The sequence below is a fragment of the Azolla caroliniana genome, unplaced genomic scaffold (assembly GCF_043228905.1).
Source record: "Azolla caroliniana isolate FFs.n. ecotype wild unplaced genomic scaffold, voAzoCaro1.0.p SCAF_5, whole genome shotgun sequence".
Lineage (NCBI taxonomy): Eukaryota > Viridiplantae > Streptophyta > Polypodiopsida > Salviniales > Salviniaceae > Azolla > Azolla caroliniana.
The window spans coordinates 1,410,327-1,532,222 of NW_028230440.1; the positions used below are offsets into that span (position 1 = coordinate 1,410,327).

A 121,896-nucleotide genomic window follows, 5' to 3' on the forward strand; every position below is an offset into this window, starting at 1 on the left:
ATGAATTGATGAAAATGGAAAAAGAATAACATAGTGTTATGAGTGTATACATAATGACATCATAATGGATATCTATTAAGATGCTAGGGTCATGAGCTTGATTGTACTTACTACTAACACATCCTAGATCTACATTTAGTCCATAAACTAGTTAGGTTGTGCTAATCAAATGACCATTCATTCGATGGCTATCGGCCATTATTTGGCCAACACATGCTCTACTAGGTATGATTACCCAAAACTCGTGAAGGCACACACCTTTATGCTTATATATTTATTGCCAAAGAAGTTGCTTAGGGAACCATATTAAAGAGCTATAAGTTGGGACGCAATCAATCAAAAAATGGACATCCATGATCATAATAGGGGGGAACAAGTGCTATGGTACTTGTCAACCTTGGGTCTACGAGCAAGAAAGAAATATTGTGGTTGACCATCAAATATCACAAGAAGGTCGAGGGACATATCGAACCAATAAGCTTTGTAGTCTACTCCCGAGGCATAGGTAATCGAGATGCGGTTGACATAATTGTTGTTCTAGAACGAATGAATGCAACAAGTCTTTGGGGCTCTAGTGCATAAATCAACCCATAGGTGATTGCTACCCATAGAGAGGTAGTGATTGGTGTAGTACCAATAAAGCAACCCTTAGGTAATGGCGAGACCATGGTTTTATGAAAGAAGACAATGGTCGGCAAGATGGGCATGACAGAGCGAGTGAGGCAGACACACCACTTACGAATAGCCATGTCCAGAGTGTCCCCATAGGCATGTCCAGAGTGTCGGACAAAGGATGATATATGAGTGAGCTTTTAACCATGAAGAGGAGAGGAGTGTATGTGTGTGTGATTCATGGATTGGATGGATGGATGAATGGGGCTTTGAAGTAAAGGTATTCATTCATTCACTCAACAATTAATTACCTATGTACATACATACTTTTTAAAAGACACATACACAAACAAAACACAGAAGAAGAAGAAGAAGAGGAGAGAGGTGAAGAAGAAAGAAGTGAAAGTGTTTCTGTGCCCTGTCCTGTGCCTTCCAATCTCTCTCTCTCTCTCTCTCTCTCTCTATTATTTTTCTTATTCCTTTTTTCCTTCAGTCGATTTCGCCACATTTTTCTCTGAGCGGTCGATCAGTTCTTCCTCCTTCCCTTGCTTCTAAATTTGGTCTGCATTCGCTCGCGAGGCTTTTTTAGCACAAAAGGGGAAATCAGTACTCTCTGCTTCTTCTCCTTCTCACAAGGCTAAAGGTATTTTACATCCCTCTCATGGTTACGGCGTTTCTCTTCAGATTCCTTCATTTCGTCTTAAAATCCACCTAGATCCTGCGGTCGTATGATAAAAAAAAAGAAAGTTTCCACTTCTATCACTTCCTTCCCCCATCCCTCTCTGTTTTGTTGATTCAGGTCCGAATCCCAATCTGACCTGATCTGATCTCATTCAATTTCCGCAGCTCTGCCCTTATTATTATTATTCTTTGTTGTTATTGTTTATTCATCATCGAAGAAATGTCCTATTTTGGGCATGGATAGAAGAAGAGAAAGAAGAGAGACCATTACTAAGGGGAGAAAGATATGGCTTCATTCAAGCTGACGAGAAATTCATCTTCATCATTGTCACGTTCACCAACTATTCAATCAGGTATTGACAGTTTATCATGTCTAGAAGAAGGGGTCATTTCTTCAGGAAGTAGTAGAATAGATCGAATCTGGCAAGAAGAGTTGGCTCGCAAACACTCAGCCGAAAGTTCGCTTCACATGCGAATGGAAAGCCCACATTCACATCGACATGGTATAGAAATCCATGAAGAAAATGTTAGTCCAGATCATGAAGGTGTTCGCCCAAATCATGAAAATGGGCGTCCAATTCACATAGACGTCCACCCAAATCACAAAGATGGGCGCCTGAGTCGTGAAAATGGTCGTCCAAATCAAGAGAATTTCCGCCCGAATCATACCCGAATCATACCCATCTGGGTCCACACACAACGGTTCAAACCACGCATTTTGCTCCCTATTGTAGTTGTCATTATTTTCCCCTGTGTCTACTTCTACGCACATTCATCACCACATCATGGACATAGTAACCATCTCCCTTTACCATTCGATGGTGATGGGTTTGACTACTTTGCCCTAGTTTTCTTTTTCAGCGCTGTTCTAATATCCATCCGAATTGCCTACCCTCGCCTCAATTTCATGTACAGAATCCGAAGCATGTTTAGCCAACAGCAAAGGCGTTGTTTCTCGATCTGGTGGTTGAAGCCAGTCACAAGCTTTCTCGTTTCGGATAAGACTGACAAAAGAATGTATGAAAGGACATCGTCAGTGACGTGGACAATTGGGTCCAAGGGTACTGGTATTCGGGATGGAAAAATGAATGACAAGTTGAAGAATGCAAGGGAAGGTGTGCAAGTCTATAGCAATGGTGATGTGTATGAAGGAGAATTTCATCAAGGTCGGTGCTCAGGAAGTGGGGTGTATTACTTCTACATGAGTGGAAGATATGAAGGGGATTGGGTGGATGGAAAATATGATGGCTATGGAGTAGAGACATGGGCTCGGGGGAGTCGCTATCGGGGTCAATATAGGCAAGGATTGCGGGAAGGATACGGTGTGTATAGATTTTATACAGGAGATGTATTTTCTGGAGAGTGGTCCAATGGCCAAAGTCATGGATGCGGTGTTCAAACTTGCGAAGATGGAAGCCGTTATGTTGGTGAATTCAAATGGGGGGTAAAACATGGCCATGGTTACTACCATTTCAGGTAAGTTCCATGCTGGTTGTGCTATTTGTTTCTGATATGTCTAATTCATCCTTTCAAAGAACTTAGGTTGTGTAATGTTTTGAAATTTGATGAAGGTTCGTCTTATTATTTCATAAGACTTTTGTGGTGAGAATGCTTTGAAGTTGCATCCTGAGAAGTTGGAAAAATCTAATGTTATTAGAAACCATTATCAGGAATGGTGACACTTACGCTGGAGAGTACTTTGCGGACAAGATGCATGGGTATGGTGTGTATCAATTCTCGAATGGTCATCGATATGAGGGTGCATGGCATGAGGGAAAAAGGCGAGGACTGGGGATGTACACTTTTCGGAATGGTGAGATACAAGCAGGGTATTGGCATGCTGGAATGCTGCAGACACCAAGCACCCAAAATCCAGGGCAAGGTGCTGCCGTTGCTGTGAGCCACTCTAAGGTCTTGCATGCTGTACAGGTACAATTCAAGATCGCCTCATTTTTCTGTACATGTTTGTTGGTAGGTGTCACATTATGTTCATGATTTTGATTTGGAATTTTGTTTTTGTCACAAAAATGCAGAACAGGTTTCGTAAAAGTAACTGAAGCATCATCATATATGATATGCATTCTATGATATAGGATGTTTGAGTGCTATATATGATGCATGATGTATATGGTATGGATGGCATATTATATAATGTATGATATGATATGGAAGTAGCATTGTGTATAATGTGGAAGTGGGAACTTCATTTTTGAATAATGTTTCATTAGGGAGTTTCTTAGAATTTGTAGAAAATCTAGTGAGTGTTCTAATTACTGAAATTCAACGTGTCGGGAATTGTTAGTGAAAATTTTGATTTTTTGTACAAATTTTGATTTTTTCTAATACCTATAGGATCTAGATTTATATGTATTTGTGTGTGTATATATGCATACACATACATACATATATGTATGTATGTGATGAATGTAGAGCTTCATTTAGCCATTTATAGTGGGGTTGTTCAAAATGCTTTTATTGATTGGTGAATGACAATCAAGAAGGTTGAAAGGGAAAAACCAAGATGAAAAAAAGAAGTTTGGAAAGATATTTGGATTAGTTAATTTGTCCACGTCACTGGATCGGAAGTGAGAGCTCCTTAAGGTGTTTTTTTGTTTGCTTGTGCATATCCTCTTGAAGTACACAAATGCGTGCAATGTTTTAATTTCTTCGTAGCATTTCCTATGCTTATGGTAGCTTTTATTAGTTATGTCCTTTGCTTATGTGTGAATTCGTTGGGTTCAGGAGGCCCGACATGCAGCCAGTAAAGCATATGAGGTACCTCATGTTGATGACCGAGTAAATAAAGCAGTGGCTGCTGCGAATCGAGCAGCAAATGCTGCAAGGGTTGCCGCTGTCAAAGCTGTCCAAAGCAAGGTCTCTGGTCCAGCTTCTCCCCCTTAATCATATGGGTTGATTTTTTGTGTTACTTACTGTGGAGTCCCCTCCTCAAAAAGTCCTTCACAAATGAGAGACAAATGGCCTCTCACACATGTTTGCCAAAAAAAGCCTCTCTATATTCCATTCTGGGTATAAAGGTGCTTGTGAAATATAGTATAAGATGCGCCTCCTGATTGGCCTTTCATTTCATCTTCATGAGATGGGTGCATTCCTCCAAGATGAGCGTTCAGTGCATCCCATTCCATCGGTAAAAAAGCAGGGAAAAAGTAATGTTTTCTCATGTTGCCATATCTTTTGATTGGTGGCATTTTAATTTGAAGTTTTGTAACATTATCATAGCTGGGTTTTTTGTTTTTTCTCTTGTAGATATTAAACAAAACTGAAAAAGAAAGTTTGCCAAAAACCCTTTGGCAGAGTTGGGGAATTTCTATGCATGTTTTCTTGAGTTGTGCCAAATCTTGTTAGGGAAATTTAGCATATATTGACTGGCGAAGAAAAGTAACGTGTAGTGATTTATGTGGTCTGACAATGGAAGACTGAGATTATATCATTCTTCACACTTTTATAGAATGTGAAATATAACTCAAAATGCGGAGTCTGGTAGTCATTCTTGAGAAACCATCATTTTTGAAAATGATACCATCAATACCCATCATTTCCCTGTAAATTGATGTGGTACAAATGTGAAATATAACACAAAATGCAGAGACTAGGAAGAAACCATCTTTTTTTTGAAAATGATACCATTGTTTCTCTGTAAATTATGGTCAAACGTATTCCTCAAGATCAATCATTCTAGCGTCTGGGATTTTTGATGGGTTTGTGCCATTTTAATGCCACGTGATAGTGCTGTAAAAAAAAATCAGGGAGCTGGATCTTATCTAGAAAGCTGAATGCCCCTGATCAATTCAGTTAGCTAGTTTTTGCCCATATAGTAATGTCTCATAATGCATTGTCGTCCAAATTGTTGGTTTCATCATCAAACAGCTGCTTCTCACATAATTTCCTAATGCATTTAGGATGCTCAGACCAATAGTGAAAATGGAATCTCAAAACTCTCTCCCATGTGCAACTAACAATTTTCTTGTTGAAATTTAATGGTTTATACGTGGTGGAAAAGATTAGGTTGATTTTCTTTGTAAGATCCAATAATACATATCCATATTTCATCATGCTCGTTAATTGATGATGCATTTAGGATGCTCAGACCAATAGTGAAAGTGTAATCTCAAAACTCTCTCCCATGTGCAACTAACAATTTTCTTGTTGAAATTTTATGGTTTATATGTGGTGGAAAAGATTAGGTTGATTTTCTTTGTAAGATCCAATAGTACATATCCATATTTGACAATGTAATATGATAGGAAGGGTTGTAAGATTTAATAATACATATCCATATTTGACAATGTAATATGATAGGAAGGGTTGGTTTCATGGGCTTAATACAATTTAAAGGAATAATAGCCACTCTCCCACTTCCATTTAAAAATTTAGCCTTCATGCTTATAATCTTTACTTGTTTTGGAGCTTATATCCTACATGAATGGTGCAAGCATTAAAAATATATTGCATGCAAAGAGTTGCATATTCAAACAATGCAAATATTTGCGAATATGATAATTAGTTATTTGGTAGTTATTTGTGTTTAGTTTTGTTATTGTTGTCCTTTACATTGCGTGCTATTGGAAAATATTCGATGTATGAGATCAACGAAGCTATATTCTCTTGAAGATGTTAGCATGCTGATTCTTGTGGATTCATACACGTGTTTATGTCTATTCTTTGTTATGCTTTGAATGATTCCCTAAACGCATATTGATACTTGTACTTCATTTGATTTCTTTTGCAATCCTAGGGTTTTGGGGGATCAACCAAACTCTCATTGAGCCCAAAACTTATCTAGAAGAATCCTTTCCATGCTTTGGCTAATTTTTGGAAAGACAAATATAAGATGGCCTTGATTCACGGTTCCGTCTTAACTCTATGGATGTCAATTCATTCCAATTAGTTTTCAAAGCACTCTATTTTAGAGATTTATATGATATACAAAATATGATATTATGATCACAATGCACATTCACTTCTATGATTTAGTATTGTTCATGAAAGCTCGAATTCTAATTATTTCTAAAAAATGATACCAAATTATGTGTTTGTTTTCGACAACGGATCATAAGTACATGGTATCATTATGTAATAAAATACAAAGTATGCAATGAAAAAAGTTAATTCATCTCATCATGTCTCCATCCCAAAACCACAACAGGTATAACTGAAAAAATGTTTTATTTTATCTCCACATCAATTGTAAGATCCTGATTTGTTAATGAGAGAGAACTTAAATTTCAATTAGTTGGATGAGTTATTGACAATTATCCAAAATGATCCATGATTTGTTAATGAGAACTTAAATTTCAATTGGTTGGATGAGTTATAGACAATTATCCAAAATGATCCATGATTTGTTAATGAGAACTTAAATTTCAATTGGTTGGATGAGTTGTAGACAATTATACAAAATGATCCATGATTTGTTAACGAGAACTTAAATTTCAATTGGTTGAATGCGTTGTAGACAATTATACAAAATGATCCATGATTTGCTAACGTGAACTTAAATTTCAATTGCTTGGATGAGTTGTAGACAATCATACAAAACTCATGTGTACAAACACATTTGTTGTTGTTATTATTATTATTGAGGGCAATAATCATATTTTTTTTATAGGTAGATGCTAATCTCTGATATAGTTTACATGATACTTGAATCAAGTTCTACAATTATTTGTATGGACATCTCAAGCTATCAAGTTGAGCTATAAAAGTCAATGATGATAATCCAACATTCATGTCAATATCGTGAATGATTGGGCAAAATACATCATTATTTACAAAGTATGCAAATAAACCTTCAATGCATCATCAATTCATTACATTTGGTGAGAAATTTTGCTTGGATTAAGTACACAGTGTATGGAATGTGAATGTACATCAATAAGAGGATATTATGTTATGCATTTCATGTATATCCCTAACTTTATGTCCACTAAATTGACATTTTCATATTCACGTCTTCTTGGAAAGTTCTCATAAACATTGAGCCATAACGTTCAAGAATAATCCACTCTTAAACTTTCATTGAAACAAGTCCCACCATTTCCTTCGATTTCTTGTTGAACATGAAATAAACCTTCTTTGACACGGTGTTGTACATTCACATGTCTTGCATTTTGGTATTGGGCAGAAGACCCTTTAAAAATTTAGGTGGGTTTTTGCTTAATAAGAAAAAGGCATATCTAGACTTTGAGAGTGAGTAAGCTAATTCTATTTGATTCTTCTCAAGGTATCACTATTACAATTTTTCTTGTCATCTTTAGTAAATGCTTAATTCTTCACATACTATTTCTCATGGTGTCCTGCTTTCTTTGGGTACAAAGGTGATGATGTGCTCTAGAGGATGTTTACAATACTATACTTGATAAAATTATGGCCATCCTTATTTTATGGTTGGAAAAAATTACATTGGAAAAATTGTACTGTGAAATGAATAGAGATACATGCTCTTTTTTCCTTCACACCCATGCAACATTTGTGTTGACATGCTCCACTACCTTCATATTTTTCGTGATTTCATATAAATGCCTGGTGTGTTGTCTACCATGCATGTTATGTTGGTTCAATTAAGCATGACGTGTTTCATATCAGTTACAGATCAATTATGTATGTTTTATATACTTGTTGAAAGAAATTAGGAAGGCATGCTCTTCGTATTCCAAGTTTGAAATTTAGTCTTTTTTGTCAAGAAATGAAAACCTAGAATCTAGAAGGCCAAAACATTATAAATCCTTTTATTTTTCTCAAAGTGTGATCGTGTGGAAGGATGGATGGTGTAAGACTTGCTAACTAATTTATAAACATAGTATGATACTTAAAAGATGCATTAAATGTGCCAAAAAAAAAACTTTGTTCTAGCAAAACATTTTCTTATGGCTTTGCATATACGATGGAGTAGCGGTCACTTCGCGGTCACTTCCAAGGTGATAACATTTGCTTATTTGGTGTTGTTTTAGAAAGGTGAACGATATAGTTGAGTAGGCTCTTCTTCAATTCGAGTTCTTTCAATTTGTACATGCAATTAAAAGCTTAAAATTTGACCATCGACCTACCAAGGTAATGAAACCGTTACTTTTTCATAATGTCTTATTTAGCGTATGGGTTATTCAAATTAGGATCATGCAATAGATATTCATCAAAATAACTATGTGGCCATAGGGAGTATTACTCAAGTTTGCTAAACATTTTGAGGGTAAAACCATTCTAAGAGGCAAGCTTGATATAAACTTCCAAGTTAATGGATTAGCTAGAATATGAGGTTATACGTAGATAAATGGAAAAACTTCCAAGCCTAGTATACACTTCCTAGTATCAATATGAATATAAGGTAATACATCTCACACTAATACAAGAATGGACAAGAAGAGAATGTATATCTAATCATTCTGCATATGCAAAAGTAATCAATAGAAGTTTCTCACTATTAGTGTATGAAATCACCATATACCATTTGAGCGGCTATGTGCTGTTTTATTTAGATCATAGTAGAATGATCTAATTACAACATCGTTCTTTTACATATTGTTTTACCAATTTATTTAGTTGCCCAAATGTTCACAAATTCAATTCCAAGCATACATTCTCCAACCCCCTCGTGTTTGTCTAACTCATGAATGCCTAAACTAATAGTTTCTCTTAGTTTTCCATGTTGAGCAAAATAGAACAATAGAAAGGCTTTATCATGCTCATTCACTATACATGTGTTTCACAAGGAGACAATTGACCATACTACAACTTCCTCATCTTAAATTTGGAATACGCTAAAGATGTTTGTTTTGTTTTCATTCATAATGTTGTAGCCGTGCAAACCATAAACGTTTAATGATGCATCTAGTTCATGACTCAATTATAAAAATGATTCAAGAAGACATAGTGGAAGGAATCACAAAAACTTCGTAATTTTCTAGAAACAAACAAAGCACATTGGTTTTTTTAGTATAATAAGCCTTGTGAAGTATTCCAATATTATACGCCTTGACCACGTTTAAGTAGTAGTGATTTGTATCACGTCAAGCAAACCATGATATTATGTCATGTCAATTAAAAATTACTTTGCAGTCCCAAGGGATTTCTTCACTTGCCTCTTGAGTTATACTACTTGTAGAAACATTATATCTTTGAATAAGGAATATTTGAGCTAGTTGTATAAATAACTGCAATAAAAGTTATTTAAGTTGTAATCCAATGGTACCTGAGATCATATTCCCTCAAAAAGCAGCAATAATAAATACATATAAATATCTTTACTCTTGGGAGGAGTCCATAGTCTAAGACCAAAAGATTTAACCCATATTATATCCTTCTCAACCCAAAATATTCAAGCATATGGGTGACTTTACAAAATCTCCAATGCATTGTGTCAACAATGACTAGAATTCAAATTGTGTTCTAATAAGGGATCTTGGAGTTGGCATTGTGATATTTTAGCTCAATATTAATAGACCAATCACATGATGCAACACCATACACTTCATTACAAATAAGAATAGCACATGTGAGACTAAGGCCCATGGGGGAATATGTAGACAATCACTACAACTAGTAACAAGGGAGGGAGCAAGGGAACACCATCACTAAGCTCTACCCCTAATTCATGTCACATAGTATTTAGTTGGAGCTCTAATATTCTATATGAAATAGCCTAGGTATCAAAACCCAAGCTACATACTTATTCACATGAATCAGTTTGGTCAATGAAATTCACAAGTCACCTCCAAACAACCAGCATAATTTAGAAAATTCCCTCCCCTATAGTTTTCCCAAGTATGGTTCATCAATCTAATATTGTTCCCGCATGTTCCATATTTCTCAACATCACGTCATTGTTGCTACAAATACAAATTAGCAATCACACCAGGCAGTGAGTGATATAGTGCATCAAAATGTTTTATAAGCTTGCTTTTCAATGTCCATACAACCTTTAGCTTTTTTGCCATCCTCCCCCGCTTTTGCCATTTGTAACAAAGTTAGAACTTCAGACAAAAAATAAAACCTCGAATGGATGAGTGTGACATAGATTAATACTTTCAAGTAAATGAAAGACAAAGAAAAGCATGGACAAAATCAAGTAAAGGCTTTTACTTTTAGGGCCAGGCATTGTGACAAAGCTCTTGTGAACTAGATTTATATTGCTTGAAAATCGAGTGTAAACTGTCATTTTGAGTAGTATCCTTAACATTTTGAGAGCATATAGAATTTGTCAAAGATAATCTCACAATATATTTTACAAAAGATGTCAAGAGTTCGTAAAAAATCCAATTACAGTTTCCATATAAATAAGGGTTTCCAGCCCTTTCATTCCTGTTTTGGTAAAATTACTGTAGGCATGGTCATACCACCCGACACGACAATCTCTGTCAACAAAAAAAAATGCCATACGAGTCAAGCTATGTTCCAACAAGAACAAATAGCATGGAACTGGATCAAAATATATCACAAGATACAATGAAATCACATCTGCTGGTGGTAACCTACCGATGCCCTCACGAACTGAGATGTTTGGGCGGATGATGTCCTTCGAGCTTACAAGGAAAATGTCCCCGAGATACAGATGATTTGTTGGTATATACACACTACACAATTCTTCTTCACTTGTTGCTGTCTACACAACATAGAAATTGTGCTGGGGATGAAACAATGTGGAAAAAAAAGGACTTGGATCGGACAGAGAACACGATAGATATAGATAATGATGCCTTACCTGAAGTGTAAGAGATGACGTGATGAAACCAAACACATACTCCCCAGCACGCGGATGGCGGATTATTGCAACTTCTTTGAAGGCCCTTGAATTTTGATCTGTGTTAACAACAAATAGATTAAATAGAAATAATTATATGCTAAATATTCTTGAGTCCTCATGCACTAAGGAATGGGAAGAACACAAGAAATACCGCTAACTTTTTGGATATTTCCAGAAGAACCAGACCTGGTTTGCAAAATACCCTGTTGTAGTAGTACTACATTCTCAAGAGCCCAGGGATATTCTGTTAGATTTTCTGAAGGGACTGAGAGGTACACAGGTAAACATTTCAAAAAGATGGAAGGATATTCAGACAATATCCAAAAAGTTAAGAGGTAGTTTTTGGTGTGTTCTCCCAAAAGAAGTTTTTTGCTACATTTTTATTACCTGGTGAAATGGCAGCACTAATTTGCTTAGACGCAGAGTAGATATGTCGAACCAATGGCATCTTTCTGATAAACCACTCACCAATGGAAAGAATTGATGCTCCCATCCATGAAGAGAAAAAGATCCCAACAACAAATATAAAGATGATCGATGTAACAAAACCTAAGCCTTTCCAAACCGACACAACACCAGGGCATTAACACCATAACCAATAGCAGAATATTCAATATACTAAGATTAACTACTTTTAAGGTGAATGAGTCACTCCTCTCAAATATTCATGCCTCCGAAATAGACTATTTAAGCTCAATATTTCAACATCAAATTGGAAATTTTTCACAATTAATCTCTACCAATTTACAAGATAGTTTACCCTTGTTGCAACTAAAGAGTTAATTAATCTTAAAGTATCCTGTGTGTTTCTTAGATAAACCATGAATATATTTTGATATGCATGTAAATCTTGAAAAGGCATTACAAATATAAGAAATAAGCATATATTTCGTTATTAGTTTAGTTTTGTAGAAATGAAAGCCATTTCTGACATGCACTTCTTATATGCTGAAGTAATGATGCCTCTCGAGTCTCAAAATGGCTTTGAACCTCTATTTTGATTATGTTTTTTTTGTCAATGCACTTTGTTACATCTTACCAAGCCCATGTTTTCTCTATAGAGAAAATATTTTCAATGTTCTGATTTTGTATGCCCCTAATTCATGTAAAATTCTAAAGCAAAGTAATTGAAAAAGAGTTTTATTCTTTCTTAAATGATGAAGTATTTTGAAGGTCTAATATCAAACTATTTACCAAATATATGTATCCCAAGCTGTGCATAGAGAGGTGAGAAGAACCCATCCACAAACTTTACAAACCACCAAGTTATATAGAAAGTGATTGTGATAGGAAGCAGGATCACACTGCAAGAAACGTCAGCTTTTTAATCAAGAGAGATATTGAAACTATAAAAAGTGTGACGTTGATTTATTTATTTTTATCTGTTGATTGTCTTACCATCCACTCATGAATTTCTTTGAGGCCCAGCTTCGAAGCACACCATGAAATGCCTAGAAAAACATAACACGGTATCTTTAGAGAAGCATGGGGGGAATGCACGTTATCTATAAAAATAAAAATTCGTTTGCGCAATTAACTCAATTGATTAAACCTTATAAGAAATCTGGATGATGATGGCAAGAATAAAATCACCTTCCCTGCCACATGGGAAATTGGATTTGAAGAATATCTGGATGTCCATATAGAGGAAAAGAAAGGGGCAGGAGAATATGACTCAATGTATTCAGCTAAATTGAAAGCCCTCCACATGAAATGGAGAAAATCCCCACATTGAACTAAGTTTCAGCACTATTGGAGAAGTTACCAAGGGCAGTTAGGTGATATCGAAGAGAGCAAGATGTGCAATCATGCTGATGTGCACATGCTCACACACATGAATATACGAACTGGGCGTTGTCTGAATATTGACCCCGAGAAAGATAGTATGAACGAGAACATGTCACCATACAATTACCTCATATATGATGACATCGGGCATGATTTTCTGGAGTTTCTATAACTGGCAGATCCAAACAATAAAATTCAGAAACTACACGATGCTCTCAACGAAACAGGAATTTTCTTGGGGGATATTGGCAAGATGCAATTACCAGCGGAGGAGACAACATTGAAAGACCTGCGGAATGACGTGTGGTCTCCTATGCTGCACACTAGCATCAAATCCTGGCCATGTCCCAGCTAAGGGGAAGGAGAAACTTGCTTTCTACAGGCAAAGAAAAGCAATGTTAGGGGAGAGACACAAATTGGAATTTACCAGCTGAGGAGCCACCATGAGGAATGCTGACCAGGAATGACAAAGGAGAGAGCGAGTGCCGGGATACAAGGCAGCACACAGGCCATACCAGCACGAGGATCATTGCTGGCCATCTCCATGCAGACTGAGAATACCCAAATACAGTTGGTGTAATTTTTCCTTGCCTAATTCACCAGACCGACCGAGATCCAACATGGTGTCCTCTCACCATCACTCATCCCGTACATAGTAGGTATGCACTTTGTGCATGTAAAACCATCTCAAGGAAGTCATTACCAATTGTGAAGTCACCTCGTGCATGAAAAAATCATTATTATGGATCTTCCAAAATGCCTGGTTTTTTTAATACTGCGAGAATTATTCACCTTGACAATCTCCGATAATTCTAGGGGTATCCAAAATCCAAATGGATGGATTTCTATCGTCCCAATCACTTTAGACCACAATTCTAAAGTTGTCAAAGAATTTAATATGAGATGAAAGCAAAAACAGATTAACATCCATATACTACACATTTCAGCATGATCTTAGGCCTGACTCACCCTCCATGGACCGAACTTGCAACCCCATGTCCCACCAAAGGAGGCTACACGTCACATGTCTGGATAGGATATATGGTCTCTGACCTAAAGGCTGCCATATCTGTGGTCATGCTTTGAGTCGGAAGGCACAAATATATCTTTCTTTTCTTTTCCTTCTTCTTCTATTGGTAATGTGCGTTCTTTTATACGATCAAATTACCTCTCTCTAACAAGATCTCTTGAAAACAAATAACTAAATTAATTCTAAAAAAATTTAATAAGAAATTATAATGAAACTTAAAATTCTAAAAATAATAAACTAATGATAAATCAATCAATCTGATAAGATAGATAATAAATGAGTAGAGCCAGTAAATCAAACTAGATAAATTAATTTGTAAATAATCAATGATAAAAACTAAAATTGAAGTTTTTGGGATAAAAAAACTAAAATTGAGAAAGTAAATTAATGGTAACTAACAGAAACAAAATACATATAACTAACCTCCTGGCTGGAATAAGGATCGGAGCTTGACGACTTGTTGGGGTCATGGGGGTCTTGAGGAACAGGGAGGAGGTGTTCTCTGTCTGTGGTAGTGAGTCTGGATCCATCATCACCCATCCCTCTCTCCCGAATTCGTCTCTCTCTCTCTCTCTCTCTCTCTCTCTCTCAAATTCGTCTCTCTCTTTCCGCTTACTAATAACTTGAAGGAACAGCTTGTTTGTGTATAGCTAGAGAAACAGAGCATCTCTCCATAGCTGCTGCACACACACACACACACACACACACACACGCTCTACACGTTTCGAAGCCTTTTTTCTTCCAGATTACCTCTCAACGACTCGATGTGTCACTGTACGTTTCATTCTAAGAAGGCGCGATAAGAGAGAGAGAGAGAGAGAGAGAGAGAGAGAGAGAGAGAGGTGAGAAATTGGTAAGGTTGCCCAATGGACACTAGATGGTCGTGGGTTCAACCCCTACATTCCACAGTCATGGCATCTACTGAAATAAGAGATATCTATGGAATAAGTAAGAGAGAGATGAGAAAATTGGGGGGTTTTGAACCAAACCTAAAATGTATTGCTAATAGTGTAAATGTTTTACCATTAGGGTAAGCTAATTATGATGAGAGAGAGAGAGAGAGAGAAGTTGCTAAGCATTTGAGTTTATGTTGTGGCAAAAAGAAAGGAAAAGATGGGAGCTACATGGATTTCAATGGGATTATCCAGCTCTTGCCCCACTAGGCCACAGGCTCGATTCATCACTTACATAGGTGATTCATGATAATTGGATTCAGATATGCATTTTAATGGCTCATCACTTACGTAGGCGATTCGTCAACACTGGATTTGGATATGCATTTGATGGCTCGTCACTCTTCGTTACTGCAAGACATGATGCATCAACAAGAGAAACCATGAACCTATATATATACATATACATATATTGTGATGCAACTTTTTATTGAGAAAGAAGGATTGTTGCATGTGAAAATTAAGATCAAGGCATCTTGGTGGCAATTTCTCAATCGGCAACATCCTTTTACACTCTATATGCACTTAGTTGATAAGATCTTGGCAAGAAGCTTTGTCTTATCTTGAATGCGCACCATCAAATAATCAAGAGCAATGTAATTCATTGTAGAAGGGATTACGTGTTTTTCTTCTCAAATGTTACATTCGAAACTTTGAGATCGTAACCCTAATTGCAACTCAAATGTTTGTTGCAATTAGGGTTGTTAGAAGTGGGTGATCTAGTTTATATGGAATCTCAAATGTTGTTAGAGTTTGATGATGCTAAAAGATTGTCATGTACTCCACCAAACTATAGCTTTATTTGGTTAAAGTTGCCAAGTATAGAATTGTTTTAGGGGTGTTTGCCTATAAAGACAAATCGTCAACCTTCTATGGATTGGTGTTCGAAGGGTGCTATACAATTGTCAAAGGTAAGTACTACTAATATGTTATATCACCATTCCATAATGTCACTTTCATGTCTCTCATTTGAAGCACCAATTGAAAATGAGTGGAATGTCGGCAACCTTGATGCAGGGTAGTGAAATATGTTGCAACATAATTGGTCTTCTCAATTGTTGTTTCAATCCGAAGTGTTCATTTGGAGAGTGATAATTGGGGGCCTTGCTTTCTTGAAGAAAGGAGTGACAACATGCACATGTTTCTTTTTCATCTATTCAATTGGATGATGATATACATTGTTTCATTCAATGCGCTATTGCGCATGCTATTCAAAAATATTTATTGGAAATAAAGGAAGTTTTGTCTTTCTATTACCTAATGTCTTGACAATAGATCTTTCACAATATGTATGTGCAAATGGGCCACGTATGAGCCAGAAATCAAGACGTAAATCATTTTCCAATTTTTAAGGTTTGGGGGGTCGCAACATAATTGGAATATGCGCCATGTATTAATGTTTGATGGTAGACATTGAGTCAATGCATTCATTATATAGTCGAAACTTGAAAGGCATACTTGCGTGGCAACTGTGGATGCTAGAGCATGTAGGGATTGTTTGATCATGTGGGTAATCGACTTTTTTTATGGCATTGGGGAATGTCCCTCTCCCTTGTAAGGAGGGCAACAATATTGTAATGGTGGCTTTTACATACATATAAATTACAATTAATTTAATTATGCGGTAAACCATAAAAAAGGAGATTTGCCTATGTAAAACATTCCATGCATGTATGTTTGAGAATATTTGTTGTAATTGAGGATGCACATTGTGCCATTTAAAGCGAAATGTCTATCTAGATAGTTCACGATTGCCCAATGTTGTGAATGCAAGCTTGAATATGCTCGAAGGTGGAGTGTTAGTACAATGCAAATCGCGAGCTTGTCATTGAGAAAGTAGAAATAGGTTGAATAATATTTTTGTCTACGTAATAGTAAATCAACTTCAAACCTGCTACCAACTATTATTATCCATCCTTGCATGGAGAGTGGGTGGAGAGTATGGATTTATTGGAGGGAGAGACATCCCTCATAATATTTTTGAATGTGTAAATGGCTAGCTAAAGAATCAAATCAAGAATTCGTGATGTTGTGAGTAGACATGGAGAAGACATATGATTAAAAGAATCACATTCTCATCTAATTGTTGGGCGCGCTCCGAGAAGGGGATAAATATCCCAAATTCTAAAAGGGACAAGGTGGGTGTCGCCCAGGTTGGAAGTTTGCGTCAATGACAAAGAAACACAACAAATCCATAGTGACCAAATGGTTGCCCATGAATTTGGTTTGTTAGATAGGGAATAACATAATTACAAGTATCATGGAATGTTTATAAAATAGTAACACTTAAAAAAATGTTGTCCAAAGAAATGGAATTTAAATGTCAATCTTGCTTTCCTTGGTGAGTAGTCAATGATTGCAATGCTTAGGGCCCTCAAAGCAACCCGAGTGAAATGCATCTGGTGTTGCTTTGTATTCCAGAAACAACAAGCATTAGAGCACTCGAAGCAACCTGAGTGAAATGCACAAGGTGGCACTTTGTGTTCCGGAAACAACAAGCACGATCATCTATATGCAATCATATCCTATATTGTATACATATCATGAAAATCGACTTAGAGCATGTCAAAGAAAGACTCCCCATCCTGCAAGGTCATTCGTGGACCACGCATAGATTCTCTGTGTTGTCTGTAGACACTATATGTGTATTATGTATATATTGTTAGGAACTCTAAGCTAATCCCAACTATATATATCTATATCATATATGTATACACACACATATACATACATACATATATGTGCATATATTGTTAGGAACTCTAAGCTAATCCTTATTCGTCTTAGAGTTCCTAACACACACATACATATACGAGCGCACGCACACACACACACACAATGTATGTATGTATGTATGTATGTATGTATGTATGTATGTATGTTTGCATATGTACATTATACATATATATGTATATGCAGTATGATGGATGGCCTCACTGACTCTGTTTGAGTGCTGGCATAATAATGGCAGCTTCGTTTCTTGTTGTCTTGTTTGAGGAGGGAGAGATGAGTGTTGATCAATCCAGATAATGCTGTGTCAACATGTCACATAGCCTTGCCTTTGGCTTGTCGGTGGAGATCCTCAGAAATCCTTCTCATTTCCGAGACAACCGATCCAGGAAGGTAATCTCTCTCTCTCACTCATTCTCTCTCACTCACACACACACACAAATGATCATCAGACTTACTTGTCTAAGATGTCTGTCTCAATTTTATTTCTTCTTCTTCCTTTTCCTGTTTATCATCGCAGAGAAATCGAAACTCCCCTAATTTCAGACATAGACAGGCTAAATCACCCTTATGGATTGATGGGCAGAATAATCCACCGTGGATGGAAGACCAATTAGGAATCCTTTATTTGAATACAAAGAAATGGTACCATGACACAAACAAAGGTAATGATGACGATAATACAGACAGAGCACATTTCCAAGACCGGAATACTGTTATGCAATTGATGAAGCTCTATGGAAAACAGAGGAATGTGAATGAGGCAAGAAAACTACATTCTGAAATGAAAAAGTTAATACCAAAACAGGATATTTATATAGGCACTGCTCTGCTTAGTATGCTTGCAAAATGTGGTGCTCTCAATGAAGCACGAGAAATATTCGAGAATCTTCCGTATCGGAATATTGTATCATGGAATGCATTGATTGCGGGGTATGCCCAGTATGGTCATTTCGATGCATCTCTTGAATGCTTAAAGCATATGCGCAATGAGGGCATTTCTCCCGATTCTGTTACTTTTAAATGCCTTGTCAAAGGATGTGCAAGCACGGGATCACTTGAGATAGGAGAAGAGATACATGCTGAGGTCAAGAAGCTGGATTTGCTAGAAAAAGACATTGGTTTGGGTACTACCTTGGTGGACATGTATGCTAAGTGTGGGGCACTGGGAAGAGCGCAAGAGTTATTTGAAGAACTTCCTGAGAAGGATGTCGTGTCTTGGAACGTATTGATCTCTGGTTATGCTCACCGTGGAGATGGCAATGCTGCTTTGAATTGCTTTCATAGAATGTCAGACGAGGGTGTCTCCCCAAGCTCTGTGACTTTCATTTCTGCTTTAAAAGCATGTGGAATGGTAGGATCCCTAGAGATGGGACAATTCATACATGAAGAAATTAAGAAGAAAGGTTTGCTAGAAAAAGACATTATGCTAGGCAATACATTAGTGGACATGTATGCCAAGTGTGGTATGCTAGGAAAGGCATTTGCAGTATTTCACAAGCTTCCAAAGCGAGATGTCGTGTCTTGGAATGCTCTCATCACAGGGTATACACAGCATGGCCATGATGATTCAGCTCTGGAATGTTTCAGAGAGATGGTTGACAAGGGCGTTACTCCAAATATTGTAACTTTTACATGTGTTCTAAAGGTTTGTGGAAGCATAGGAGCTCTTGAGATTGGAGAGGAAATCCATATAACAGCCAAGAAACAAACATTATTAGAAAAAGACATCATGTTAGGCAACACATTGGTAGACATGTATGCAAAGTGTGGGGTCCTAGATAAAGCACGGGATGTGTTTGAGGAGATTCCAAAGAGAGATATAGTCTCATGGAATGCCTTAATAGCTGGGTACGCTCAAATGAGTCAAGCAAATAGAGTTTTTTGTTTATTCCATAAAATGAGGAAAGACGGCATTGTGCCAGATGCGGTTACTTTCCTCATCCGGTTAAGTGTATGTAGTCATGCAGGCCTTGTGGATGAGGCAGCTGATACTTTTGATGATCTATGTGATGGTTATCATCTTACTCCTTTATTACAACACTATACGTGTATGATTGATATATTTGGTCGTGCCGGATGCTTTGACAAAGCTATTGCTATCCTTGACAAAGTGCCATCTCTCGATTATCTTCCGCTATTATTGGCAATGCTAGGGGCTTGTCGCAAATGGGCAAATGTAGAACTTGGAAGATGGAGCTTTGAGAAAGTAATGGAGTTGGATGGGAAGTGTACACCAGCATATGTTTGCATGAGAAATATATATGATGCAGCTGGCATGCATGTAGAGGCAGCGAAACTCGAATCCTCTCGAAGAACGATACGGGGATGTTGTCAGTGGACCAATGTGAATGGAAATGTTCATTCATTTATTGGAGGCGAAATGATTCATCACCAAAGTGCATGCATCTATGCAAAGCTTGAAGACATTAAGCAAAAGCTTATACAAAATGGATATTCTCTGCCTTTATGTTGGTCACAGCAACACCTTCCAGTTGCCAATGAGAAAGATATGTTGTGTAATCATAGCGAGAAGCTGGCTATTGCATGTGCCCTTCTTAATACACAGGAACGAATACCTATACATGTAACAAAGAATATGGGTGTATGTGTTGACTGTCATCATGTCACATCACTCATATCACAGATAGAGAGAAGAAAGGTCTATGTGCAAGCAGGAAACCGAATTCACATCTTTGAGGATGGGAGATGTACATGTAGAGATCGATAAGATTCCATTTGTAATATTAGAACCCAATTGTAGATGTATCATGATTCTTTCCTCGATGTTAAAAACCAATTCTTAGATGTGTCATGTAATGCGTTAAGAAGCAGATTCTTGCATTCCATGATAAATTTTGGGCTCATCATTTTGATTTTGATTTGTGGGCACTGAGATCTACATAGTTGGAACTTTTCCCATTCAAGTGAAAACGTAAATGGAATCAACAGATGCAAGTTTGCAATTAGCCAGTAAACCTTTAAAATTCATGGGAGATATCCACCCATAAGAGAAAGCTCAGATTTGTTGCATCTTCAATATTCCTTTAAAGGATAACATGCTTAAAAATATTAGGGCATAGAAATATTTCATTTGATAGCCTTCAATATAGGTGTTGTCCATGAAATGGATCTGTTCTGTAGTGGACGTTGTTGATCCTCTTTGCCAGCTACCTCTTCACGGTTATTCTTCAACAGTTCTCATGTTGGAGAAGGATTGATAGCAAAGATCTATCCAATATAATAATAGTGTGGACATCATTGATCCATTTTGTTAACCATCTTTTCATGGTTATTCAACCATTCTCGTCTTGTACACTGATTCTAAGTAATGCTGAACCTTGAACAGTGATATGTCATGGATATCGATTATGTCATCATTGCTTAAGACCACTGCTGCCAACCAGCGTCATTGTTCAACAGTTCACTTCTTCTCCATGGTGATGCCCAGCCTTGTAAAAAATGGTGATGCCACTAAATGTCATAATTTCTTGTATCTTCTCAATTCCTGAGTAGCTTCTCCAGCAAGTTAAAACGCCTTTGCTTAATAGCTCAGATAGAATAAAATGACTTTACTATGTTTCCACGTGCCGATCATCCTCCATAAACCTCTTTTGTATGAATAATCCTTGGAATATAGTTGTAGATGAGTTAGTTTCTATACTTGATAAGTCAGTTTGTAAATTTGGATGTTGGCAGATCCTATCTCTAGTTAACTTAGCAACAATGAATCAGTGGATTATTTTTCATATTTATTATAATTTCCTAATCAAAATAAGTTCTTGCAGTAATCAAAATAATCACAAAAACTGAAAATTTATTTGGTTTCGGTATAAAAAGTGACTTAGCTCTCTTTTCACTGAAAGTGATCGAGGGACATCTTGTGATTCCAGTTATTCAAGGATAACAAACTTCATACATGAGATAAGAATAACTTGATAACAAAAATATAAAATTTAAGAGAAATTGTGGTAATTTGATGACAACTAATTGAAAGACATAGATTACGTTTTAAGTGGAATCTTTGTAAAAATGAACACATCTTGGTAGGATTACTAGAGTTTTCCATCCTCGCAACACCCCTAGTTACATGAAGGTCTTAATCCAGGTACCAAACCACATCAATTCAGTTTTCTTTGGAGCAGACACTCACATTAATAAAGCATTGCTAACACCCATTCACATGATCGAGCATTCTAAATAGTAACTGTGCATTGTGAATCATCAATAATCTTGAAAGAAGGCAATAACAAAATGTTTAAAGATAAACAATAAAAAACATTCCTCAAATGCCATCAATCCTACAAGATTAGGTAATTTTCTCATTTTTATAACATTAGCAATTACAATGATGCTTAACCAGGTGAAGTCTGAAATTTTCTTTCTCAAATTTATTTTGTTTCATTAATGAAGTCTTCTCATCTGTTTTACTAACAAAAACTCATAGCAACACAAATTTTCTTCTTCATCATCTTTATCATGATTTCCTCTTTGGGAACAGTAACTGTTGCCACAAAGGTGTAGTAGGTTGGCTACATATGAACAAGATGCTCTTGGCATGAAACAATAATTGTTTGGCAGTTGGTACATTGAGTTGGATCACAACATCTGAACACATTAATGTGGTTCAGCATAGAATGATGGTTACTTTACTACCACAACCATCATTCGGAAAGTATTGGGAATGGAATTCATAAGAGAAAATAAACACATTCTGCCCAGATTACACAAAACCATGAGCACTAACTAAGGGCTCAGAGCTTTACTATTTAGCCCAGTATTAAGTATTAAGGATTGCAAATTAACATCATAAAAGTTAGCACCTACTATTGGGTCAAAAAAATCCTACCTACATTGACAAAGTCACACATTAGGTATGTAGGTTGATAGATCAATACCACAGGGTAAAAACTCGTTTAAACCAAAAAATAATGCACATTAGAACCCTTCAAAAATAAAATAAACTACAAATCATTTCCTTCCAGCTAAAGAAATATTGATCACAAAGTCAAAATGTTAATATATCTCTGTTTTGATATGGCAAAGTTCCATATGTTTTGGTCAACATTTCCAGCCGTTCTTACCACAAGTTGCGGTATCATCTCTCAAATGGGGCACAAAATTTTAAACTAAGAATATTAGTCCCGACCACGCAGATTCACTACCTTACCGATAGCAACAGTTTTTCCTGCATACAGCAAAGAGAAATAAAATTATAAGCACCCATAAGTATTTAAGCACAAAAGTTCTACATTTTAATTTTATTAACTGGATATCCCATGTCCGGTTGATATAACAAACACAGTTCCTGCGTGCACCCTATGAGAAGCCACGATCAAGTAATATATACGCATCACCTTAAAACCACAATTATACTGTGAAAGACAATGAAATATAGTTCATCATGACATGGATGGGATGCTCCACACACAATATAGACATCACAACATATAATGCTTGGTAACATCAAGCATGCAATAAATATAACCATGGATTTTCTTTTAACCTTAAAGCTTGAATTTTCTTAATTGTTGAAGTTGGGTTCACTTATATTAGAGCTTTACAACTCCAGCAAATTCATGACAAGCTTATCAAATTGCAATAGCATAGTTATCTTCAAATGCAAAGAAACCAAATATCTCACCTTCATCACGAAGTGTAAACCGACCTAACTGTGGGAAGTCATCAAAACGCTCGACACAAATGACATCGTTTACCTGTGCACATTTTTCGCATTAACCACCACAGAAACCGAAATCTGGATAAAGGGACTGGAGAATTTCAAATCCTGATATTTACCTGAATGCGAACAACCACCACAGCTCCCATCTTCACGAATAATAGTTTCTTCTTCATAGGTTTTTTAGTTTTCGGATCAATCTCCTGCAAGAGCTCAATGATCTCACACTCTTCCACTACGGAATGGATGTGAAGTACAGCTTTGTACCCAGCTGTAAATATAGCCTGCCCCCAAAGCAAAAAGTCAAATCAAGTGAAAGATGACAATGAATGAAATGCATTAACGCACATATAGAATCTGTGATTGATATCCAATACAAAAGGGCTATAAACTTACTTTATGGTCCAAAAGTTCCAATATTTGCAGTTGGGCATCAAATTCAACCACGGTAGGAATAGGCCTGTCTGTATATAAGAAAAAAGGATTAAGTTTAATGTATTTTTCCACAATCTTCAAAATATTTAGTGTCTACAATAGTTACCAATGCTAGAGAGTACAAATCCTGGCAAGATATCCTCCTCTTCAATGCCAGCTAGCCTGATCCTCAGATTCTCCCCTGGCTTAGCAAACCGAGCTTCATCACTATCTCTGAGTATAGTTACCACCTTGACACTGGCCTAATGTAATTGCAAAGGATTGCAAAGGATAAATCAATATGGGGTTTAACTATAAGCATTAAGAATTATAAGAATTAGCTAATTGTCTTACCTTGTTTGGCATCACAACTAAATTGTCACCTCGTCGAACAGTCCCAGACTCAATCTTCCCCATCACTACTGTTCCCATATCTCTAAATTTGTCTATAAGAGGCATTCTGAGTTAAAAGAAACAACTGTGAGAAATCAAATGATGACATTTTTTTGTAGAGAGGTTGAAAGAAAAGTCATCTGCCCATCAGAGAGCATAGAAAGCGATACATCTTAACAATCTAGAGAAAGTGATACATGCAGGAAAGAAAATAAGAAACCTCAAATTACGATTCCACAAAGTCTCAACATCAACTTTATTGTGGTTTGAGTCTGCAACTTAAATGTGGTTGGACGTATTCCCCAACACAATCCATCTTCATGATGATAAACCAATGCAGTAAACTAGATATATTTCAGGAATAATAACTAAAGCTAAAGGATTTATAATAAGCCTATATATGATAGTCGAGGCTTATTTTTTGGAAGAATTAACAATCTTGTTAGACATTATTTACTCACTCATTTGAAATCTCTCCCATCAATGGGTCCTTTCAGAATAACAAAATACTTGCAACCCCAATTTTGTAAGCATTATTTAACTTAAAAGCATCCACCTTCCATTGAATCAATATCATCAAGCGTAAAATTAATGTATACTTTACCAGTCTAATTTCAAGTAAAAGCTTACCTAAAAGGAGCAGTTGGATCTCTAACTGGAAGTTCAATTTTATCCAAAGCTTCAAAAAAGCAAGGGCCCTCCCACCACGGACACAATGTTTTAGGCATTCTTTCCTTCATGTTGGATCCTAAAAGCCCTGAAATGGGAAGAAACAATACATCTGCACATAAAAAAGTTGTTTATTTCGTCAGTTCTTAGCAACCCATGCGTTGAAAATGTCCAGAGGAAATCTTGAAATGTGTTTACTGCATGGAAAGACCTCTTTTGACATTGTAGCCACATGACTTCAAGAAGGGGGAAATTTTCTTTTCTATCTCGTCAAACCTGTAAATGTGATAATAGAACACATTATCCAACTCCTCAGAAACCTGTAAAATTATCGAATGCACATCACTAAGCGAATAAAATGGTAACTCCTAAATACCTTTCTTTTTCCCATTGAACTGAAGGATCATCCATTTTGTTAACCACCACCAAGAGTTTGGATACTCCAAGTGTTTTTGCAAGTTGAGCATGTTCTCTCGTCTGGCCACCGCGCTCAAAACCAGTCTCAAATTCACCTTTTCTAGCAGATATAACCTAAAACACAACAACTTTGAGCTACAAAAGAATGAGCTAAAAGATAATGCAGTATGAATTAGACATATTGACGTACCAAGACACCAATATCTGCCTGGGATGCCCCACTGATCATGTTTGGCACATAGTTTTTATGCCCCTGAGATTGGTCACAAAATATGTTCAACATCTTCACAGTATCAAAAATCATAATTTGCTAATAAGTTCTGAAAGAAATAAAGTCTTAGGCCTGTAGAAAGCATAAAGTCAACAAATACAATATATTAAGAAGACTACCGGAGCATCCAAAATTGTAAAACGCCTCTGCTCCGTCTCAAAGCTTGCTCGTCCAACCTCCACTGTGATACCCTGATTTGCAGAAACCCAGAAATTAAGGATCACCAGACGAGAAGTGGTAAAGATCACCACCAGTGGAAAAGTGGGACAACATACCTTAGCCCTTTCCTCCTCATTAGTATCCATGATGTAGGCCATATACCTTTACAGAAAGAAGGTCATTTTCAAATAGTCAGCTAGCTGTATGCAAGATTTAAATATGCTTCATTTACATGCTAGTGAATCACAATACGATATCAACCATCCACAACAGTACAGATTAGAATTAAAGAATTACATGCAAAAACAACTACGAACAGATCAAACTATTATTAACATTGTTACCATAAAAATTAGTATAAATATTCGGGAAGGTACCATTTAAAATTAGTCTAACAGAGGTTTCCCTGTCTAGAAAGTGAGGAATAAGGAAATGAGCTCAATGAATATATAAATTTAAATCAATAAATTGACCTCAGGGAGGTACCATTTCGTCATTAGTAGCCAGCAATAAAAACCTAAGAGGGAAAGAGATGAAAACAAACAATAAAGACAAGAAACAAATTTCATCAAGATTTATTAACTATCTCACTCATGCTCTATAGTATGGACTGCTCTATATCCTATGATACTCATTGCCGCTCACAATCAAAAATATTCTTAAATTACACAAAAATCATAGAGGAATCGCTGGGATTTGGCATATACAATATTTGAAATTAAGAGATAGAAATGCAACAAATTAAGAAACATCCTGTATACAGACATAAAATCATATGGACTCTCTTAGTACATGGATTACTGAATCAAACCTTAATGAAGCATAGATTACTTTCACCTGGATGGATGCTATGGGTAATGATATATCTTCAGGAGTAGAAGAGATGCATTAAATATATTAACCACCACATAAGCTTCTGATCTGATACGATCGCAAAAGAGATGCTATGCTGGTGGTAAAATAAAGGATCTGGATTTTGGAAATGTAGTATTTTGTTTCTTTAAGTTGCCATAAGATGCCAGAAACGAGGAAATGCAATCCTCAAACGTATAAATATACATATGTAAAAGTTCATATATAAATGAAAGAAACATTTGCATATTTAAAGCTTTAATATTCTAAACACACATATTTCTTGAACTTCAGGAAGTCCATTAATAGAATGATACTAACCAAACTGTAAAATTACAAAGCCATGAAGGAGGCACATAAGAAAAGTATATTTCCTCGCAGTAAACAAAGAAAGAAGCAAAAAGACTTAAACAGAGGTGAACCCGAGTGGGGCACAGACTCAGAAAGAACAAAGAAAACTTGGCTGTTTCTCCCAGGCCAGAAATGGAATTCATATAATGATGAATTATCAGAAACTAGATTTCCAGCATGATAAACCTTACATTAACTGTACATCAGTGACACCAAATGGCTAAGGTTAATAGAATTTAGAGGATGTTGTGCATCAAACTGCAATTCGACCTCTAACGAAATAACCAGGATAAGTTGATTTGGTATGTCGAGCAAGACCACATATCTCACAATAAGAATCACTCAAGCTTTGAGAAAGAACATAGTTCCACAAAATAATAGAATCTAAAATAGCCTCAGTAAGATGCACAAACCAGCTCTCTCTGTTCTTGTCCTTGGCTTCTCTCTCGTATTTTTGAATGGTCCTCTCATCCACCATGTTAGTTAAATACAGTATCTGGCCACCTATAGTTGACTTTCCAGCATCTGCAAACCAGAATGTGGCATAACTAATACAATCAAAGTAATTATATTTCCAACTAAGCTAACTCTGTGTCACCAAATGCAAAGTTATGAAGACTGAGGAGGGCATGGCAACATGATATGCGAGGAGGGGTGGGGCAATTCCAAAGATGTTCAGATGAGTCATACATACCGACATGGCCGATGAACACAACATTCAAGTGCTGCTTGTCTTCTGCAACCACCTCTTCTGGTTCTTCGTTTGTAGCTATCAAATGAAATTCTTTTAGTCACCACTATCCATTAGGAAAATACATCTTGATTCCAGAAAGAAAAAACTGCATCCATCTAATGCCCAAAAGATTATCTTACCTGGGTCATCCCCTAAACTAACGGTATTAAGAGAAGCAGAAACATGCTCGACTGGATCTGTACAAGGAAAGTTAAGCAAAATAAAAAAACAAAGCTCCAAAGAAGAATAGAGCCACAATTTCTTATATCAAAATCTAACACACTCTAGGATCTATATGGAAGCCTGCAATAAAAACCCTTTCTTTCAACAGAAGAATCATGCACTATAACATAGAAAAAACTGTATTTTAGCAACAAATGACTGTATTGTATTAACCTTTAGATGGAGAATCGTCCACGGAGGCATGACCGTCTCCTTCTTGGACTGATAAGACTTCCGCAGTGATCACAGGATCATGATGAGCATTTGGATCGCGGATTGCAGAAGGAGGATCGGGGTGAATAGACCCAACGGCATCAGCGACAACAATTTGAGCGGGTTCAGGAACAGGAACTTTGGGAGCAGGATCGGGAGGAATGGAAGGAGAAGAAGACGAAAAAGAAGAGGAAGAGGAAGAGGCGTATGTAGGCTTAAAGGTAGGTGCGGAAGGGTTGAAAGCCGCAGCTGCAGGATTGAAGCTGAAGGAAGGTGCGTTGGCGTTAAGGCGGGAAGCCAAAGTGGGGAGGGGAGCAGGAGGAGCAGGAGCAGGAGCAGGAGGGAGAGCTTCGTCCTCCCAAGAATCGAGTTCCGCCATAGCCAAACCCTTAGCCTTGCCCTGCCTTCGGCAACAGAGTACAAAATAACTTTATTTAACTCAATATTTCTTCTTCTTCTTCTTCTTCTTCTTCTTCCTTCCTACATTTGCAAATTATTTTTCCCGTGTTTATTTTGTGGCCGCATTCTTTATTTATTATTACCCTAGGGCACACACACACACACACACACACACACAGAAACTAGGAGTATACACTACTACAGTCTACTACTTTTCATGCACATGACATAAGCCCACACACACCCATCACACATCACAACCCGACACACATCCCCGTCCGCCCGCCCGCCCATTCTGTATGCTATGGGTCTTGCATTGTTCCACCTGGTTTCTACAGGACTCCAATACCACCACAATGCACGTTCACGGAACTATATTGACCTAACCCAACCGTCTTCGACTCGAACCTTTTGCTCATGTATGGCTTGTAGTATAAGACCTCATTTGAGGAGAATCTAAGTGTTGGCTCTGGTGCGTTTGTGCTTAGAATCTAACTTCTACTTGGAAACCTCAAGATGATAATGAGATTTCAACCATGCAATACACATGAAAACACAACAAGTATGACTTTTGATACTATATAAGAAACATCTAATAAGCATAGGCATGTGGGAGTGATATTATACATGAAAGAACTTGTCAAGTGTAAACATTGAGAACCATAATCTCACGTTGATCTCTATGCAAAAAAAAAAACCCTCAAGGTCTCAATTCAAAACAAAGAGTCGTCCTTAACAAAAAGGTTGGTAGCAAGTTGCAACTATAAATTTTCTTGCTCACAACCTTGTCCTCACAAACAAGCACTAGATATGCATGTGTGCATGCCACAATGCTTGATATATATTCACTCAACGACATGAATGCGATATCCATATGGTACACTAGTCAATATTATAGGATGATTAGATGGACACAAGTTGGTCATGTTATGGAAGTGAGCTTCCGTTCTAGCCTAGGTCATCACACTGCATGGTTTTCATTTTTCTTGGCAGAACTCATCTCCATTGCACTTTGTAATCTTGGAGACATTAATCATGCAACTGTAAAGAATAATGTGATCTAAATGTGGAAACAAGTGCATGAATGATTAATGTTAAAAACAAGCCAATAAGGCATGACATGTGTGCTGATTGGGTTGTAAATTATTTATTCACCATTTTCATTTCAATTGACCTTACCCATTACTAATCTCACAAAACAGCTACTTCACATACAATAAGAAACTTTCTTGTCAATTAACTCTCATCAGATACTAGTATTGGTAAATCAGAATTTATAATTTGTGATACAGCAAACTAAGCAAAAGGGAACAGTTGATAATTTAATCATTCCGCGGAACTCATTTCTCAAGCTAGAAGCAAAACACTATTTCTTGTGATGGTTGCTTAAAAAAACACAGAGCATCCCATAACACTGGCAACACGTCAAGCCTCAGAATTGCCTCCTTTAAATAAAAAAGTATCCAACACGTTTTGCCAAAAAAGTCATCAAGTTTGTACCCTACACTATGGTCATCAATTAGACTTTGTCACAAGATGTTCCATTTTCTTCCCACTATCAAAACCACTTCTATATACACACGCATTAATCCTAACAAATGCTGCGACAAAACCCCAATCATTAGTTGGTAATAAGGGATAATTATCTTCAAGTGAAATGGCATTATATTCAATGGTTTCTAACAGGGCAGTCTTGGTACTGCACATTAGTTCTTTACCACAACTCTAGATTTGTTCCTCAACACAACCCCATTCCATCTATATCAGTCAATTCCTCCTCTTAACCTCAAACGATACTGAATGTAGCCAATAAAATTTACCATCCTCGCTGCAATGAGACCATTGGACAGGAAAGTCAAGATAAAGATAATGCCATGGCAGAAAATCTAGTTTTAGTTGGTTTTAAAAAATACAATAGATCAACAAGGCATTATTCCTACCAATAGCATGGTGCTTCAAACAAACGTTTGCAAAATGCTTTCAGTGCCCCTGCGAGCCTGAGAGCATATATAGATGCACAAAATACATAAAAATTAATAATACTAAAACATATTTGTCCTTCGGGTGATTGATAGCAATCACATTGAAATTCATAATTATGTGCCTTGCTCCCACTCAAAGAGGAGGAATTCAAGGCTGTTTCAGCATGCTCAGAAACTGATGGCGATCAATCTTCCAGAAACACCTGCAACCATGAAGAGGCTAAAGATAAAAGCTTCATGGTTCAAATCAGAAGAGTCTAGTATTAGATTCACGCTCTCATTAAGATTTAGAATGGTTTTCGGTCAGTTCTAAAATCTTATAAAAACACTGTTTCCTGTCCATGCTTTAAGCTAGAAGTAAGACATAATAACATCACTTTAATGCCTTTTTATCAACTCAAATTCCTGCCAACATCATTTCCATTCTTTATGCTAAAAAATGAGGTTGACACGTATATTGAAGTCCCGCCATTGAATACAACACACAGTACTGTAGCTGAGTTCCACAATTATTTAATTTATCTCTGTTATTAGACCTCTTCAAACATTACCCCCTACTTCTAAGGCTCACCGTTCATGTTACACAATCAAAAACCTTGAGACTTCCTTGATTGACTTTGAAGATTCCCAACCAAGCATTGTGGAAATACTCATCTCCTTGAATTTTTCTAGTATGAGGTAACAGAAATGCTAACAGACTGTATTTCATATCAGTAATCGGTGCTACTTCTTATCGCATGTGATCCTAGAACTTAAAAAAGTAGAAAGAACTTACATTTTCTCCAACAAAAGCTAGGCAACTTAATGTCCCTGTCCTTCCACTACCAGAGATAGCTGGAAAACAACAGGAGCTAAAGGATCCCAATCATGCATAATGCTCCTGTTGCATTCATCAGGATGAGCCTGGCGTCAGTCAGAATCGTCATAAGTATCTTCATTGTCTGAGATGTCATCAAAGGTCCTCATGTCGAGCTGATAACGAAGAATGCCACCAATTCCACCAAATCCTCTACAAAACTGTGATCCTTCCTGAGACCTGTTAGTGACAAACTCAAGTGTACAACCGAACCTCTTATACTCATTTGCAAACCATTCTAGCAGTGATGTCTTCTCTTGAACCTCGAGCTCAGCACCTGATCCAGGATCGCGGAAGTTGGATTGATCAGATTCTTGTTCCTTAGTTAGATGCTTGATCACAATCTCTGCTGTGACTGCGTTCTTCAGCACGTAACGGTTCACATCTAGATTCTCCCAAACAATCAACGTCTCCACAGCACCCATTTCAAGAGCTTTCAGAGTATCTTCGATTCCAAATACGTATTTACCCGTGTCTTGACTGATCTCTTCAAAGTACTTACCAATCAGACGCTTCTCTTGGATGAACTTCACGTTGGCTAAAACCTCCGCTGAGAGCTCAATGGCCTGATTGAATCCATTCTCCCCACCATACGAAACATCTACAACCTTCAAAATCTTCACTTGCAAGCGAGGATCAAACATGTCAGACTGGCTAAGCTCTGTCTTGAAATCAGCAGATCCAGCCAGAATAAGGCCAGACACATTAGGCTGGCTCGTGGCGGGATTTATGAAGAACTGCGTCGAGAGCTCCGCAGTCTTCCTAACATAGTTATGGCGTTTCTCCATTCGAAGGCGTGCAAAACGAAGAGCAGATTGGCCTCCTCGACCGTGTTTCTTGGGAAGATCAACGGTAAACTTGTGGAGAATCTCACGAGTGTTTCCACTCAGAGTGCCAAACAGAGCACCATTACCATCCATGACAATGAAGCCAAACTTGTCATCAGATTCGAGCAACTCGTTGAGAGCTTCGGTGTGGAACTTGTTGTCACAGAGGTAAAGAGAGGCATTGATAGGCTTGAAGGGCTCAAAATCGATGGTTACCTTCTTCTCCTTGCCATCATCAGTGACGATGGTGCCGGTGTAGAGCACGAGGCCGTTGGGGGGCACTTTGTTGTAGAGTTTGAGGCGCTGCTGAGCAGATGTGATGGCACCAAGGACAGACTGACGATTGACCCTGTTCTTGATGTTCGATGCGGTGCCGAATTCATCACCGAGCATCTTTGCGACCCGGGCGACCTGATCTCGAGGGGGCATAATGAGGGAGATCATGCTGGTTCCATTGCCGCGAGCAGACTCGAGGCCTTTGATAAGCTTCTTGATCTTCCATATCTCGATATTGTAGTCAGTGTCACCACCTGAGGTTCCGCCTCCGCCTCCGTTCTCCGCCATGGCCGACAGTAGAAGAGAGGAGGAGAGATTCCTGTGTTTCGGAGACTCTGCGCTGCCTTCTGCAGAGAAAGCAGGAAATGCAGAGGAGGAGGAGGGCGAGAAGGAAGACGCAGGACTGCTAGGGTTTCGATTCTTATAGTTGAGAGGTCCTGGTGTGAAGGCGCCCTTAAAACAGGCACATGTGACCATAACACATAAATCAATACACATACATACATAAAAAGCAAAGGAAAAGCAAAGGAGACACTAGAGACGACCTGAACTCAACTTAGAGTCCCATGTCCAAAACTCGGAGTCACTTCCCTGCCTTCCATGTCACCTTCCATCGTCCATTTTTCCTGCCCTACCCCACCCAACTGCCCGAATATCTCGAAGCAATACAATGCACACACATAGACACATTTTGCTCCTTAATTGATGCCACGCTCTCCTCCTACACCCAAAACCAACCAATTCCTTCGTATCTATCTATCTCAACTCACTACTTATATCTTTGTTGCGCGTGATCTATTTAATTACGATATCATATGGTTGTCTAAACAATGCTACTCCAGGGCCTTCCTACTCTTAGTGTCGCGACACTTGGATTCCCAATGGATGAAGACATAACTGCCCTTGTTGAGTTGGCATCTTCAAACATAATGGGAGCATCCATCCATGTGATCGATTAGATCTTGTCACATCCATTGCCACCTTATGGCATTCTAGAGCAATAATATTGTCTTCCCTCATCGAAACTTTTGCCTCCATATCCAAAACATACACCTCCTTTCCTCCTTGAGTCTTAACTTTGCCACCCTCCCTAGTAGTAGATGAAGTTCCATTGCATTTGTTGCTCATTCTTACCAAACTATTCACATGGTTACTTTTAGTTGATTAGTCATTTGGCGTCAAAAGGATTCTGCTTCAACAATACTTTGCTTGAATTCCTCTAATGTGGGTGTCGCTAAATGGTTGTAGCCCATTGTAGATGAAAGTCAAACATGGTTTTCTTTAGTGTGGCCATCAAGTGCCTTCTTTTGAAAATGCTTAGTCACACATCCAGCCTTAGAAAACACTAGGCGCAATTTACTTGTCATTAGATGATATAGTTACGTGGCAATGTGAAGCCATGAAGCCATGAAGACACTCAAACCTCTTTTGCAAGCGTGGCCTCCCTTATGCCTAAACGACATGTGATCTTGTTGAGCCAACATCGTTGAACCCGTTCTTGATCTTTTGCATGAGATGAGGCTTAAGGCAATAAAGGATCTCTTGGGATTCCTTGCATTCCCTCCTATGCGAATGCCTACCTTTCCTATCATGTGACGCATGTTGTCATCTCCTATGCCACATTCTAGAATTTTCTATGTAGTTATTTCCATCATGATTCAATGAAACATCATTGGGACCATTTTTTAGCCTCAACAACATCACAACCACAACAAACAAATCCTAATAATTAAAAAAGAATATTCTAAACCCTTCTCTAAGTTATCATCATTAAACTTATTTAAGAAGTTTTACAATTCATGTTCTACGACCATGTCCAAAATGGAATCAATAAAGGTAGGAGAATAGGGATCCCAAATTGTCACTAATTTAGATTTTAGCAATTTACTTTTAGTGTCCTCTAGCCCTAATATGAAAGTGAGATAACATCATCATGCCAAAACCCTTATGAGACAATTTGATATTAGGCAACAAATTTCCAAGATATATACTCTATCCATGATGAGCATCAAATATTATACTTAGACATAGAAAGATGAACATCACACAAATGCAAAATGTATAGTTGCAAGATTTACATCTATTCCCAATGAGTTAGCTGCCATCTCAACATTTACTTCTTAGACATTTGTCATTCTTGTCCAACCCTTTTTTATCAACATCACAAGTTTGCTGGGCATCTGTCCCACCTTGTTGCAAGCCTTGTTTCTATCACAAGCTGTTGTATTTTGGTTCATGTTTGTACATATAATCTCTCACTAATCTTTTACATATAATCATAAAGTATCCAACAAAAGTTTTCCCCTGTGTTTTCTCGTAGGTTCATGATATCACTTAATTTAGCATAAAATGAAACCAAAAGAAGGTGAGAATCTTAACATTCGATAGAAGTGCAAAGGTGGTAGTTAGACATTGAAACAAGCAAGGCTCAACAGTACCAATGTTATGGAGTACAAAACTCATGCTTATCATCACCAAAATTGGGCAAAAAATGTATGCCTTACAAGACTAATAACATGGGGGAGAGTCCGTCCATAAACGTTTCCTGCCTACATGATCGACTATTGTAATCAACCGAACCCATCCTAAAGTCTGTATTGTTTTGTTGTGCATTACAAAGAAGGGGGTAAAGCCACCCCCCAACACTAACTTTTCTCTACACCAAGAAATATGGTTGGCATGTCCATGCACCTCATCTTATCACCATGAGGGGGGGACACACGACAATCCAAAGATCAAATTATTGAGGTGAAGGGTACAAACAAATGGGATAATCGAATGGGATATACAAGAACTCGTTAATCATGAGCTATGCATAGGATCGTGAGGAGTGGAAGGAGGAGCCATGGAACAGGCAGCAGCTTGCAAATACCATGCCTTCCAAGCTTCCATATAGTGACCAAACATGTGGTTCAGAGCTGAAAACATATCAACCAAACAAATCCATGACGTTAGGCTCGCACAGTAAAATGCATCAAACGTACCAATAATTAGGCAGAGGCCGGAATTATTTGGTAACAAGTTTCAAAGACATCATGAAAGCAAAATAATCAAGAGAAAGACTTTGAGATACTCAAGCTCCTTATTTCCCCCAAATGCCCTGAGCTTGGTTACTCTTCGAAATAACATTGGTCAAAACCCAAAAGAGAACATGGGGATGAATTGGCCAAGTAATTGAAAAAGGGGAATGGATTGGTCATGCAATCACTCAAATAGCAGACATAATTGCTCTGGGGATAACCAAGGGCATTTGTTGAAATAACAAAACTTTCAGCATTTTGGGAAATTTAAGGAAAAACTTTAGGGTATGGTGAGATTTTCCCCAATAATCAATTTATTACCTTCATTTTGATATTTGAGAGGTCCAGCATTGAAGCATGTTGTTTCCTTGTCACTTCCATTTTTTATGTGACAATTCTCACAGTTCCTTTCACTGATATGGTGACATTTATGCATAGCTTGGAAAGGACAAAACATGGGGGCTGAAAGGAAATTCATGTAGAAAGGCATACTCTTCTCATGTGCTGCTTTGGAATTTGTACATTGGCAACACCCCGTGGCACATCCACCAGCTGAGTATGAAGATGGGAAACAAGGCTTATTTTCATTACTCGACAGATTCATGTTTTTGTCATTCCCTGAATTTTTGTTTTCATTATTCCATTGCTCATGGTCTGCATTGTTGGATGGATCCTTGTTTTCATTATTCCATAGATTTTTCTTGTTTTGATTACGTTGCCCTCCACATCCCTGCCTTGTTGGACTCCTTTCATGTGATGCTGAATTTGTCCACTCTCGCCATCCTCCATTGGAACCAAGGTTTAGCTTAGAAGCACTATTACTGCTAGCTGGTGATACAACTTCTGGCCGAGACGCTCCATCTCCTTGCATTCTTGGATAACATGGCACTGGACTGTAAATAGGACTAGGTAGAATGTTCATATTCCTGCTCTGAAGAGGCTTTACCTTATTATCATTACTCCTTATCACACATTTCTCTTCAAAGCTGGAATCCTCGCCCCCACATCTCGCTCGTTTGACCCTCTCCAGATTGGAGGAGTCAAATGTGGAAGAGCCTTTGATGTTAACTGGAACATCCAAATGAAAAATGCTATGAAAACCTAACTCTAGTATTATTGTCACGCAAATTAATTATTTGGATGTTAAGGCATGACGGAGTTTCCCATACCAGATGTCCCGTCAACTCCCTTCACACCCAGCCACCTGAAGGCTGGCTTTCTATTCTTAGTTTCATTGGTCTACGAGAAAAACCAGAAAAGTTTATTTGATAACCACTCCGACTAGGAATACAAATTCATTTTAGCACATACAACGCAAGTGAAGATTACCTTTTCTATCAATCGGATTGAAGAGAATATATTTGCAATGTCATATAGCCTCCTAACTTTAGCTGCAAACGGTTAGCCAAATGTCATGGTTAAGAAAGCGATTGCAAGATTAGGTAGGAAAAAATTACTAGCTATAATTAGCCTTACTTTTCAACTTATAAGAGGATTCCTTGCAATCTTCGAGCAACACCTTGGCAGCATCTTCTAATGACACAATTTTAGTCTGCAAGTACAGTAAATTACGATATAATAAGTAAACAGACTCTTACAATAGACATCACACTGGAAAAAAATGAGTTCAGCTACAATTTAACGAGGCTGAGATTTCCATTACTAAATCCCTTACTTTGGATACAAGGAACAGCTGAACAAATTTCTGGCTAAGCAGACCAAGTGATTTCTCTCTCCTTGTTTCTGCAGATGATAAAGGGGAGCAAATAAGTAAACAATGCACTCGTTTCATTTTAAAACGAATCGATACAAAAACCAAGAAATCTTATGACATTACAATCTAATTACCAGGTCCAGACTTTGCTGAAACCGACTGAGAAGAACCATATTTCATATCCAATAGAAGCATAGGCTCATCTACATTTAGGACAGAAATAGGACTGTTGTTAACGCCAGAAGCAGAAATATCATTTTGAGAGGTGCTGCCTCCCTCATCTTCAGCATCATCGTCTTCTTCTTCATCTACCTCATTTTCCTGCAGAATAAGAACTCGGGGGATAAGTTATGAAGGAACTCTTTCAAATGCAACACATATATAACAAAATATCATACAAGTTCCACATACATTATTATTATCACTCGCTGCTGCTGCTTCAGTGCCTCTAAAACTAGCTAAACGGCTTCCTCGTATAACAGCATCCTTCTGATAGTTACGGAAAAAAAGGATAATATAAGAAAAAAATAGTTAAGTCAATTAATACCAAACGTGAAGTTATAGCAATATTTTCCACTGTCATGAGGAACACTTCAAATTCTTCAAACTAGCCTGGAAGGAGAGGAAGAAATCGAAAATCCTTGAAGGATAAGCCAACCTTCAGTGCTTCTAAAGCTTCAGGAATTCTGCTAAATCCATGCCAAGTATATTGATTCTTCGCCTTGCGCACCAGAATCTATGATTATAAGAAACCACGGAAGATTTAGTGAGACAGAAAGCACGACATTTCACCTTACTATGAAGACCAGGTTCCATAGAAGAAGGAATAATTTACAAGATTAGAAATCATATCTAGCACCGACTTCAAAGAGAAGGAGAGTGCATGAAAGAAATAAACATGTCTGACATGTTTTCCGGGGAGAGGAAAAAAGCTGTACAAATAAATTTCTTATATCCTATCGCAGATGTCTGAGAAAAGAGGAAGAGGAAGAGGAAGGTAGTAAACATAAGAAAGGCTTATATGTAGCACCGTTTTCAGAGATTGGAAAGGAATGTAATAAGAATTATAATTTATACCTAGCACGGTTTTCAGAAAAAGGGGTATCATGAGCAAATATGTAGCAGATACCATGAGAGTTCAGTGCGTGAGAAAGCGATTAAATTGAGCATACCTGAATGCTCTCTAGAACGTTGACAATGTCATAAATTCTTCGACGTTCAACACCTGTTGATCACCGATTCATAATTCATGATGGAGCTTTACGCAAAATTCAAAATATCGCCAGAATTTTGCATACACAACCGATAAAGAGACGTACACAATGAATTAATTATCAGTCAAATACCTAAACGGTTCGCAGCGTCATCCAGACTGATGGATTCTGCCTGTTCGTTGGTGTAAAGGTGCAGGAAACTGTCGAGAAGAAAGGAAGAGAAGTTAATACAAATAGAGCTGTAGATCTAACACGAATGGAGGGGAACACTGAACGAATTTTGACTCCGAAAAAGTAATTTGTTTCTAGTTAAATATGGAAATAAGGAGAGGATCCTACTTCTCGCAGAGGAGGCCGAGAGATTTCTCCTTCCGACTGTAATTCGTGGGGATGGCAGCAGTGTTGTGAGACTTGATGTGGGAAATGTCGGAGAAGATGAAGCTGCTGTCGACAGTGGAGGGTGGGGCAGCCATGGTGGAAAGGGGAGTGCAGGGAGCGAGCATGAATGAGGGTGAGAGGGGACAGGTGGAGGAAGGAAGGCGAAGAAGAAGAAGAAGAAGAAGAAGAAGAAGGGAAGCAGAAGCAGAAGAAAAGGCGGAAAAGCTATGGCGGGAGAGGGGGAGAGGAGCGGGGAGATGTGTGTTCTTCTTTGTGTGTGTGTGTGTGTGTGTGTGTGTGTCTGCGAGTTTTCCTGCTCTAAAAATTCTACCTTCTTCTTTTTTTCCTCGTTGTTTTTTTTCTTCTTTTTTCAAATTTGAAGGTTCTAAAAATCTTTCTTTTCCCTCCTTTCTCTTCCCTTCCTTTTTGGTTTTTGTTTAATGGGGGGGGGCCTATTTTAACTTCTTCTTCCTTTGCCTCGCTTTTTCTCGAATTTGCTTTTTGTGAGTGTCTGTCTGTGGGGTGGGGTGGTGGTCTCTTCTTTTCTGCATACGTCACCCACACCCCCCTTTTCTTCCTTTCGCGTTAAGTATGTACATAATTGATTAATTATGTAAATAAAACGTTCACGCTTCTTTCCTTCCCTCAGGACCGTTTGGACTTTTATTTTTCTTTTATTGCTTCCTTCCTGGGCCATCTCCACCGTCCATTATTTCCCCTCGTCCCCTCCATCTCCACCGTCCATCCCTCCCCATCATCATCCGATCTCTCTCTCTCTCTGTGCCTCTGCATTCATTCCTATAAAACGCAAAACATTTTATTATTTACCACCATTTTTAATTTCCCCTTTTTTTCCACTTTATTACCCGCTGTACACCTCGCAATTATGTGTGCATAGTCACAACCAATCTCGTCCATCCATCCGCCCCCGAGCCTTCGGATCAATCTACGCCGTCCGTTTCGTGGATTTTGCATTATTACCATCTCAACTCAATCTGGCCTGTTCATCTAAAAAGGGGGGAAGATCAATCTCCGCCGTCCATTTTATCTGGCAACCCGTCAACCATTGATGCATCCAATCCATTCATAAACTCCCATTCTAATTGACGTATCTCATCCATACACATACACATACACACACACACACATTTAATTGGTGCGTGTGTATTGCATGCACGTAACAACATTGCATGCATGGTGGTGTATGTCACATGTGTGTGACTTGCATGTATTATGTATATGTATGTATGTATGTATGTAAGGACACCATGCATGCATGCCCGCCCCAACAATGTGATGATGGTCCTCTGACTCCTAAGGTTCTAAGGTTCGATCGCACGTGCTATGTTTTATTTTGATTGCTTTCCTTGTCTCTGCTTTTGGGGAATAAATAAAAAACAGTCATTTATTTATCTTCCACATTATTCCCACCTTTTCTTGGATATATCATATATATCTCTGTACATAATACATATATGTTTCAGCATTTCCCGCCTCCACTTCTAACTTGTGCATATCTATTGTTTTTCATTACACCACAATTGAGCACATAGGAATAATTGGAAGACTCCGAGATAACCATTTCATCCATATCTTTCTCACTCGAGCTTCCGATTAACCTTAACTCTTATGAACACAGGTTCCATTAGGAAGCTCAAGGAGAAGGAAGATGTCTAAAACATAACAAGTTATACTTTCGGTTTTCAAGAGTCCTGAATGGGTGTCTCCTAACCCTAGGCCCCTAATATCTTCTACCGTCTCCAAAGTGATCCCTTTATATGAGCATATTTCAGTCCGGTGTGTACAATGTTATTATGTTCATATAAAGGGATCACTTTGGAGAGAGGCTTAAGTTTTAAGTCTAGGGAGATATATTAAAAACAAGGAGGAACCTTTGTAGCATGTTTATACTTTGACCTGTATCGTTTTTCGTTATTTCACCAAGTCACAACTATTTCCCTTTCACAAATTGGAGGGTATGAAAGTTTAGAGATACTGCCTTTATATCTCATTGCGATGATAAATTCTTTTTCTATTGCCCTACTTCTATAAGGAGTCTTTAATATATACTTCCACTATAAAATTCGTAGTGAGATGTCCAATGGACAACACATTTTTGCATGTTGATGTGAATGCTAGGAAATATGTGTGACTTGTCTATTTGTGTGGATTTCCTTTAATGTCAATATTCTTCATTGTCATGTGACCAATTCTCCATCCACCTTCTGGTTTTTCTTCATAAGTTCGTGCACAAGATAGGGAGCTAAACTTGTTATCTATATATCTATTGCTCCAAGCTAGCACACCATTCAACTCTTCTTTTGTTTCCTCCGGTGCTTCCTATATATGAAGAATCTTGATTTGCACATGGGAAATTCTCAATCCACCTTCCCTCTTTTCCTAATAAGTTCATGCAAAAATCCCATATGTTCCTTGGGTGTGTGTTAATGTTATGTTAGATATAACTTGTTCCTACCTAACTTCTTTAGTGGTTTTAGGTTCTACCCTTGATGAGCATCAAATTGCATTTGATGTCCCCCTTTGCGCATCAAGATGAGCATAACATCATTGAGATAGAGCAATATAGAAATCATTACCTAGATTAACTTAATCAACCTTTCCTCCTCCGTCTTCATTATACATTGAGAACTCGTATAGTCAAGTTCGGCGAGAAACAAAGGGCAGCTTGCTTCACTCTAATGCCCATTGTTTAAAGTAGTCTCATCTTCTCTTTGAAGTAGTCTCATATCAAGTACATATTGTTCACAACATATGCTCTTCTATCGTGGTTGCATGCTGTGACTTTGTTAATATCAAATGCTTTGGTAAAAGTTTACATTTAAATTATACTATATTTCTTTCATGCATGAACTTCCATTACAGGTGTTCTTGGTGCAAAGATGTTATATCATGGTGGTGGTGTCTTTTAAAATCCATGTTATATTGGGCAAAGATATTATATCATGCATGAACTTCCATTATAGGTTTTCTTGGTGCAAAGATATTATATCATGTTGGTCCCTTTCATATTCACTCAAACATGCCCCAATGTGTATATATCTATATTCTGAATGAATCAGTCAGACCATGTTAGTTTTATGGTTACGAGAAACACTCTTATTTGGTTACAAAGACAACGTATCAATCTTCTTCTAATTCGTTGGACATCACCTAGTAGTGAATTCTTCAACTCTTCCCGAGGTAATATCTTTAGGTAAGCCCACTTGCCTCTCATGTACTCTATCTTGGCTTAAATAAGTTACGAGGCAAATTTCCATGGCATATCATGAGAGGGGTACAATTGTCCAAAATATATTTTTTCAAAACCCGTAAAAGTAGATTTGATAGAAAACCTGGAACTTTTTGCCACTTCCATATGCTTAAATTAGTTTTCTAACTCAATTTACCTTTTAAATAGACAATCTACATACATCAGAAAAATTTGGGGGCTCATTCTCAATTTTGAAACTTCATGAATGCAATGTTTCATGGAAACTCCTTGCCAAACTCCAATTTTGACGCGTCATGATCGAGTATAAATTTTTATATGACTGCTTAATTTTGAAGCTTCATAATTGAATGCAAGGTCTCATATCAATGTTTACATTGGGGTTTGAATTTAAAGGCTCGGCAAACATTGTCTATCTCTATATATTAGTACAAGTTCTTCAAAGTTCAAACTTTCAACGGTAGCTTCATTCTTTTCATTAACTTTTTATTAACGTTACAAAAATTGAAATATTCTAACTGAAGTGACATTATATAATTGCATTTTATCAAGTTTCAAAGTATACAATGTGAATGTGCATAGCCTTTGAGGGATCCCCTTTGCATGCAATGATGCAACATAACTCAAAGACAATTAAATGTGCATATATTCCATATCCACTATATATTCTCTTTCTTGCATTGTGCCTGAATGACATTTCTCTTTCTCGTAGTGGTATGTCATAAGCCACATTTTGGTTTAGATCTATGCCTACATTTACAACTCAGTAATCATTAACTTATTACGCAACCATTGTAAGGTAAGGACTACCAAGTTTGATAGTTTTGTTTCATGCAACACGTGTAATGTAATTTGTGAAGTGTGAGCCTCCAAAACTCTCACAAGTTGCATTGTGCCTCTATGACATTTCTCTTTCTTGTAGTGGCAATTAATAAGCCACATTTTGATTGAAATCTATGCATGGATTCACGTCTTAGTAACCCTTACTATATTATGCAATCATTGTAAGGTGGGGTTACCAACTTTGATAGTTTAATTTCGTGCAAACATATGTAATGTAATTTGTGAATGAGAATCCCCAAATCTCTCACAAGTTATGAAACATTTAATGTGGAGATTGAGAGAGAGAGAGAGAGAGAGAGAGTAGCCATAGAGATTCTCTTCGTAGGATGAGTAGAGTCACTCACTCGTAATACATTCCTTTCCCCACCATCACATTCATATGACTTAACTTACATCCTTTCGATGTGAGACACCAATGATGGACCACCAATGAGGAGACTTTCAAAGACGATAGTTAGGTTGGGTGAACCTCAAAGGGTTTAGATTTGATGGGAAGATTCAAGATTTCGTAACCTCATATATGTTTCGTGATGCTCAATTACTCTTTTACTTTTATTCAAAACGTTGAATGTTTACAATTGTAGATTTTAGATGCTTTTGTTTGTTAATAAAAAATTAACAATGGGTTGATCTATGATCATAGATGATTAAATTTCATTTTGATAAAATTGAAGAGTTTTGTGAAGTTTGAGGATATTTGGGTTCGATGGCACTTGCCAATTATGCAATTGATTATGTTTGGTGAGGGAAACTTACCAATCCATGTGTTTGGAAACTGGATTAATGTTTTGTAAAAGTATAGCAAGTCATTAAAGCAACTTCGAAAAAGTAGATTTAAGCCCAATCAATATGAGTAAAGCTAACCATAAACTAAACCTAAATGAACCAATATCATTTGTATCACAATTAAATAAAGACAATATGATCACTTACATTGCAAGTATTCTATTGTTATGGAAAACTGAAATTGTGAAGAGTTTTTTTTATCTAAACTTAACATCGAGCCCAATGCTCTACTTCAATGTTGAACCCCCAACCACAACAATAAAGTCACAAGCTTTACCATTACTTGACTTGTTTATATAAAGTTGGGTTTTTGCATATTAATGTACCTTTGGACTTTATCATTGTGTGCACAAAAGAAAACTAGTGAACTATGAATTTAATACCAACTTGTGCATCCAAATGCCACTTGGAAGCAACTAGCTATATGGGTATTCACCCAAACTACCTTTCCACCATCACACAAGATTCAAGGAAATTGGTGCAAAACTGTGAGTAGGCGCATAGCTTGCATAATTACATAAAACTCGCATAAACAACTATGGACATGCACACCGTTGAAGTATATTTGCAACATCCATTCTCCGAAAAAATATATGAAAGCGTCATTATGCAAGAACTTGTTTCAAGTTAAGCAAGTGACTTTTGGTGAATGATAACGGTGTGTGATAAAATGCACTATCTCATGTGACAAGGGCATGCGATAAAAGGACATTCTTGAGTATCATTATGATTTCATGCTCTTATTATGTCTCATCAACCCTATTTGTTTGTAGTTGTGGGCGAGATTAACGCACCAATAATGAGATCTACCACTGATCACAATGTGAAAGATATGTATGAGAAAAGCAGTAATGCGTACCAAATTCTTCCTAATTACCACTAATTAAGAAACTGAGTTGTTTTCATATGATTGTGATGTTATCATCATTTTGTGTGATACCCCTTAATTGACCATTTGAATACACTTGCAGAGATATTAAAAACATCAAACTAGTAAACTCTTGGTCACAAACATTTTTTCCTCTAGGATTGATAAAGGTACTCATATATTTTCACTTTGCAATCAACTTAATAGAATAATGTTCACATGTGGATGCCACTTGCTCACATACATGGTGAATTCGCTTCTAACTTCTAACTTTCTAAACCCTAAGACTCATCTATCACTTGGTACACATGCATATTTCAAATGTATAAATAGAAGTCTATTTGAAGGGCTAGGAACTTCTACTCAAGTTATATGAAAGACCTTAATGTAAGTTTAAAATTTCTCATAATATACTCTCATCAAAGAGTTACATGGGACAACACACCGATGGGGGAAGCAATAGTAGGTACCATACAACAAATATTTTATTTCACGTAAAAACTATCAAAATCGACCAATATTTTATTTCACGCAATTGGTCCATGGTTCTTTCAAACAAAAGCTAAAAACCTTTGTTGAATAAATATAACATTAAACACCTGCATAATGTATTGTAGCTACTAGTACTATGAACATCAAGGACAAAACAATGCAATGCATGATCATATTCAAAAGTAGGAAATGGGAACAATTTGGTTTAGGTTTAACCTGTTTGGCCTTATCCAAGCCAAACCGGTTAGGCCTAAACTGTTTGGGGTTCTCAAAACCTGAACTGAAACGAAATGATCCCTAAACCAGTTTAGGCTAAACCGGGTTGTGAAGTGGTTTGGGACAAAAAAAATGAAGAAACCCAAAAAACACCGCTACCGCTACCACTTCCTCGTACTCTTCTCCTCCTCATAATTCCCATCCCCTCGGCCTTACCATCAATGAGTCCAAATTCAACTCCAAGTCTCACCTCCACGACCCCCTCTTTGTAGACTACTATGATTTGTGGGCTAACATCCACGAATCCCCTCTCATGCTCCCTCTCCCTCTCTTGTCACACTCAACAGTTTGTTGTCTATGGTTTCCTGTCTCTCTGTCAACTTTCAAGTTCTAAGTTCTAAGTTCTAAGTTTCTAACCCTAATTCTTAAATAACATAAACAGGTTGGCAAGGCTCAAGCCAAGCCGAGCCGAGCTCAAATTGTTTAGGTAGGTTCAAGCCTAAACCGAGCCGAGCCGGTAAGCCGTTTAAAACCGGTTTACGCTTGAGCCAAGCTATTGCCGATCCCAAGAAAAAAAAAACAAAAAGTACAAAGGAGAGCAAAATACAATCATAACAAAGTTCTTCAAGGTCCTTAACAATGTACTGCCAGAAAGATTTATAAAAATGATCCATGAGAATGGTTTGAAAAGGAGTTATTTAGAACTCATGCATGAAATAAACGGAATATTTGGCAATAGATGATTAGGTAGACACTATTTTTCTCAAATGTCTTCTACTCACTTGTGACTAGACTCTCTTTCTACCAATCCTTTCCAAGGGACCACATGTGTTCCTTGCGTGTGCACCACATACTTCACAACATCTTCATGGTGAATTTGTGTAGGAAGAGGATGATATACACTATGACAAGGATACGACACACAACATAAAGAATGTGGCTTACAACAATTACATTTGTAATTGCAATGCTTGTGAGATCCCAAAAGTGGTTCAAGAGTTTTGTGATGAGGAATGCATATTTTGATGGAGAAATATATCAAAGGGCATTTATTTTTGTGCAAGTACAGTTAGCTTGGGTGGAAGAGTTATGAATGTTCACCAACAATAACTCATTTGTGGACAAATATGGATGCTCAAAAGTTCTGATTTCTTATGGATAGACCATGAGTAGTACTAGCAGTAACACAACATCACCCTCTTTGGTGACCATACAAGAAATCATGGAAATGTCATAGGGTTATCATATTGACAAAATCAATGGAAGTGGAATTTTGGCTCAACTACGTTCAACTAGTTTTGAGTCTCAAATGTCATAGGGTCATCATATTGACAAAATCAACGAAAGTGGAATTTTTGCTCTACTAGGTTCAACTTGTTTTGTGTCTCACTAGAGGGAACATTAAGGGATCACGAGTATGGAGGGAAAATGAAAAGAAGAGGGAAAGGATAATGAAGGCTTCTCCATGTTTACAGATGTTGACATACTCTTCCATTATGTTTCATCATTTTGCAAACTACATTTAGTCCAAGAATTCCCTGAATAGCATGTGCATTTTAATTTGTCAAAGTACGTTTGAATTCCCGTTGGGGTTTTTGAACATTAAAACTACGATGAATTCATTTCAGCATCGTTATTAAAAGTAGACTTCTGAAATATAATTGCATCTCCATTGAGTATACTGCAATATGTATGTAATCCCCAGATCAACCTAGAAGATAACTAACAAATACCAAGATAATGAGTACCATGCAACTTCACTCCTACACTTGAACTCAATTTCAGCAATTTTTGCATGAAACAACTAGGGAGAATCCATATGGTATAGTATCAAGAGGATAAATGATAGAATATGATACTTTAAGCTTGCGATCTATCATGATTACTAAACCACAACAAAAGATAAGTCTTCAATCTCTACGAAAAAAAAAAGTGAGAAGAGCAAAAAATGCCCTAGTTTTTCATGATTACATTGAAAAATGTGACAGTGAGAAGAGCAAAAAATGTGTACAATAGTTTGTACCTAATTATCTTCCAGATCATCAAGTTCAATGAAAATATCACCCTGGGAAGTTAAATAATCCTGGTGTCTAGCAAATGTCTTTGCATAGTTAATGCATTATATCATGGCCAATAATACCCAAAACTTTCCAAGGTTTCTGAATGCATTAAATATAATAGCAAGAACCAACACAGAATTAGATCACATCCTGGTAAGAGATTCTACAAGAGAGTATTGTCACCCCCATCTCCATGGTTGAAGCCCAAAGTTCTTTACCATTATCCATAAAAGCTATTTACAAACAACACAAACATTAGCCATGATTTAAGGTGAATTAGGAATCATTCTGTAAGCTATTTCTTTGCATACAAAATAATGACAGGTTCCTAAAATGCCACTAAACTGGACATTACACCATATTACAAATATGCTTCCGACGCTCAACAAGAGAACATTCTCATATAGAACACGGAACACAACTTTGAGGATATAGAACCCTTGCAGCTCCATCAAAGAGCATCAACAACCCATAACTAGTTTTATACAAAAGATAGTTGTGAGTTTAAAAACGGCAAGAACTAGATATATCACATTGTATATATGGCTACAAACTGCATAGATCATAGTATGAGCATAAAATAGTAAGAACTTCAACATTCATGTTTTTGTATTCAGACCTAACATAAGTAGAACCAATGCACTATTTCACATCTGGAAGCGGTGCTTTCATCGAGGATTGTCGAACAAGTCAATCACACAATTTTCCAAATCATCTGGGGAATATTTCAGGTACTTCTCGGGCTGTCTTCCTGTTTCTAAGAAATTCCCAAAACGCCCGATGAAGGAACGATAATCAGGAATAAGCCTCTCAGCGATGGCAATTCTCAACTCTTCTCTAAGTTGTGGGTCAGGCACAACTGCACTACTCTGAGCCCCACAAACTTCTTCAAAAGTTAGGTTAAAATTCTTGAGCCTATCTTTGATGGCAAACCTTGAAATACCACTGGCCAACCTTCCATTGGATGTTATCCCATCATCCCTCAAATACGAGAACACTTTTTGCCAGCCAGTTCTCACATAATTCTCCGCATAAACACGGACTTGGGCCGAATGCTTCCGAAGCCAACCATCCCTGAGTAGAGCAGCTAATTCTGATTGTTTCACCTTCTGCACAATGTAATGCACATTGTTCATGAGAAACAAGAAAGGCATGGCATTATCCAAATAAAGTTTTGACTTCCCTTCGAGGTTTCTTTCCAAATGTACAATAAGCCACATAATTTGTACAGCCAAAGGTGATAAGTTCTCTGATTCATTCCTAGTGTTTTCCACTAGGCCCTCTGAGAGACCGAATGTTTCCACACCCAAGGACCTCGGCACTTCTCTTCTTCGACCTCTAAGAAGTTGATCTAAGGACACTGTGTATTCAATTAAAAACTTGATATAGTTCATGACATACCGAGTGAGGGGATGAAAGGCACCACCTGGCACAGGGGTCTTGGCAGCATCCTTTTGGATTGCTATTTCAAACTCATGTAAGATTCCACGGGCAGCTTCTCCTAGATTACCAAGAACTTCCTTTATCTCTGATCGGACCCCTTCACTGCGGAAAAATGTACTTATATCAGGAAGCAATTCCTTGAGCACCTCATACATATCTAAAACTCTGAATAGCTTTTCTGGCGCCCTCCGTGTTGTCGCCACCACCTTCCCGAACAACAGGAATTGCATAAAGGAACCTGAAGCAAGCTCTTCGAAAGACGCTTCTCCCTCACCACTCAAACCACCAAAGACCATATCGCATAATCTCTTCTCCGCGGCAAAAATCACTTTAACACCCACTTTCAAGGCTTGTATCCATTTCCTTATCTTCACTTCCAGAACCTCCCAACTCATTCTCTGGACAAGCTCTGGGTTTGAACGCTCAAGCCCGAGCCTATATAAGCTTTGTTCTAAGATAGTTTTCCTCACATTCACATACACTTTGCTACATTGTTGAACTACGCCGATCCTTGCCATGCATTGGAGTATCGTATTCAAATCTTTCACTCTCTCTGGTGGAACCGGATCGAATGATGCATTGAACTCGCTAACCGGATGTGCAACTGGAATATCATCATCATCATCATCATCATCTTCGTTCTCATCATCGGAAGAAGAAGAATCAACGATTCCAAATCGTTTTTCTTCTTGATTTCCACGGTGGGTGTAATACATAAGCCAATCAGCATCAACACTCTCACTGTTCATAACAAGCATGCATCGGAATTCTTCCTTAAGCCGAGGGGCAGCAATTTCAAGGGCGTGTTGAGCTCGTGCCATCAACTCTTTATTGGCCCATGGATTCCGCATCAATGAATACAATTCATCTACAATTTTTACATACGCATCAGCCTCTTGAGGATCACTCAATACATCCCATATCATCATACCATTTTGCAATACATTATTCTCCCATCTCATGATAATTTCTTCCGCTTTTCCGAGGGTTTCTTCCATTTTTTTCAATGCCAAGGATATGGAAGATTCATGATTCTCGATTTTAAACCCTGTCATGTTTGAGAAACGGTCGTCGAAAGTGGACAAGATTCTGATCATATCTTCGGTTAATTGCTCGTTCTTCCCGAGTGTCCGCACTATGTGCTGGGCAGTCGCGAGAACCCGCTGGTCACCATCATTCTTTGCCATAGAAATAAATACGACAAACTCATGAACGATGAAAGACTCAATAAATACTAGTACCTTTGGATTGGATCTGAGCAGAGATGAAAACAGGGTCGATCTGGAACAGGGGAGGGGGGAAGAGAAGGGTTCATCTGAGCAGGCCTTGAAACAGACACAAAAGCTTCATAATCAATGAGGCAATGAGGCAATGAGGAATGCGCTCTGATTGATCTGAGTGTAGGATGTGTGTATGTATGTATGTAACCTTGTGGGGCAGCTCGAAACCCTAGAAACAGAGACAGAGACAGAGACAGGAAGAGCACTCTCACTCTCACTCTCACACACTGACTTCACTCACAGGTTACACATGATTTCACACTTACATTAAATGACATGAAGTATGTATGTATGTAACAATGAAGACATGCTACCACACAATTCACTTACATACATACTTCCTTAGCTTATTGTTACAACTTACTACTCAGGGGCAGCTTCTTCTTAGATATTAGGTTTGAGAAGCAAGCATTTTGGGTTGTGTCTCGGTTGCTAGGAGCAAGCAGAGCTCTCTTTTATCTGTTTCACGGAAGAACCCCGAAACACTGCCGAGTTTCTCTTTATCTCCCCCCTCACTTGCCTAACTGGCCAATTCTAGTTTAGGCAACAACCTCTGAAATACCCGTTTTCTCGGTAATTTCCCCAAATGCCCATACGATTCTTATATGTTTCCCATGCTGCATGCATTCTTCTTCTCTTTTTGGGGGATTGACCAAGGCACTTTGGGGAAATAATCGAATCTTTAATGTTATTTCAAAGCCTTTCCCTTCTTCTATCTCGTGGACATGCTCGATGGTTGCGTCATCTTTGAAGTGAACTCTCCACCGCCCCGCCCCATTCACTTCGTTTTTCTATGATAATTGGTTGTATAAATGTATGTTCTTCTATATAGAATTTAATGCTTCACATTATGAACCAACCCTATGTTTTTTGGATTTGAATATGTGTTGCTGCTAACCGATGATTATCACATGTCTTGTTTTTGGTTTCATTCCCTTATCCATCCAAAGCCGTTTTACTCTCAATATAAACGTAAACTTGACTATGATTCTAATGTTGCCATTTGTTTGTGTGAATACGTAGACGATGAAAATTGAACTACTTACATCTCTAGCTAAAACATTAATACAAAAATGGCCTTTCAACAAGAGTAACATGTTAAAATTTGGGTTCTAGTGCTTGTTGTTACCACTACCATGTCTTTTGTTGTGTACGTTTGTTTAGCCACCGTTTAAACTTTGTCAGATCCTTTGTTGCAAGCATAAATTGTTCATTTTCTTTTAAGTTGAGTAGTTGCGAGCATATTATTCATTGTCATTCATTGAACTTACGTGTTTTTAGTTGCAATCATAAATTGCTCATCATCATTCATTTATGCTAGATATGTTCAATATGGTCACATGAATGTGAATGGGTGAGATTGAACACTCTATTATCATATGACCGATTATTGATCCCTTCACTTATATCTCTAACAAACTTTTGGCAATGCATCTCTCTATCTACAATCGCTTTGCAATAGTTTTTTATGACGGGCATGTCCTTTGAACCCACATTTGATTGATCCATCTCCATATTTTTGCACAAATTGTCATCACACTTATTGCATGAAGTTTGTGGATCATTTGTTCCATTGCGAAGTCATGATTAGGAAGTTGAAATTCTTTCCTTGTGCCTCGAGTCACCTTCTCTCTGTGATATATATATATATATATATATATATCATGCGACGTCAAACATATATACATCTTCCACAATGTCAATCAAGGATGCCCATTTCATTCATTTAAAAAAATATACAAAGCTATGTTTTCAACATACTAGAAACTCTTTGAAGTATGGATCCTTGTAGAGGATTGAATTGAATTCCGGTAATATGTTATGCATCATAATCCTTACAATCAACTTTTCAGAAAATTTACGTGATATTACAAAAAAAACACATGAATGTGGGTTATATATTATTCATATGTGGTCTAGTGAAATACATGTTCTCCTTGGTGTCTTTTTATTCTAGCTAAATTACGAGCCTTGTGATAATTCTATATTGAGCTATTGATGTTAATGTTAATTGTAAGTTGTTGCAACTAAAATACTCTACATAAAGTATATTTGGCCATTGATTTCTTAATTAACAAATGGCGCTTCTTTAATGCCTTGAATTTGAAGTCATGGACTACTAATAATAACCCAATTGTGAATAATAAATAACCATTACAAGGGAGATGCTTCTTATGAATAGGAAAAAGCTGACAATTTGAGCTTTGCTCGATGAAAACACGCACATCACCGATGTAAGACTAGTACTCAAGATGAGTTTTAGAGAAAAAACAAGCATGAACATGACAACCTATCCACTTGGTATTCTCGTTAAATAGATAATACCAGAAAAATGTGTACATATATTTATTTTTTGCTCCCAATTTAGATCCCAAACTAACTATAAAGGTATGCCCATATGTTTTAAAAGAAGCATATCACATGGCCAAGTTATAAGCCATAAAACCCAGTCAAAATAGAAACATGTGTATTGTTTTAAGCAATTAAATTTTAAATGTTATAATGTATCTATATATCCATTATAGAGAGTTTTATATCACCAAATATTCCTCCTCGGTGGATAGCATTTCAAGTATTGAGTACACCCCAAATATCAGCAAGCAATCAAAACTAATTTATTTGTTATTTAGTATGGATTTTGAAAACAGGCCAATGTTTATTGTAAGGCCATGATGAAGATGATAACTCACTGTCTAAAAGGCTAAAAACATCACCTCTGGAACCGAAAAAGAATGTTACTAGTAATGTTTTCTTTTTCAAAGTAGATAAGGAACGAATTAATATAAATGGATATTGAAGCCTTTAGAAGGCTATGGAACCCAAAAAGAATGTTAAGAGACAATTTTCTTCGCAAGTGCAAATGCTGTACATACATGTGGCTCATGTGTTTCCTTATAATATGCTTAAGTGCAGAACACCCATATGTGCCTAAGGGGGCATAGATTGGTATACCAACTTGGAGAAACTTTGTGCTGTGAGGATTTTATCATCATTGATGGTACTAAAAAGCATTTGAAATGAAAAAATAGAAAACTGTTTTTTAGATTGTATTTTGCAATTAGTTCATCAGAATTCTTTCATTTTTCTCAAATGTAGCCTACGTTTTCTTTCCAATCAGATGTCACAGATTAGAAATTTAAAACTGACACTAGTTTTGTGGTTTCAAAATTCTTATTATAAATATTTAGTTTTGAAAGGAAAAATATTCTTAAAAGAATTCATGCATTGCTACTAATTTATGCTGTTCACAGGAAAGTCTAAAATTCAGGTCATGTAAACTATTTGACATGTTTTTATGAGAATATACCCCTTTTTTCACATTGCACCTTAAAATGGTTGATAGGGTCTATGCAATTGGCAACAATGAATGCAATGGGAGTGTAGCTCAGCTTTGTTTTTTTATTTCAACAAATTTCTGCAAAACAGAATTAATCAAACCAGCTAGCTACACATGCACACTTAATCACACTCCTCAAGAATAGAAACGAGTAAGTTCATCAGCAAAGGCTTTTCGTATGACCTCCCGCTTCAACTTCATGGCAGCAGTGACAAGTCCTGATTCTGGTGTCCATGGCTCTGAGAGCACCTTGATCTTTGTAGGGATTTCGAACTTCTCCAATTTTCCCAACTTTGCGACCTATATACATTTAGCATGAGTTCAAATATCTTTTAATCTTTCTTCCCAATGATGTGGATAGGCAAAATCAATACAACCAACCAATAACATGTCCAAAAGATTCAAAGAATGATATAGATTGTCGGATGACCATTAGAAATATATGCAAGAATAAGCAAATCCAAACTCTCGCTGCCAATACCTAATTCTTTCTGGTTTCTAAATAACTTCATCCAAGAGTATTGGTTCATAAATGGTGCTAGCTAAGGCTCTGAGTAACCTCAGGAGAGAGCATGAACTTGAATCCACCAGATGTATGATGACCCTGTATAGTATATGGTAGTTGGTTTTGTAAAGGCTGACCAAGCTACAGATGTTTAGCTGATTTTTCGGAGGATCAGCCACACTGGGACATATACATGCAAGTGTCCATGTATGTGTGCACTGTGTACATGTGTACGCTGGTCAACCTACTTCCAATCATAATAGACTTTTTGGTTTCTACTTGGGCAACCTTCTGGTTCTTGCTATGTCTCAAAATATGCCCTTTCCTACTAATGTTTATAGGCTGAAGCCCCAACATAATGACTTACCGGTCATTTCATAGTAATCATTGTTTGTGGGTTTTCACATGACATTGATGTTTCCCACCAGCAACATAATGTGACTATTACAAAACAAACATATATAGTTTATGTTTTTATAAAGACAGCAGAATGAACCTTTTGTAAAGATTTGATGACTTCTTTTTCGGTTTGCTCTTTAGAGCACAAGCTTGTGAAGTCAGCATACTCAATGCCCTCCTTTTGTGCCCAATTCTCGATCTCTGCCTGCGATGCGACCACAAGAGCTACACAGTAATTGCAGAATGGATCGGCATGTAACATGATATTCTCTATATATGGGCTAGCTACAAGAACCGACTCCACCTATGTACAAGAAAACATCATATGTTTCAATAACAAGATATTACATGCTAAAGCACAATATGAAAGCATTGTTGGTTGATATTATAGCTCCAATAGAAAGTATAAATTAAATGTATAACCATAATCGTGTGGTAAGGTAAAACTATTTGATAGTGAGAAGGTCATGGGTTCCAGTTGAAAGAAATAGGGTTAATGAGTTGTTCACTGCAAAATCATTGATCCTTCGACTTTAACATCACTCTCTCAATTAGCATACACATTTCTCCCAAAACAAAGCATACTTAGAATAGCAGTTAACACTTAACTAGAACTTAAAAAACGTTTGCTTTACGGAATCACTTTCTATATCCCACGGATTGAAAACCACTGTCTTTTCTCACCTTTCCTAGAGACACATATTCTCCATGCTGAAGCTTTACGATGTCCTTTTTCCTATCAATGATCTCCAGGCACCCATCTGGATGAAACTGTCCAATATCTCCAGTATAAAACCACCTCATGCCAGTCTCATCCACCTTAGAAATGCCACAGACACAATCATTAGGCTTCATTTGGATAAAGAAAGTTTAGAATCAGTAACAAATATCAAGGCATAACCTTGAATACTTCATTAGTCTTCTCTTGATTCTTGAAATAACCAAGAGTCACTGAAGGTCCACCAATAACAATTTCCCCTCTTGGCAATGGGCTATCTGTTATCTTGTAATTTCCCTCCTCCCAGTTGATCAACTGCAAAGGAACACAGAGTCTTGCATGAAATCTCTCGAGTCTCTTTAGAAGCCTTCTATACATTCAAGGAATTGATTTCACATTTACCTTAATATAGCAATGTGGAACAGGTGGGCCAACACGGCCTACTGAAATGTCATCAAGTTCCGTAAAAGATGCCCCAGCACAAGTCTCAGTAAGACCATACCCTTGAATGATAGGTACCCTATCACCATTTCCGATTTCATGTAATCTCTCTTTACGTGATTTAACATGATGCTTAAAAAAGGAACATCTACAATATCTAGTAGCTATAACAAATCAGGGAAGCAACACATAACTTTTTGGGCACATACTAGAATATCTGTAAGTTTTGAAAATATACCACACCCCTGTAAATAGTTGTAAACTTTTTGTGGTACAGAGGAATGTCCTTTTAAAACTTGGGGATATTCTGGTAAAATACTCAACAAGCACTGGGTGTTTGGTGTTTTCCCAACAAACAATGGAGCATTTTGGTGTGTACCCAAAACAGATATTAATGAATCGTTGTGTATCTCTAGAGAGTGGAGCTCCTCCAGACAACAGAAGCCGCAGAGAACCTCCAAGAATGGCCTGAACCTTCTTAAATATTAGGGAGTCCCAAAGCATTCTTTCTAGGGTCCAAAAGCTACTACCGCTCGATTCTATTGCATGTAAGCTTCGATTATATGCCAAGTTGAACATTGACTTGGTTAGCTCTCCCTTTGTCTCAACCTGTAAAAGTGTTAGACTTTATTCATAAGTATCTCGTGCAAGTATATAAACACTTCCTAACCAAGAATACATTTGGATAGCCATTACAACCATCTTTCGAATTCCATCTCGAATGCGATCTAATATAGCAGGAACTGCCGTCATTAAAGTTGGCTTGAGCTCTGATGCATCTCCTTTTGTACCCTTTTTGACTTTACTTGAATTATCAGTCAAAGTTAAGGGTGAACCATAACCTATCCCTGCTCCTCCACCATTAATCGTACACTGCATACATTTTTTCATTAGCATATAGTTTCAGGGAAGATTGATTGAATAAATCAAAGGAGGATTACTTCAGCAGCAAGCTCGAGAACATGAGCTAGCGGCAAGTAAGCCAAGTATCGATCACTTGTGCCAATATTAGGAACGACGCCAGATACACCAGCCACAGTTGCTACCATATTTCCATGCGTCATCATCACCCCCTATGGAATAAGGTTAATAAGTATGAAAATGTAATTTGGATAGCTGACCTTTAATATTCAAGAGTTCTGTTTTCAGAAGTGACAGTGAGACTCGTTACCTTTGGCAAACCTGTACTGCCACTTGTATACATGATAACAGCAACATCAGAGGATGTTGGTAGGTTCGCTTGACTAGGCTTCTCTTTTCCAAGCTCTTGAACTTTGGTTAAGGATGCAACGGTCCAATTCATTGAGCTAGGGCATACAATCTCCGATGAATCCTCAGCATCCTCCATCACTACCACTCTTTTGACAGCACTGAGTTCTTTGCTTACAGCAACAAGTTTGTTATATTGTTTGCGGTCGCAAATAATTGTTGATACTTCTGTCTGCTCAAAAAAAGGTGACCAATTAGTTGCCACAGCCTAAGGAAATATAATGGCTATTATCTTTTATCACTGTCTTAAAAACCTCACCTCATTGATGGAATGAACAAGAGCTTCATCCCCCAGTGACGCATAAACAGTCACTACTGTGAAACTTTGGCGGAAACAGCCCTTCAAAAAAGAAAACACATGAACACCATTCCCAAAATAAAAATAGAACATGTACTTGTACACTCTTATATTAAATATATGGTATAATTACCTGCAGTGAAATGAACCAATCTGCCCTTGTCTCTGCAAACAAGGCACACCTTTCACCTTTAGCATGGCCAAGTGCAACCAAACCAGATGCAAAGTTACATGCTTGCTTGAATGCTTCCTCGAAAGTTATCCAGTCATAAGTCCCTAGTGTCAACTTGTCAAAAGACCTGCCATCTGCAGCAACCTCTGCCTCCTTCTTTACGAGTTTTCTCGTCCCAAATGCAGGTCGAGCTTTGTGCCTTTCACAAACTTGCTCAAAAAGGGCAGCTAGCGTAACTGCACCTTCCCATGGAGTTTCCAGAAGCTTAGGGTAACGATGGTTTCTTTTGGTAAGACCAGGCTCACCCCCTACCTCAACTGCCACACCCCTTTCTGTCATCATTAGCTCAACTGTTGTTTTCTACGGATTTAGTTTTCATTTATCTATAGAAGACTGCGTCCAAAAAATAGGGCCAATAGTTTCTATACCCAAATTTTCAACCTGTTGCAAGGAAAGTCTGTTAGTCTTTCTATCCGTCTGTCTGTCTGTTTTATGTTAGAGCTGTACCTGATGGTCAGCCAAGTCCATGCTAGTATATTACAGAAGTCAAGAACATGCCAGATCACCTATTTCCGATATTTGCATGGAACACAGAATGCAAGATGCAAAATAAAATAAATCAGGGTAGAATCTCCTCATCTTGTTAGGTGAAAGATGGGGAGTGGAAGATCTATTTATTGGAGCTCTCAAGTAATGCTATGAAAAATTTGATCGTTGAAGAAAGGCTAATTGGTGGCATTGAGAACGAAACGGCAAGATGCTAAAAAGTCAAAAACTGGAATATTGCATTGCAAACATCAACCCTGAAAGAGGGCACAAATGCCAGAAGGTATCTGACCACATCTGGAAAATCTCCATGGGAGATCGCCATGCTATCATGTTTTTTTGAATTCCACAAACCCAATACCATTCGGAATCCATGCCTGGCCATTGCCAAACATGCTAATGAAGGGAAATGGTTGTGGTGATTAGCCAAAAAAACAATGCAAGGAATGGAAATATGCAGGCAGAAACCAGAGATTTCCCAATATATAGCGCCATATAAGACATCTAAGCATGCTTACATGGAAATAGATCCCAAACGGAAAACATGCTATACTAGGATCATTCATCATAACAATATAATGAAAAATCCATGCACCTTGTAGCTCTCAATGAAAACAAAAAAAAATCTTCCTTGCCTCAAACAATTGGACATGGCATATAGCAGCAACCATGGGAGCTAGTGTCATCAACATATAAGCATATATATTAGCCAAACATGATGCGTACACACACACACAAAAGCATAAACAGGAGAGACATTGAGAGAGAGCTTACCTTTGCAGAGAAAAACAGAGGAGCAAGCAGCTATGCAAAAGAAGAAGAAGAAGAAGAAAACTGGTCTTCTTCTCTTTGGCGTTTTGTGGGCTCTTCTTCTTTTGCAAGTTCCAGCCAGTAGTGCTAGTGGGTTGCCACGTGGCACAGGACTTGACTTTTGTTTCCGACGACTTTTGTTGTTCGAAGGACTTTGACTTTTTCTCTGTACCTTATGTCTCGTACCCCCACCCAGACTCTTCTCAATCCAAATATGATTTTTTTACAAATAAAAATGAGACTTTGCTTGGTGCTCTAGCATGAACAAAAAGACCTCAATGTGAATGGTTTTCTGATTTCACTCACAAAAAGATGCTCGATCTTGTAATAGATTATGTTTGTAAGAAACTAACGTGGCTCCAATGTCAGCGAATTTTGATATGTCCACCCATCAACTCGTATGCTCAATGGGGTAGTTCCATGCGCACAACTCGTTACAAATTGTTCTCCGTGGTTATGTTTTGTAAGTTGTCTTACTGATTGGCATGATGCCAACACTAAAATGGCAATGATTTTTTTAAGAAAATCAGTAACTCATACAATGCACTACCTTTTTTATTGAATTCAAGTTGCAACTTGACTTATCGTTCAAGTTTAAGCCTTGCCTTGAACTTCTCATATGAATGTTGCTTTTATAAAATAAAAGTATTTGATAAGGTAATATTGTTGCGATAGAATGCATTCTTAAATTTGGTGTCCAATGAAAATGTCTAGGTCAATTTCCATCCATCATCTCGTATCTAATAAATTATATACATTTTCTTAATAAAGGGTCACATCACATGAAGTTTTGGGCTTTTCTTGTTGTTGGAAAGAGATGGGTAAGAGGCAAATGAGAAAAAAAGATGCACAACATGTGAATGTGGTAAGAAAGAAGATGATACCCTAGCTAATGGTTTTGCTTACATTGTTGTGGTAAACATCATGAAATTTTAAGACTCTTTAGTTTTACGAAAGGCATGTGATCCAAACCTTTATGAAAAATGTCGACATTCTACATGATTAGATAGGGTGAACTCTATGACTAGAATTGTTTTATTACAAATGCACACATGTATCCATAATACAAAATATCCATACGCACATACATACATTTTCAAAGCCATTTATTGCGTGACGTGAGACTTGTGGTCCATGCTTACCCCAGTTGTAACTTGTCATAAAACCTTTTTCCATACATATCCCTTGCAAAGATTTATGTATTCCCATATAGCTATAAAAACATCTTCCAAATTTAACTTATATGTAGAGCATAACCATTTGAAAGAAAGGTAACAAGCAGGACTTGACTTTGGTACCCATAGTACATGCAAGACTAAAGCAAAAAAGCTCTCCAAAATAAGAGTGCTTTATAATATATATATATCATCACCAAACACTTGGCAAAAGCCTCAAAATCATTTCTAAGTACTCAACCTAAAGACTCAAACTCATTTCTAAGGGCAAATGAAGTTAGGAGTGGGGCGGGGGAAGCCACAGGTGGTCATGATGGAGGCAATGATGTCGAGCTTGGGGACATGGATGTTGACAATGCCGAGGACATTCACATCTAGGGCCAAGCAAAGGCACACCTCAATGTCAACGCCGAGAAGCCCTAGAAGAGGGCAACACTGTGGGGCAAGGTAACCACTAAGCAAGGGGCTACAAACTCCAATACTCACTATGTTGATGGGGCATGTGCGCACACCACCGCCATTGTTACCGTTGCTACCGCCACCGCCACCGCCATTGTTTCCATTGCCCCCACCACCACCATTGTTTCCGTTTCCCCCACCTCCACCATTGTTTCCGTTGCCCCCACCTCCACCATTGTGTCCGTTACCCCCACCACCACCATTGTTACCCCCATTATTGTTGCCATCACCACCGTGGTTACCCCCATTATTGTTGCCACCACCACCATGGTTACCCCCATTATTGTTGCCATCACCACCGTGGTTACCCCCGTTATTGTTGCCACCACCACCATGGTTACCCCCATTATTGTTGCCACCGCTATCACCGGGCACCAGGGGTAGGGTTCCAGGGCATCCACCCCCACAAGCTGAAACACAATTCGATATTGCCAATGCCATCACGACACACAAACCCAACATATTGGCCATCATTGGTTTCCCCATGGTGAGTACCTCTTGTAGTGTGGCACAACACCTCACTTACGAAATTCATCTAGTTTATTGCCCTTTATATACATCCCTCTCCCCACACTTACACATTGACATGGATCTTTTTAATTATGTTCAATCGTCTATCCCATGTGGAGGTGCATGTGCTTTCATCTGCCCAACTTATAGAAAAATGAAGTTGGTGCTACACAACCACACAATTTGCATTGGCATTTGTTCCTCGAGTATGAATCGAATCATTCTTTGTTTCTTTCCCTTTGGCTTTTCTCACACTAAAGAAATCCATGAAATCACAAACCAAATAACAACATTAATGCGCATATCTTATTAATCTTTGGCGGTTCCCCCACCTTGTTCTCAACATTGAGCATCTCGATCCTCATATTACTTAAAGCATAAAAGTTTGTGCTACTAAGCATAACATCGAGGTTAGAGAACTTGTGTTTGAGAAATTCACTTTTGTGGTCAAATCAGCATTCCATAAAAATTGTGAGCTTAGAGGACTTTCAAGCGTGATTTTTTTCAAAACAAAAACTCGTGGAAGCATGACCAATGTATTCCACTCCATCCAACATATCTAAATCATGGCACATGCACAGTTAACGTTTGTTATAGTAATGAAAAGAAGGTAATTTAAGTTTCTTTTCACTCTTTATGGTTCAACCTTCTAGCTTTATATCACCCTCTTCTTTGATAACTATGTATATCAATAGTTGTGCCTATTGGTGTTTTACAACCAACTACCGGAGACGATGTGTAAAAGCTATAATAATTGTTGGTAAGGTAGCATATCGATGCAAGGAGTCCATCTATTGAGAGTATCTCTTACCAATGTTTATCAATAATATTGCTTGTTTTCTAACTTATTTTGTATGCATTATATAATATGAAGACTTCCGTTTGATGGATATGTATAGACTTTGGACCATACATTTATGTCACGTTGACTACTCATCCGTACCACCCACACTTGCCCATGAGTTATGCATAATTAGTTGATTATATCATTGAATAATCCACGAGTCTCTTTCTATTAGCATTGTAATATGTTGTGTGCAATAGGTTGCATGCTATTTGAATCAATACAATGTCATATGTATTACTACTTAAATGATATTATGCGGGGAACTTAAATCAATACATGTGATAGAGTTTGTACGATGGCTATGAATATGGATGAATGGTATGTATCTAGCATGCTCTCTAATGTCTCTCAATTTATATATTTGCTAATGAATAAAGAATGATCTTAACTTCTCGTCCATTATTGACTTTCGACCACTATCAAGGGTTCATGTCTCCACAATATTGTTTGTGAAATATTTGGCAAAATACTAAAATACATGGATCAACAAGTGCTAACATCTTAGCCTATTTAAAATTAATGAACCATTAGATGCAATTAGATTGGAAATAGAATACTACACAATGGCTCATATTTATATACTTTGGTAGGTTAATATCTAATGGTTTAGGCTAAAAGGTAGATTATTGTTCATCTCACCAACACCCTACATATCATTACTATTTAAAGGGGAGCCTTTGCAACATATATCCATAGATTGACATATTCACATTCGTGGGGCCTACCCCACGAATACATACAAATGCAGACGAATACAGGTAACCACATGTACCATACGTGCATTCACATACGAGAATGTTTCAATTATTCGAGTATGGTAATTACAGATGGCAAATATATTCATATATATCTAATTTGTATTCTCGAATATTATGAATATTACGGATGGCGAATATCACGCATGGGTCAATATCTTTTGGAAAAAAAAACATAAATCTAATTATATTGAGGTTGTTGGCTTAGTGGCTTACATTAGAGTATCAAAAGTCTTAAATTTGAAAGAATCTAAATTCATGCCTCGTCATGGGCTTGGCCTCGTGGCTCGTAAAAAGATCATCTATTTATTATGGTCTTCTAGTCATGTCACATGTGCTAGATGACAAATTCTAGATACAAACTAGTTACTACATTGAACTTCAACAAATCTTTTGAAGGCATAGGGATGCAAATCTTTGAATGAATTTGTAGAAAGCCTTAATAAACTTCTCAATTCCTTCAATTTACTTAATGCCAAGCAACAACGAATTACAAAGACCTTTGACGGATCCAAATCGCCCTCTTTGTGAAGATTATGTAGCCTAAATATTCGACAATCTTTGATGACCTACAAATTACAAGTTTACTCAATTCCAACAATTTACTGAATGCCACGCAACAATGAATTACAAAGACCTTTGAAGGATCCAAATAACCCTCTTTGTGAACATTATGTGGCTTAAAGATTATGAATGTCTGTGGGAGCTTAAGAACAGTTGAAAAAGGTAAACATACATTGAAGTTAAGAATATTTGGAAGTGTCCATGTATCATTTAAATCACTTTAGACATAATATAAACCATTGTTCGAAAAAAAAAATAAAAATAAAAATTCAACGAGCTCTTGGCATAAGCATGTGATAATTTCTAAGACACTAATGTGTGGCTCTTTAAAATTCCAAAATGTATATATGTATGACTAGGTTTTTGTTGAAAACTATAATACAATCCTCAAAATTGGAAAGAAGTTTACCTAATACTGGATCAAACAATTCATTCATTAACATCATGAAGATTGTAGTTGATGCATATTTACAAAATGGAATGGTAAAATTAAAAATTGAACAAAATGGATTGGAAAAATTGTCTTAGGTGTATTCTCTTTAGAGATATGAGATACATATTTGATGCTACTTGTGAAGGGTTGAATAAAAAATGAATGTTGAACAAAATTAGGAAAGAATTTTAGACAAGAGGAATGAGAGCTAAAAGATTATGTCAATAATTGACATTGAGCTAGAATGGTTCGACAAACTCATCACTTCTATATGTATATTATTACAATATAACATCCCTAGACCTATGCATGGTTTTCCCCTAGCATCAAGTGCATGCTTACCATTTAGCATCAACACATACTACTTGGCTACCTTGCACGTTTATCAATTATCTTTTATGTATAACTATTCTCGAGGTGTTTACAATAATGTAAAGATTGATAATGTTGCAGATATCATAGCTATAAAGGATCTCGTGGATATAATACTTATATATTGGTTATGGTTAGTGATAGTAATCGAAGCAACTTACTTTACTTGCTTGAATTTCCTTAGTGTTTAATGTGATTAAATGCGGTGTTGATTTGTCTCAATCAAGTCTACGTGTACAAGTGGTTAAGTAAGATTTGCTTTTAGTGATTCGTAGTGACGACAATAAGTTTAGGAACGATCTAATACTAATATTACATGTGCCGTGAACAATAGAGTAGATGTCAATGTGGCTTGACCTAACAATCTAGACGTGGAGAGAGAACTTTGCCAAGTACATAGTGCAATTGAGACATAAGCCCTCCTCACCATGCATGGAACATGGAACATGTATGGATTGAAAGTTTGGAGCATTGTCGAACGAGATATAACAAATAACAGTTCAAGTGTTATGCATGTAAAAGGCCAGATACACTCAATGTTAATGGTGAAGAGAATAAGACATTAAACACTTATTAATCAAGGTGATTGGAGATTATATGTATTACATGTGCAAAACACTGTTGATTCATTATAGATGCGAGCTCGAAGAAACTAGAATAGTCATGAGTCGCTCTCAACCTCGACTACTTGTTGGAACTCGAGGTCAGCTTGCATTTGGCATTGTATGTCAAGTATGTGTATTAGCCACCGGAATCAAGTCCACACCATTGAAGAGAACCGTCAATGTTGGCAACACACTCATTGAGGTCGAGTGCAGTGGGGGTACGTTCACCAGTTGTGTCGAGGCACATCGCACTTAGGATGCTCGTCCTCACTATTTTCGCCATTCCACACGTATCCACGAACCCGCCCACCGACGGAGTGCACAAAAGGTTCCCTTCCACATTGCTCACGTGTTCATTGAGGTCGAGCGTCGACTCCTGGGGATCGCCGCCAACCTCCTTACAATTGCTCGTGAGTATTGACTCTCCAACTATGCGTGGCTTCCGGCAAGTCATCCCGAAGTTACATTGCATCTAATAGCATAGTACCAAAAATGGATGAAGAATTAGCATCGGTAACACATAAGACTTAAACGGCATGGACAAACTTAAGGGGCATTTAAATGTGTCCTTAGGGTCATTGGCAATACAAGATTAAATAAACGACAATCACACATTCATTAATGAATAGTATCGATAATTTCTTTCAATGAAATGGAGGCAAATGTAGAGTCTAGAGCTTACTCCATAGGTGCCATGGATTAAGATGACTATCAAGGTCACCATGCCCAAAAGCTGCGATATATGTGCCATTAATATAATTAGCTTCTCTTAAGTTTCTCTTAATGTTGATATGTGCGAGTGTAATTAGCAATTAGGAAGATATATAGAACATGGGTATGTGTTTTGTCAACTAACTAAATGTATGTGTTTCATGTGTGTGATTTGATATGCGAACCAACCTACCCTTCACCTACAAAAGATTTTGTTAGAGAAAGAAAAACCTTGGAAATCTGTTGTTCTGTTTGATGGAAAATTCGTTAAAAGTAAATAAGATCATCCATGATCATGTCGGACCACGTGATCGATGACTTCGTTTGCAGAGAGCCCTAAGTGCAATCGATCGATAGAAAACAATGAATGAATATTTCCACCACCATGGCTCATTACATGTTATATCTGTGTGCAAATTTGGTTCCATGTTATATCTGTAGTAGTAGGTTGTACCATGTGTTTTCGGTTCCCAACTCACCAGATTTGCGCATATAATATGAATAGCAAACAGACTACAGTAGGTGCTCAAGGCTATATTGCTATGGCTTAATCTTTGTGGTCATGTACTGTGTCCCTAAGTTTGATCTCTGTAAGATGAGTTTGTGCTTGGCTTGATTACCCGCCATCATCAAAGCTTCTTTCAATCCTGGCATCTGTACTGATATATTGCATCTTAAAACAAAGGGTGAGAAATATTTTTAAATGCATATCAATTCTGCATGCTGCTTCCATGGTGTTCTTGGAAGGGGGGAATTCATTATCAGTCTTTAATGTGGCTGAACTATTTGATTGAAACGCAAACACAAATCATTCTGATACTTCTATACATAAATCATTCTGGGGAAGTTAAAAATCTTATTAGAAACCAATGAATTACTCGATATAGAAGGTCCAACTTTAGAACAATCCAGCAAGACTACAAGTGCATCTAAAAACCCCAATTCTTGTAGAAAGGTTCTTAAAATCACTACAAAAGTGATCAATATATCGGCATCGTAGAGCACATACGTAAATCCCCTTGTAAGTTTGGGCAGAGTCAGGAAAAATCCATTGCAACATGTTGCTGCAGAGTCCGGCTCCCCTCAATCTCGTCAACCGATCAAACCCCCTCTAATTACATCCTGATGCAGGCTCAATCACGGTGGCTCCCATCCATCTTGCACAGTCCCCATGCCACACAACTGGTTTATTAATCATTCGCTAACCTTTCATCATAGATTTTTATCCGATAATTTTCAGTGCATTGTGATCCACATAGGTGTTAATTAAGAGACCGTATCATTATAGCAGGATATAATTTCCCCAATAGTGTTTCGAAACCACAAATCTCGTTTTATTTTGATTTGACTTTAGCGAGCAAGCAACTGATATATGCATCAGTTGAGTTTGACAACTATTTATCACAAGAATAGTAGTTATGACAATTGACTAACAGGATCATGCTCAAATTTACACATTTGATTTATGTACAATGTTTTTCTCTTTAATTCTTTTCTTTTCTTTCTTTATATCTTTTAATAACCCAATCAATCCATGGTGTTGATGTTAATTAGTATTAGTGTTGCAACTTGAGATGGTTTTATAACTTGAAAGAATATACACATGATTGTGTACATGTTGTACAGTAAATGAATTGGGAAACCAGCTGGAATAAGGTTGTTTTATAATATACAAAATGTGTGATGCTGTTGGTGTTGTGGCAATGGGAATATTCTGATGACTGCTCCAATGACTAATATTAGTAGTTTGCGCATTCATTAATGGATTTTCATTAATTCACCTGAAAATAAAGACATCCGGAATGTAAGTCAATTAAAATTTTAAGATTGATCAAGTGGGCAAAAGAATGGCTCTCTTTCTCTCTCAAAATTATGTGAATGTATTGTAGATTGTGTCATAATTTAGACATCCTCAATGTTTCAATGTTAGATTTCAAACATGCAGTTATGCAGTATCTAAGGAAGTGTAAGGGAGTATTGATTTGGTTCTTCTTTAGTTTATTGGATATCCAACTAGCCATGTAGCTGAGACATCACGATATTCGTAGTGCTAATGCAGCGTTTTTCTATTGTGGCCAGAATTGTTGGTAAGTTTATCAATGAAGTGTGGAATGCATCTAACTGGAATCACAAGCAAAATGCACAGTTGCATTCGTACGATTTTCCATCCCCCCATTGCAGAAAGAGGTATATTGATGACATTGCATTTTTCACGAGGCTCATTTCTAGTCTAGGGATTTTATAATCGGCGTCTCACTTAAATGGTTGGTAAGGATCTTTCTACACAATGAAATCTCTTCCATTAACATAATTTGATTATTTGACAATTTGAGATGATGAGCTCGAAAGGTTGTCCATTAATCTCTCTTGATTCAACATATATATTACCTTGTGTTCGGTGATAAATCTTTGAACTTTATCTGTCTCTTCCTCAACCTTTTTGGAGGCATGCTCCTCCACCACATGTGCTACATCATCCACAACCTCCAAAGCCTTCGTAACTTCGCTAGCTAGTTCATCGACATTCTCTAATACAAATTACCATGTCGTTCATTAAGGACAAGGACGTTAACCAAATAGATTCAAATTTTTTTATGAGATTTAGACAAGAAAAATTGTTCATAATACCATTTTGGAAGTAGCTAGTGACTTAAGCTATTTTGTTTGTTTGGGATTTTGATTTAAAAAGAATATCTATGATTAGGTGTAATTACCTTCCAATTTTGAAATAATCTTCTTTTCACTTGTCATAAGCTTTCTAATGAGATTGAAAGCAATGATTAGGGGACCTGCACCATAAATCAAGGACCTAGAAACCAAGCATTAAACAAACAAACTATCATATAGAGAAGTATATTCATCCTGGCCCAAATGATATAATCGTGTTCTCATCAAAATATAAATCATAATATAGTTGAAATAGGTTTGATGCACTACTACAGAATGAGCTGTTTCTGGCACTATATACCAGCATTTATGGAGAAGTGCCGGAAATATTGCCATATTATGGAAGTGCCCAAACCCCTGGCAATACCCAAAAATGGCACATTTTGGGGTTTCAGGTAGTACTTTATAGTATTCTGCCTAAATGCGGGCAAATGTTTATTTGGAGCTGCCAAAACAACCCATTCATGTTGTTGTGCTTCTTGTCATGAATATCATCTTACCAGTTAGAAAATTTGGGGTCACTAGTATTATTTGAGGGATTCGTGGATTCCTCGTTGCTTCCATTGCCAGCAGCAGCAGCACCACTAGTAGCATATTAATCAGTTCAACAACATAAATATCATCAGCATGTACAAAGCAAGAAGGAATTATAAGACAAACAAAAAAAAGGGCTCCATAATGGGTGTATGCTTATTGTAGATGTTATTATTTTTTAATGGAGATAAAATCAATCTTAACAACCTCCTCCATGTCACGAATAAGGATGTGAGAGTGGGCCAAAGTTGAACAATGGAAAAAATGGGCACGAGGACGTGGATGAGAAGCTTCAACACATCCCAATACCGGAAATTGGTGATGTGAAACTTGGACATTGACTTCGACATTTGTCGCTTCGGGGGGGTAATCTGTGACGATGATGGTGATGGCAACGATGATGAATCATTATCATGCTTACTACCCTTTGCAACTGTAGATTCAACCTTATCAACCACCTCTTCAATTGAATCTATCTCTTTGCTTACCTAAGTAATTTTGTTAAGCATCATGTCAACACAAAGATGTATACTGCCCTCCGGCCACCTCATTATATCTTCATGCACGCATAACACAAATAACTCATGCTATTTCGATAAATCAAATAGAAGTGAAGCTATTCAAATCCTGATGTTTTTATGTATATCTGTGCAGTACAACATGTGTCCAACTGATGGGTGGAAATTGTTTTTGTACATAGAAGATTGCCAGTGTAATTATTGCTTTTTAATACTGAGAACAGACGATAACCAAATAATCGATGTACTTTGGAGCTATGATGTGTTATTGATAATGGTAGCTTTAGGTCATGATATGATTCTAGGATGTTATAAGCTAAATCAACTACTCAGTGGGTTGAATCAAGGAAAATTACAGTCTTTACAACTCTTATAATGTAACAATATGGTATTAACCCAGAAGGTTAAACCCTTTTCCGGATTAACTTGACCTTACTCAGACCTTTCTCTTAGTTGACCATGTACTAAATTGGGTAATTTCCAGTACTTCATTTGAGCAAATTCTCATGTATATGTACTATCATATGCATATCATTTACCTCATGGACAACATCTTTGGCTTTAATGACATCACTCTTTAGTTTCGCCGAAATCTTTTCCACTGCCACAGCCACCTTCTCTACTATGGCCGCATCCTCTCCGATCACTGTTGCTACTTCATAAACCTCATCTGCACATATAATTTACAATTTGGAAGAGTCTAATCCATATTACTAGTGTGTGTGTGTGTGTGTGTGTGTGTGTGTGTGTGTGTGTGTGTGTGTGTGTGTGTTACACTAATTTATAAGAATAAGTCACTTATTAGATAATACAGCAATATGTATGTCTTAATCTTCTTAATGAATGAATTAATTACAAGAAGAGGTTAATTACCTTCTGCTTTGCGAATGAAGTTCACACTTCTTGGTGGTGGTGTCGACGAGGACGAATCCGACATGTCTACCACAAGAAAGATATTTTCTCTGGTATGTTGCCAATTAAATGAGCAGAGGGAGGCAGTGTTAAAGATTAGATGATACGAGGAAGTGGCACTAGAATCCTATGGTCAACAATAAACCAGTGCTTTCTTGTGCACCAAAAATGCCCAACTAATCATTGCCCTGGCTTCGAGCAGAGAAAATCATGTTACTTTAGGAACACTTATCAAATTAAGTTGAACAATTCTTTACGAGCACGCCACACACACACACACACACACACACGGACAGGCTGTCTCTTTGTTTAAACATTACACACAGAGGTATTGACGTAGAGGCAACGAGAAACTACCGATTCTTCCAATTGAAATGATGGTACTAGATTTCTCAACTTATTGATAGAAGAACAATTGTAATTTAGCAAAGGTTGATCCAATAGAATCGTGATGTAGAAGTTATGCTCCGGGTAGATAGATCTGGGATGTTTGTTTAATTATAATTCATATCTTGAGTGAGAAAGTCTAGATGAGAAATTATTCTTGTGAGATTGATTCATGCGTTTTATCATCATCCACTTCGAAAGTCAAAGACGACATATGGGACCAAGCACAATACACTTTGGTTGACGAGAGAGAGAGATGTGTGTTTGTGTATTCCATTGAATGGGTCCAATTTGCGATATAATGCTACTAGATGCGCAAACTGCGAAAAGGTGCTAATATATATATATATAATCTTTAATTGGCATTGAACGAAACCTTCACTTTTATTTCATTTATATCTGTGCCTTCAAGTCTTACATTGCATCGTTTCAACTCGTTGCCATCATAAAGAACACAAGATTATTGAGAAGAATATGCATCAACTCAAGAAACACGTGCACCAAAATTTGTGATGATCGACCCTTTAGAATCCCATTCACATCATCCTCAATCTCAACATCAACTCCCAGAAACCGGGACACAAATGAGATTAAATTCACAAACAATAAAATGATCATCACCATTTGGCAAATGACACAAGATATTGATGAACTCTGTATCACCCAAATAATCCATTTTGAGCACCAATAATATATTTTTCAAGAAAACTCATCATCCGCCAATTTTTTGTTTTAAAATATATATACAGATGGAGTTACACACGTCACTTGCAATACATTGATCATGACTGGTTCTGGTTCTGTACCACACCCTCAAAAACCAGATTTGGAAGGACACCATTAGTTAGTACCGATCTCAAGTAAAAACACAACAATCTTATATATTGCATACAATATCACTAGATCATCAACTTTATCATAAAGTTACTCATCATTACAAGTCCATAAATATGTTGACTAAATATTGACCCATTTGATATTTTGGCTTTCCTTTTAACTCAGTAATTTGTGTGGTTACAACAAAAACAATATTTCTTCCTCGCTTTTACAGCGTACAACGAGATTTATAAGGCTGTAACTTGTAACCCCTGTATTCACTTTCAGATGGAACATTTTATCACATAACATCTTGTTTATGAGAATAAGAACCCTCCCAAACCAAGAGAATGTGGGAATGCTGTTAATACACACAATGGCTACGAAAATCATGCACATGGCACGGCAAAAGGAATGTGATATATAATGCACGTGAGTCCATGTGCAATCACACACCATTATTCTTAGAGTCCATGTACAGTTAAATTTTTACAAAATCATATTCTCATAGCTTTTTGACCTAGAATGGAAGGGGGGAGGGGGGGGGGGGGGGGGGGGGGGACAATGATTAAGTGCGACACATACAATGAGAGAGAGGGTTTTCGTAAATGTCATATGCAGGGAATGTTGGCTCTGGCAGTCCTGATCTGCTTTCATGTGTTACTACTACATCTTCCACGAAAGCTGGCCATCCTAGAGCAGGATCCCCCAAGAACTTTGCCATGAGACCTTTGTTGGGTTTAATAGATTTTAAGCGGTGACCCATGTATCGTCGAGCTCCAATGATGAGCTTCGCAAAGTTCCCACCATGGGTCATCACAAATACATCTGACTTCAAACACACCAGAAAATCCAAGGCTGCCAAACTAGTCACATGTTTCCGAAAAGGCTCCAGCTCCTCTTTAGTAGCCAATCCCTCCTTTGTAACCTGATACAGGAAGAAAAGAGAAACACTGCCCTTGGTTATGGATCACTCATAGCACAATATAACACATGGAATAAGTATTTGTGCAATGTATAGCTTGCCAGGTTTGGAAACATGTTCCTCAAGGGTGCCATGCGTTTATCTCCACCATATACTTGTCCTGATGCAACATATATGGGTGTTTCTTTGGGGTACCCCATTGCCATAAGAATGACGGCAACCTCACTGGGCTCTAGTGGGCAACGCCCCTCCTTGCGCTTTTCTAAACCTAGCTGCCAAAGATGGGATCCATTCTGCGGGTAAAAATAAGACATTTACATATTAAAATCGCTCCCCCTGTGATTGATGAACTGCATACACAAGCCAACTCACATTCAATGAAACCACTTTAGCACTCATAACATCACACGCTTTAATTTGAATTTCCTTCAATCAGATAACAAAACTTATTTTACATATTTACTTTTCTTTCCTTCAATCAGATTTACTTTAGGGGTGAGGGGGGGAATTCCAAGCTCCAGAGAACCACAATTCTTTTAGATTAGAAAGGCCATAATGCACACATGTAGATTTCAACAGACAATATTATTTTACATTTGCGATGCAGAACAGCCAATGACTGAAATGATAAATGTATGAATTGCAAACCTATTGATAAAGCTGGAACCATTGAAATAGTTTCGGCACATGCTAATTCCAACCAGTTTGACTTCATGTCAATAATGCAATTTCTATTTTAGTTTATCCATGATCACTATGATAAGCATCAGGACGAACATGTGCCCAGGAACTTTTCAAATAAGCATCCAAAGCCTAAGGATACATTAGATAATGATATACTGCAGAATATGAGAATAATGATAATACTACGAGAGTTCAACATAGAAAGTAAAAGCAATAGCCTCTCGTACTGGGCTAAACCTTCTCGTTCAAAAGACTCAACATAAAAAGTTTTGATTTTGAGGAACCCATATGTTAGACACTCACGCGATTTGCTCATTAATTGCCCCTTTGGCTTTCAAGTTTCACAGTTGCATTGCACACAATCCAGACTATCTTGTAGGCATTTATACGATTCTCCTACTCATTGACCTATACTGTGAATGTTTTGGCTCCTCTCCTTCTCTGTGAACTCCACAAATAAGCTTCTATCCTCATGTCTTCCAAAATGGTTTGCGTTCTAAACATCTCTATTGTTCTATCTGCCTTTCACCTCTAGAATATCACAATTATATGATACATATGAAAGTGTTAGCACAAAAGAACTCCTGATCCTAGCTCCATCATTTCCGATGTGATGGTTTACAAGGTCTGAGGGATTCATGTGAACATGAGATGTCTGGAGTGAAGCACCAAGGTAAGCATATTAGATGGGCACATGCCCCAATGATTTTAAGGTGAAGGGTAAGAAGCGAAGGACAAATCTAACACATGGACAGAATATGAAGAAAGACTGCTATAATTAACACACAACATTTTACTGTAGTGTCAAGATTTGAATTTCTGAAATCGGCGGTGAAGGATTCAGCAACTGGAACCAATATAAATGGTCGTTCTCTGTTTGTTGGTATTTTCTTGAGTTTACTTACAAAATTCCTTCTCATGACTGTTGCTCTCTTAACTAACATCTCTCTATTCTCCTAGGCGCATAATGTCTTGGATTTGTATTTTGAACAGCTTTCTAATCTCTCATTGATTTGTCAATGAAACTGGATAGTGACCCTTTTCATTTGAAAATCTCTGTGATACTGTTTAAGATGTTCAAAGCCAGAAATTCGTTTAGCTTAAGTCTTTTTATAATACTTTCCCAAATCATGAATTCTACCTGGGTACAAAAGGAAAATGAAGTCTACGATACATAAGATATTAAGTTGATCATGAGTTAACACACCTTATACCGTCGAGGCCATTCCTTTTGACGGTAAGCAGCCATCATAGCCTTCTCTTGCCTGTTGCCCACAAAGTCACAGAAGGAAAGGCCTACCATTCCCTTCTCAAACCGCAAGTGCAAAGCCCTGCCAAGAAATTCCTAACGTTCAAACTGCTTTGTCTTATGGATGGATCAAAAACATGTAAGGGTGTAATAGGTTTGCTTCGTCTTATATCAGTACAAAGGTTTGCTTACATGTAAGGGTGTAATAGGCCAGTGCGATTTTTCATCCTTGCCACCAAACCATCAGCCATCTCTTCAACCTCTGGCAAGAACTTTAAAGCGTGATAATTAACTCTGCATCGAAGCATGTTTATTTCCGGAGGAACATTATCGTATCTGCCAATTCGATATGCATAAGCGGATTAATGGTCAAAAATATTATCATGCGATGAACAAGAAGCCAGCATTACAGAACTAGAGATAAAATTTACCAACCCAAGTCTGTCAACAAAAGGCTTCAATGCCATAATTCTTTTCTCTTTGATCCTTGGTAAAACATTATCCAAATAAAATTGTGCCGATGCATATTTAGGAATGTTTTTCACTGTGCGTCTAGACAGAGAAGAAAGACTAAGTCAAGCGGTTATCTTCCAAATACAGCAATGACGATATTAGATTATTTCCAGCAGGTTGTTAGACACTAAATTCTAGTGTGAGTAACCTAATGCTTGTATACAGCTCTCCTTTGTCAGTAAACCACGAAGGGATCTCCTTCACTATCCGCACATCATCCTTCAAATAATTGATGAAATGGTCAACGTCAAAAATATCTTCAAATTTTCTGCAAATATAATGAATTGAAACTGATCAATATCGATTTGTTTTGCAAAAACTAACAATACCCAAAACGTGGAAATTATGACATTCATCAGTAACATATAAAGAATGTTTGGAAGTGTGAAACAGAAATCAAAATTCAGATTGCTTGTCAAGCAATTTAAATTTATGACATTAATCACTCACATAGAAAGAATGTTTGGATGTGTAAACAGAAATCAAAATTTAGATTGCCAACACTAGTAAGTCTACAGAATAAAAGTTAGAAGTGGGTCACATATGTATGAACCTCCATAAAAAGCAAAGAAGACTCAGATGTCATTTCATGAGAAATAGTGTTTTGCACGGGCAATCAACAACATAGAGATACAATGGATAAAACAGATGATATTAATAGTAGAGAAGCACTGAGGCGCAAACCAACCTGAGCTTTCTCGCTAACATTACATTAATAGATTCCCTAACAGCTAACCTATTTACTGCATTACCTTCTCAACCAATCTCTAGCGACCATGGTCAGCAGAAAAGTTTGTGCTTGTTTGACAACCAACAAGATGTACCTACATTTGAAGGGCCAAATGATTAAGGTACTAATACACTATCTAGGATAACCGGATTCTATTATCACACTGCTCACCCATCTTGTGACAACAAGTATAAGAACTACTAAGTCTCTCAAAGTTTCTAAGTTCATGCATCTTGTTGGTTGCCATAGAGGTGGCCCACACGTTCCTCCTTTGTACAAAATAATTATTCCAGAAACACTGACATTTCAATGACATCTAAGCATCTCTTATTGACATGCCTAAGTTATTACATTACAGCAATATTGAACTAATCCCCTTGTGCGTGTTGAAGAAATTTCTCAGACAAATATTGCCATTTCAATGAAATCTAAACATTGCTGACTGAAAAGTAACAGTGATTACATCAAATTAATATTGAACTAATCCCTTGACACATACTGAAGAAATTTCTCAAGTAAGCAACTTGTTTTTTGTCATGTGTGTGCCCATCTCATTCTATGACGCTTAAGTTCATTCACAATAGTGAGTCACATTTGAGTGGGTACATAACAAGAGGTGAAAGATGAATTAAAGTTCATTCACATTAGTGAGTTACATTTAAGTAGGCACATGACAGCATTGAAGAGGTGAAATATGAGTTGAAGTTGCTTGAAAGCACTGAAAAACTGAAAGAAAGTTAAAGTCTATAATTCAACAAATTTCCATCAGTTTTAAAAAAAACAAAGTATTTTATTAAATAAAGTCATACAACCAAATATTCTTCAAAAACAAGCATGGTCAGCACAAGGACACTATGCTATGACAAATTTTAATGCAAAGCATATACAGCTTACGTTTCGTCCTTCCATATTTGGTCTTGCTTCATCAGTGGGATGATTAACGTAACATTCATTATTTTTGCCACAGCAACAGCATTGCATATCTGCAACATAGGGGAGAACGACATATGTCACAGCTGAAATTGGATAATAAAAGGAAGATAGTTGAGAAGACACACAGCAATGCGCTGCTGATTGAGTCCACCCTCTGCATGAACCGCAAGGTAACCATTTGTCTCATTCTCAGGTGGAGGAGCTGTAGGTGGTAAATCAAAATATTTAGACATAATAAATCTGAACTATGAAACAACATCATGTAGATAAGGTAACTTACAAGAAATTCCATAACCTCTCTTCTCAGCACATGGCCTCCAGGAAGTTGTTGCAGAGTATGGATTTTCCCAAAGTGAGGGTGCTTCGCGTACCTAAGATAAAAATGGAATAACAAGAAAAGACCAATACTGTCCAATAAATGGTTTGCGATAGAATGGCATATAAAGCTTGTAGGTAGCTTATGAGAAAATCAAACAGAAATTGCAGTGCAGATAGTTGTTCTTTTGGTCAAGACTCAAGCATTTCCTTATACACAAAATAAGTGAATATCTAAAGCTAAGAGAGGGAAAGCAAGCACTTCTGAAAGAGGAAGTGTTCCCACCAGACAGGTATATTAGATACCTAAACAGATTGATAAGAGTAAACCAAGAGTTTGCAGCTACAAATGTAAGATTAAAATGTTATTAATAAACCACATGAAGAAGGAAGAGATGCTGAAAAGAAAATTGGAACATAAAAAAAAAGGAAAATTATACTGCAACATTCTGTCGTATACCAAACTTTAAAACAGTGACATCATCAGCTTTAGCATGAAATATCTGAAAGTGTCTCAGACATGTATGTAATATCCTGGGACTAAAATCTCATGACATGCTTGTGTGATAATGCCATTCACACACCAAATCTATTGAGGCTAACTTCTCCAAAAAGGTAGATGTCCCAGATAATAAGTTACAATTAATCTATCTTGTTATGAATCATTCTGATATGCGGCAACTTATCACACATCTATAATTGAATGGCAAACTAAATTTCATAATAGTCCCAGACATTCAACCAAAATTGCCAAACCTGTCAATAACCTGAAAACATTCATCGGGTAGATACTCAACATAGTATATTTCTTATCATTGCCTTTCATCTCCTTTTGCCATGTTTCTTGAAAATGAAGAAGCACAAAATAGCCCAAAGGTTAACACTCTTCTATAAGAATTTATCAATATCTTGTGAGTTATGACCTCTAGAGAAATTGATTAATTTCTTGGTAAAACTCTTGCAGATTTTCCATTAATTTATACTCAAAAATTTATTTTTTTTCTTGGAAATATTTTAGTATTTTCCTCTCTGCTTCCACACTTCCAAATGGCACCTTACCACTAGAACTGTGAATAGGGTTAATGTAGGCAAATTCCACTAATGGAAGAAACTTTTCTCAGTTTTTCCTTTCCTCGGACATGTAGCTTTAAACCAAATCCAATATGTATGAATTGGCATTAAAACACTTAACCATGCAGGGCACCCTCGTGAATGGTTTTGATAAAGGAGAGCTTCAAAGTGAGTCACATATACTCAAACAGTATTGTCCAAAAAAAAATGTTCATCCTTGGATTGGATCTCTACCACTGACAAAAGATCACTAAAATACACAAAGATCGTATATAGTAGCTGCAAAGCCTTGGATCTAAAATATTCCCCATTACATTTGTGGTACATTCCCAGGGTTAATAGATTGGGCGCATAAACAGACTGCAATGTATATTTCCAAATACTGCACCAGAGGAATGAAATATGATAGAGATGCGTACCAGTGGACAACGCAGGGTTATGCCTTCTTTTTTGCAGAGAAAAGGAGGGTTCTTTGGATGCAGGAGCAAGAGAAAATAAAGAGATGAGATGAGAACAAAACAAAACAAATACAAAGGAAATGCAGTATAAAGTGGAAGAAAAAGGAGAGGGACTTACCACAAGATCCCGAAGAGATGGCAGGGTGAAGGCGAGGATGATAAGGAGGAGAGGTATCAGTAGGAGGGGGAGGGCGGTGCAGAGGTGTCGAGGGAGGAGATGAGCTGCAGCGGCAGCATAATCCTTCATAACACCACATGAATTGGGGGTTTTGTGAGTATGGGTACTTAATACAGTTGCAGCAGGAGCAGCCGATTCAGAAGCAGGGGAAGAAGGATGAGGAGGAGAGGAGGAAGAAGAAGGAGATGGTGATGGTGATGGTGATGGTGATGATGATGAAGACAATCCTCTGTTCTCTCGCTCCCTCCTGTCGACAAGAGGGACGTCCAGCTGCTGCCTTGCACTGCCACTGTGCCTCATCTCCGCCATTGCAGCATTGCTCCCTCTCTCTCTCTCTCTCTTCGCTCCACATACGTATGTATGTATGTATATGTATGTATGTGTGTATGTATGTACTATGTATGTATGTGTGTATGTATATACTATGTATGTGTGTATGTATGTACTATGTATGTATGTGTGTATGTATATGTATGTATATGTATGTACATAAAATGAACCATACGTATCATACGTGCATTCGCATTCGAGAATGATTTAATCATACGTGTATGGTAAATCATCTCAACGTTGGATTGGATAGATAAGAATGGTATTGATTGAATCACATGTCATCAAGTTTTCAATACTTTAGAAATTATTAAAGTACTAAACATTAGAAAGAGAGAGAAAGAGGGACAGAGAGCAAGAGAGTGCCAGGTGTTATGAGCTATCAGCTAAAGCTTCAACTTCTATGGCAATATTACCAGGACCATTCACCTTCCTTCTCTTCGTCCCCCCTTAGTTTGTTCCTATTGTTCTGATCACCGCCATCATCGTGATGACTCTGGTTCTGTTTTTGTTTCTGAGGATCACCATGGTCCATGATTATGATTCATCTTATTCTGAGGATTACCATGACTATGATTCATCTGGTTCTGGCATTTGATTCTCGTTGACATGGTGGATCAAGCTTATGTTCTTCTTGCTCATATCATGTTGTTTTGAGATTAATGTTGGCTCTGAGCATGTCCCTGGTTCTAAGGATCTCCTCCCTCATCCTCTCCACGATCATGAGCTACACCTACTTCCCAGAGCTCCACATCGCTCCCCATGAATTATACTGAGGAGGTTGAGATGTAGCAGAAGCCATGGAGCATTGCATCCATGGCCTGGCGGCAAAATCGTTGTAAAGAAGATTGCCATAGCCATACCCGTAGACTAGGTGGGAAGGAGGATCAAGAAACACAATAGAATGGTTGAAGAAATCGTGGCCACCAAGATATGGTGGATGAGTGGCAGAAGAAGATTCACGAGGAGGAGAGAGAGAGAGAGAGAGAGAAGTTAAAAAAAAGAGTAAAAAAAGTTTTTAAAAAAAGGAACACGTATTTTTCCCTTTTCAAACGTGTTCGTTTTCAAACGTTTGAATGCTTCCACGAACATGAATATTACGTTCTATGTGTATGTATATGAATGTATGTGTATGTGTGTGTGTGTGTGTGTGTACGTGGTGTCTAACTACTACCAAATATTAAAGAGGGCAAGTGAGGGAATCGCGGAGAGGGACAATGCAGGTTGCTAGATGAGGACGCGTGCGATCTGCACTGTCCAATGTGGCTGTGGAAAAGGCGCGAAAAAGCGCGCCAATTAAAGAGGGAGCCCGTCTCATTAAAGAAGGGCCTCACTTTGTAAAAGGGAGCCCTTGTGGAAAAGGCGCGAAAAAGCACACCAATTAAAGAGGGAGCCCGTCTCATTAAAGAAGGGCTCCACTTTGTGAAAGGGAGCCCTTCTCATTAGTTTGAGGGAAGTATAAAAAGCCTTTTTTCTGTCATTTTTTTCCTGTTTGCAAACAAGAAGCATGAGGTTTAGGGTTTAGGGTTTTTGAGCGCGCCGCACCACCTGCTGTCTGCGAGCACCTGTTGTAGACATCTTCAGTGAGGCACGACACCTGTTGTCCGCGAGCACCTACAGTCCAAAGGTAGGTATCATATTCCTTCTATTAGGTTAAGGTTTTTATTAGGTATCATATTCATTCTATTAGGTATTTATTCCTTCTATTAGGTTTAGGTTTTATTCCATGTCATAAAAAACATCAACCTAACATGGACGATTGCTTGAACCTAATATGGTTTTATTCCTTCTATTGTGTCTTCAAGCAATCAACCATGGTTTTGAGTAAACATGGAATAAAAATAATACTTGTCTATGTGTATTCAAGCAATCATCATCCATATTAGGTTTTTACCCTACAATAGAAGAAATAGGTCTTTATTCTTCAAAGAAACAATTCCCCAAAAATAATACTTTTTCTCAAGGGAATGTATGTTACAAAAAAATATAAACATTTTATAACCCAAAATTTGAATTAGTTAATGTTTAAATTAACAATGCTTGAATTTGCACATCTACATAAATGCCAACATTTGAATGCTTGAATTTGCCCATGTGATTCATGCATTATTGGGCTTTTTTATACCCACATTTAAAGGTCAAATCTCAAATCTTGTATACATTATTTGCGTTTTTTCTCCCCAAATAATAGTAATGTAATGAATGCCTTACTAAAAAAAGTTGTGTGTTATGTAAGTCTACGTAAATATGTTTTAAGTTCGAAGTAAAACGTTGTGTCCATTATAGTATTCTAAATGATAAATGATAAATTATTGCTGAATGAAATTAGGATTCTCCATGAAGACCAACTATTTGTCATGGACTCATGAACTATGACTATGATTTAAAACGTATCATTATTATGGCTATCTCCCTTAATTTAGAATGTGCCCTCTATGTATATATATTACAAAAACTAAAATAAAAACTTCAAGTAGCATTCATGAATTTTAAATTATTGACATTGATATGTTAGAATTTGTTAAGATTGATCTATTTTTTGAAATCATTGACAATTTTTGTCCATTCCAAAATCCTTAACACTAATGTATTGTGTAGAAACAATAAGATAGACTCAAGTATTCTTGAATTTAAAGACAAACATATGGTGAAGTTTTGGACTCTACCAATTACTAAGGAAACATTAAAGGCATTTATGTAAAAGTGAAAATCAAGTACAACATAAGAATATGCACATTTATTACAAGCCATGAACACATGAAACCCATATTATGTGTAACGAAAAATGTATATTGGTTCTAGGTAAACAAGTGTCAATATATAAGATCAACATATTCAATCTTATAAATGGGGTTTAATCATGTTTCCGTTGTGCCTATGATGCATATAAGGCTCAAATACCCAATGGAGTGTACATCCACAAAAAAATGTGTGGCAGTACATTTGTGAGAACATAGACAACTTGTGTATACGTCTCATGATTGCTTCAAATATGATGTCCAAATATGATCGTAGATCCATTGGTGGTTTTTGAAGATGGCATGTGTTTTGTACAGATGGCTAGTTGGTCCAAGACCTTCATAGACTTTGATATGGATTGGGGTGAAACAATACCCTATGAAGGGATGTATGGCATGAATCATTTCTCAACTTTATATTGTGTATAAATAGTGATGTTTGTGTGCTAACTTGAATGATGATTTAGGGTTTTTGTAAGAAAGGGTGCTAGGTGCCCCAAATCCAACAATATGGATGTTGAAAACATCCTTACTGAAGACTCGAACATGGATACGAACCCCATACATGACGTGGGGCTAGATGTTGAAGATATCAGTGTAAATGGTGAGTTGATGTACATTCTTATAATCATTATTAAAGTAAGTATATATTGGGTTTTTCTAATGCAAATGTCACACCATTGTTGTAGTGGACCCCATGTCCCTCTTCAAGGCGAGAAGAGACTCGACAGGTATCAAATCTCGCACATGTATTGTTGGAGATTCGTGTAGAAAAGAGGTACGATGGTTTCGCAAAAAAGTTGACATGGAGGCTCACTTACAGAAGGCACATGGCATCTGTGTAGTACTGCCTCGGGGGCTAAAGATAGAAGAAGAAGAACAATCGACCCCCATGAGGAGTACAACCACGTCATTCTTCAGCCACTACGAAAGACAACGATCAATAAAGTGTTTTTTGGATCCGGAGCTAAAGTACAACAAATCACGCCAATCACACATGAGGAAGTTGAGGACAAGAGCGATTAAGATCTTCAAAGCCACTCCGAACGCACTTCGAACATCCAAGGAGGCCGATTTCATTGCCCAATTCGTCAGCCAACAGATGGCCAGGTATGACGAATTGGCCATATTATTTTTTGCGATCCACTAAATAATCATCCGACTGCCGGCATGAAGACATTGGGTGATTTGGTTGTATGACATATCTCTAGCGCCACACACGACCATTGCATCATCAACAACGAGCGGTTCTAGGTATTGCATATCCCAACCCAACCTAATGGGACAGATTGTGGGTATTACGTGATGCAAACCATTCGAATGTTGGTCGAGGAGTTCATTCAAGGATTTGAGTCCGATCAATTTGTAAGTATTTATGAGAATTGAATTTGGGCTTAGGTTGATGACATCATGTGGTGTAGGGTAAGGAGCAATGGTTTGGATTCGAAGATGTGCAGCTTCTTCGGAAAATCATGGCAAAATGGACACGAAGGACTCTGGGCATAGGGTTATTTTAATCACTAGCATGTTGTACTTTGTAACATCAAACATATGATCTCGATTTACTATCTCATGTGGATTGCCAACTTTTTTGTAATATCTAGTAAATAGTTGAATCTCATTTTGGTTGTATATGACTCAATTTGATGTACATTCTAGTTGTGAGTCTTATTGTGTGAATCTCATTCTGGTTGTATATGTCTTTGTTGATGTACATTCTGGTTGTGAGTCTTATTATTTGAATCTCATTTTGGTTGTATATGACTCAATGTGGACTCTATCTGAAAATCATTTTGTAATATCAAATCAATATTTGAATCTCATTTTGGTTGTATATTTGGTTGTATGTTTTGGGTGTCAAAAGAATAAAACTAATAGCTTATTGACAAGTAGTCACGGCAATGGTTTTTGAGAAAGGCGAAGAAAGAGTAAGTATATAGAAAGAGTGTTGTAATCAAAGAATGTTGTTGTAGAAAGAGTAAGTATATAGAAAGAGTGCTTCGGTCCTTGTTGCAAACAATACAAAAGACATAACAAGACTCAATGCCAATCTTATTCAAAGACATAACAAGACTCAATGTCTATCTTCTTCAAAGACATAACAAGACTTGATGTGAATCTTATTCAAAAGGGAGCCCGGTTGATTAATGTGGAGCTCGACTCATTCATGTTCATTAAAAAAGGGAGCCTGACTCTGGTAAAAAGGGAGCCCGACTAATTAATGTGGAGCCCGACTCATTCATGTTCATTAAAAAAGGGAGCCTGACTGATTAATGTGGAACCCGACTCATTAAAAAAGGGAGCCCGACACAGTAATAGGGAAGTGCCCAACTACATGTAATGATGGCGTCTCAACAATCATATTAACGACTACAGTAAATTAATTCACCAAATTCAGTAGCATGCACTAAGAGTCTTCCCATCATTCCCAATTAACCCATTCCCTTCCTTAACAGTCTATTAATCACTCGCACTCATATCATTCACTCTCATTCTCGATCGTTAATCTACTCCATTCATGTGAATTATTTGAATTCATTTGATTTCATTCACTTCATTCACCTCAATCACTGGCATTCTTGATCATATTGTAGGCCATTTGATTTCATTCACTCTCATTCTCGATCATTAATCTACTCCATTCATGTGAATTATTTGAATTCATTCACTTGAATTCATTTGATTTCATTCACTTCATTCACCTCAATCACTAGCATTCTTGATCATATTGTATTTGCTATGGAGAGCACAATGCATCATGGTGTCTTCGCCATGTCAGAAGATGAATTGGAGGATACATCATGATCATCCAATGCATCCGAGGACGAATTGGAGGATACTTTTGAGTCATCAGATTCTGATCGTGAGGATGAGGCGGTCGATCCCTTCATGTATTGTTCCCCCAGGTATTTTGCATTTTCAAGAGGTATGTATAATTTGATGATTAAAGATTTATTGGGACAAGTTAAGGTAACATTGGAAGCATTACGTGATGTCGCGAGGGGAGCACCTCTTTCACTTCATGCATGGAGGCGCATGAAGATTCGTCTCATACTCGGGAATGAGAGTGCAATTTACCTTAAAGCATCACCTAATCTTGAAGTCTTATACGTCGAGAAATGGAGGGAAGTAGTATTAGCGTCACATGGTGACACATCCCATCACATGTTTTCAAAGACTCTTAAAGAGTTAAAGCTAGTTTATGCGACTAATGGACGTGATTATGGCATCCCACCGGAGTACGTGAAAGCACTCATTACAAGTTGTGGTTGCCAAACAGTATCGAAGGTCGACTCGATAGAAGGTTTGGGATCAAGCATGGCCAAATATAACAAGACCCTACCCATAGAAGTGATCAAGGTAGAAACCCACCAATTAGATGATGCGCTCACGGATTTGCAAACCAAGTACCACACACATTTAAGGAAAGGAGTCAAGAAGGGTACGCGTGTGACTAGGTATACTTGGCATCGTGCTGGGACATCTCGACTTGCGTCTAATTCCACTCGACAACGCAAGTGCACATTCCATGTGGACGTTAGAATCAATGACGATGTTGACATTGAGACACTTACCATTTCAATATATGGACCTCATAGTGGTCATGTACCATGTAGTAGGTCGGATGTGTACCATTTGCCAGTACACCCCAATGTCATAAGTTGTTGCAAAGATGACTTATTTGATGTTGGGTATGCAAGGCATGTGGCATGAATGAGCATGCGTAAGGAAGCATATCATAAGTCCAAGGCTAGTCCATTAGAGCTTGTTATCTATCGGTTCTTTATGATACCAAAGGAGGTCCATAACATGGCAAATAGGTTAAAAATCGGGAGTGCCATGACTAAGGTTGATTCGGCTTTGATGATGCAAGATGCCTATGCACTCCGAGATCTTGGGAAAGTGGCTCATGTTCAACCCTACCTGCCTGGTGAACCAGGATCTCCCCCCATACAACCATTTATCTTGATACTTCAAGATCAATGGATGTTGGAAATGTGTAAGCGGTTGACCCTAAACAACTCTTGGGCAATTGACTCGACATTTAAACCAAACCAATTCGGGCTACCATTATATGCAACAATTGCCCCCAAAGCCATGGGAATTGGGATCCCATTATGGTACATGCTTTGTAGTTCTGATCAGGGGTCAAACCATGAGCAAGTGGCATTAGAAACTTGTTTGAGAGTCATATTCGCAAGGATGCCCATGGTGAGGCCAAATGCAATATTGATCGATAAATGTTGGACATCATATAATGCCATAACTAATGTGGTTGCAACAAACCGCCAATCTTGGATTGTTGTAAATGGGCAACGGTCCCAAACACATTGTCGACTTTTGTTGTGTCAGTTTCACGCCAAAAAGTCATGGGTGGACAACTTGTTGCCAAAAGTAAGTGCAAATGAGAGAAGTCATCTTTATCAACGAATGTGCCAACTGATGCAATGCATTACTGAATCATCATTCAATGCAATGTGTGAGGAGTTAAAGGTAGAATATGCGGACAAGCCCAGTGTTTGGCAATATATAGAAGGAGGATGGTGTGGTTTGACATGTGTGTGGAGGAAACTTTGGCCCAAGTTTGGTAGAATGTTCAACTATGGACACGTTGACACTACCAATATTGTGGAAAGACATTGGCAGTTTATCAAGTATACTGCCTTGAGAGGAAGAATAAACCGATCAATTACCGATCTTCTGCATGTCTTAATCGGGGACAGTGAAACTGGCACTTGCATAGGAGGAACGGTAATAGAGTGGTACAAGCAACGACAAGAAATATGTGAGAGTGGTCCCGAATTAAAGAAGCGGAGAGAATATTGGAAAGGTATGTCAACAATACTTCCACAATTGAAATTGTCGACGAGGCCCGATATTGGTTTAGAATCTTGAGCATGACGACTCCCACTCTATGGTATAATGTCTCACTCCAATGCTCATATTGTGATTGCCAAGACATTGTGAGTAAATGTAAGCATTTACTCGGTATCCGAATGATTATTGAGAGGCATATGTCACATTTATGTGGCTCATTGCCTTTTATAGATCACACGACCCAAATGCGAATGGACCATAATACAAAAATAGAAGTGGAGGAGGTAAAGCAAGTAGAGGAGACAAACCCCACAATATCCGAGATTGAATCATTCAAGTCCAAAATACAAACGATCGTGAAAGCACTTCAATGTCTCGAGCAAGGGTTAGGAACCTTCGACCGTGCAACTATTGTCGAAGGTATACAAACATTGGAAGATGTGGCTGACAAGGTGTATCGCGTTGGTGCACCAAAATCAACCAATGAAGAAGATGATAGATCAATAAGTCACAACCAACAAATCGGTGCCAAAAGAAGTGCAACAATAGACATCTTGCAATAACTTATTGGCAGCTCCCCAAACACTTCCAAATCCCACTCCGGAAAACTACAAAGAGGTGCTAGTCGGGCTAGGAGGAGATTGCCATTGGTTGACCATGAGAAGGTTCGGTGTTTGCGTTGCGATGGCTTGACCTTGACTTCAAGGGACTCAAATGTTACATGCTATAAAAATTGTGGTTGCATCTTGCAATCATCCCGACATGAGCCATAATCTTAATATGTAACGTGTATATTCATATTTCATTTTAGGGTTGTCAACATTTGACATTTTTAATATTTTATGTAAGACTTGTTATTTGAATCTTAAGGTTTTTTTGGGAAATTTTATGATCAGTTTCATGGCAAATATTTGTTGTACACTTACAATTTTGTGGAGTTTTTGATGTTTGTTGCTACAGAGTCGGGCTCCCTCTTGCAGAGGCTATCGGACAACGGGGCTCCTTCTAACAGAGTCGGGCTCCTTGTGACAGACGTTGTCAGCTTTTTATCCATCTTGGACGGTGGAGATCGAACGCGCCATCAGCGGTGCGACCTGCACCGTCCCTCTCCGCGATTCCCTCACTTGCCCTCTTTAATATTTGGTAGCAGTTAGTCACGAGCGTGTGTGTATGTATGTATGTGTGTGTGTGTATGTATGTATGTATGTATGTATGTATGTATGTATGTATGTATGTATGTATGTATGTATGTATGTATGTATGTGTGTGTGTGTGTATGTATGTATGTATGTGTGTGTGTGTATGTATGTATGTATGTGTGTGTGTGTATGCATGCATGTATGTATGTATGAATGTGTATGTATGTACGTATGTATGTGTGTGTGTATGTGTATGTATGTGTGTATGTATGAATGTGTATGTATGTATGTATGTGTGTATGTATGTATTGTACACTCTTGTATGGTCATCAAATTACATGTTCACTTCACTTGTGAGCGTGAGTCGTGACCCCACCATCTTCTTTTTTGGGGGAGGTGCGAAATCTTCACCCCTGAGTTTATGAGACACTCGTAAGTGGCACCGTGCTTGTATAACCTGATCAATGTTTGACCTCTTTAATATCATGGTATACATGGGGATTGGCCACCTTCCACATAGCGACCAAGGTTTAGTAGACAGTTTAGAGTAACATCACACTCCAAGTCCGATGATCAGATGCTCAACGATCATCAAAAGGGTTGATCAAACATGTTGATATATATGTATTTGCATAGATATAGATTGAGACATATAGAATCTACCAAAGCTTCACGTCCTACTTGCCCTTTTTACAAAAAACAAATCCCACTCAGAGATCATAAAATGTGTATATATATATATATATTCCTGAAAAATATCCTTTCATTAGTTATGAACAATTATTACAATAAAAACTGGCCTACAATAAAATGTTTATATATAAAGAGATAAAACAACAATAACACGTTGTTGGGGGCTAGTCAATGCTTAGATGATCGTAAATTAGAGAGAACCTATACAAATATCTCAACTAGTCTCTCATGGATGTAAAATAAATGTGGGTGTGTGTGTCTTCATTGATTGCTTGATGCATGTAACTTATTTTGGGCATATCCAACATGTTTATAAAATGTCCAATAGGATTTGTCACACCATAGATTTTAGTTGGGATACTGACTAGCACAAGTTCACATATAGCCCAATTGATCCTCTCTTTTACAAGTACAATACAATACAATCCTCCTCACCTATAACATCGAGGAGTGGAATCGATCCTCTCCTTTATGAGTACAATACAATACAATCCTCCTCACTTATAACATCAATCCTTCTCGTTTGCCCTCGTCCTTCTATTTTTTTCGTCGATTCCTCTTGCACTCCCAAATAATACTAGGCACAGTTGGGTGGCTTCCAAGCTCGAATCGTATACAAGATCGAGCGTGAGATATTGACAACCTTGGACGTGCTTCCCCGTCTTAATGTGTGCCATTTCAATTCTCGATCCAATGAGTCGACAAAAATGGGCATCAAGTGGATAGGGAAAGAGGGAGAGAGAGATCAGGTGGTCATGGGTTCAACCCCTACATTCCACAGTGGCATCTAGTGAATTATGAGATGTATAAGAAGTATATAATAGAGAGGTGAGGAAGTTGGGTTTCAAACTCACAACAGAGTGCTTGTAGTGCTAACAACTTACCAGTAGGGTAAGGTAATTACGATAAGAGAATGGCCGGGCCTCCCTTGTGTAATTTGCCTGATTTGGCATTATTTCCTAATGGAGAAAGCCATAAGTGGAGCATAGAAAGAAAGAAGTCCACCTATTATACATATAGGTGAAGCAGTTAACGGATGGGCGAAGAAGAAGCCTGTATGAATCCATTCCTCTGTCTCTGTCTCTGTCTCTGTCTCCCTGCCGAGAGCGAAGCAGAGGAGAGGAAGGAGTGGCGTCTCGTAGCTGCGTCTGCAGGATGAGCGAAGCTTTGTGTGGCCCAGGAGGATGCCCGCCGAGCCTCGGGCACACGACAACAACAAGAACGATGATGATGTCCATGAATTGGAGATGGTGTTGCTGCAGTGTCGGAACCCTGGCACCACCATATCATCCTACATCTCCATGCTCAGGGCTTGCAGCAAGAGAAAGGACCCCTCCCACGCACGCCAGATACAATCACATCTCCTTCGAAATCCCACGATCTATGGTCTGCTTACCACTGCTGCCACGACCACGACCACTAGTGCTGGAGCTGGAACTGGAGCTTTCCTGGCTGATTACCTTGTCATGACCCTAGCCAAGTGCGGTGCTGTGGACGATGCTCACCAGCTTGCCTCCATTACCACCGCCTCTCTTACTGTCTTCTCGTGGTCCGCTTTAATTTCTGCCTATGCAGATCTTGGGCGTGGTCAAGAAGCCCTCCAGACTTACGAGTGTATGCAAAGGGAAGGCACCACGCCAGATAAATTTACGTTTGTTAGCCTTTTCAAAGCTTGTGCCAGCATACGCAGCCTTTGTCAGGGCAAGCATTTGCATGCATATGTCTGCAGCGATGAAAACCTTTCATCAAACACTTACATTGGTAACACTATTGTGAGCATGTATGGAAAGTGTGGGGCCCTTAAAGATGCCGAATGTGCATTTCATGCATTGCCTTGTCGTGACACGGTATCATGGAATGGTATGCTTTCAGCATACATTGAACACGGACAAAATGAAAAGGCTTTATGTCTCTACAGGCAAATGCAAGGAGAAGCAACTAGCCCGGATGGAGCAACTTTTGTGACTGTATTTCAGGCATGTGGTCAACTTGCGGAGCTTCAGCAGGAGGAAGAAGATGCATCCTCTGACACTATTAGTCGGAGTAATTTGAGGAACGTTCAAGAAATTGGGCATGCATTGCATTCAGATGCACATAGACGTAAACTGACTTCTAATGTCTTAGTTGGAACGGCCATTTTGTGCATGTATGGCAAGTATGGGGCACTCCCTGAAGCAGAAATTATGTTTAGTAAATTAGTGCATCTTGACACAGTTGCATGGAATGCGATGCTTTCAGCATATATTGAAATGGAACAAGGAGAGAAAGCATTATCCCTCTATGGATACATGCAAAAGCAAGGTACATCTCCCGATCATTTGACTTTCATAATTGCACTTCAGGCATGTGGCATCATTGGAGAAAAGCAACAGGCATTCCAGAAAGGGGAGACGTACTTCCTAGACATAGGGCGGGCATTGCACTTGGATATCAAGAGGAAAGGCTATGCATCTCATGTCCCAATTGCAAACACTCTTGTGAGTATGTATGGAAAATGTGGCAGCATAGAAGAAGCAGAGGATGTGTTCAATACACTGGGTGATCGAGACATTATCTCATGGAATGCAATGCTTTCGGCATGTAATGAGCAGGGGCAAGGAGATAAGACATTGTGGTTATATAGAGAGATGCAGCAAGAACAGTTGGTACTGAATGAGATTACATTAATGTGCGTTCTACAAGCCTGCGGTGAGAGAGGGAGCCTAGCAATTTGTGAGAAGGTTCACTTTGACATTGTGGCAAATGATATGGGTAGGATCTCACCCCTCATATCTACTCTTATTAATGCCTATGGAAGTTGTGCCAGAACAATAGATGCAGATTCTGTCTTTGATGAATGCTTTGATTTGACCTTTGTTACATGGAATGCTTGCATTGCTAGTCATGTTGGAGATAGAAATTCTTTTGCAAGTCTATACATGTTCGAAAGGTCAAAACTGACAGGAATTATGCCTGACAGCATAACATTCACTTCTGTTCTCTCAGCTTGCAGTCACAACAGCTTGGTTGTCGAAGGTATCAAATATTTCACATCTATGAGCATAGATGATAGAAAGAGGACACATTTTAACATTATGATAGATCTTCTGGGACGTGCCGGGGACTTCAAGAAAATACAAAGCATATTAAAAAGGATGCCAATGCAACCAGATCTCACAGTTTGGTTGTGTATTTTAGGTGCTTGCAGCACTCATGGCAATTTAGAACTTGCGGAAGTTGCATTTGAAAATGCTGTGTGCATGCATCCAGAGCAGTCTACAGCCTATGTTCTCATGTCAAACATATACGTCGATGCCCAGCTTCCAGACTCTGTCATTGATGCCATTAAAAAAAAATCAGTTTTACCAACAGTCACCGTGTAGAGCTGTGTATCATATTTCTTGAGTGTGTTAGAAAGAAAAGAAATTTAACCGTTTACCTTTTCAGAGTTGTGTACTTTCTTGAGCACAAGGGGAGGAAATGGCATCATTCATGTGGGCAATGTTGAAAGTATGGAGTGAAAATAAGGTGTTAAACTTCTTAAGGTATTTCTTTGTCAACATCTGCAGCCAATTCAAAATGCTAGGAAATCATTTGTGGAAGCATCTCAAGAAGAGTACTTGTGCCAGATTATATGTGATGTGAGTTGGGGGTTATGGCTCTCATTGGACAACCTTGCAAGAAGGGTCATCTCATGAGACACTATCTAGAAAAGTGTAAACTCAAGAAGGGTCTTGTGCTGGAAAGAATTGTGAAACTTAAGAATGAAAAGCCTAGGTGTCCATTCTTATATTATGGCGATCTCTAAACAAAGTTCAAAAGCTTCACATATGGGACTACCAAGATAACAAATTGATTGTTGGATCATGGTGACCTTTAGTTTAGAGCTCCTTACGACAAGGTTTATTATTCTCTTCAACTTCCTTCGACAAGGGAAGTGAAGTACAATGTTCTTAAGCTTCATTCTATCACACAACATTTTACTCCTCACAATATATTAGCGTAACTCTTGTTTATTAATTGGGAATAGTGGATGTGGCAATTGCCAGGATCCATAGACCCATTACCAAACATCTTCTCTAGACCAGTTGACACTAGCCATTTGTTCTATGAACATCTATTTTTCAAAGCAATGCCATTAGGTGGGAAGATTTGCATATTGCTTGCCATACTTATAGCTTTACGTTAGTATTTTGATATGTGCTAGATTAGTACTTGATTCTCAAGTAGGGTCACATAAGTCGTACTACTACATGAACATAAATCTCATCTCTCAATATCCTTCATGCCAAATGGATGCCTTTCTCGTCTAAAGCTTACATAATTCAAGGATGCATCTTGGACTAACATGCATCCTTTGTCCACTATAAAGACAAAATTGAGAAGCAGAAGAATATACTCAATGATTTTGCAAGTATGGCAATTTCATTGCAAGGTTACATTTTCTTAGTGGCGATCAAGGAACATGCATCAACATAGAATCTAACCTCCATGTATTTCAATGGCATATTCCTATAATTGCAATGATGGCAGTATGGATTGTGCATTTGTAGATTTCCAATAGGAATAGTCACATAATATATGACGTGGATTAGAAGGCATAACAAAAGCCCCATGTAGAGTATAATCGGATTAATTTATAGGATGGCTTGAACTAGCCCAATCACATGTAATCAAGTTTTATACCTTGTCAAATTTTATTGTTGTTAAGCCATCGTTCAAGCAAAGGATTTGAGATGATCCATAAACCCCAACGATGTCGCATACCACATACGTCCCAAGTCTAGGTCCAAATAGGCAAGGTAATTTACCACAAATAAATAATTGAAGAAGGATTAGTATCCTATGATTTGAGGCTAACTAGCATGGTCAACAATGTATAGGCACCTATGTGGCAATCAAGAGGCCTTTGGCTTAAGATATAAATATAGGACTAGCTACCTCATTTTATCATCTCCTTGGTGAGACTCTTAACACTTTTTGTGGTTTTGTGGAGCTCTTGTTTCGAGACACCTATCATCTACATCTAATCCAAACCAAGGTGCATCTCTAGGACATACGCAGTGTTACGGGATGCTATTGGAGTTTAGGGATCACCTAAAATCCTAGGATAATTATCCTTCCTCGATTATTTATTTATGATAAATTGGCCTTCCTATTTGGACCTAATTAAGGTATGTCCATAAAAGAAGCATTCGCAAAATACAAGGGCATGTTTTTGTGGATTGTTTTGGGCACCTAAGCATGAGTTTCAACAAAAGGGTTCATTGAACTTGTACAAATGTCTGTTATGAACTAAGGATTGATGTCATATGAAAACTATAGAGTTAAAACACATCTTCTAGCTCGACTTTAAAGTTTGTTACCTCAACATTGACTTCGATCGTTGTAAAAAGTGGGTGAGCTTAATTAATGAGCTCATCAATGACCATGAGCATCTAATCCATTCCTTCTACCAACTGACAGGTGGACGATGAAATATGTTGAAATAGATCCATGAGGGTAGCGAGACAATTTTGATCAAGAACAATGTTGCATTACTTGTCAAACCCTTCGACGAGCTACCACTATTGTAACCACCCATGGTTCATCAATACCAATCCCAATTTCTTTGTCGCTCCAAAGTGTCTTTAGGGGTTTTGTCATTTCTTCATGATCTTGAACCCATAAGGGAAGTCAAGAATGTAGATCAAACCACTTTATATAGGATGAACATGTTCTTGGTGGAGAACTTGTCCAAATCCTCGTGAATCAAATCATCAATTGGTTGCATTGAGTGCTCCTTGATTGCATTGGCTCATGAATGTTTGATTGTGCATGCTTTAATCGCATCCAACGCCGAGTTGTTGGCAAGTAATGCATAGGTCATACTTTATTTTCGCATGAGCTTGCTATCCATAGGCCTCATCCTCCCTTGCAATCTAATATTTCAATAAGTGGGATAATGTATCAAACTTGCCTTGCCTTCCTACAATCCAAATTGATATAGGAGCATGACTAATGCAATATTCGAAAGTAAAATAAAACAGGAAAGATCAACTCATGTGCCTCGCGATTTGTCTAAGGTCTAGTTGTCATTAAATCGAGCAAGTTCTTGTGGTCCAAGAGAATTTGTATTTGATGTTGGGTACTACCAATGCATGGTTTCCATTGTTCAAAAGTTGTGATAATGGTTGAGAGTTCCTTATTATGTACCTAGTCATTGATTTCCATGCACGTAAGCTTTGTATAGTAGACATCAAACTTTTGCATTAGGCCAACATCTTCTTGTTGGGATAATGCAACACCAACTGTGAACCACGAAGTTTGGGATGAACTCGCTTAGCCATGCTCCTTTGCATTGTTCTAAGGATTGCACTAAACGTTTGAGATATTTTATCGCCACACCCAATATTTACAATTTATGGACAAAATTCCCAAGTCACATTGAAGGCAAACTAATGCATGCGTTATATTGGCCCTTTAAATGAAATAGCAAATCAACTATATTTATGCAAATACATCAAAGGACTTGCTCATGTGTCACCACATTCATGACATTCAAAACTTCATGCTTGTGTGCTTGCTGCCGTTGTATATCACCACATGAAGGCCTAGATATCCACATGAAGCAAGCACGATGAATTGCGTCTTTTGCATGAACCACCTTCTTGCTTGCTTGGGATATTTTACAAAAATGCATTGTGCAAAGCTAGAAGTGCACCATTCACATTAACAATAAAGAGCCACAACACATTGTTAGATAACAGGTCCTTCTGAATGGGAAGAAGAGAACAGACCGAATGGGATGGAGTAAGTGGGTAATTCGGCCGAGGCCGAAAACCTATTATATAACCGATTTGAGAGATTATATTTGTAAATAGTCTAAATGTGCCCCATGTGGGCTATATCTGTAAATAGCCAAAAAGTTGTATAAGTATAAATACGACCAGGGCAAACTTTATGAGTGTGGGTGAGTCGTTATTGTTGTATAGTTACAGTGTGTAGTTGCCTCAGTGATTGAGAGTAAGAGAGAGAGAGAGCGGAGTTAGTGTGGGAGTAACTCCACAATCGTCCGCGTGACGAAGGAGAGCTTAAGGTTGTTGCCTTCGAGCTTCTCGTTGTACTCCTCCCAAATATAGTGATTCTGTTTTGGAGTTTGTGAACTCCACATGGTTTTCCCCTTTCGGGGTTTCCATGTTAAATATCTTGTGCCTCTGTTTTTCCTTTTCAGTTTGTCTTTTTGTTTGTGCACTATCTTACTCGATTCTTTGCACCCGAATATACATACGAGAAATTGGTTGCTACCGGTCACGATCCTAACACATATAAGGGCCACTTTGTACTTGTTTGGTATGATAATGTGTGGTATGGAAACGTAGGTCACCTCGTAATGAAGTGCATGGACAAAGATGATACAAACTCATGGAAGATCCAAACAATGAAATCATGAACAAACTCGGTTTTTCATTATTTGTGTGTCTCTTATTCTACCATTTCAAAAAACACTACATATATGATTGGGAAGGGCGATTATTAATGATTGATTGGTTCCATGGATCAATGTTTGACACCCCATGGACAATAATATATGTAATCATCTCTCTTAGCACCAATGTGCAAATGAATCCAATTCTCCTTAATCGATACGCCACTCCTTTTCATCAAGAAACTCAATACGAGCTTTTCTACTCTTCCTACTTAGTCTAATTTGATGCACACGAGCAGTTGATCACATGATCAACCCTGCAATACTCCCTGTAAAATATGTTAATTGTATTGGGCGGGGAACATTAATACATAAATTATGGGTTGCTAATATATAATACATTATGGTAGAAATTCATGGTATATCGTATTACATGGAACTTCATACACATGTCATTTCACAAACAACAAGAATTACTTGATGCTTTCTAAAAGACAGATGTGATCATAGTATGGAAAGATCCCATGTTTTAGTTCACCAAAATTAAAGGTAAATTAAGTTTCACAATATGATACATCATGTATCAATGTTTCGCCCACCATCCTTGCACGTGCGCACTTGAGGCTCGCCTTTATTTGGACAATCCAAACAGCTTCACATCGAGGCCTTATAAGCATCGTCCAAGGAACTGCATTAACATCATGTGCACGTGCGTACTCATATCAAAGATAGGGCAGAGCACATGATGCACCATAATTGGAGATACAAAAAAATTGGTTCATCTTCAAGGGCCAAGGCCCATGTGGAGCAAAGATTGCATACGAACAAACTCCGTTTACAATTTAGAAATTTGTATTCAAACGATGAAGGTGCTTACAAATTTCTTCAATATCGTCGAAACATAAGTAACGGGGAGGAATGAGTATTTTCTAATTTACTAAGTAGCGTTGCTTATAACTTATAAGCAGTGTGAAAGCTACTGCATTGCCGGCAGGTAAGTGGGGGGGGGGGGGGGGGGAGTCTGGCCAAATGATCTAAGATTGGTTCCTACATGACTTCAAGCAAACGTTAGATTCATTTCATGGGAGCCTCCCCTTAGGAAAGAAGATCTGAGGCGATGACCTTTAAGATGTCCACGTCATCGATCCGTGATATCGAACGGCTAGATTCAAAGACTCCCACCGTCAGTTCCCCGTCAGTTTCTCTTGGTTACCGCCTACACCCAGTGGCCGCAATAACTTAGGGCAAAATCAGGGCTAACGACGAGATAACGGTGTATTTGACGGCGCCGTCTGTCGAGGGGGGGTCTCGTTTGTTCGTGTTTAGGGTTTCACGCTTGCGTTTGTCTCTGTGCATTGGCTATGGCGGGAAGCACGAATTAGGGTTTCATACCAGCCGTTTGCTTTCATTGAGGTTTTTTAGTAACTTTCCAGTCTCGGAATCTCGAAGATCTGCGTGTCTGCTCTTCTTTATGGAGAATTAGGGTTTGATACCAATCGAGAGGATAAGTAAGAGGCATTCGGTAAGGTTTCTATCTAGTAGCTTGTGTTCTGTTTAATTTATCTACCTTTAGTTATGTGCATTTCTTTGGTTAAATCGACGAGTTTTGATGGTACCAAAATACTGCTCTAAATTTCATCAAACCTCCCGGACTCAAATTTCCTTCGTAAATTAACCTTTCACCATCAAGATTCCTGTTTTGATTCCCGTCATGGTTTTTTTTAGCTCTGAACACTCCTTTTGCAAGCAGAACAGAAAACATGAGGATCTGTCGGTCACAGGCTTGTATGTGTTGAAAGTATAGGTTTAGAGCTTTTTGTTTCCCCAGAAATTAGTCTTTTACTGTTCAACTTCCAGTTTCGATTATAAGCCTATTCTTATTGGAACAGAGCGGGACAGAAATTGTTGAGATAGTCTCGTTAGAGTTTTATGAGAAGTCAAAGTTAGTCCATATTTCCCCCTTTAAAATTTAATTATTTTTTCCGTTTCACCTTTCTAATTTGGCTCTCAGCATGTTTCTTTCTTGCCTTCTCGGTTTCTTCATGTAAAACAAATTAAGTGCAAGCATATTCACAAGAACTTGACGAATTCTAGGAAACACTGATTCTCTTTCTGTCTCGATTTTCAGTATGTCTCTTGTACTTCCAATCTCGTTCTCCAAGTAGAATGCTTCTCAGTCTGGTATTGTTAACTATTCAATTCTGTTGTACTAATCGATCCACAGTAAACTTTTGTTTCTTTACAAAATCTGTTTTTCTAAAGAAACATAGTTGAAATTCGTGCTCAGAAGCACATTTGAGATTATCCTGGTTTGACTACATGCCAAAAGCCATAGGTGTGTCGTTTCCATGTCACCTGGAAAAATCAAGAATATATTTGTGCTCATTCATGCTTTTTTTTTATGTGGTTTCAGAAGATGGATGAAGCGTGGGAGAGAGCTGTGGAGGCAGCATGTGGTGGAGAAGAGGCTCAATCAGTTAGGTCGCTCACGCTTGATGGAGCAGTTAAGTGTTCGCAAGGGCGCCTCCCCACGCGATCATTGCTCGAGCGTTTCACGCAGCTGCGTGTTCTCTCCATCGCCAATGTTGGCCTCACTTCGCTGGCTGACTTTCCTTCCCTACCGCATCTCCAACGTCTTGTACTGAGTGACAACCGCATCTCTGGTGGCCTCGAATTTCTAGTTTCTTCACATTTGCAGTCCCTCTGTGATCTTGACCTCTCCAACAACAAGATCCAAAGCTTTGAGGAGCTTGCCCCCCTTGCACAGCTTAACCTCCTGTCTTTAGATTTGTATGAATGTCCCATCACTCGCGTGGAGGATTATAGACGCAAGGTTTTCCTTCTTATCAAATCCCTTCAGTACCTTGATAAGGTTGATGCTGAAGATAATGAAAGGCCAGAGTCTGATGAAGAGGAAGAGGATCATGATGATGATGGTGAGGATGATGGAGTTGATGATGAAGAGCCAGCACACACTGGAGATAAGGCCCTCACCTCCAACGGTCGGGTAGACCAAGATGATGAGGAAGATGAGGAAGATGATGGGGAGACAAGTGATGAGTTAGATGAAGAGGATGAAGAAAATGATTTAGGAGTTAACCACGTGGAGGGAACGAATGATGTGTCTGGCTCAGAAGAGGAGGTTGATGATGAAGAAGAGACTGAACAAGTACTTGAGGAGGTGCAAGATATTGATGAAAGTGAAGATGAAGAAGAGGATGATGAAGAAGATGGAACTGAGCAAGCCAGTCCTGAAATCTCCGAGGAAACAGATGCTCAAGCAGAGGGTGAGGAGGACAATAGTGAGGTTGGAGACGAGGATGAAGAAGGTGATGAAGGTGTTGAGGATGAAGAAGAAGAAGAAGATGATGATGATGATGAAGAGGTTAGTGGTTTTTTATTTCATGTCAGCTCCAATGTTTTTATGAGTCATGTAAGAAATATTGTTTTTTGCCATCCATCAGGCGAGTGTTTTTTTGTTTTTTTCGTTTCAGATCTGTATTTTAAACTGGTTTTTTATTGTAGGAGGACCTTGGGACTGAGTATCTGGTTCAGCCAATTGCTCAGGCAGAAGATGAGGAAGCTGCTAGTGATTTTGAACCAGGTGAAGATGACTCTGTAGAAGACGATGATGATATTGATGATTTTCCAGAAGATGATGTGGAAGCTGCAGCATCAACGAAAAGGAAGAGGAGCAAAGAAGAGGATGATGAGGAGAAACAACAAAGACCCCCCAAGAAGTGATTTTGCAAGTCTGTTTTTTAAGAATCTTCCATTTGCAAAGGCATATTTTAAAGGGGGCTAGAAGGGCTACAAAGTATGGTGCGTATGAGAATATCTCGCATTCCTTCTTTGATTCAACATAGATGTATATTCTTGGAGACTATCAGGGATCATTTCTTTTTAATTATGTCCTTGGCATTATATAGGGTTCTTGAAGTGTTGTGATCCCTTGGTAGACCATGCGTTTTTGGTTTTCTAGTAAAGTAGAAGTTCCTTCCTTGATCATGGCTTCTCTTCATATGGCTTCCTAGTCATTTTGCAGACTTGATTAGCACCAAAGATTTGCTTCTTTGCTTGCTTTTAATGTTAATTCTCTTACAGTTTTTCTACCAGTTGGTTGCGTAGCTGTTCATCTCTTCAAGGATAGACTGAAGTTATTATGAAGTGAATGCCTTGTTTCACTGTTGTGTTTACAGACTTTTGCTGAATATCTGAAGTACAGAGGATCATGTGCATAACTTCTCATTTTATCCCAAGACCTTAATCATTGCAATGCATCTATATGTACTAATTAGACATCTTGACCTTACACTTACATTGCTTGTGTGATGCATATTATCAGCAACCATAGTGGAGGTCCAAGGGCATGGAGCTTATTTTGTCTGATAGGTAAGGTAAACTTTTGTTGAGTGCTCGTGCTGAGAAGAGCTTAGTCCATAAGGTTGAACTTTAGTGATCCGATTTTGCATCTTGCTAACTTCATACATTGGAAGACAGAATATATGTGTAATTAGTAGTTTCCTGCAGAAAACAATTTGAATAGTTTGACAAGAAGTATAGCTCTAATGAATATAATAGCTGGTCATCATCATGTTAGAAGGTAGGTGGATGTTGGTAAAGCCAGTCAGTCAGTCATGTGTAGTAGCCATCTACTATTTATTATCCTGTCTTCCTCTTCAAGTTGTATTCTCTTAAGTAAGCCAATAACAGTCTTGAAGAAAAATCAGTAATTAAAGTAATTTTCAGCTAGTTCTAAGCACTAGACAACTCCTTGCTGTTTTTAGAGTACAACTCTATAGGTTTTATGGACTTTCCAAGCAGCAATCCAATTTAGCTTTTAGCCAACTCTTTGTTCTCATTAATCAAGTCAACTGTTTTGATGGTTCTTTGAAACACGAGGATTAGGCCAATTTCTTTCTCAATATTGCCATGTATACACATTGAATCCATTAAATAACATTTTATATTTGGGTTAGCTGTTTTTTTTCTCTTCATATTATCTTCATGGAGAATCATGAATTTTAATAACTAGTCAATTGAAAATTGAAAGATTACATCAACCCAAACGTTGCACCCAATATAAGGCAAGAATGTATATTGTCACATCTTACCGAGTTGTTGTACTTCCATGAACTTGCTTCAAAATTAGATTTTGTGGTAGTGCCATGACATTCGAATACAAAATGTTATGAAAGAGCAGAATGATGAATTGGTGGAGGAAGAATCTCACTTGTATGCTCTAACATTTTATGGGATCCATGAAATTTATTGTTTGTGGAATGGGTATGTTAACTTGGGTGGAATATTCAAAACATTGGCAAAAAAGTTGAGCATATTTGTGCATTATTTTTTCGTGGAAGTTTTTCTACAAAGTAGCAATCCGAAGTTAGGATGGATGTTTGGCACACAATATTTATTAATGTGTAGCCCGATGAAAAGATAATGTTTGTAGAGGATGGACGTCTACCTATGGGTTGATGAAATTGAACATCAACATTCAAAGTTATTCATTGATGTTATGTAGGGTATCTAAATCTTTAATCATGTTGTGGAGTTTTGTTGTTCGGCAATATCAATTGTATGAGATGTTTATTTGGAATGGGGACATGGAAGTACACTAATGATGACCATACTTTGTTAGAATCTATAATCAAACGCAATGGGACAACATTGATTGATTTGTCCAGATTGTCCATGGATGAGTATTACCTTATTTTGTACCTTGGAAGTTGAGATGAATGCATTTGATAGAATATTGGTTTGCCTCATGAATTGACAATGTCTCAAGGTGTTATAAGGAAGAGGGTAGCTAGTCCCTTTTACATATATAGCATTACATGTTAGACACCCAATCACACGTTGCCATATGTGATTATGGTTTTGCCCCAAGTTCTAGGATGATTGGTTGCTATTTATCTTGACCTTAAACAATTAAATTCAGCTTTAGAAACGGTCCTTAAGATTATGCATGTAACAACTAAAACATGTGACTTGACATATATGCAAAATTAACTGATCTTGATGGAATACAACGTGGAAAGCACCAAGGTTCATGCAAAAGAGATGATGGATGTACATGTCTTGATTAGGGAGAGAGAAATAGTGTGATGGACATCTATGAAAAGGCTACAGAGCAGAGACAAGGAATCTTAGATGCAAAGACGAGTGGATGAATCAAACATCTCGTGAGGGTATGGAAGACAAAAGGACCTACGTGGGAGTGGATAGGCAAGGATTTTTAGAGTAATAGGAAATTGTCATAAGATGATCAAGAGAGACACACAATTGTTCTCCTCTTACCTTCACTTGATAGTGCTCATTTTGATTGACATGAAATGGAGTGATCATGATATGGACAAACATAAAAAAATCACAAAGAGTTCCATAGGGTTCTCTTTGTATCAATAGATTTGAATTTTTTTAAGTTGAAAGCATATGTTGTATGTTTACCCTATATGTATATTTGGTTACCGCGTTAATTACACCTTTCAAAGTTCTCGTAAGGCATCAAGTGCGGTGGGTAGGATAAGGCACAACGGTTACTCAAAGTAGTGAAATAATCGCCACACTTTTCAGCCCAACAATTTTGACACAAAATGTGTCTTTAAAGACATTGTTCTTTTTAGGACCCATGATATTTTCCTAGTAAGCTACAAGCAAAGTTCAACTCACCTAGTAGTGTTTATTGATTGTACATGACTTATTTTAGGAGAGGAATTTGTAGATGCTTGACAACCAACGTTAAATAACTACTATGGAGAAGCATTTCAAGAGCTAACTTGTAAGCATTTCACTACATATGAGAGCTCATGGTGTATCAATGGTTTAAAGTTGGTAAATGCGAGATTTCAAAAGTCTATTGCAATTTTGTTTCCCGTTCCTATGAGGCGAAAATTTTGGTATGAATTTATACAATCATACGAATGCATACGAGGGGTAGACCATGTCTTTAAAGGAATGATTGCCAAATCGTCGATGTTATATTGTTCACAACGATGTTAGTTGGATGGTACAAATTGTGGATTGAGGGGAGGGTGGATATGGTGGGCCACATATTGATAGAACGATCAAAACATGGATCTGCATTCATACTAACAACATAGTAATGATGTTACCAAAGCTATATATGCACACAAGAAGCAAGATTTTGCCAAAATGTGGCGAATATTGAACATTAAAGACATGAATGAAGGAGGATGGGGGAGTTATAACACTCGAGACGGGGTGAAATGCACCAAGTGCGGATATAACAAGATATCAAGTGAGGCTAGTACACTGTACATGCATGCTAGGGAGTGGTTTCTTTGGACGTGGGCACATGGACTTGTATCATGTGTGGTTGTAAACTTGTAATGTATATAAAACATTCAAGCTAGAAAGAAAAGGGTTAATTTAGTAGTTTTTCATAATTATGGGGTCTAGCTTTGTAAATACTCCAAAATGTGAAGGCTTAGCGTTTGCCCTAGTTCACTCATAAGAAGAAAGAAGAAGAAGGGGACGACTCAGAAAGGAAGAATTCATCAGAAAGCCGCACGACAGCGAAGATCTGCTCTGTATCCCCAGCACTACAGAGCATACGAGAATGGCAGCCACTCAGATGAACAAGAAGAGGAAGGTGTGTGATTTCTCCTACTGATGCTGCTTAGCTTCTCTGCATTTCCACAGAAACTGCTTTGAATCAGAATCAAATTCTCGTATCTAGGATATCTAGAAGAGGTTTTTGTATCTAAGAAATCTGTTTCGACGAAAAGATCTGGATTTCTTTTTAAATCATTTGTATCTGCTATTCAGTTTGTTGCGGATGGCGTTTTCTTTGCCGAGTTGAATGAAGTCCTGACTCGAGAGCTCGCTGAGGATGGCTACTCCGGTGTGGAGGTGAGGGTCACCCCCATGCGAACAGAGATCATCATCCGTGCTACACGCACTCAAAACGTTCTCGGTTTGTGCCCATGTGTCTCAGCTCTTTATTTTGCCGTCTTGTCTGATATCCATGCCGTTTTCAGGTTCTTACTTCTGGTTCTGACCCTTCGTTGTTTTCAGGAGAGAAAGGTAGAAGAATCAGAGAACTAACATCGCTGGTTCAGAAAAGGTTTAACTTTCCTGAAGGCACAGTTGAGCTTTATGCGGAGAAGGTGAACAACAGGGGATTGTGTGCCATTGCTCAAGCTGAATCATTGCGTTATAAACTCCTTGGAGGATTAGCTGTCCGAAGGTACATTCCCTTTCGTTTATTCCCAGTTTATTATTGTTTTACCGATTTGATTTGGCGGGCTCATGGGGATTATCGTTTGATTCTGTTCTTCTATCTTCGTAGGGCTTGCTATGGTGTTCTTAGGTTTGTCATGGAGAGTGGTGCAAAAGGATGTGAGGTAAGAAACCACACTAATATATGTATGTATGCAATATATTTTTGTGTATTTATGTGAAATTAGTAGGGCTTCTGGTTGTTGAGAAGCTTGCTTTTTTCTCGAAGGTAGGCTTAGTAGCTTGAAGCAAGAGTAAATAGAGATTTGTATTGCCAAATTCAGGTCATTGTTAGTGGTAAGCTGAGAGCTCAGCGTGCAAAATCTATGAAATTCAAGGATGGTTACATGATTTCTTCCGGGCACCCTGTGAACCTGTACATTGATAGTGCAGTTCGTCATGTGCTCTTGAGACAGGTATTTTTCAAGTTTCTTGGTATGTTTGAGAATTTTCCTTTGCCATTGCTCATGATTAGGTACGAATGCAATTAATTTACTGCTTCTGATTATTGAGATATCTAATGCTAATGTTATGAGATGTTATAAGTGAATGTCTAATGCTAATGTTACAAGATGTTTATCATCGACCAATTTTTATGTTTATCTACTTATATTTGGATGTTTTAATATAGGGAGTTTTAGGTATTAAGGTGAAGATTATGCTTGATTGGGATCCTAAAGGCAAGCAAGGACCTTCTGTGCCTCTGCCTGATCATGTGACCATCCATACACCAAAAGAAGAAGAAGAATTTGCACCAAAGCCAATTATAGGCAAAGAGGAGGTGGTGTACTAGGTTCTTGATGTAGGGTATTAAAAAATATGTACTCATGGCAAACAAAATCTAGTTTTGGAGATGATTTGTGTTTATTCCTTTCGTTTAGTTGAGTATGTGTCGAGGTTGTGCTAAAAGAAAAAACATCTTTTAAATATTTTTGAAGGGAAACTTCGAGTTGGTTAAAGCAGTTTTGAGGTTATTTTTTAGCTGTTTATATGTTCTTTTTATGTCATGATGAGGATATATCATTTGGTTACTTCAATGAGTCCTAAACCCTTGTCTTGATATATATTTGGTTGAAGTTCTGCATTGTTTCTTGTCCACTTATGTATCACATGTGATAGGATGCTCAAATGTGTAGCTGCTCTTTTGTCCGATGATTGTGTGTCCAACGTTGCAACTTATTGATTGAAATAACGTTCTATGTTTGTGATTATTGATTGAGATGAAGTTTTACTATTGTCCTTTAAGGATAAATATTACATTTAGTATGATTTGATTAATGATCACTGTTGGAAATGGGCGTGCACATTGTGGCAATCATCAGAGTATTGTGTGTAGGAACTGCAGTATATTAACATGTTTGATAGCAAACTTGAATGTCCATCTATTTCGGAGCACTGTAGTGAAGTGTGATTTGGAGAGTTCTGTAACTCATTTGGGATGAACATTTCAGTGCATTGGATTACATTTTGATTTTGTTTATGGTAAAATATGTACACAGTTTTATCAGTATCTTCACCTATTTCCCAACACCACATATTGTCTTGTTGAAGAGACGGTGATCTAAGTTTGATGTGGACAAAGATTGATGTTCTCTAGGCATGTCTCTTGTGAGTATATTTGACCTGCTAATAATCTGTGGATCAGTTTTATTGTACAATGGTGCGGGGCTTCCAATATATGGTACATTGTTGCTGCAGAAAAGACCTGAGTTTGGTAATATTGATGCATCATGTAGGAAATGTGATGGATCGTGATTTTGTTCTAGTTGATAGTATGTGGATCCAATTCATTGGTGCCAGAGAAAAGCCTGAGTTAGGATCTATTGTTGCATTGTATAGCAAATGTGATGTACTCCACTTTGGAAACCAACCAAAGAGGAACATAGAGTGAACTAATATGATGAAAATCCTTTGGCATTGACATGTGTTATAGATATTGCTTTAACTGGGAATCCTTGCCAATTGTTAGTGAGTAAATATGTTTCTTTATGGCTATTCATTTCACCTAGATGTGAAACACAAGATGGAACATATCTCATTTGTTTCTATGTTCTATGAGTATGGGGACGATTTGCAAACATTTCTCTAGTTTTCAACGTATGCGCAATTTGCTCCTTGAAAGATGAGACGAGGTGCACCCTTAAATGTGTAGGCTCCATACTCCTTCCCTTGTTTTGTACATTAAACCATTGCCTATACTATATAGTCCTAATTTACCATGCTAGGCACAATGCATGAAGTATATTTGTAACATAAAAACAAGTATGTCTTCGAAATTTTATTTTGCATGCTTAAAATTTTAATTCTAATGAGGTTGATAGAGATGATTAAGAAACTCATTCCCCCATTGAGCCCCCTTAAAAGTACTTCCCATTAGGAAAATTTATAACTCACATCTTGGTCTTTTAAGCTTTTGGAATATTCCACTATCACTCTTTGTCGACCAAATGGAAAGAGGTTTTCCAAGGGATATTTTGGAGTTTCTTTTTAGAAAAATGTCATAACTATGATACAATAGATGCAAATTTCATTCATTCTCGGCGCCATGCTAAAAACTATTTGCCCATAGAAGTTACAATACATACATCTCTCAAATTTCAATATAGTAGATGTGGAAGGGAGAGTTTGTGCACATCCATGCATGAAGATTAATTGAAAATCATATCATTATTTACAAATCCAATGAATGTTGGTTATGTTATGCACCATTAGAAAGCATACCATAGAAGGGTGGAATGACACTCTCTTAGGGGTGAGAATTGTCGCGTGTCATGGCTGATGCGATAGGTTTGTTGGTGGGTGATTGGTAACTTGTTGCACAAAATGTTGGCCCATCATGTATGACGAGTCCCATCCTACAATGATTTATTATATGTGGGGATGGATTGTTGTTGGGTCTTAACAATGTGCCGATTGGGTGCTTAAAATGATTGATGGCTCCCACCTAGTGTCTACATGGTGTGTGTTTGAAAGAAACCCCACCAAGATAGGCACATGATTGACGTAGGTAGAAAATCGATTGAACGTTTGTTTGGGTTAGCGATACCAGTTTGTCCGTGCGGGCTCATCCGAATCAAAGTGATTGAGAGCATTCGATGGCATCCGCCCAAAAATGAAAAAAAGAGGGGTATTGGGAAAGAAAGGAAGATGCTTTGTGTGAGATAAGAAAGGACACGTGTAAATTAATTAAAAAAGGAAGAGAAAGGGAATGGGGGAGGGATTTTGATCTAAAGCAACATGTTGATGTATGTATTTCTGTACACATGTATATATATAAATGTATTATGTAATAGAAATGTATATGTATGTATGAATGTGCGTATACACACACATACATACAGATGCATAAAGAATGTATACAGTATACATATGTATGTATTTCATGTATTTTTTTATGTGTGTGTGTATATGGTATGTATGTGAATTTGCATTACACATATGTTATGTTATGTACATAAAGAATGATGGTGGATGATAATGATGATGGCAATGCCAGGAAATAACAGATGAACACATACAAATCAAAAGCAGACTTGCTTGGTTCATCTCCATTCCTTCTCCTTCTCCTTCTTCTTCTTCTGCACAGACCATGAAATCAATCCGTGCCCATTCCATCTGATGTATGCCGTGGAAGCGTGACGGACAAGGGCAAGGAAAGCAGAAGTCATTCGCACGCGTGCCTAGAGCGCTTCAGGCATCTTCTCTCCCCTCCCACCTTCTTTCAATCAAGGGATCCAGAAGGTTATTGTTTTCATTGCCACCATCCTCGCGACGCCATAATCTGTTCCCACATTTGAAAGGTGTATTTCTAACTTCATCTCCTGCGTGCATCAATTACTGATGGTTTGAAATGCTTCCCAATTATTATTAGGGTTTCTATTCTTCATCTTCTGTCATTCCGCGTTTTTGTTTTTAAGATAAAAGACCTTTCAGGCCTTAGATTAGGGTTAATGAAGAAGGTCACTGGAGAGAGAGAGCCTTTTTTTTTTCCTGTGTTCCATCTCTGTTCTAAAGCAGATTATATAGATGATTACAGAACTTATGAATTGGTTGATTCCCTTTCATAGAATTGTTAAGCCATGGATGGCTTGAAAAAGGTCAGTTTTTTTCTCTCTCAGAGAATGGGATGTGTAAGATGATTTCAATAATTTAAAAGGGTTGTATTTCTTTCACAACATTGCGTAAGAAAGGTTGTGTTTCTCTTTCAGGGATGTGGGATAGGACGATTATATGGCTTAAAGCAGCTGTTTTGCCTTTCACAAAATGTTTACGTTAATGATGAGTAAATGGCTTGAAAAGGGCATATTTTTCTTCACACAAGATTTGGCTAAATTTAAACAGGGCTGTGTTTCTTTCTCAGAATGATTAGGTTGAAGATAATTATGTGGATTAAAAAGGGCTGTCCTTCTTCCCAGAGTGAAGAATTATGATAATTATGATTCCAAGACTCTGATAATAAGGGCTATGTTTATTTTACTGAATTGTAGGAGAAAGGTAAATAATCGATAGTGTTGCCATTTTATGGAAGTTTTGTAACTCCGAATCTGAAGCTTCTGCTCTGCCACACACTGATTCAGTTTGAGAATTAAAGGCCACCTGTCTTTATACATACACATCCACGCATTGCATATATCAACATGACTCGTGTGGTGGTTCAAAGAGGCCAAGGTTCATCAGGTTCTACTCAGTCTAGGTCAGCCTCATCAGCTTTGTCAATTACTCCAAATCAGCCTTCTTCTGGTACAGTCTCCACCTCTTCCAATGCGGAGGAGGATGCCAAAAATGAATCTAGAGAGCTCGATTCCGCAGCTTGTAATGATTCAGCAAGTTCTAGTGTTGACCCTCATGGGAAGGCTAAAGGGCTCTTATTCCCTGAAGATGATAATGGTAAAGGAAAAGAAGCTATTGCACCGTTAGTAGAGGGTGATTCAGAAACTAGCAGGAAACCACAAGCTGTAAAAGCCATTGTTTCTGATCAAGAGAAGATTATTGTGCTGTCGGAGGATGTAGGAGCTCAAAAGCTTCTTTCTGATGGGAAGAGTGGAGGGAATTCTCAAGAAACTATGGATGAGGTGAGTGGAATACAAAACAAATCAAATCTACCCTCTTCACCATTTCAAACGAATGCGGATGAGATAGCTTCATCTTCATCATCATCTTCCAAATTGGCCGATACAACACCTTGCTCATCTTCATTAACTCCATCTGGCTTGATGCCAGCCACCTCTAGAAGAACTGTCTTAGGTAGTTCTTTAATCCCTGGAGTCAGAACACCAATCGGGGCATCTCGAAAGAACTGGAGAAGCATCAAGTCTTCCAAAAGTCCTCCACAGAATTCTCGATCTTCATCCCCAAGGTCATACATGGAGACAGATGGATACAACAGTGCAGATGAACAAAATCCGTGGGCATTGCCATCATCAAGATCCTTTGAAGATAATGTAAATCATTCATCATAATGTCAGGCTAATTTTATTGAGCTTTCTTAATACCTTTTTATACATAGTTCAATAAACTGGTTGGTATCTGCAGGATGATCGTGAACGCCAGTTTGAAATTGAGATAAGACGAGCAAAGGGTTTGGAAGTTCGCAGGATGGCAGAAGATGGAAACTGTCTTTTCCGTGCGGTTTCTGATCAGGTCTATGGTGATGCTGAAATGCATGGTGAGACTCGGCAAATGTGCATTGACTATATGGTATGTGTCTCAATTTTCAAGTGAAACCTTAGATTGATCTCTTATCAATAAAATCATTTGTTATTTTCACAACTTACCAATTTGAGACAAAAGAGTTTCCTAGTGAGACTATTGAACATAAAATAGCAGTGCATATTTCTGTTTGGATCAATAGAGGGACAATACATTTGGACTTTTTCTTTTATTATCACAACTGGACGTAATTTACGGTGAGACTCTTCAATTGAATATTCGTGTCTGTCTGCAGTGTGTGTTTACAATGTACATGTCTTACATGTGTGAAGTGTTATGATTGCAATGTCATCAAAGTTAATGTAAAATCTTGAGTATCTATTGCGTTTTTTGTATGTGCATTGATAATAGAAATAGTAAAAGCTGCCAAAAAATCATAGGCAATGGTTTTGATTAAAAAAATGTGGGGAATGTAAGCATTTTGCATAATTGCATAAGAAGCATGAAATGTTTGTACTCACAAAATGGGAAGTTACAGACTACTGTGCAGTAAATTACATTGATTTGAAACTATGGAAAATGATGCTGTGGTTATATTGATGGTGTCCAAAATTGTGACATAAACTGCCACAAGAATTCGACAGCGTTACTTTTGTATATGATTTGTAGGGTACATTTTCCATCTCACAGTCTCCCCTGGGAAATGGAAGTTGTGTGTTGTGTCATTTTTCTGCCCATGATATGTCAAAAGGTCTTATTCAGGGTAGGTTTGTCGGTATACAATCACATTTTCAGCAGTTTTTTTGCAATGTTTAAAGTTGTGGAATGACGGTGAGTTAGATCTTAATTTCTTTCGTCTGAAAAGTACGAAAAGCCTTGTGGCTTCTTATGCAGTCTAGAGATAGCTGCTACTGCTGTGCATTTGTGTGTGCAAGGTGCCTGAGAAAAATGTGTGCAACATTAGATAATTTCCTACAAAACGCGTGCAGTGTGCAATAAAGATAAACATTCATATGTTAATGGTTGATGGTGATATTTTCTTTGGGCACTAATGTCTTACCTGGAAACATGTACATGGTGCTGAATGTGCCATTTTTTATTTGGAGAAACATTTATATAGTGTAAGTGTCTTATTTTTTTATCTAGAGTAATCTCTACATGGTAGAGTTGTAGAGGAAATCATCTTGTAGAGCTGAGCATATGTCAACTTGTATGTGTTGTAAGTGATATTGCTATATAACAGACTGATTAATATATTTGCTTAGCTTGTGCATTCACTTTAGCAACTAAGTGGGAAAGCAGCCTTACCTGTTGCTGTCATGCTTTGTTTTGGCATAAAGGATAAAAGAATTAAGCAGTCAGTTTACTGTTATACTTAAAGAATAATATCTCCCCCTCTGCATTCTGTTCAAACACACTTTTGAGCAATTAAAAAAACGATCCCATTCCTGTACAAAAATCATTAATACAATTGTATAAAATAATAAATGTTTTATTTCTTTAGAGACCTCAATCAATATTGCTTGTGTGAGTGTAGTTATGTTTAAGTGATATACCATACATAGTAACATTCATAAATGAATAGTTATTTCAATTTGAAGCAAACTGCTATATTTACAGAGAATAGTTTTAGACCTGGACCTGACTTTTGCTGTTTACAAATGTAGAAGGCTCATAATGTAAAACGATTGTTATTTTTCTCTTCATAGGAAAAAGAAAGAGATCATTTCTCACAATTTGTCACAGAGAGCTTCTCAACGTATTGCAAAAGGAAGCGAAGGGATAAGGTATGCAAAAGGAAGCGTTTTTCTCTTGAGGGAATAAAGTTTGTCTGCGCATGTTACTGTTGTGAACTGTTTACAATGTGGATTAAGGATTTTTATTTCTTAGGAATAGGATTAGCAGGTTCTTCTATGTGGGACATGAATTTCTTCTTGGTTTTATTGGATACACTTGCATTTGTATTAATATGTTCTGTTGCACACAGGATTCTCAACTAACATTACAAGTTTTGTGATTCAGATATTTGGCAATAACTTGGAAATTCAAGCAATGGCAGAGATGTATAATCGACCCATTCATATTTTTTCATATGGCACAGGTAATTAGATAACTGCGACAGCTACAATTCTCTGAAATTCGTTTGCAAGTTTCTTCATGCAATTTACAATTTTTGCTGTCTGTATTGCATGGTAAAGCAGAACCCAAAAATATTTTTCAAAGAAATTATGAGACCGACATGCCACCTATTCGGCTCAGCTATCACCGTGGAAATCATTACAACTCCCTTTTTGATCCCCTCAGACCTACAGTTGGGGCAGGGCTTGGCTTTGGAAGCCTTCATGGGGTGAGCCTCAACAGTCAATGTTTGTACATGATTTATTGTAATTACACCATTCATTTGATTAAATGTGTTTGTCCTCTTGTTAATTCAAGCTATTTAAGGGGGGTGTACCTATGAGAAGAAGAACCCTTGTGTTTCATGGTGTCCAAAATTGTTTACCCCCATTAAGAGAAGTTGCAACGTATGTTACATTTTGTCAGTATAGACATTGGCTGGGTCTTGAATTGGTGTCAAAATAGGTCTCGGAGGTGCATTGTGGGATTGAAAGTGTAGGAACATTTCCTTAAAACATCCTCTTTGGCTAATAAATATTCCATTGCTATTTAGGTGGGGCAGTTCCTCCATTAAAATGAAAGAGACAGCTTGGGTACTCCTTGTAAAGATTTTTTTATGGTGCTCTGAATGTTTTCTTGGCTCTACCATATTCTTGGCTTGTGTGAGGTGAAAACTATGAGATTTAGAGTCTCACTTTCTATAGAATGTTAAGCAAGAGAGGTTAAGTGAAGATAGGAACAGTGAAGAAATAATTAACATATGAATTTTTAAAGTCTCTCTGGATGAACCCTGTAAGTGTAGTTTAATGTCCACCAGACATTAACAATCACAAGAGGCTGAAGTCAGCCTTCAGGGCAAAGATTGATCTTTAGGAAACTGGTCAGCTTTACACTTGGTAATTATTCTCGAAATAGTTTTATAAACATGAAGCATGAAGTGCTAATCTACTCTGTAGAGCTTGATTGGTGGGAAAACAGAACATGATGTCTAACCTTGGTGTATTGAAACAGCGCTATGATAAGTACAGTGAGAAATTCAATGGTCTATAACCTGGTAGTGATATGGCTAATGTGCATTGTACCCTGGCCCTTGTGGTCTCTCATGATGTTCCTCCGTCCATGTGTGAGGGATTCACCAATAGTGGTGAATCCCTGACACATTATTGGTGGAGGTGCGAGTCTGTGGGAATGCCTCGTGTTAAAGTAAGGGTCCATTCCTTTCTTTCTGAAGCCCGAGGAAGCATTGCCCAAAGGCATGTGAGACAGTCTTTGCCATCATTGTTCAGGGTGTCGGTAAAAAATGGAATACTTTTCTCTGATGCATTGTACATTTGGATTCTGCATAGTTGCGTGTTCATGTTCCTAGTATGTATGGTATACACAGTGTAGATATTCACTCCCGAATGAACAGATAATTTATAACCTCTGGCTACTCTGATCTTTTAGAGGTTTTATGAATTGCAGATCAAATGGTTTTTGAAACCCAACCTCTTCTAAAAATTTCTTGCTGCATGCTCAATAGCATTTGTTACGTAGGTGCATTTATGCATTTCTTCATAAGAGGATGTTGATGCAAATCTTCAGAGAATGTTAACAGTAGTCAAATATGTATTCACATGTGGTTTAGGCATTGCCTATAATTGAGGTTTGAGGCATGCAAGCAGAGATCCATTGTTACAATCAGAGTGCTAGCTGATAGGATGGTTTCCTGCTTTCATCATTCATGTGAATGCAAAGTGTGTTGGCATGGATTTCCCGAGGTGCTCAAGTATAGTGTTTGTAAATGAGAAACCTCCAGAGATCTTAGTCAATGGAGAATTTCATGCACTCTGAAAGTATATGATGGGCATTGGATAAAGCCACCGTTTTTGGCTTTGTCTGCTTCATCCAAATGTCAATGTCTTATTCTTGAAAGAATGTATGCTAAGGAACTAAGGATGGCCAAGAATAGCCTTTTAAGCGCTCTTTTGTATAATTGGATATGACTGATTATGAGATCTGTTGTGCCCTTTTCCAAAATAAAACCAAAGCCTTCAACTAGTTCCATTCCTTTATTGTCAGGTTTTTTTTCTATGGTTGTGAGGCTAACTTCTGGATGTACTCCTGTATTGGTAGCGCTCATGTATAAATTTTCAGTCACTGTCATTTTCTTGCTGTTTGCTTGGTAGCTAGCTAATGAGAGTAGAGCACATGATGTGTCTCCGACAAATAAGTTCGATTTTAGGCTGAACACAGAGATCCTCTTGCCTTATATATTCCTTCTTGTTGTACAACTTGAGAACTGAATACTCAATCGTAAGGCCTTTTTTTGCAGGCAAATGTTGATAGGGATAAAGTGAAGGCTGCTATTAAAGCACAACAGGATTTACAAATTGATAAGGTCTTTATTCATATGTACCTAACTAAATAGGTAACATGTCTAGCAAAGTTAGGTTGGTGTTATATTGAACTCATCGTAGGAATCATTTGATACAGGCACTTGTGGCTGAGGGGCGACTATATTCGGACATGGAGTTGACGGAGCAAGAGATGGAAAGGATGGTCATTGAAACATCAAGAGCTGAATTTCTTGCAGAGGAGTACGGATACCAGTTAGGATGTGAAGAATCATCGACATCAGCAGGTTGTAATATTTTATTTCAATTTGATCTTTTTTTCTTCTTGTTTTTATGAGACTTCAGCTGTTAATTTGGTTTGGAGTTTGTGTTAACTCATTTAGTTCACCCATCAGTTTGTTTGGTTGTGCTTGAACTATGAGTAGTCTTCAAATACTGATTGAAAACAACCTACCAACAATGTCCCTATAAATTATGATCTCAATCACTTCGTATTTTTAGATTTATTGGTTTCTAATAGGTCCCTCTTCCCTTTTCAGCTGGGTCATCTAGTAGCCGAGGCGAGACTCATGATAATCAGGGAAAATCAACTCGACAGATGGCATCAGCAACAAGTCTTGGTTCGAATGCCCTTGAGACCATTACCCCGAACATGAGAATGATGTTATCAATGGGATTTAGCTATTTCCGAGTAATGGAAGCTTACAATGTATTTGGTGATGACATCAATAACATGCTTTGCTATCTTCTTGAAGTAGAGGCAGGTGGTATGTTTGATGATTCAAATTATAGAATGAAAGGTAAGGCAGCAGAAAGATAGTAGGCTTCTAACAGGAGGCGTCGATAATATATATATATATATATGCACAGGGAGATCAATTGTTTAGGACAATCGAAGATTGAGAATACACTTTTAATACCTACTAGATTCTAGTAATTGTAAAGCTACTTTATATGTAGTTGGTATGGTCATATTTATTCAGATAAAGCTAAACAGAAGATAGCCATTGCTGCATTTGTATAAAGGATCATGTTCTTCATCAACTGGATGATGCTTGTTGTCAGAGAAAAGCTGTTATACTCCAATTTGTATAAAATGCTAAATAGCTTTACTTAATCATGCAAGATGGTGACCTTCTTCTTCCTCTCTCTCTCTCTCTCTCTCTCTCTCTCTCTCTCTCTCTCTCTCTCTCTCCCATTCCCCACCAGCTGTATTAATTACTAAACTCTGAATGACCTCTCTGATATCTAGGTATACATCATTTTGAAATATTGTTTGGAAGGTGAAGGATGAAATCAAATTGTAAGATAAATATATTCAGAGGTGTATGTTTGCTTGCTATCTAAAATATTTCAAAAAAGCTAATGGTTCTTGTTACTCCCAAAGAATAGCAAAATGTGCTAGCATGGAAAGAGCACAATGTGGATGCCATGTATGCAATCATTGTGAGTGATAGATGCGATGTTAAGGTTGATTCAATACAAATCTTGGCAAATGTGTAGAGAATCTTGCAACATCAATGTGAGATGTAGAATGAAAGTGAATCTAAAAGATAATGAATAAGGTATATAATGTTTGACCGTACATAGGGCAACCTAATGTTTGACATAATCACTCAACACCCTTAAGGTGCACAATAAGGAACAACAATTGATGGACAATTACATATTATATACACCACTAAAGATTGAAGATGTTATAAAGTCAATACCCAATGTTGAAGATGGTGGCTTCACCAATATTCACAATAGTAGGTACAATGCCATGTACAAGAGTTCTTTCCCTAACACTCCAAAAATTACACACATCTCTCCAAGACCCAAGTTTCCCATATATATTTTCAATCTTGAAGTGTTTATACTAGGCTATTCAAGTTTGTCATTTCCCCTTAGTGTGTAATATATACTACATATAGAAAATAATAGTCTAGGAGCAGGTGGAAGTGCTCATCGCATGCAAAGACCATCTTCAAGAACAAATGATTGGTGATATTTTGGAGAACAATTGTCATAAATGTGTATCCATGCATTTGTTCCCAAAGTTTGATGATGTTCACAACATTCATTGCTCATAACCATTCCAACAGTCACGGTGTTGTTTGTGGCTTGGAATAAAGCAATCTAATAAATTGACGTAAGGTCGCGTTTTTTAATGCTAACTCTAGGGTGGATGTATTTGTCGAACAATGAAAAGCTTTTCCAATTTGTAAGGAAATGCCATGATGTTGTAAAGTCCCATGTTTGTGTTGAAGTAGGCACTAAGGGAATGGTATGAATGTATAGGTAAATTTCTCATGAAAAACATCTTAGGAGATGTTGAAATATATGTTGCCTTTAATGTTAAAATTGAATGAGAGTTTTAGGTAATGATCCGACTTTTGTAAATATTGCTTGGTTCACATGGAAGCTCTCTATGAATCTTGTTGGGTCTATTGCACATTTGCTTTCGACTAGAGGGGTGTCAAAGGGACATAGGTGATTCATTTTTTAAGCATTTAAAGTACGGAGGTCAATTCAAAGTCTATGAATCTTGTTGGGTCTATTACACATTTGCTTTCGACGGGAGGGGTGTCAAAGGGACATAGGTGATTCATTTTTTAAGCATTTAAAGTACGGAGGTCAATTCAAAGTAGATGAAGAATGGAACTATGGGAAACATGGAGAGTTGACCAATATTGTGGGACTATTGTGCCAAGTTAACACGAGATCCACAAAAGAGTCATTGGCAAGTGAGGATGCATGATGCATGTTCTAGGTTCATGAATGTTGTAGACAAATTTGGGATGAAGTTTCACCAACCAACTAAATTGAAAACAAAAGGTTGACTTCTAGATATTGTTCTCTCTAGAATCCAAGATATCTTCTTGATATCCTAATATTAGCAAATTCTCTTGTTGCCCTTTGCAAAAGCCAAGCTCAAAGCAACTAGCTATGTAGGATGTGAAGTAATATGATTAAGAAAGCTCTTAGATAGTGTGCAACCCAAAGTTAAATTGCTATAATAGAGGACATGATATTCCATGACAAGTATTGCATATCACTTTATGCTTGACCTTATTTGCAAATGAGAAGTTGGGAGTTGGGAGTTTTGTCAATCGGTGAATGATTCTACGGGAGAGTTCTAGCAAGTGAGGAAAGAAGAAATGGATGGTGTGAGAATTCGAGTTTACGGGAAAAAGGGAATGATTCGCAAAACCTCTTGAATGAGGCTTGAGGCCGGTTGATGCATATGGTTGAAATAAAGCACTTGAGGGGGAGTGGTGTTGGGAACAAAGTGACAACAAGCCTCATTACAATAGTCCACGTGGTGGGTGGTTGAGGACTTAATGCATCGAAGGGTGTTATGTTAGCCTTTCTATTGTTGTTGTCAACACAAGTTTCACGACTATATATACATTCTCCGGTTACTACTGTTGGTCACACTCCAAACTAAATACACAATACAACCTTGAACCTACAATGTATAGTTCATATTGACTAAAAAGTTACGTCCACTCATACGATATCATTGACTAACCCAATCATGCATAATTCTCTAGCTACCTCAAGTATGCATGCATGTATGTAGGTATGTATGTATGTATGTATGTATGTATGTATGTCTATGGGTATGCATGTATCTAGTTGGACAAACTTACATATCCACGTAGAAACACACATTTATACATACGTGGACACACACATACGTGCATATATCTGTGGATACATCCATACAATACACACACACACACACACACACACACACACATACATACATACATACAGAAGAAGAAGTTCGTCTTCTCAATGTGTTAAAACTATGAAGCGGTGATGGCGTTCTCCGACTGAGAGACAGAAGAGAGGCGGGTTCGATTGACAGGCAAGTTCATTATGTCTATTTACATGAGCATAGATCTGCTCCTTATTTCTCAGTCCTTCACACCACCATTTGTTTAGGTTATGTTTCTCTCTAGTTTCTATTCTTTGTTTTTAAGATGCCATCGTCAATCATATGTGGACGACATAAGATCATGATGGCTGACGTCCACATGTTCTAGCTTCAATTTCTTCTTGTGTTTAACGAAGATGAGGTGAATTATGATTAAAATACTCGTTTTTTGAATTACCTGTAATTGATTGTTGTTAATTGGATCAAACGTGAAGAAAAGAACGGAAGATCACAGTAGCTTCAAGAGGAGGATATATCATTATATGGGAGCTTCCAGAATGGGAATGTTGAAGGAAGGAACAACCTAACCAAAATAACATCCATGATTGTAACTCACTATTCTACCATCTGCATAATGAATAAAAAACGAAAAGGCTTTCCTAGGACTCCCATTTTGTGAGGGAAGAACATGGCTGATTTACATCATTTTTTAAAATGCTGACGAGTATACCACCTCCAAAGAGGTTTTTCTAGCGCCTTGCATTTATTAAAGAACTGTGGGAATGTTTACAAGTATATACTAGGTTTTCTTGCCTGCATCTGATTTTTTATAGCTTTCAGTCAATCTATCTGCACAAAATTGGCATGGAAGTTGTATTGAAATTCATATGTAGTTAGTTTTTGGATGTACCCTACCAGCCAAGTATATGCTTTCCACTCTAGTGTGAATGTATTGAAGTATCTTTGGAAAGGCTTATCATTGTATTTACCAAGCTGACAAAAACCTACACTTAACAAAAACATGCCATGAGTGCTTGACACAAAAAGGAAGACAAATGGGCTATGTGGAGTTGCATGACAGTGCATGGCCTATGAGACCATATGCATGACTATATGGAATTGAAATGGCTCTTGAAGAACAGATGTTGGGTTGATGAACACAGCTATTGCTTTAGAACTCCCTGATGTACAAGGGTATAGATGGGAATCATTATGTCATCCCTAACCACAAATACTGGTAAGCACTAAAGGCGTCGGAGCAGTGGTGCTATTGTACAAGAAGAACCTCCAATATAGAGTTTATGCTGTGTATATGGATGTAGGCGTGGATGGTATGTGGAGACGAATCAAAAGAGGGGATCTTAGGGAACTGTACATTGCAATTTGCTAATTTCCATCATCCTATTCAACCAAAAGAAGTCTTCCAACTCAGAGATGCTTGGAGCGCCAAAGTAACTCAGAGGATCTATACACACAAACAACCAAAAGAAGTCTTTCAACTTCTTGTGAGGAAGAAGAGAGTAAATTTAAAGCGCGTGTGTAAAACTTGTTCCTAGGACAAGACAGTAAAAGAGCATGGAAAATGTTTAATGAGAGGCAACCTACCACACAACTGACGTCACTTCAAGTGTGGCATGAATAGGCTAAGGTACTATATGATATCCCCAGGCAGCCCCCACTTCCCCATCGACATGGCTCACGCCCAGTTGAATCCATCTTCTGTACTCCACAAAATGTAAGAATACCATGATCTGTTGCTATTTGAGAATCTCCAAGATCGGGATGGATTGGTAGGTGAGCAGGTGCTTTTAGTGGTTTGATGCACCTAGAGATATAGATGTTTACCACAGAGCAGTTCTTATTCCCTGGATGCCTTTCATGTCCATTGTACCGTTCAACTGACATTCCATCTTAAGTGTGTCTATACTCAGCTGGCTATTTTTCTTCTTTATCTCTGGAGTTAGTGGACTTAGATCCCCCATCAACATATTAGAGTCAAAGCTTAATTGTTAACGTTTGTGCTTATGTTTATGTTCATGTGTATGGTTATAATTATGTTGCTTGATTGTACTTGTTAAGCACTTCTACTAGTGCATGGATACCCACCATAATCATTGGTTTTGTGCTGAAATTACAATTCTTTCTATGCTATGTTCACATTCTTAATAAAATTCTCAAAGAAATATACAATATAACCGAGTATCACTCAGTTTCATGTAATTTATCATTTCCGGTATTCTTCTATCCCCTATGTTTCCACATCATCCTTTCCATGTTGATAGTGCAAGCAACATCATATTTTTCTCATTTGTGATCTCATCCGGTTAATTTTTGGTGTTATACAGGGTCATTTCATTATTTCAAAAATTTCTGCCTAGTAGTGCTAATGGAATGTATATTTTTTATTTTTGGTTGGCATAGCTCATATTGTATTTAGAGAACTCTTGACAGTGTTGAAGCATACAGTCCATAATCCTTAGTTGCAGCTGCTTTATTTTGGTAGCTGCGACTAATATGTACTCACTGGGTTAGTTGTGTTACAGTGTCATGCCCATTTCTTCTCTTCGATTATAAGTGGATAATGGAGTAGCTTTCAGAACTTAATATACATTTGTTTGACTGCTTTTAAAAGAGAAGGGATGGTGCGTAATACAGCCATAGGCAACATCAGGTCATTTTTGGGCACGGCGTTGGGTGGTCTAAAGGGACGGAGTAATGTGGCTGCTTGGATCGTTGCTGGATCTGCTGCTTACTTCCTCTGGGTAAAGCCTGAACGTGATGCACAGAAAGAACGTGAGGTGAAAACCACCCCTTTAACTAAGAAGATCTACTAAGTGTTGATGCTTCCCAGTGAGTTACCTAAAAGATTTATAAGGAAAAACATCCAGAATGCCCCAAATATTTCTCCAGTATTTTCAAGAATGCCCCTAATTATTTTTTAAATGACCAAAAAAACGCATCATATCCTTGTTCTGCATTGGAAATTAATCATTTGACTGAATATGCTTTCAGGCTAAGGCACTCCTCAGTGCACAATCAGACAAATATCGCTATGTGGAGAAAAGGAAACCCATATCAGATCCTCAGGTGTGAGGTTAACATATCCTTTAAGATAATACTCTTTATTGTTAAATAAATTAATCACGTTTTTTTTCATGTTTGTGAATAGGAAACTGGCCTTATCAAGGGCATTAAAAAGGAAGATACACCTTCCTCATGAACAGAATGTTCAGTATCTCACTGCAGTATACATACAGTGCTTCAAAGGGTAGCTTGGATCCAAGTTCTTATATGAAGGACGAATACACCCTTATGAAGGCACGATTGTTTTCCTACTTATGCTAATGAATTATCCTCAAGATCGGGAAATTTTCTGTTAGAAGTTGTACATTCTATTCCATATCAGCAAACCACCAATTTGAATCTGGTTTCACCTACAGTGATCCACTAGTATACGATGTCTGATGCAATGTCTCATAAAGTTCTGCGGTTTATTACGACGGTAGTGCATGGAGAAACTTTACTTAATAAGCTTGAGAAGTTGGATTCATTATTAGATCCATTTGTGAACTCCATATTTTAAACAATGTGGTAAAGAAGTTGCTGACTTGTGGTCCTCAGGGTGTGTTACCCAGTTCAGAGTCTTTCTGAAATCTTTACTTGTAGTACATGAAGTCTGTGATTTCTTTGTTAGAATGCATTATGTCTGAATTTCTTATTTACAAGCAAATATCATTTAAAATTTGAAAAACATGGTCATGCTCATAATAATAGTCATTTGTAGACATTGATCTTGTTATTCGATCCAAGGTACTAACAACATGTTACCGATGGTATTGTGAGTGTATTGTTAAAGATGATGTTCCTTCCTTCATGATATGATATTGTCGATGATTAGTTGTGATGTATTATCATGCTACACTTGAAAAGTGTTGGAACATTACGTCCAGTTGCTATTATTGCTGTTATCAGAAGATATTTGCTTGATTTGCCCAACTTTCGGACAATCTCCTCAGCTTATCTTAGGTGCTCTCCTTACTGTTAATAATTCTCCAAATTTCTCAAACTTTTCGGTTGATGGGCTGTCCATGTGCTCTTTCCTTTGATGCAACATTGGGCAAATAGTAAACAAGTTTTTGGAAAATATAGCATGTAGACACATTGAAAATCAAATATGGCATATATATGTTTCATGTCCAATTAACCATCAAGTTTTTTAATGTTGGCATTTTAATCACCTTGTGCATATGTATCCAAAGCCACTTCAAGAAGAACCATTGTACGGGAACTAGTCAACCTCTTTCAGTATGGGGTTTGCCTTTATGTGACGACACTAAAACAAATAGAAGATATTCATTTAGAGAATTATCTACCCTCATCCCTCTATGACAACACACAGTAGAAATTTTGAAGATACGCCAGTTGAGTGAGTGAAGTGAATTTATCAGCCTCTATAATGTATGGCATTTGCCATTACATGATAGAACAGATGGAAAAATGATGAAAAACTCCATTCTAATAAGCAACTACTCTTGGCCCTCTATGGTAGCACCACATACAAAGAGAATATAAATAATTCTAAGAAACTACTTCCGCTTGGAAGGAGAGGATTTTGTTTCACGCATCACACGTCACTCCTACCCACACAACCCCTGTATGTTTTTTGAAAAGAAACCATTGTAGCTATCTATATTTCTTTGTGGATGCTCGAGCCTCAACCATTGGTACTAGCTCACGCTCACCCCAATGTGAAAAAAGACATTGGGGAGATGTGAGATGCCTTTCTCCTGGAGGGGTGTAACATGTGCGATGAAGCAAAAGCATACTGAGAGAATTCAATTAATAATCGTGGTAAAATTATCATTAAACTACATTTTCTTTTTAGCCAAGGGAGAGTTGATATTTTCAAATGGAATAGGGTTAGTTTCTATATACCCTTGATATGATGGGTATTTCCTTATTTTACTAAAGTGAATATTCATTAGATGCCATGATGCGTAATGACACCATCCTTCTTCCTCATTAGACATGAACAATTTGTCCAAGTAACAACATCTACAACTTTTGAGTTCAGTTTTCCTGCTGATAGTTGACGTAGCAACCTCAACCTTTATATACAATTTGGTACTCGCTCAGAGATTACATCTCAGGAATACCTTGTAGAGATTCTT

At 37.8% G+C, this 121,896-nt stretch overlaps 14 protein-coding genes and 2 pseudogenes across 23 annotated transcripts; 7 read left to right on the forward strand and 9 right to left on the reverse strand.

The window, feature by feature from the left end:
- Nucleotides 1-1,071: 1,071 nt before the first annotated feature.
- LOC147863521 (uncharacterized) lies at nt 1,072-4,748 on the forward strand. Of its 2 annotated transcripts, XM_087319261.1 has the most exons (4): nt 1,072-1,411; nt 1,512-2,769; nt 2,964-3,222; nt 4,036-4,748. In XM_087319261.1, exons 2-4 carry the CDS (start codon nt 1,580-1,582, stop codon nt 4,192-4,194), a joined length of 1,608 nt encoding a protein of 535 aa, XP_087175387.1. In that variant the 5' UTR covers nt 1,072-1,411; nt 1,512-1,579; the 3' UTR covers nt 4,195-4,748. The 2 variants fall into 2 exon arrangements, with proteins under 2 accessions (XP_087175387.1, XP_087175386.1); XM_087319260.1 differs by having other exon boundaries at nt 1,073-2,769.
- A 5,667-nt stretch (nt 4,749-10,415) lies between these two features.
- LOC147863522 (protein CONTINUOUS VASCULAR RING 1-like) lies at nt 10,416-14,653 on the reverse strand. 2 transcript variants are annotated; one of them, XM_087319263.1, is made up of 10 exons: nt 14,289-14,413; nt 13,294-13,501; nt 13,099-13,211; nt 12,446-12,498; nt 12,242-12,351; nt 11,435-11,602; nt 11,199-11,312; nt 11,006-11,103; nt 10,780-10,906; nt 10,416-10,658 (listed from the first exon to the last, which is right to left on the reverse strand). In XM_087319263.1, the coding sequence occupies exons 3-10, from the start codon at nt 13,114-13,116 to the stop codon at nt 10,600-10,602; spliced, it is 747 nt and encodes a 248-aa protein (XP_087175389.1). In that variant the 5' UTR covers nt 13,117-13,211; nt 13,294-13,501; nt 14,289-14,413; the 3' UTR covers nt 10,416-10,599. The 2 variants fall into 2 exon arrangements, with proteins under 2 accessions (XP_087175389.1, XP_087175388.1); XM_087319262.1 differs by lacking the exons at nt 13,099-13,211; nt 13,294-13,501 and having other exon boundaries at nt 14,289-14,653.
- Nucleotides 14,654-17,753: 3,100 nt separating this feature from the next.
- On the forward strand, nt 17,754-20,358 carry LOC147863523 (putative pentatricopeptide repeat-containing protein At3g13770, mitochondrial). Its single transcript, XM_087319259.1, has 2 exons — nt 17,754-17,941; nt 18,069-20,358. Exons 1-2 carry the CDS (start codon nt 17,861-17,863, stop codon nt 20,277-20,279), a joined length of 2,292 nt encoding a protein of 763 aa, XP_087175385.1. The 5' UTR covers nt 17,754-17,860; the 3' UTR covers nt 20,280-20,358.
- A 2,105-nt stretch (nt 20,359-22,463) lies between these two features.
- Nucleotides 22,464-28,331, reverse strand: LOC147863524 (Translation elongation factor EF1A/initiation factor IF2gamma family protein). The gene is made up of 16 exons (XM_087319776.1): nt 27,884-28,331; nt 27,628-27,684; nt 27,449-27,523; nt 27,168-27,279; nt 25,668-25,713; nt 25,512-25,583; nt 25,312-25,374; nt 25,081-25,235; nt 24,916-24,980; nt 24,666-24,816; nt 23,997-24,102; nt 23,770-23,905; nt 23,625-23,692; nt 23,348-23,512; nt 23,193-23,265; nt 22,464-22,736 (listed from the first exon to the last, which is right to left on the reverse strand). The coding sequence occupies exons 1-16, from the start codon at nt 28,299-28,301 to the stop codon at nt 22,687-22,689; spliced, it is 1,812 nt and encodes a 603-aa protein (XP_087175902.1). The 5' UTR covers nt 28,302-28,331; the 3' UTR covers nt 22,464-22,686.
- Nucleotides 28,332-30,182: 1,851 nt separating this feature from the next.
- On the reverse strand, nt 30,183-32,739 carry LOC147863525 (eukaryotic peptide chain release factor subunit 1-3 pseudogene; annotated as a pseudogene). Its single transcript, XR_015529767.1, has 2 exons — nt 31,079-32,739; nt 30,183-30,506 (listed from the first exon to the last, which is right to left on the reverse strand). The product of XR_015529767.1 is annotated as a eukaryotic peptide chain release factor subunit 1-3 pseudogene (transcript).
- Nucleotides 32,740-34,686: 1,947 nt separating this feature from the next.
- On the reverse strand, nt 34,687-38,749 carry LOC147863526 (uncharacterized). Its single transcript, XM_087320288.1, has 12 exons — nt 38,550-38,749; nt 38,343-38,410; nt 38,169-38,221; nt 37,655-37,732; nt 37,408-37,485; nt 37,131-37,317; nt 36,958-37,025; nt 36,759-36,834; nt 36,612-36,673; nt 36,452-36,521; nt 35,604-36,350; nt 34,687-35,180 (listed from the first exon to the last, which is right to left on the reverse strand). The coding sequence occupies exons 1-12, from the start codon at nt 38,711-38,713 to the stop codon at nt 35,065-35,067; spliced, it is 1,767 nt and encodes a 588-aa protein (XP_087176414.1). The 5' UTR covers nt 38,714-38,749; the 3' UTR covers nt 34,687-35,064.
- An 8,607-nt stretch (nt 38,750-47,356) lies between these two features.
- LOC147863527 (exocyst complex component EXO70B1 pseudogene) lies at nt 47,357-50,021 on the reverse strand (annotated as a pseudogene). 2 transcript variants are annotated; one of them, XR_015529765.1, is made up of 2 exons: nt 49,767-50,020; nt 47,357-49,667 (listed from the first exon to the last, which is right to left on the reverse strand). The product of XR_015529765.1 is annotated as an exocyst complex component EXO70B1 pseudogene, transcript variant X2 (transcript). The 2 variants fall into 2 exon arrangements; XR_015529764.1 differs by having other exon boundaries at nt 47,357-50,021.
- A 2,989-nt stretch (nt 50,022-53,010) lies between these two features.
- On the reverse strand, nt 53,011-57,385 carry LOC147863528 (long chain acyl-CoA synthetase 9, chloroplastic-like). Its single transcript, XM_087319265.1, has 11 exons — nt 56,906-57,385; nt 56,734-56,814; nt 56,377-56,646; nt 56,147-56,278; nt 55,905-56,078; nt 55,585-55,814; nt 55,167-55,284; nt 54,948-55,079; nt 54,731-54,865; nt 54,144-54,350; nt 53,011-53,442 (listed from the first exon to the last, which is right to left on the reverse strand). The coding sequence occupies exons 1-11, from the start codon at nt 57,284-57,286 to the stop codon at nt 53,278-53,280; spliced, it is 2,025 nt and encodes a 674-aa protein (XP_087175391.1). The 5' UTR covers nt 57,287-57,385; the 3' UTR covers nt 53,011-53,277.
- A 2,231-nt stretch (nt 57,386-59,616) lies between these two features.
- On the reverse strand, nt 59,617-60,469 carry LOC147863529 (uncharacterized). Of its 3 annotated transcripts, none has more exons than XM_087320516.1 (2): nt 60,195-60,468; nt 59,617-60,101 (listed from the first exon to the last, which is right to left on the reverse strand). In XM_087320516.1, exons 1-2 carry the CDS (start codon nt 60,418-60,420, stop codon nt 59,737-59,739), a joined length of 591 nt encoding a protein of 196 aa, XP_087176642.1. In that variant the 5' UTR covers nt 60,421-60,468; the 3' UTR covers nt 59,617-59,736. The 3 variants fall into 3 exon arrangements, with proteins under 3 accessions (XP_087176642.1, XP_087176641.1, XP_087176639.1); XM_087320515.1 differs by having other exon boundaries at nt 59,617-60,074; nt 60,129-60,468; XM_087320513.1 differs by having other exon boundaries at nt 59,617-60,469.
- Nucleotides 60,470-66,293: 5,824 nt separating this feature from the next.
- On the reverse strand, nt 66,294-69,910 carry LOC147863530 (uncharacterized). 2 transcript variants are annotated; one of them, XM_087320422.1, is made up of 7 exons: nt 69,324-69,910; nt 68,990-69,120; nt 68,137-68,420; nt 67,899-67,982; nt 67,446-67,540; nt 67,120-67,259; nt 66,294-66,512 (listed from the first exon to the last, which is right to left on the reverse strand). In XM_087320422.1, the coding sequence occupies exons 1-7, from the start codon at nt 69,385-69,387 to the stop codon at nt 66,504-66,506; spliced, it is 807 nt and encodes a 268-aa protein (XP_087176548.1). In that variant the 5' UTR covers nt 69,388-69,910; the 3' UTR covers nt 66,294-66,503. The 2 variants fall into 2 exon arrangements, with proteins under 2 accessions (XP_087176548.1, XP_087176549.1); XM_087320423.1 differs by having other exon boundaries at nt 68,140-68,420; nt 69,324-69,907.
- Nucleotides 69,911-70,905: 995 nt separating this feature from the next.
- Nucleotides 70,906-77,956, reverse strand: LOC147863531 (O-fucosyltransferase family protein). The gene is made up of 11 exons (XM_087319681.1): nt 77,562-77,956; nt 77,405-77,455; nt 75,880-75,970; nt 75,725-75,801; nt 75,561-75,649; nt 74,085-74,204; nt 73,859-73,975; nt 73,616-73,759; nt 73,382-73,505; nt 71,587-71,783; nt 70,906-71,488 (listed from the first exon to the last, which is right to left on the reverse strand). Exons 1-11 carry the CDS (start codon nt 77,928-77,930, stop codon nt 71,134-71,136), a joined length of 1,734 nt encoding a protein of 577 aa, XP_087175807.1. The 5' UTR covers nt 77,931-77,956; the 3' UTR covers nt 70,906-71,133.
- A 10,458-nt stretch (nt 77,957-88,414) lies between these two features.
- LOC147863532 (putative pentatricopeptide repeat-containing protein At3g01580) lies at nt 88,415-91,389 on the forward strand. Its single transcript, XM_087320139.1, has one exon. The coding sequence runs from the start codon at nt 88,524-88,526 to the stop codon at nt 90,699-90,701; it is 2,178 nt and encodes a 725-aa protein (XP_087176265.1). The 5' UTR covers nt 88,415-88,523; the 3' UTR covers nt 90,702-91,389.
- A 4,599-nt stretch (nt 91,390-95,988) lies between these two features.
- Nucleotides 95,989-98,731, forward strand: LOC147863533 (uncharacterized). The gene is made up of 3 exons (XM_087319485.1): nt 95,989-96,248; nt 97,140-98,111; nt 98,252-98,731. Exons 2-3 carry the CDS (start codon nt 97,143-97,145, stop codon nt 98,468-98,470), a joined length of 1,188 nt encoding a protein of 395 aa, XP_087175611.1. The 5' UTR covers nt 95,989-96,248; nt 97,140-97,142; the 3' UTR covers nt 98,471-98,731.
- Nucleotides 98,732-102,185: 3,454 nt separating this feature from the next.
- LOC147863534 (small ribosomal subunit protein uS3x-like) lies at nt 102,186-103,840 on the forward strand. Its single transcript, XM_087320013.1, has 6 exons — nt 102,186-102,344; nt 102,521-102,668; nt 102,770-102,941; nt 103,044-103,098; nt 103,258-103,389; nt 103,605-103,840. The coding sequence occupies exons 1-6, from the start codon at nt 102,312-102,314 to the stop codon at nt 103,764-103,766; spliced, it is 702 nt and encodes a 233-aa protein (XP_087176139.1). The 5' UTR covers nt 102,186-102,311; the 3' UTR covers nt 103,767-103,840.
- Nucleotides 103,841-106,605: 2,765 nt separating this feature from the next.
- OTLD1 (OTU-like cysteine protease family protein) lies at nt 106,606-114,193 on the forward strand. Its single transcript, XM_087319506.1, has 9 exons — nt 106,606-106,773; nt 107,461-108,414; nt 108,506-108,670; nt 110,332-110,409; nt 110,645-110,723; nt 110,824-110,969; nt 113,055-113,120; nt 113,216-113,363; nt 113,616-114,193. Exons 2-9 carry the CDS (start codon nt 107,611-107,613, stop codon nt 113,894-113,896), a joined length of 1,767 nt encoding a protein of 588 aa, XP_087175632.1. The 5' UTR covers nt 106,606-106,773; nt 107,461-107,610; the 3' UTR covers nt 113,897-114,193.
- A 4,003-nt stretch (nt 114,194-118,196) lies between these two features.
- On the forward strand, nt 118,197-120,444 carry LOC147863536 (subtilisin-like protease). Of its 2 annotated transcripts, none has more exons than XM_087320142.1 (3): nt 118,197-119,523; nt 119,738-119,819; nt 119,895-120,444. In XM_087320142.1, exons 1-2 carry the CDS (start codon nt 119,365-119,367, stop codon nt 119,816-119,818), a joined length of 240 nt encoding a protein of 79 aa, XP_087176268.1. In that variant the 5' UTR covers nt 118,197-119,364; the 3' UTR covers nt 119,819; nt 119,895-120,444. The 2 variants fall into 2 exon arrangements, with proteins under 2 accessions (XP_087176268.1, XP_087176267.1); XM_087320141.1 differs by having other exon boundaries at nt 118,220-119,523; nt 119,738-119,812.
- Nucleotides 120,445-121,896: the final 1,452 nt, after the last annotated feature.

Excerpts from the sequence above, each read along its gene's own strand:
- LOC147863529 (XM_087320513.1), bottom strand. The coding sequence starts at position 60,420 with ATGGGGAAACCAATGATGGCCAATATGTTGGGTTTGTGTGTCGTGATG.
- LOC147863522 (XM_087319262.1), bottom strand. The coding sequence starts at position 14,405 with ATGGGTGATGATGGATCCAGACTCACTACCACAGACAGAGAACACCTC. Across the intron at positions 11,104-11,198 it reads AAATATCCAAAAAGTTAGCG|ATCAAAATTCAAGGGCCTTC; the intron begins GTATTTCTTGTG and ends TTGTTAACACAG. Across the intron at positions 10,659-10,779 it reads CTCAGTTCGTGAGGGCATCG|AGATTGTCGTGTCGGGTGGT; the intron begins GTAGGTTACCAC and ends TTTTGTTGACAG.
- LOC147863524 (XM_087319776.1), bottom strand. The coding sequence starts at position 28,301 with ATGGCGGAACTCGATTCTTGGGAGGACGAAGCTCTCCCTCCTGCTCCT. Across the intron at positions 27,524-27,627 it reads TAGTTTAGGGGATGACCCAG|CTACAAACGAAGAACCAGAA; the intron begins GTAAGATAATCT and ends TTCATTTGATAG. Across the intron at positions 25,714-27,167 it reads GACAAGAACAGAGAGAGCTG|GTATATGGCCTACATCATGG; the intron begins GTTTGTGCATCT and ends CTTTCTGTAAAG.
- LOC147863528 (XM_087319265.1), bottom strand. The coding sequence starts at position 57,286 with ATGATGACAGAAAGGGGTGTGGCAGTTGAGGTAGGGGGTGAGCCTGGT. Across the intron at positions 56,815-56,905 it reads ATTGGTTCATTTCACTGCAG|GGCTGTTTCCGCCAAAGTTT; the intron begins GTAATTATACCA and ends TCTTTTTTGAAG. Across the intron at positions 54,866-54,947 it reads AGACTAATGAAGTATTCAAG|GTGGATGAGACTGGCATGAG; the intron begins GTTATGCCTTGA and ends GGCATTTCTAAG.
- OTLD1 (XM_087319506.1), top strand. The coding sequence starts at position 107,611 with ATGACTCGTGTGGTGGTTCAAAGAGGCCAAGGTTCATCAGGTTCTACT. Across the intron at positions 110,724-110,823 it reads TATTTTTTCATATGGCACAG|AACCCAAAAATATTTTTCAA; the intron begins GTAATTAGATAA and ends ATGGTAAAGCAG. Across the intron at positions 113,364-113,615 it reads AGAATCATCGACATCAGCAG|CTGGGTCATCTAGTAGCCGA; the intron begins GTTGTAATATTT and ends TTCCCTTTTCAG.
- LOC147863536 (XM_087320141.1), top strand. The coding sequence starts at position 119,365 with ATGGTGCGTAATACAGCCATAGGCAACATCAGGTCATTTTTGGGCACG. Across the intron at positions 119,524-119,737 it reads ATGCACAGAAAGAACGTGAG|GCTAAGGCACTCCTCAGTGC; the intron begins GTGAAAACCACC and ends ATATGCTTTCAG. Across the intron at positions 119,813-119,894 it reads AACCCATATCAGATCCTCAG|GAAACTGGCCTTATCAAGGG; the intron begins GTGTGAGGTTAA and ends GTTTGTGAATAG.
- LOC147863534 (XM_087320013.1), top strand. The coding sequence starts at position 102,312 with ATGGCAGCCACTCAGATGAACAAGAAGAGGAAG. Across the intron at positions 102,669-102,769 it reads ACGCACTCAAAACGTTCTCG|GAGAGAAAGGTAGAAGAATC; the intron begins GTTTGTGCCCAT and ends CGTTGTTTTCAG. Across the intron at positions 103,390-103,604 it reads GTCATGTGCTCTTGAGACAG|GGAGTTTTAGGTATTAAGGT; the intron begins GTATTTTTCAAG and ends GTTTTAATATAG.
- LOC147863523 (XM_087319259.1), top strand. The coding sequence starts at position 17,861 with ATGTCACATAGCCTTGCCTTTGGCTTGTCGGTGGAGATCCTCAGAAAT. Across the intron at positions 17,942-18,068 it reads GAGACAACCGATCCAGGAAG|AGAAATCGAAACTCCCCTAA; the intron begins GTAATCTCTCTC and ends TTATCATCGCAG.
- LOC147863526 (XM_087320288.1), bottom strand. The coding sequence starts at position 38,713 with ATGCTCGCTCCCTGCACTCCCCTTTCCACCATGGCTGCCCCACCCTCC. Across the intron at positions 38,222-38,342 it reads TGACGCTGCGAACCGTTTAG|GTGTTGAACGTCGAAGAATT; the intron begins GTATTTGACTGA and ends GGTGATCAACAG. Across the intron at positions 36,674-36,758 it reads ATCCTCTTATAAGTTGAAAA|CTAAAGTTAGGAGGCTATAT; the intron begins GTAAGGCTAATT and ends AACCGTTTGCAG.
- LOC147863530 (XM_087320422.1), bottom strand. The coding sequence starts at position 69,387 with ATGTCGGATTCGTCCTCGTCGACACCACCACCAAGAAGTGTGAACTTC. Across the intron at positions 67,983-68,136 it reads TTCGTGACATGGAGGAGGTT|TGGTGCTGCTGCTGCTGGCA; the intron begins GTTAAGATTGAT and ends ATATGCTACTAG. Across the intron at positions 67,260-67,445 it reads GATTATTTCAAAATTGGAAG|AGAATGTCGATGAACTAGCT; the intron begins GTAATTACACCT and ends AATTTGTATTAG.
- LOC147863521 (XM_087319261.1), top strand. The coding sequence starts at position 1,580 with ATGGCTTCATTCAAGCTGACGAGAAATTCATCTTCATCATTGTCACGT. Across the intron at positions 2,770-2,963 it reads CATGGTTACTACCATTTCAG|GAATGGTGACACTTACGCTG; the intron begins GTAAGTTCCATG and ends AACCATTATCAG. Across the intron at positions 3,223-4,035 it reads AGGTCTTGCATGCTGTACAG|GAGGCCCGACATGCAGCCAG; the intron begins GTACAATTCAAG and ends CGTTGGGTTCAG.
- LOC147863532 (XM_087320139.1), top strand. The coding sequence starts at position 88,524 with ATGCCCGCCGAGCCTCGGGCACACGACAACAACAAGAACGATGATGAT.
- LOC147863533 (XM_087319485.1), top strand. The coding sequence starts at position 97,143 with ATGGATGAAGCGTGGGAGAGAGCTGTGGAGGCAGCATGTGGTGGAGAA. Across the intron at positions 98,112-98,251 it reads ATGATGATGATGATGAAGAG|GAGGACCTTGGGACTGAGTA; the intron begins GTTAGTGGTTTT and ends TTTTTATTGTAG.
- LOC147863531 (XM_087319681.1), bottom strand. The coding sequence starts at position 77,930 with ATGGCGGAGATGAGGCACAGTGGCAGTGCAAGGCAGCAGCTGGACGTC. Across the intron at positions 75,650-75,724 it reads TCAATCAGCAGCGCATTGCT|ATATGCAATGCTGTTGCTGT; the intron begins GTGTGTCTTCTC and ends CCTATGTTGCAG. Across the intron at positions 74,205-75,560 it reads CAAATATGGAAGGACGAAAC|AAAATTTGAAGATATTTTTG; the intron begins GTAAGCTGTATA and ends TTATATTTGCAG.